At 48.2% G+C, this 139,476-nt stretch overlaps 6 protein-coding genes, 1 long non-coding RNA gene and 3 pseudogenes across 18 annotated transcripts; 2 read left to right on the top strand and 8 right to left on the bottom strand.

Annotated features, from left to right (window-relative positions):
• Positions 1–6,595: 6,595 nt before the first annotated feature.
• On the bottom strand, positions 6,596–14,907 carry PCK2 (phosphoenolpyruvate carboxykinase 2, mitochondrial). Its single transcript, XM_043471104.1, has 10 exons — positions 14,752–14,907; positions 12,475–12,720; positions 11,658–11,842; positions 11,378–11,581; positions 10,843–11,030; positions 10,368–10,530; positions 9,885–10,103; positions 7,876–8,013; positions 7,481–7,576; positions 6,596–7,243 (listed from the first exon to the last, which is right to left on the bottom strand). Exons 1-10 carry the CDS (start codon positions 14,769–14,771, stop codon positions 6,789–6,791), a joined length of 1,914 nt encoding a protein of 637 aa, XP_043327039.1. The 5' UTR covers positions 14,772–14,907; the 3' UTR covers positions 6,596–6,788.
• Positions 12,719–29,963, top strand: NRL (neural retina leucine zipper). Of its 4 annotated transcripts, none has more exons than XM_043471106.1 (3): positions 12,719–14,169; positions 27,246–27,653; positions 28,567–29,963. In XM_043471106.1, exons 2-3 carry the CDS (start codon positions 27,273–27,275, stop codon positions 28,972–28,974), a joined length of 789 nt encoding a protein of 262 aa, XP_043327041.1. In that variant the 5' UTR covers positions 12,719–14,169; positions 27,246–27,272; the 3' UTR covers positions 28,975–29,963. The 4 variants fall into 4 exon arrangements, with proteins under 4 accessions (XP_043327041.1, XP_043327044.1, XP_043327043.1 ...); XM_043471109.1 differs by lacking the exon at positions 12,719–14,169 and adding an exon at positions 15,164–15,193; XM_043471108.1 differs by lacking the exon at positions 12,719–14,169 and adding an exon at positions 16,389–16,609.
• Positions 29,964–31,940: 1,977 nt separating this feature from the next.
• On the bottom strand, positions 31,941–39,201 carry CPNE6 (copine 6). 5 transcript variants are annotated; one of them, XM_043471111.1, is made up of 18 exons: positions 38,975–39,198; positions 38,359–38,517; positions 36,917–37,088; positions 36,318–36,497; positions 35,886–35,960; positions 35,652–35,726; positions 35,451–35,534; positions 35,271–35,360; positions 34,678–34,782; positions 34,363–34,449; positions 34,077–34,136; positions 33,682–33,815; positions 33,552–33,606; positions 33,410–33,461; positions 32,955–33,088; positions 32,622–32,858; positions 32,244–32,418; positions 31,941–32,143 (listed from the first exon to the last, which is right to left on the bottom strand). In XM_043471111.1, the coding sequence occupies exons 3-17, from the start codon at positions 37,082–37,084 to the stop codon at positions 32,281–32,283; spliced, it is 1,674 nt and encodes a 557-aa protein (XP_043327046.1). In that variant the 5' UTR covers positions 37,085–37,088; positions 38,359–38,517; positions 38,975–39,198; the 3' UTR covers positions 31,941–32,143; positions 32,244–32,280. The 5 variants fall into 5 exon arrangements, with proteins under 5 accessions (XP_043327046.1, XP_043327045.1, XP_043327048.1 ...); XM_043471110.1 differs by having other exon boundaries at positions 36,917–37,130; positions 38,359–39,199; XM_043471113.1 differs by lacking the exons at positions 38,359–38,517; positions 38,975–39,198 and adding an exon at positions 37,611–38,336.
• A 1,081-nt stretch (positions 39,202–40,282) lies between these two features.
• CARMIL3 (capping protein regulator and myosin 1 linker 3) lies at positions 40,283–57,041 on the bottom strand. Of its 5 annotated transcripts, none has more exons than XM_043471121.1 (40): positions 56,904–57,041; positions 55,351–55,445; positions 54,990–55,040; positions 54,826–54,885; positions 54,625–54,740; positions 54,335–54,432; positions 54,028–54,098; positions 53,855–53,928; positions 53,569–53,644; positions 53,402–53,490; positions 52,849–52,943; positions 52,529–52,615; positions 52,208–52,317; positions 51,997–52,074; positions 51,337–51,413; positions 51,153–51,257; positions 50,991–51,060; positions 50,488–50,569; positions 50,264–50,360; positions 50,061–50,115; positions 49,808–49,980; positions 49,498–49,566; positions 49,191–49,284; positions 49,007–49,105; positions 48,446–48,574; positions 48,166–48,279; positions 47,608–47,783; positions 46,602–46,689; positions 46,310–46,447; positions 45,967–46,030; positions 45,641–45,849; positions 45,153–45,253; positions 44,219–44,534; positions 43,797–43,925; positions 43,070–43,136; positions 42,875–42,964; positions 41,277–41,395; positions 41,011–41,185; positions 40,724–40,834; positions 40,283–40,595 (listed from the first exon to the last, which is right to left on the bottom strand). In XM_043471121.1, the coding sequence occupies exons 1-40, from the start codon at positions 56,941–56,943 to the stop codon at positions 40,570–40,572; spliced, it is 4,113 nt and encodes a 1,370-aa protein (XP_043327056.1). In that variant the 5' UTR covers positions 56,944–57,041; the 3' UTR covers positions 40,283–40,569. The 5 variants fall into 5 exon arrangements, with proteins under 5 accessions (XP_043327056.1, XP_043327051.1, XP_043327054.1 ...); XM_043471116.1 differs by having other exon boundaries at positions 40,283–40,598; XM_043471119.1 differs by having other exon boundaries at positions 45,153–45,256.
• Positions 57,042–57,815: 774 nt separating this feature from the next.
• On the bottom strand, positions 57,816–70,431 carry LOC122443181 (dehydrogenase/reductase SDR family member 4). Its single transcript, XM_043471122.1, has 8 exons — positions 70,099–70,431; positions 68,398–68,575; positions 63,108–63,209; positions 60,865–60,935; positions 60,719–60,770; positions 60,309–60,443; positions 59,809–59,864; positions 57,816–58,369 (listed from the first exon to the last, which is right to left on the bottom strand). Exons 1-8 carry the CDS (start codon positions 70,227–70,229, stop codon positions 58,255–58,257), a joined length of 840 nt encoding a protein of 279 aa, XP_043327057.1. The 5' UTR covers positions 70,230–70,431; the 3' UTR covers positions 57,816–58,254.
• Positions 64,045–65,673, bottom strand: LOC122443184 (60S ribosomal protein L17-like). The gene has a single exon (XM_043471123.1). It carries the CDS (start codon positions 64,597–64,599, stop codon positions 64,045–64,047), a length of 555 nt encoding a protein of 184 aa, XP_043327058.1. The 5' UTR covers positions 64,600–65,673.
• Positions 70,432–98,484: 28,053 nt separating the features above from the next.
• On the bottom strand, positions 98,485–104,172 carry LOC122443183 (annotated as a pseudogene).
• A 14,803-nt stretch (positions 104,173–118,975) lies between these two features.
• On the bottom strand, positions 118,976–122,452 carry LOC122443185. The gene is made up of 3 exons (XR_006269944.1): positions 122,356–122,452; positions 120,290–120,365; positions 118,976–119,215 (listed from the first exon to the last, which is right to left on the bottom strand). It is a non-coding gene; the product is annotated as an uncharacterized LOC122443185 (long non-coding RNA).
• A 9,280-nt stretch (positions 122,453–131,732) lies between these two features.
• LOC122444169 lies at positions 131,733–136,336 on the bottom strand (annotated as a pseudogene).
• Positions 136,337–136,819: 483 nt separating this feature from the next.
• LOC122443182 lies at positions 136,820–137,636 on the top strand (annotated as a pseudogene).
• The last annotated feature ends 1,840 nt before the right edge of the window (positions 137,637–139,476 follow it).

Genomic DNA, 139,476 nt, shown 5'->3' on the forward strand with positions numbered 1-139,476 from the left:
ACTCCCTTAGAAGTGTTGTCATCTGTCCCCCTCCCAGTGCCGCCTCGGGACAGATAAGGGGAGTAGAGACCCTTAGTTTCCCTGGGCTCATTCTCCGTGGGAGGGCGAGGGTTGTGGTTAGTCCTTTGGGCGATGCCTCCTGGTTTCTAGGTCGTCAGATCCATGCTTATCACCTGATCACCAGGGTCGGCTTCTTGGGCCCACACTCGGTTTAATGTTCTGCTATCACCCTTTGAAATACTTAAAAAATTCTTGAACAAGTGCCCCACAATTTTCTCTTGCTCTGGGATCTACTAATTAAGTAGCCTGTTTTGCCAGTCAGCCATCTCCTATTGCCAGGTTACTTACCATCTGCCCTATAGTGTTTATTGTCTCAATAAATCTTATATATATATTTATAAATAAATAAATTCTAAAATAATATAAGCGAAAGTGTTAGTCGCTCAGTCGTGTACTACCCTCTGTGACCCCATGCACTGTAGCCTGCCAGGCTCCTCTGTCCATGAAATGCCATTCCCTTCTTCACAGTCTTGAGTCACCATCAGAGAATCTTAGGATTCTGTGGTTTCTGGGTTGTCCAGCCTGGAAAATTTGGATCCTTTTCCAAAATGACCTTTCCCTTCTCTTTGCCCTTTAAATTCAGTTATTCAAGTCCTATCACCCAACATCAAATTTTCATTGTTTCACACCTCTCCTGGTTAGTTGATCTCTGGAAGTATTCTTCTCTAATAGCCTTTAGTTCTTAAGAACCCACACCTGGTTCATTAGTGTTTGTTTCAAATATAAACTTCCAAGCCTGCTTGGCTCTTTTTTTTTACTCTTAGAAGTGCTGCGAACTGTCCCCCTCTTGTCATTTTTTTGTTACTTCTGCCAAGCAAATATGGCCATAAAGTCTTTACTTGTTTCTCTTCTCTACACCTTCCCAGAATTTCTTGTCTGGGGGAAACTTTGTCTCTACCAATCAGATTCCCTTTCTCATGACCTAGTAGTGTCACTTCTAGGCAACTAGAAACTATGCCAAGTCTAGCATAAATGTTTATGTTCAGCAGAGCAACTATGGATTGTAGTAAAACACTAGAAACAAAATAGATCCAAGCACACTGCTACAGGATAGGATTGGTTAAATAAATTATGGTTCATATGGTAGACACAAAAATGCCAGGTAGCCATTAAAATGACATAGTCTTCTATTACTATGCTGTGGGAAATTGCACAAGTTACATTTTTACGTTTCAAAAAGGTGGTAGTTCTGGTGATGTGGTGGATGCAAAAACAGTATGTTTCAACTCTGCATTAAAAAGTATAAAAATACCCAGGCTTATTATTAGACATAGTAGAGAAAGCCTTGCATGAACTAATATGACAAAGATACAGTATGAACAAAGCATTATGGTTAACACAGTTCAACCACCTGAGGTCCACAGAAAACAAAAACTTCTGTTAAACTCATCTTCTTAACTCATTTAAAAATTACCTCTTTCCTCTTTTCTTCCTTAGCTTACAAATCTTAGTTTAAAGCTGAACAAAATCTATACTCAAATCTTTGAAAGATGGAACTTGTGTGTTATTGAATAAGACATTTTAAAGTCATAGTAAATGTTAAAAAGAAAAATCTGAGGTTTTATGGCCAAAATGAGTCTTGACATCAAATGCTGAAGAGTGTAAGATTTCATCTCTTGTTCCCTTTGTTGATTTTTGTATGTAAAAGATTTTTAAGCCTATGAACTTGATTATATCACTTGTGACAATAATTTTAAAATGTATATGAGCATTTTTATGTTAGGATGTACTGTGTGTTTCATTGAAAGAAAATGGTGTTTCTTTAAAAAATAATTTTAATTAAGTCATTTTGATAAACTTATATTGGCCCTTCCTCTCATGAATTTGAAATTTGGCACGTTGCTTGGTGACAGTTTGTAAGTGCTTTTCGTTTGGGCAATCTCCACTCTTCCCACCTACACCTAAAGCAACAGAGAGGTTTTCTAGTTAGCACCCATTTTAGGACTGGTTCTAGTGATTGCTCTGTAAATGTCAGCTAGTTGACTTCCTGTCTGACCTGCTTTGGGCATTTCCTGCTCATTAGCATGTCCACCAGGGGGCACGCTGGGCTTGAGAGGAGAGAAGGAAAGCAAATTTTTCTCTAGCCACCTTTGTCCTCCCTCTCCCCAATCCCAGCCTGGTATCGGCACAGAGCTCCTGGAACATGTGTCCAGCTACAAAGGAACATGCAGGCAACACAAAGGAATGCTTTGTCTTCGAAGTGATGGATGACGTGTGTTTATATATTATCCTCTTATAGCACGCTCAATGTAGAAGGAAAGCGGGAAGTATGCTAGTTTACCCAGGACTTAAAAGTGTGTTGACTATAAAGCAATTGAGTAATTACGGGATTTCTAATACTTTTATGTCCTGTGTCCTTGGGAACCAGAATTTTTTGTGTGGCAGGTAGGAGGTACAAATGTGATATAGAAGTTAAAAAACCTTTAGCTCTGAGTTTGAATCGGAACTATCAGTTTGAACTCAAGAGGTTTTGTTTTCCTATCCCTACCCACTGAAAAGATCTAGAAACAGTCTAGTAGCAATAAACACTCCTACCACCTAAATCTTAAAATTTCCCATGAAGGAAACCAGAACTTGGGGTAGGTTTGGGGTGCATGTGTGCGTGCTCAGTCCTGTCTGACTCTTTGCGACCTATGGAATGTAGCCTGCCGGGCTCCTCTGTCTGTGGGCTTCTGCAGGCAAGAATACTGGAATGGGTTGCCATGTCCTCCTCCAGGGAATCTTCCCACCTCAGGGATCAAACCTGCATCTCTTACGTGTCCTGCATTGGCAGGTGGGTTCTTTACCACTCACGCTGGGTCTAGGGTAGGAGATGTACAAGGAAAGCATGGAACTTACCATACCAGATAGTAAAGAAGCCAGTAAACATTATCAGTTCAGTTCAGTTGCTCAGTTGTGTTCGACTCTGCAACCCCATGAACCGCAGTACGCCAGGCCTCCCTGTCCATCACCAACTCCCAGGGTCCTCCCAAACCCATGTCCATTGTGTCAGTGATGCCATCCAACCGTCTCATCCTCTGTTGTCCCCTTCTCCTCCTGCCCTCAATCTTTCCCAGCATCAGGGTCTTTTCAATGAGTCAGCTCTCCACATCAGGTGGCCAAAGTATTGGAGTTTCAGCTTCAACATCAGTCCCTCCAATGAATACCCAGGACTGATCTCCTTTAGGATGGACTGGTTGGATCTCCTTGCAGCCCAAGGGACTCTAAAGAGTCTTCTCCAACACCACAGTTCAAAAGCATCAATTCTTCTGTGCTCAGCTTTCTTTATAGTCCAACTCTCACATCCATACATGACCACTGGAAAAACCATAGCCTTGACTAGAGGTAAAGTCAAAAGGACTCAGGAGCCAAGGCTATGGCCAAAGATGGGATAATTTGAGCATTATAAGGATAATTTAATAAACATTAAGTATGTTTAAATCCTTGAGTTCATAATGGTTGTGTGTGTTTGTAACTAATTGGTCACACACACAAAAAACCTACCTGGTCACCTTTTTGAAGGATGATATGAAATCAAATCATTATTTTTTTAAATAACTAAAACATTTATTTGTGCCAGGTTCTAGTTGCGGACCATGGGGTCTTGGTTGTGGCATGAGGGATCTAGTTCCTTGACCAGGGATTGGGACTGCTGCATTTTGAGCTCAGTCTTAGCCACTCACTGGACCACCAGAAAAGTCCCCAAAACATTATATTGAAGATGGTAAATTAAGGAAAAGAATCAAGCAGTTATCTTGCTGTACCTGTATAAACTATGCCTCAGGGTAATGAAAACAGAAAATAAAAGGAGTGTCCCCTTGTAAAGGAATTCCAAAGATTATGACAGAGTTTGAGGAGAGCTTTTCTGAAATCCCTAACAAATTAATGAATCTAGGCGATGAACATCTAGGCCTGGATTCTTCAATGGTTAAACTGAAGAAAAGAGTAGAGGGGTAACCTGTAGATTGAGAGACGTAAAAGGTATACAGATTTTTTTTTTTTTTTTTAATGTACAAGGTTAGGCTATAATGTCTAGGGTTCTGGATTTAGGTAATACAGGGAAAAAAAGGCAAGGATGTGATTATCATGAACCATGGTGTCAATTTACACCAGGAAGGAGGGACTGTGAGGATGAGGAACATGGTGGTGGGTGCTCTTAGCGTTTGGCAAAGTTCTGTTTTTCTGGGTAATGACTTCAAGGTTCGATTTAGTTTATTAAGCTATACTTTTATTTTGTACAGTTTTCTGTACCTGTGTTTTAGTTTAAAATAAAGTTTAATAAAATGTGTTAACTATATTTTATCATTTATCTGGAGCTGTGGGGCATACAATTTTATTCTAATTGGCAAAATCTTTTTTTTTTTTAATGGTGGTTTGTCCAGGCTTTTTATTTTTTAAAATTTAAAAAATTGAGGTATAGTTGTATTAGTTGCAAGTGTACATATAGCAGTGATTCAGATACATATATGTGTGTGTGTGTATGTATTCTTTTTCAGATTAGTTTCTTTTATAGGTTATTATAAAATATTTATAGTTCCCTGTGCTATACTGTAGGTCCTTGTTTGTTATCTATATTTTATATATTGTAGTGTGTATATGTTAATTCCATTTTCCTAATTTATTCTTTCCTCCTACTTTCTGCTATGGTAACCATAAGTTTGTTTTCTCTGTGTGGGTCTATTTCTGTTTTGTAAATAAGCTCACTTGTACCTTTTCAGATTCCATATGTAAGTGATATATATTTGTCTTCTCTGTCTGGCTTACTTCACTTGGTATGATAATCTCCAAGTTCATCTGTGTTTCTGCAAATGGCATTATTTTATTCTTTCCTATGGTTAATATTCCATTGTATATATATACCACATCTTTATCCATTCACCTGTTGATGGACATTTTTTTCCCCAATGGACATTTAGGTTCCTTCCATGTTTTGGCTATTGTAAGTAGTGCTGCAGTGAACACTGGGGTGCATGTATCTTCAAATTCTAGTTTTCTCTGGATATATGCCCAGGAGTGGGACTGCTGGATCATATGGTAACTCTGATCTTAGTTTTTTAAGGAACTTCCGTGGTGTTCTCCATAGTGGCTGCACGAGTTTACATTCTCACTGACAGTGTAGGAAGGTTCCCTTTTCTCCGCACCCTCTTCAGCATTTATTTGTAGACTTTGATGATCGCCATTCTGACCAGTATGAGGTGATATCTCATTGCATTTCTCTAATAATTAGTGAAGTTGAGATTTTTTCATGTTCCTGTTGGCCAGCTGTATGTCTTCTTTGGAGAAACAAAAACAAAATGTTTTTTTGGCCTGACAACCACTGGACTTCCAGGAAAATCTCCAAGATCATTTTTAAGACTAACACCTTCCTATTCTTGTGCATTTAGGTATGGTATCAGAGAGGTGCCTGGAATCCCAGATCTCTGCCTCTTTCCAGGAAGGACTTTATTTCCAACCTATTTTCTTTCTCCTCTAAATTGTATTTACATTGCTCACTTTCCTCTTAAACTGTCAAGTCAGCAGTGTATAACATGCCTACAGGGCCCACTCTAATCCATATAGAGTGAAAAGGTGAGGACAGCTAACATAGTGTCAATGGTTATTCCCTGTCAGGCATAGTTATGAGTGCCTGGCTTCACTGACTCTTAATCCAAACAACACCGTCAGATGTAGGCACATCCCCATTTTATAGCTGAAGAAACTGAAAGACACCCCTGGCCTGAGTCTACTATGTGCCTAACATCTGTACTGTGCTACCTCTGATCATGTTGTTTCAGTTATCACATGCTATTTATGAAGTTTTAATATCTGTTTGTGCAGTTTAAAATCTATTTTAGTGCCATGGGCTCCATTGCTGTGTTTTAGCATGTAATCCACTCTGACTTTAGATTCCTTTTTGCTCTTTACACATTATAACTGGTTATTGGCTGTTTTCTATAAAAACATCTGGTGTTTCCTGCTCCAGGGTTTTCTTTTGAGGAACTTTCAGTTATTTTGTGAATATTTGTCCTCATTTTGTAGGTACAAACTTCCATCGTACCCGTCTCAATTTATACATTCACTCAGGCAGATCCGATCACGGGTGAAGTTATTCTCAGCCGTCACCCCTGAACAGTGCCTGTCACACAGAAGGTACTGTGGAAGTGTTAGCTGCCTCAATATTGAATCAGCTCTCATGAATACTTTGTGAGTCAAAACTTCAGGGTAATGCAGGAGGAAGAACAGGTTTGAGAACTGACAGTGCAGCCACTTCACTGGAGTGGGGTTATAGAGGCTTCTGCTTCTCTGATGCGAGATTGGGCATTTTAGGCCTGGAGGCTATACTGAGCAGCTCACAGAGGTCCCTCCGTTTTAATTCCTCAGGACACCAGTACATACTATCTTCTCCCAGAGACTTCTTATCTGGCTCGGTGGTTGAGCTGCCTGTGAGAGAGATCCTTATACCACTGGGCCATGCCAGGGCAGGCTGCACTGGGACACCAGCTGCTTGGAAGAAGATTGTGAAATTGGTATTAAAGGGAAGCCTGTGAAGACAGGCAGGAAATAAAAACAGCACAAATGTTATATAAATGAGCATCTCATTATTAGGCAGCATGTGGGGAGAGGTCTGGGGCCTGATCTCACAGCACCCAGAGGGTGAGAGTGTTGTTAAGTTGCTCATAGTTTCTGCAAGCCTCGTGGCTTGCTTATTCCAGGGGAGTTGAAGGTGGGGGTGGGGGGTGCTGTGTCCTCTCGCTAGCCGAAGGCTCAGGTCACATTCTGCGCACACGTCCCTCCAAGGCCTCCAGCTCAGCCAGCACTTCCTTTGGCAGATCCTGGTTGACCTGCTCTGTCAGATAGCTCCGAATGTCATGAACCTCCTGTTGCCAAAAGTCCTTGGGGAGGGAGAACAGCTGGGTGGTGTCTATGGCTCCCAGGCTGCTGAGATCCAAGGCGCCTTCCTTCGGCACCAGCCCAATGGGTGTCTCTCGGGCACTGTCCTCCCCGTCGAGCCGTCGGCAGATCCAGTCTAGCACTCGGGCATTCTCTCCAAAGCCTGGCCACAGGAAGCGGCCTGCCTCGTCGCGCCGGAACCAGTTGACATGGAAGATGCGGGGCAGCTGGACCCCCTTGCGCCCCTCCATGCTCAGCCAGTGTTCAAGGTAGCGCCCAAAGTTGTAGCCGAAAAATGGCCGCATGGCAAATGGGTCATGCATGATGACCTTCCCTGGGGAGGGGAGCAGGATGGGTAAGGAATCTCCTTTCTTACTGGAGAAGGGTATCCTGCCTCTATCTGGATGAAGCTGTGAAATGTTAGTGGTACTGGAATATCCTTAAGGCAGGGCTAGGGGAAGGGAAGGGGGAAAAGATACACCTGGGAAGGGGTGGGCAGGAGGAGGGTCTGGCTCAGGGAGGGAGAGAAGAGGCAAGGTGGGCACAGGAGTGAAGCGAGGAGGGCACTCACCTTTGTGTTCAGCCGCTGCAGTGGCCTCTGAGCGCATGGCACTGCCCACAAACACCCCATGGCGCCAGCTGAAGGCCTCATATACCAGGGGGACTCCTGGGACACCAGGGCACATGGTCAAAGGCAGCCCTTTGCAAAGATAACTTTGCACCCTCACTCTATCCCTTCTGGTGATCTCGACTCCTACTCTCTCCTAGGACCTCCACTGTGGATTTTCAAACGCCATGCCGCCCCCCTCCACCTTGATTCTCCAGGTGGGGGGCGCTCTAGAGGCAGACAGCTGTCGTTAGCAATCCAGGTTGAGGCCCTCTGAGCTTTAAACACAAGAGGGAGGTGTGCCCTGATAGAGAGCCTGACCCTTAACCCAGAAGGTACGGAGCCTGCATGATGTTTACCTTTGGGTCTGCGGCCTCCAAAAATGATGGCGTCAATGGGGACTCCCTCTGGGGCCTCCCAGGCAGGGTCTATGATGGGGCACTGGCGAGCCGGGGCACAAAAGCGAGAGTTGGGATGGGCACAGGGCTCCTTGTCACCTGGCAGAGCACATACAAATACTGTCACTTCCAAGGGCATGTCCACTCCCAACACACATACCTTTGCAGGTACTCTTGCACAATTTCTTTTTGCCTCATCAGCTCCCCGCAATCTTGAGTTGGAGGTTGGTAGGGAGAAGGGAGCCAGGACATCTCCCCTGAAGATCAAGTTATTTATCCATGATGGTGCTGCCAACTGAGTTATGGGAGAAAAGAGTGGGAGAGGAACTGGGGTTTAGCAGGATATTAATGTTTATGCTAAGTTACAGAACTTGGCCAGTGCTCAAGGGAATGGGGTTAAATACTGTCATAGAGTTATAATAGAAATTTTGCCCCAGAAACTCTTTTAATTTATGAGATTAATATTTAAATAAACACTCAAACCTAAAGCAAAAACAGACTATCAGGTCAGTATTTCAGACAACTGACTTTCCATCAGCAAATGGTGGAAGACAGAATTTCCTGAGTTATCAAAATGCAAACAGGAACTAATTTTAAAGCTAGCAGTATTTTGGTAATTTCCCTGGGTCTGCTTAGACTCTGCTGGAGTGACAGGGCTTGAAGAACTCAGTTGAGGATGTAACCTGGACAGTTGTAACCTGAGGAGGTCACTTTAGGCCCCTTCAGATGCCTGGAGAGGAGTTGGGACCGAGTCAGTGGCACATGTATAAAGCACCATCATGGGGGCCCTGAATGGACCCAGGGCTTTCTCTGCTAGAAGCTGCTGCTCAGACCTGGGGGGCAAGGGAGTCACAGAGTCAGTGTGCCCTGCCCTGCTCCAGTCCCGGCTCCTGCCTCCACTCATATAAGAACCATCCCTTACGCTTCTCTCTGGCACTTTCATCCCCAGTTCAGGACCTAGCTCAGGGTATTATTCTGAGAATTGAAGCTGGATACAACACGCCCTAGTAATACTCCTGAATCCAGAGATGATGAAAGGGTTGGGCAACTAGCCTGTGGGGAAATATGAAAGTTTCTTGGATTTCTCAGTTGGGTGGGGAGGCTGAGGAGGGCTTAATGATGGTGTTAGAGAAAATGAAGGATGATTAGATGAAGAGGGTGACTGCTAAGCCAGCCTGGAAAACGTGAATGTAGGCTTCAGCGACCACAGGCCACCCTCCCCTGCTAAGCTCTTCTTTGCTCCCAACCCTAGATCTCAGCTGTCCAAATGCCAAAGGCCACTAAAAGCTGAAGGTCCAGAGTGCAGGGCTGGGGGAAGGGGAGGGCTGCAGGGCACTGGAGAGTAATGACAGGGTTGAGAAACTAGCTTCCAAGAGAGGCTAAAGAGCTGGTCTAACTTCGTTTGAAAGGACTGGGGTGAATATGTTGGAAGAGCAGGGGAAAGGTAACAATACTGACCTTTAGCCAATGGTTATTTTAGGGGGGTGGCGGTGGGGACCCAGTAGAGGGGAGGGGCAGGCTTCCTTCTTCCTAACGGGTCCAACTTATGGATTGTGCTTTGAGTCCAATTCTTTCTGTAATAATTTCCAAGACAGCCCTCCCCCTTTAAAAACATTCAGCTTATATTAATTGAGAATTTACTATGTATCTGGCACTATGTTGAACCTTTTACATGCATTATTTAATTTAATCCTCCAACACCTTATGAGCTAGGTACTGTAATAACTACCCCCATTCAAGTGATGGGGGGACCCTGAAGCTCAGGTTTTAGCAACTTAGTCAGGCCACAGAGCCAATACTTGGTGGAGCTGGGATGTGAATTGAGATCTTGCTTAGGGTTAGAAAACTGAGAACATTCATAACTCTCTGTGCCTCCCAGAGGTCCTGGGAGGTGGCTGCAGGTTGAGGAGAACTCCTTTACATCAACAAGGTGCTGAGCCCCGGGTCTGACTAACCCTAACCCCTCGTACCAGGTTTCCAGGGTTTGCCTAGCCAAGAGGTCACGGTGACGCCAGGTGGAAGAGGCTGATCGATGCCCTCCCAGTACACGCCGCCATCACTGGTCTCAGCCACGTTGGTGAAAATGGTGTTACTCTGGACTGTGGCCATAGCATTGGGATTGGTGGTGGCAGAGGTGCCAGGGGCCACCCCGAAGAAGCCATTCTCAGGGTTGATGGCCCGGAGTCGACCTGTCGGGAGGAGAAGTGAAAAAAAGGAAGGACTAACCAGGAAGAGTTGAGAGGCTCAGTCTTGGAAGGTCTTGCTCAGCTCCTCCCTGCCCTGAGCTAGACCCTAGATCTGAGGGGAAAGACTGCATCTCCAGGGCGGGGGGCTGCCAGGAGGCAGGGGGTTGGGGTGGTCGTTCAGGGAAAGGTTCTCATTGATAAAGTTCACCCTGAGCAGTGAGGGGAGAGTTGAACCAGAACCCAGAGTGCGATCCAAGGGCCTCTCACCATCACTGTCAAACCTCATCCAGGCAATGTCATCTCCCACACACTCCACTTTCCAGCCTGGCAGTGCCGGCCGCATCATGGCCAGGTTTGTCTTGCCACAAGCACTGGGGAAGGCGGCTGCCACGTAGCGCTTCTTCCCCGCAGGATTGGTGATACCCAGGATCTGCAAGGTGGGGAGAGGGAGGACAAGGAAGAGAGCACCAGACAGAGGTCAGGAATGGTCTCCTTGGGAAGGACAGCTAGGGGTCGACAGGGAGGACCAAGGTTTATTCACTAATTGGGTGCACCACCTTGCCATGGGGCCTGGGGTGGCAGCAAGGGGAAGCCCCCCAACAGTCAGCAGCTTCAGGCCAAAGCTTCGGGCATTTGGGCTGAGTCCCTGGCCTCCAATCTGGCAGTAGAGAGGCGAGGCTGAGGCTGACTGGTCAGGGCCCACCCCTGGCCTGCCCCCCTCAGATCCTCACCAGGCCCTCACCAGCATGTGCTCCGCCAGCCAGCCCTCATCCCGGGCCAGCCGAGAAGCGATGCGAAGGGCAAAGCACTTCTTGCCCAGCAGGGAGTTGCCACCATAGCCGCTGCCGAAGGAGATGATCTCCCGCTGGTCGGGCACGTGGCCAATCAGGGTTTTCTCTGGATTGCATGGCCACTGGCTCACCGGTTCCCCTGGGGACAATGGATTCATGGGGCTGCTGGCAGGGGCATCAGGCATCAGGCTGTCAGGGGCTGGAGGGATTGGGGTTGGCAGGAAAGACACTGGGAGCGATGGTGGTGTCAATGGGTGGCTAAAACCTCCTACCTCATGACACCGGTCAGCTCCCGTGCCCCTATTCTTGGATAATTCTTCTCAATCTTGGTGCAAGCTACTTTGTCAACACAGCTTCACCCTCAGCCCATTCCTGCTCTAGAACATGGGACTTCACTATCTCACCAATCAGGATGGCTAGGATGTGGGGTTCCCTCTGAGTACAAGCGGGCCTCTGTGTCCTGCCCTGGGCAGAGCAGGTGCTCACCTTGCCCAGTCAAGGGCTGGCCCACAGAGTGAAGGCACTTGACAAAGTCGCCATCTCCCAGAGCCTGAAGCACAGGCGTCCCCAGCCGGGTCATGATCCGCATGCTTGCCACCACGTAGGCAGAATCCGTGAGTTGCACTCCGATGCGGGACAGTGGTGAGCCCACGGGACCCATGCTGAACGGAAGCACGTACATGATTCGGCCTACAGAGGAAAACGCCACCTGGATGAAGGGTTCAAACCTTCAGTGCCCCTGCCTCTGTGTCCCTGCCCTGATTACCCTGCATGCAGCCTGGAAACCTCTCATCCACAGCTTGCTGGAACTCAGCTGGGGACATCCAGTTGCCCAGCTGCCCACGGGCCCCACCAGTCGGGAGGGGCACCGTGTCCCGTTGAGAAGGAGTTACAATCACCGTCTTGCTCTCTACTCGTGCCACATCCTTGGGGTCTGTGCGGGCCAGCCAGCTGGGGGAGAGAGGATATCAAGAAGATAGTGGCCAGCAGACCGCCCTCACCCCAGACCCACTCTTTCATGTCCAGCTTTGTCTCCAGGTCTTCTGTTGGCCTTAATTTTTTCCCATCCATTTGCATCTCAGTTCTTCACCCAGATTTTTTTTTTTAAATTTTCGGGTCTTAGTTGCAGCATGCCAAGCACATGGGCTCAGTAGTTGCAGTGTGTGGGCTTAGTTGCTCTGCACCATGTGGGATCTTAGTTCCCAGACCAGGGATCAAACTCGTGTCCTCTGCATTGCAAGGCAGATTCTTAGCCACTGGGTAACCAGGGAAGTTCCCTCCCCCAGATTTTGTCCCAATCTAAGGGGTAGTTCCCTTGGCCCCCAGCCCTCTAATGGCCTCTGCCCTGGCAAAAAAAATCCCTGAATTTGTAAGTTAAAAAAAAAAAAAGTAAAGGCTTTTATTTGTATCAACATAAAAGTATAGACCAACCGCAATAGTTTCTGATGGTTTCCCTCAAAGCTCCCATTCTGTTTATTCCATTGGCGTGGTCTATTTAAATTGAATTTTGTCTCGGTAAACCCAAAGTGGCCTCGGTCCACGCAGCTGCCCCCATCTCGCAGGTTGCTGGGCTCAGGACTTACCAATTGTTGTACTTCGGGAGTTTTCGGATGAGTCCCTGCTGTTCCAGCAGGGCCAGTGTGGCAGTGTTCTCCGCCTCGGTCCCATCACAGATGTGGATGCCCTCCGGTTGGCACAGGCGGGCACTGTGCTCCACAAAGTCTCGAACCTTAGCGGGTAGCTGGCCCAGGTCTCCGCTGAGGACTCGCAGTGTCTGGATGCTGCACCGTGATGACCAGCCCCAGGGGCTCAGCCTGTGCCAGCTAAGCCTGCAAGAGAAGAAACAGAGAGGTAATGGGCCAGGTGTTCTCATGGAAGATGGGCAAGTCAAGGGTACAGAGGGCTGGGCTTCTAAGGACAAGCTAAAGTCTGTCTGGGTATAGGCACCATAAAGAAGTTGGACTAGGTGAAGGAGATGGGTTCAGGCCATGTGTATTTTGTGGCCTTTATGAGGCTTAGTGAGGGTGTCTCCTGATTAGCAAGGGACAGGTATTGCCAAATGAGCATAAAGGCACATGTCTGGCAATATGGAAGTGTATGTTTAGGCATGCTGATGTTACTGTAGGCTTGGCTCATGCCCATGGTTTACTATGTCTCGTCAGTGTCTGGAAATGAGCAGGCGTCCTATGGCCCAAATGTCAATAAATTGTGCCCAGGTGACTGCTTCATGTGTCTGGTGTTCTTTTCATTCTCAAATATAGTTTTGCATGCTGTAAGACTGTGAAAACTTCAAGCAGAGGACCAGGTCTGTGGCATGGTTTAAGTCCCAGTTTTCTCGATTTGGGCCCTTGTACAAAGAGTGGGTGATCGGATGTCAGGGTTTCAGGCATTGGATCTGTGGCTGCCCAGAGGCCCAACAGGGATTGCATAAAGTGTTGTCACTGGGTAGGTAGGTATTTTCAAACTATGTGGAAGGCTGACTGTCAGGGAATATCATTGGCTGAGCTGCATGCCCCAATTCTTAGAACAGAGCCCCTGGAATCTGTCCCTTCACAGCCCTAGGAGAGGGAAAAGTAGGATCTGCTCTGATTGGCCTGGACCCAAGGTGGAGTGACCCAGAGAGAGCAAAGGCCAAGAGAGGGAAGTTACCCTTCTCCTATGCCAGGGCCTTGCCCACCAGAAACTGTGCCCCACGTGCCCAGCACTGCATGACCCTGCCCCTCCCTTGGCTCTCCTTCCTAGAGAACAAATGCCTAGAGCTCTGGCGGTGGGGTGGAACATTAGACTGTAGGGTGCTCAGACTCACAGGGAAGCCTGGGGAAGAGAGGACACTCAGGCTGTGACTGGGAGCTGGGTGGCTTCACTGGGCAGGGCAGGGTGGAGACCTAATGTGGCCCTAGGGGCAGAGGAGGAAGCCTCCTGGGACCTTCTCTGTTCTGCTTCTGAGAGTTTTCCCCAAGCATTAATTTTAAAGACATTCAGCCTTGGGGAGAACCTCTCTCTGTGGGGAGACTGCCTCAGGGAGTCTCCTGTGAAGCTCCCCCTGCTCTTCTCCAGTCTCTGGAGTGGGACCTTCTCCTTTTCCTCTGCTCTAGAGACCATCCACAAGGGCTGGCCTAGGGGAACCAGCTGTGGGAGAGACAGAGGGCCGGCTCAGACTCTGAGACAAAAGCTGAGAAGGGAGACTACGAAGGGAAGACAGGAAGCTGTGAAAAGGGGGTGAAGATAGACAGGCACGGTCTGGGGGTTCGTCCTGGACAGGGGATGAAGCCAGCCAGGTAAGAATGAAGGCAACTTGGTCCCTACCTCTACCATGCCTCCCTCCCTCTTGGGACCCCAGGCCCCTCTAGCTGCGCAGGGCTCCCCGCCAGGTTCCTATCCGGGGGAGGCCGGGGAATGGCTGTTTACCTTCTACCTTCTTTAGGGAGCTCTGAGCTCAGTCCCCAGAGGTTCGTGCATCCTTGACCCCAGGGCCCTACTGCTCCTCACTGCAACCTGTGGAACCACTTACATCTGTACAGCAAAGGAGGAGATATGGAGCCTGGGCCCCAGGAGGGCGAGCGAGGAGGGGAAAGGAAGTTCTGAGAGTGGCAGATACAGACGGTGTGGTCAGGGACCAGCAGAGCAGGAGGGAGGAGGGGACGGAAACCCAGGGACCCGGAGCGGCTGAGGCCGCCCCGATCTCCGGCGTGACGCACGACCCGAGAGGACGAGATCCAGACACACTCGCCACCTGCCCGCCTCCTTCTCTGGGATGCATAACCAGGCCGAGGGCGGCGAGCAGGACAACGCATGTGGCAGCCCTGAGGGGGCGAGCGCGGCGGAAAGTGAGGGTCGGCCCCGGTCTGGGGGTCACTCACCGCAGGCCGGGGCGGTACATAGCGGGGTGGCCACGAGAACCGAGCGGAGCCGGGGAGATAAGGAAGGCGGGGAACCAGGGAGCAGCACCGAGAGCGGGAGCTCAGGCTGGGCGGGAGGCGCTTAAAGAGGAGGCGGGCCGGCGCAGGGGCGGGACCCAGCAGGGCCGCGGGACCCTCTCTCCGCCCCCGGGCTACCCGCGGGTCCGCCCAGCCGCGGCCCCACCCGCTGCATCCTAGCCCCCAAACCCTTGTCTCCCATTGGAGGGTTGGTTCCTCTCCTCGGCTCCCCTCCCCGAAGCCCCGCCCCACCGCCCCGCCTCGCCCCCTGCACATGATGTAATTTTGAGGACTCTTGCTCCTGGGAAATAGTGACGGGCAGTCACTGGGTGGCAAACAAGCCAAGAACTAGGGGCGAGGCCAGGGGCGGAACCCACGGATAGCTGTAAGTTTAGCAGCCGGGGGCTGGGCGTTGCCTTTCCCTTTCTTCCGGGGGCTTGGGCACTCTGAGCCCAGGCTCTTCTGTTGTCCAGGATTCTAATATCGTGGTTCTCTCAGTCCCCAGCTCCCAAATCCGTTTCTTCTCCCGGAGATGAGGATTCTTCTCTGCCCTACCATGGTGGTAATGTCTCTCCATCCCAGAATCTCTTCTTTGGGGCTCTGGACTGATCATTCCCTCCACATTCCCCTGAAGAACCCGTCTACCCCAACCAACCATAAAGTCCTCTGGTAACTTCTCAAGTTATGTCTCCATCCAGACATCTGTCTTCAGCTTGAGGCCCTGGGTATTACCCCAAATGCCATAGCACCTCGAACTCAACATGGCTATGGTCAGCCAGCATCCATTCCCTATTTCTGTTAATAGCACCCTGATGTTCCTTTGGGGAACCACCTCCTCAAACTGTGTGGTCCTGTGGGCCTCGTGGGGGTGGGCTCTGAGCTTGGCCAAATTGTGTATTCTTTACTCTGGCCATAGCCAGTGGAAATGTTCAGGAATGGGGGTGATGTCTCTCAGGCTTCTTCTGTCAGCTTTCAAAATGGGCTCCCTATCTGCTGGGGTTGCTGGGCTGGGAGAACCTAAGCCTGATGCTGCTGGGTGTCAGCTTGGCCCTGCAAAGGAGGAACCTGCCTGAGATAGAAACCAGCTTAGAGGAAGCAGGCCAAGGGATGGAGAGCAACAGATTGCTGATTTGAGGGTTCAGTTCAGTTCAGTTCAGTCGCTCAGTCGTGTTCAACTCTTTGCGACCCCATGAATCGCAGCACTCCAGGCCTCCCTGTCCATCACCAATTCCCAGAGTTCACTCAAACTCACGTCCATCAAGTCGGTGGTGCCATCCAGCCACCTCATCCTCTGTCGTCCCCTTCTCCTCCTGCCCCCAATCCCTTCCAGCATCAGGGTCTTTTCCAATGAGTCAGTTCCTCGCATCAGGTGGCCAAAGTGTTGGAGTTTCAGCTTCAGCATCAGTCCTTCCAATGAACACCCAGGACTGATCTCCTTTAGGATGGACTGGTTGGATCTCCTTGCAGTCCAAGGGACTCTCAAGAGTCTTCTCCAACACCACAGTTCAAAAGCATCAATTTTTCAGCGCTCAGCTTTCTTCACAGTCCAACTCTCACATCCATACATGACCACTGGAAAAACTATAGCCTTCGAGGGTTAGGAATCAATAAATATTTTCTCTTGCTCAACCTAATTGTAAGAGGATTTCTTCTATTTGTAACAGAAACAATCTTGATTCTCAGATTTCTCAGAGTTCTGTGCTGGACTATCATGGGACAAGGGGAGCTGGTCTCCAGCCTTTGGCTTGCTACTGACCCTCATCTCTTCTACCCAGGCTCCATCCTGGACTCAACCTCATGTGTATGTATTTGGGACAGTTTCTTCCAGTCCCTACATCCAAACTCTGTCTATAGCCACTCCACTGCAAGCAGTTGCCTCTTTGTGCCTGCTCTCTAGGCCTAAAGATGTGCACACTGGTGGCATCACAGCCAACCTTTCAAAGTGATGCTGAAAGCCCAGACTGTCTGTATACTGGTGCCGAATCTAATCTTGGCGACAGAGTTTTGGGTGAAGTAGAAAAGAATTAACTTTATTACTTTGCCAGGCAAAGGAGGCTACAGTGGGTTAATGCCCTTAAAACTGTGTGTCCCAACTTGGAGAAGATAGTGAGAAATTTTATAATAATTGTTCAAGGGGAGCATGATCAACTTGTGGATGTTCTTCTGATGGGTTGGTGGTGAGGTAAGTAGGAGTCAGCATCATCAACCTTCAGATCCAACTGGTACATGCTTGTGGATAGGATACCATCATTTGATAACTTCTCCCACCTGGAAAAGTTTTCAGAATTTGCAAAATAACTCAAGGATATTATTATGTATACCAGTTGCTAGGGAAACAGAACCTTGCCCCATACTTGCCCTTAACTGTGTCTCCCTGGTCTTGCATCCCTTCCCTTCCCTAGTTAACAACAGCTTGAATCTGTCCATTGGAACTCAGGGAAGGTCATGGAGGCTGAATGAGGGCTGTTTCCTATAATCAAAGAAATGGGGGACACAGAAAGTCTTTGCACCTAGGAGCCCCACGGAGCCTAGCTTGATATCAATAGGTCATCATCTCTTCTGCTCTCATGGTTCCCTATCAGGAAATGGAACCACTATCTAGCCAGTTGCCCCAGAAGAACCTGAATCAGTCTGGACTCTTTCTTCCTTATCTTCCACAGCCAATCAGACACCAGGACCTTTGGATTTGTACTTCACAATTAGCTCTCAAATCAGTGTCTGTCTACTTGACCCTTGCCTTAGTTCAAGGTTTATCTCTCACTTGGCTTCAGAAAATAGCTTCCAAGCACCTGCTTGGCCTCCCACATCTCCAAATACCACTCCCTCTCCCTCCCATTAAGTTCTCCAAACTTTGCACATAAGTTCACTTTGGAAAATTAAGAGAGAAGGATAATGTTTATTGTATGGCCACTAGTTGCCAGGCTATGAACCAGCAGTTTTACATGCATGTATGTGCATGCTCAGTCGTGTCTGACTCTTTGAGACCCCAGGGACTGTAGCCCGCCAGGCTCCTCTGTCCATGGGATATCCCAGGCGAGAATACTGGAGTGGGTTGCCATTTCCTCCTCCAGGGGATCTTTCCGGCCCAGGGATGGAAGCTGCATCTCCTGGGTCTCCCGCATTGGCAGGCAGATTCTTTACTGTTGAACCATTGGGAAAGTTCTTTACATGCACAGTCTCATTCTGTTTCACAACAACTGTTTTATCAATGTGGCCACTGAGGCTTAGAGTTTAAGCCATTTTTTTCAAAGTCACACAGCTAATCAGCAAGAGAAATAGAATCGGAATCCAAGTTTTTCTTTTTTTTTTTTTAATCCAAGTTTTTCTGACTCTAATTACCAAGTTGGTTTTTTCCCCCGGCAATTCTATATTGTCTCTGATTTATCATTAAGGAAAAAAATGAGATCATAGCATTCTTAAGCTTAAAACTCCTTGAAGCCTTCCTACCACATGACAACTGATGTCTTTCATAATCTGGCTTCTTCTGTTTATCCAGTGGTATCACCTCCCCCTCTTTACTTGCTGTCTTCTCTCCTATATGCCAAACTCTGCAGTTTCCAGAGCATAGCTGGGAATCTTTTCTGCCCTTCAGGTTTAAATTAAATATCACCTCCTGTGTGAAGGTCAGTGTGCCCCTTAGAATTAGCATCTCTCTCATCAGTGTTAGCTCTATACTGTGTGCATACCTATATCTTTGAATTAATTGTACTTTATTATGATTGTTTTTGTATCTCTATAATCTCTGGCCCTTCTTTCAGTCTGACCAGCCAGGTGGTCCAGTGTCAGTGGAACACCACCAGGGGGCAGGGCAAGCCTTGGCTTGGTCTGCATTTTCTGCTCCCCAGGGCCCTCTGGTTCACCCCATGGATGTCTCACAGAACCTCTGCAGTAGATACTAGGAGTGTGGCCCAGATCCCCACTTTAGAATCACAGCACTTATTGAAACTGAGTGGGACCCTGTGGGACCCTCCCAGGTACAAATCCTTTTTGTGTTCCCAGTTTCTTATTTGGAGGAAAAAGGCTTCAGCTTCCTAGACCTTCCCTGAGTACCAAAGGGCAGATTCAAACAGTTACTAATCAGGGAGAAAAGATAATGCAGAAACAGAGGAGCAGCAGTCCAGAAAGGATAGTGTGGCTATAAAGCAGGGTCCTGGTTCCTGCTCAAGGGATATCAGTTCAGTTCAGTTGCTCAGTCATGTCCGACTCTGCGACGCCATGTACTGCAGCACGCCAGGCCTCCCTGTCCATCACCAACTCCTGGAGTTTACTCAAACTCAATTTCCATTGAGTCAGTGATGCCATCCAACCAGCTCATCCTCTGTCATCCCCTTCTCCTCTTGCCTTCAGTCTTTCCCAGAGTCAGGGTCTTTTCAAATGAGTTAGTTCTTTGCATCAGGTGGCCAAAGTTTTGGAATTTCAGCTTCAGCATCAGTCCTTCCAATGAATATTCAGGACTGATTTCCTTTATGATGGACTGGTTGGATCTCCTTGCAGTCCAAGGGACTCTCAAGAGTCTTCTGTAACACCACAGTTCAAAAGCATCAGTTCTTCTGCACTCAGCCTTTTTTATAGTCCAACTCTCACATCCATACATGACTACTGGAAAAACCATAGCTTTGACTAGACAGACCTTTGTTGGCAAAGTAACATCTCTGCTTTTTAATATGCTGTCTATGTTGGTCATAACTTTTCTTCCAAGGAGCAAGAGTCTTTTAATTTCATGGCTGCAGTCACCATCTGCAGTGATTTTGGAACCCCCAAAAATAAAGTCTCTCACTGTTTTCACTGTTTCCCCATTTATTTGCCATGAAGTGATGGAACCAGATGCAATGATTTTAGTTTTCTGAATGTTGAGTTTTAAGCCAACTATTTCACTCTCCTCTTTCACTTTCATCAAGAAGCTTTTTGGTTCTTCTTTGCTTTCTGCCATAAGGGTGGTGTCATCTGCATGTCTGAGGTTATTGATATTTCTCCCTGCAATCTTGATTCCAGCTTGTGCTTCATACAGCTCAGTGTTTCTCATGACGTACTCTACATATAAGTTAAATAAGCAGGGTGACAATATACAGCCTTGACAATATACAACAACCAGTCTGTTGTTCCATGTCCAGTTCTAACTGTTGCTTCCTGACCTGCATACAGATTTCTCAAGAGGCAGGTCAGGTGGTCTGGTATTCCCATCTCTTTCAGAATTTCCCACAGTTTGTTGTGATCCACACAGTCAAAGGCTTTGGCATAGTCACTCAACAACACAAGCAAACAACCTCAAGGGATACACATAAAAATATCTTTGAGTTCTTCTGCAGCAACTGAGGCCCCCACCCAGGTTGTTGTTCAGTTGCTAAGGCGTGTCAACTCTTTGCGATCCCATAAACTGCAGTAGGCAGGCTTCCCTGTCCTTCATTATCTCCCTGAGTTTGTCCACCCAGGTGGAGGATGATAACTTCAGGCTGAGCACAAGATCCCTGGAACACAGCCCTGTTACCTCACCAGCAAGCAGTCAGAAGAAAAAATTCCCACACCCTAAAGCCTCTACCCCAGATTTTGTCTATAAAAACTACTTCTAGAAACCCACTGGGGTTCCTGAGCATGAGCCACACTTTCTCCTTGCTTGGCCCTGCAGTAAACCTTTCCTCTGCTCCAAACTCCCACATTTCAGTTGGGCCTCATTGTGCTGGAGTAGGGGGTATGGGGTATGCAAACTTGCATTTAGTAACAGGTGCAGGGTGTGACCAGCCTTGTCTTACTCTGCATTTTCTGCTCCCCAGGGCCCTCTGGGTCTCCCCTTGGATATCTCACAGATCCCCCGTGGTGGGTGCTGTGGCATGCTGCCCAGATCCTTCAGGATCCGGTCCCAGCTGCTGAGTGTTGGCTGCTGATAAAGAAGAGCTGAGCACTTCCCTGGGTACCACCTATGGCTGAAGGGAGTTGTCTTGCTAAATGTGCATGCCTCTTTCCTGGAGAAGCCTGTGTCCAGTGACTGATTGGCTCAGGGGTCCAGAGTCCCAGCCCCTTTCTCTCAATTGAGGACACTCTGAAGTTTCATCCTAGCTCCAGAGCTCCTATAGGGTCAGCTGAAGGCTCTGTTTCAGCCATAATGCTCTTCAACTCTTCTCTCTATCCAATGCTGCTTCCCTCACAGACTCTGAAAATCCTCCCATCAAACCACCTGTACACAAGTTTCCATCTCGGAGTTATTATTTTTTTCCAGCTTAAGATATCCCCCCAACTCAACTTGGATGCTGCATTAACCCCCTAATCTGACTCTTGATTCCATTTTGGCTATCCTTCACAGTAGATCTGAAGTGATCTTTTCAAACACAACCTGATCATTCCACATCCTTGCTGAAAATCCTTTAGTAGCTTCTCATTGTTCTTAAGGGCTTCCCCAGTGGCTCAGAGGTAAAGAATCCACCGGCAATGCAGGAGCCGCAGGAGACGTGAGTTCGACCCCTGGGTTGGGGAGATCCCCTGGGGGAGGAAATGGCAACCTACTACAGTATTCTTCCCTGGAGAATCCCATGAACAGAGGAGCCTGGTGGGCTACAGTTCATAGGGTTGCAAAGGGTTGGACACGACTGAAGCGACTCAGCACATTCTTTTCACAGTCCATGTCCTAAACTTGGCCTACAGGTCTCTGCATGATCCAGCCCCATCCTCACCTATCACCATTCTTCCCACTTTGCTTGGTTTTTGCTTTTTGGCTATACCATTTTTGTTTTTCAGTTTCATGCATTTTTTTTTTCCAATTTTATGCATGTGTCTACCTCTTCCCTGCCCAGTGCCCTTGCATAGATTATTCCTGTGACTTGGAATCCCCATCTTCTCCACTCCTCCAGACACAGTCCCTTTTTACTCCCCTGACTAATCTCAGTTTAATGTGACTACCTTAGGCTAGTTGTTGCTGTAATGCTGCTGCCTCCCTGGCCCCCACACTACATTAGGTTCCCAGGAAATAAAGTCTCATAGGTCCCTGCCCTTCTCTTGCATAGCACCCATCTTCATATAATGAATTATTTTTACATAGGCCCATCCCTAACTAGAGGCTCTAAATATTTGAAATGTATGACTTAAACAAGCTAACAACTATTAAAATATATTCTATTCTTCTACCTTGACAAATATACACACAATGGTCTGGAATTTGGTTTGAATTTGAATTCAAATTTGGATTTTGTTTGAAATTCTCAGGATTCCACAGCAGAATGTGGTATTGTGGGGGGAGGCATCTCTTTGGATCCACCTCTTTTCCCGCCTCTGACATCATCTTCTACTGCAAGGGGACTCCTTTGCATGCATGTGGACCTTCCTGTCTACACAGCCCAATTCTGTTCACAGTCTCCTGCCAACAGCCACTCCTTGGCCACCCCCTGGGTCTAGGGATGTGTATGTGAGTAATGTGATCTACCCTTGGGAGGGCAAACCCAGGAAAGAGGTCCATGTGGGCCCTAGAAGTGGGCTTGGGGCCCTTTGCACAGAGAATTCCTAAGTATGTGGAGTATAGTCTGGAAGGGGTTTGGGGTATGGGCAGGGGAGGCCTGGACTCCTCACTGCAAGGGACATAGCCTGAAGAGGGCCAGAGAAAAGCCTTCTGAAACACAGGGCCCAGGGCAGGGGCTATTCCTACCTGGGCCCAAGGGCAATAAGTTGACATTTCTCTGGTTCATCAGTCTGTAAGCTCCACAAAGATGGGGCTGGTGATGGTCTGATTTACTGAGGGGTCCGTAGTGCCCAGCACATTGTCTGGTGCAGAGTACATGTTTAATCAATGTTTGTCAAATGAATGAATGTACAAGAGGTAAACCAGGAAGAGGTCTGAGGATTTGGATCCATCACTGATGATCTAGATTGTACAGGTTGTACAGGACTGCAAAAATGGGGGTGCAGGACAGAGAAGATGGGAAGGGAACCCCAGATCACTGGCTCTGTCTCTCTTCCTCTCCTTCCTCTTTGCTCCCTACCCCACTTCTCCAGGACCTTTGCCTGCCTAGCCTCCTTCCACATGGTCTAGCATCCCTCTGTCTGTATCCTTTTACCTTTTATTCTTTTGTCCACTGCTCTTTTTCTGTGGCCTGACCATTTATTTGTCTGTTATGTATTTGTTTCTAGTTCTTGGTTGCCAATCTTACCTTCCTGTCTCCCTTCTTCTGCCACTTTTACTCTTCTAGCCCCTTGTTCCCATCACCTCTTAACTCCCTCTTGATCCCCTCTTGGAAACTTTCTTCTCTCGTTTAGTTCCCCATGGCCCTTTGCCCATCTCTTCTTTGTGCCCAAGTTCCTCTGTCTCCTTCAATCCAGATTGCTGGGGAGCCCCTGACTTGTTCTGTCCTCTCGCCCAGGTCTATGCTTACTGCCTCCTTGGCTAAGTCTTCCTGCCTCCCTTCCTCTGTTTTGTCCTTCCCAGAGTCCACCTGGTTTCATCTTTCTCATCCCCATTTCCCTGTCCCTGCTTGTCCTTGAGTCAGACAGTCTCAGCATGTGTCCCCCTCCTGCCAAGAAAACCCATGAAGCAGCTTGTAGGTCCTCACTGGCTACTGTAGGTTCTTCTCTCTGTGCACTTAGTCCTTTCCCCTGGCCCAGCCCTCACCCCCCAGACTCCTTTCCCTGGTAAGTGGCGCCTGGTCTGAGCCCCGAGCGGCTCAACTTGCCTGAGCTTGTTTAGTCTGACTCCTTTAGCCCGTTAGAGGCTTAGCCCTCCCACCTCTCCTCTGAGCGCTCCAGTAAACAAGAGGATCAGTGCAGACCTGACAGCTGCTGGGGGGCAAGTGTCTGGCTAGACCAGACCAGGCCTGCGAAAGGGGCTGCAGTCAACACTTGCTATTTCTTCTTCACCAGGGACATTCTGAGGCCTCTTTCCTGTGTATTTACCTTAGAACCACATTCCATGGGCATACGCATGGGGTCCCTAGTCTCCATGGTTTCCATTCCCATTTTGTGGCATTGTTCCCAGGCCTTGGGTTTTGTTTGTTTGTTTTTCTTTTGCAAAAAGAATACTAGATCCAGGCCATCACACCACTTGAATGATGACAATGGCTTCTGCTCCATAAAATGGAGGCCAAGTGTGGAAAGACAGGTGTCCTCTGATGGAGGTCTTTTTATATACGTGTAGAGAGAGAGATAGGAGAGACCACACCCCCCCACCCCCCACACACATACACCCATGCCCCAAAGAAAGCTGAGTTGACTATAGGTATTCTGTAGATCAGGGGTTCTACTTTAGTGTTCATCAAAATAAACTGGAGGACTTGTAAAAACACAGAGTTTTGGGGCCCCACCCCCAAAGTGTCTGATTTAGTAAGTTTGAGGTGATTCCAGAGAACTTGTGTTTTTTAACAAGTTCCCAGATGGCGCTGCTGATCTGGGGACCCCAGTGTGAGAACCACTGTCTTAGATCATCTGAATCCACCAGCTCTTCACCTAACTCCAAAGGCTGGGACCCAGTTAATTTTTATAATTGATGATCCTTGGGGCTGATGGACACCCAGGTGTCTCTTTGGGTGGGGAAAGAGGACCTGTTAACCTCATGGGAGTATTTGGATGTCCTTAGAAATTAAGAGAATTGCCTTTAACTCCTGAAGTTCTATTCTAGTACAGACTCTATTTAAACAGCTTCAGACAGGTTTAAACATCTCCTTGGCTAATACCTAGTATCCCTGTTCCAACTTCTACTCGGGGATGATAGCTCTAAGAGGTGTTAGGGGATTAGGCTGAAAATGTAGGTCACCCCCCAGCCATCTGGGAACCAGGAGGAGTGAGAGAGGAAGAGAGAGGTTCAGAGACACATACAAGGAAAAGGTGAGGGGAAGCAGAGGGCAAATGAGGGCAGTTTCAAAAGTGCCTTGGATGGATTGGTGGTGATTGGATTTTCAGTGTCCCGAGGTGGCCTGGAAGGAAAGAAGGAGCAGGGTTCCTGATTTCCCCTCTGCTCCTGCTCCCAAGCTGCCTGTCCTGGGGCTGGGTCCATAGAAATGAGAGAGGCCGAGAATAGATGAGGCAAGTCCTGGAGGGTTGTTTATCTTTCTGATGCCGTAACTGTGAGGGGCATGAGGTGGGAGTGAGGTAGGCGGCAGAAATGTAAGGATTCCTGAAAACAGGAAACAGATTCAACAGGCCAGGTGAGAGTGGGCTTGGGAGAATTCGTATTCCCCTAAAACACCCACAAGGCATGGCAGAGCCTTGGAGGCTGAGGGTGCTGGAAGCTCATCTGGCCCTCTTTTCCACTCCCAGGCTCTCAGTCACCAAGGGCTGAGGGTTGTGTCCGCATGAGGGTGCTGATGGGGGCCAAGGTGGCACTCTGTACTGGGGAGCGGGGAATAGTGAGTTGGACCATCTGTGATATGCTTTGTTGGGGAAGATGCCCCCTTCCCTTCCTTGAGACCAGGCAGACTTGTCGTCTCATTTCCTGCAACCCCCCAGGTCCATGAGATATGCAAATGATCCCCTCACCTCATTGGCTGGAGGCCTGAGAAGCATGGATGACCTAAGAGAGCTGGCCCTTTAAGAGTGCCCAGGGGGCTCTGTGCCCACAGCCCCTTGTTCTGAGCACAGAGGTGCCAGTCCCTGCTCAATGGGGCCTCCATTCTCTGGGGAAGCTGTGCCTGCCTGGCTCTGACATTTGACCAATCGTCTCTGCCACCCCTAAAGTGAGTATTTCTGAGGCCTCCCTGAGTGCCAGGCCTCTCACCTAGAGCCTCCTCCTCCAACACCTGCTATCGGCTTTCTGTTGAGCTTTTTGTTTTCTGTTTTCAGGAATGTTCACTTTCTGTCCCCTGCTCTACTCCCACCTCAACTGGCTTGAGGTCCCTCACTGCTATCACATCAGAAAGAAAAGCAGCCCTCGTCACTTATCTTTTCATCCAACTCTGTCTGGACACCTCTCTCTGTGTCTCACCTTCTTTCTGTAAAAGATCAATTCCTTCAATGTGTGTTTTTGTTCCCATCCCCTCTGCCCTCTCAAGGGTGAGGAGCTCAATAGATATGGCAATACCTGGGACAGGAAGAGAGAGAGGCCTTGTCCTTCCTCTTGCCTCTCTGGGCAGAACCTGGGGGCCTGAGATGTGGTTGGAAAGCAGCTACCTAGGTTTGAGGCATGAAGATGGAGCCAAACTCTAAACCCTGGGGCTCAGTGTGTGTGTTAGTTGCTCAGTCATGTCTGACTCTTTGCAACCCCATTGGACTGTAGCCTGCCAGGCTTCTCTGTCCAAGGAATTCTCCAGGCAAGGATACTGGAGTGGATTGCCATTCCCTTCTCCAGAGGATCTTCCTGACCCAGGGATTGAACCCTGGTCTCCTGCATTGCAGGCAGATTCTTTATTGTTTGAGCTACAGGGAAGTCCCTGCCTTGTCCCTCCTGGGGCTGTTGGAACTGAGAGTTGGGCTCAAGCTTGGGACTTACAGGCTGGGAAGTCTCTCCAAGGTCACCTAGCCAGAGGTGCCTCAGGTGGGCACATGCTCTGAGGTTGATAACAGAGAGGAGGGTTCCTGGGTGACATAAGTTTGGGGATCAACTCTGTTGAAGTTGAGCAGATGGCTTACTGAAGGACTTCTCAGATGACTATGTTGCTGTGCTCTCTGAACCTGCAAGAGGTGGGGATCATTTCTCAAAATGATCTGAGCATAGACCCCCTCCTTGGCTATTTCTCAGACTTCATGTTTTGCAGAACACTCTTTGAGAATTGTTAAAGTCTAACTACTTTCCTTGAACAGAAGGGGAAACTGGGGTCAGAAGGGGAAGGTGACCTGTTCAAGTTCACACATCTTAGGTCCTGGATGGAAGGAGGAAAACTAATCTCGGTTTTCCTACGAGAGATTGGCCTTGAGGAAAGATGGTCACCACTCAGTCCTGATCTTTTTAGAATTGATTCTGGGACCTTTTTTGCTTGAAGAGTCTCTTGCTCCTTGATTAATCCATAGAATGAATGTTCACTGAGGGTCTTCTACGTGCAAGGCGTTGGCCTGGGTGTTCTGAGAGACAGAGGTAATACAGCATGTGATCCAGCTATATTAAAATCCACAGCATATGTGCCTTGCCATTGCCCTAAAATATACACATTCTCTGTCACAGTTAATTAAGCAACATTTTTTTAATTGCTTGGAAATGAAATGATGCCTCTTGAGATGACAGAGACATTCAGCATGTCCCAGCACTAGAGTTGGGAGTGCTGCCATATTCTTCTTGTTTTTCATAGATCCCAGAGGCACCAGTAGGCTGGAGGCTGTGCTATCCCCTTTCTCATTCAGGCTTTAAGCGGCTTGCCCCCTGGTCAGGAGCCCCTGCCACCTGAGAAGTTGTTTCTCAGCCTGGAGGCGACTATGCAGGGAACAGACTGTGCCATCATCCCAGCTTTCCAGAATTCTGTCTCCATGGCACTTGGGCTTTGGGGGAGGAGACTGGCAGGAAGTCTCCCGGTGCTCCAAACCTGTCCTCTTCTTTGCAGGTGCACCCTTCCTAATCCAGCCCCAGAATGGCACTGCCTCCCAGTCCCCTGGCCATGGAATATGTTAATGACTTTGACTTGATGAAGTTTGAGGTAAAGCGGGAGCCCTCAGAGGGGCGATCTGGCCCCCCGACAGCCTCACTGGGCTCCACCCCCTACAGCTCAGTGCCTCCTTCACCCACCTTCAGTGAGCCAGGCATGGTGGGGCCCACTGAGGGCACCCGGCCAGGCCTGGAGGAGCTGTACTGGCTGGCCACCCTGCAACAGCAGCTGGGGGCTGGGGAGGCGCTGGGGCTAAGTCCCGAGGAGGCTGTGGAACTGCTGCAGGGTCAGAGCCCAGTCCCTGTTGAAGGGCCCCATGCCTACTACCCAGGGAGCCCAGAGGAGACAGGAGCCCAGCATGCCCAGGTGAGTGGTCAGCAAGAGGGCCAGAGGAGGGGGCAGGGTGAGAGGGGAGGAAGAGAGGAAGGGGAGTCCCTGGAGAGGCTTACCAGTTTGGGGAAGGAACAGACAGGAGAAGGGAAGTACCTTTAGAAGATATCAGATAAAGACAACTATTGTTCTGCGCCCCCCACCCCTCAATAGAGAGAAATGAGTGGGCTCAACCAGGAGGAAGAGGGAGAAGACAAGGTTAGAAGAGGACCAACTGAAAGGGGGAGTTGAGAGTTAAAGGGCATCAGGAATGATTGATTACAGGCAGGTATATAGATACTGCGTTTATGGATGCCAGGTAAATAGATACCAGGTATAGAGATACCAGGAGAGGGTTGTGCGTGGAATGGAGTGGAGTTGAGACTGTAGGAACCGGAATGAAGTTGGTCTTTTTAAGACTTCGTGCTTCTCCAGTCCCCAGCCTTCTCAGGAAGGATTGGGACTCATCCTATTAATCATAGACAGATGCGGGCGTTGAGGGCATTAAGATATAATCCAAATCCTTTAAGGGTCACAGGGTTGAGGAGCGAGGTGTGTTGGAGGACAGGGGAGCGAGGTGTGTTGGAGGGGCAGGGTTTGTCTGTCCCGGTACACACATAGGCCAGGAGCCCGCTCAAGACCCCGCAAAGGCGGTGTGGGGTTCAGGCGCGCGATTGGCTTGCCCGAAGGTGGGTGGGAAACGCTGGGACCATCCAAAGGGGTCGAGGACCCTTGGTGATGGTGGAGGGCAGCGGAGGGCGTGTTGGGACCTGGAACAGGATCTAGGCTGCAGGATAGACTCAGGGGAAGGCGCATGTTCAGGTAAAGGTGGAAGCCGGGGGCGGGGCCACCGGAGCGTGGAACCAGGCGGGAGCCCTGCTGACCGGCGCCCGGTCGGTTCTCTCTGCAGCTGGCCGAGCGGTTTTCCGACGCGGCGCTCGTATCGATGTCTGTGCGGGAGCTAAACCGACAGCTGCGGGGCTGCGGGCGCGACGAGGCGCTGCGGCTGAAGCAGAGGCGCCGCACGCTGAAGAACCGCGGGTACGCGCAGGCCTGTCGGTCCAAGCGACTGCAACAGCGGCGGGGGCTGGAGGCGGAGCGCGCCCGCCTGGCCACCCAGCTGGACGCGCTGCGGGCGGAAGTGGCTCGCCTGGCTAGGGAACGCGACCTCTACAAGGCTCGCTGTGAACTGCTGGCCCCGAGTGGCCTGGGGCCAGAGGCCACGCCCACCTCTTCCTCTGAGCCCCTGGCCACCGAGTGGTGGAGTCGGTGGGCGGGCGGTGCGCATCACCCGGGAGGCGGCTGTGCCATTCACTAGATGGTTACTGAGCGCCTTCTGGAGCCAGATACTCCTTTGGATGACCACACAAGTATCCCCAAACTTCCTGGACCCTCAAGGCATGCTCTGAGGTTAGATACCGGTCACTTCCTGGGAGAGGGGTCCCCTTCCCTCACGCAGGACGTGCACAGAAACCGTTCACCTTCTGCCCCACTCTATAGGACCAGGTCACTGAAATCTGCGGGGGTCAGTGCCAGGCTTTGTGTAGGGGGCAGGCCGCAAGGAGGTGTGGACAACGCACAGTGAATGGGAGGTGAGGGAGTCCTGCTGCTCCCAGATCAGTTTAGATTTTAATTCAAGGCTTTCAACCTGTAGTGCAGTAAGGTGGTAATTAGCAATGAAGCTATGTTTTCATTCCAGGGCTTGTAACCTCCCCATTTTAGGACAACTGCATTTTCAAGATTTCAATTCCCATTTTCAAGACAGACCAGAAACTTGATTCAAGAGGCTTTTGTCCTAGCCAACCCCATGGCCTCCAAGGTCTAGAGCAGCAAAGGCTGGAGGAGCTCCAGGGGTGGTAGGTATGGGCTGGGAGAGGACCCTGAGCAGGAGTCTGAAAACCTGGGTGCTAGTCTCAGCTCTGCCACAGGATACCTCTGACATCTTGAGCAAATCACTGGCTCCCTGGATTTTGACGACCTTGTCTAATGCTCACTTGATTGGATGACTTCAGACACCTTTCCAGTTCTGGCCTCTCCATAGTGTGGAAGCCCCAGGGGTCTCCCCGAGAATCCCTCAACTCAGCCTCATTAAAGGGACTTCCTGCTCTGTTCCAGCTTCCTGACTGCAGCTTAGGCCCTGGATGAGACCATGCCCTGGTTCTGGGTTGCTCCTTCCATGCGGCCTTGGCCTCCAGATCTGCATAGGGTGCCCCTGCTCCCTTCTGCCTCTCTGAGGGCAAAGGTGAGACTTTCCCCAGCCTGACAAGGAGCTGAGAGAATGCAGCTTTTGTGAATTAAACTTGAAGTCTAGGCACAACCATATGCTATTGGCTAGATGTTCTTACAATTTAAGAGGTGTTTATTCTATATTCTTGCTCCAGGCCTATGTAAGTGTGTGTGTGCATATGTGTGTGTGAGAGAGAGAGAGAGAATGAGAGAGAGAGAGAGATACAAAGTGTGGTGGGGGAAGAGAGTGGATAGCCCCCACCTGGGCTGAGTGGAGCATCACAATTCTAAGGCCCAATGGAAATGGGGGTGGGGGTGGGGATTGGGCCAGATGGACCCTCCGGCTCCCACCTCCACTGCATAGAAGCCCAAGAACAGTATTGACCCAGCCAGGCCTGCCTGTGGCTATCCCGATGGCTCATAGTTGCCATGGTAACCCAGCCCTCGGGTTCAGCAACCTACAGAGAGTGGGCGGGGCTCTGGGCAGAGCAGAGGCATTGGGCCGGGAGCAGTTACCTTAGCAGCAGTGGTAGGTCCTCTAAGGGACATATAATAAATGGAGAGAAGCAGTTGGGTGTGGGGGAAGAAGCTCCCATATGTCTCTCTTCCTTTCTGCCCCCTCTACTCGCCCCCTCCCCAGCTGTCTCTTCCCATCCCTGTTCTTGTTCCCTCCTCCCATCCTCTAGTTCTAGCCCAGCTCATCCCCCCTCCACTCAGGAGCCTGCGATGAGAGTCCTCTCCTCCATCTCCACCAGAATTTTCTTTCTCTTCTCATTTCCCACCACTGACCACTCATCACCCTCTTGGGCTCTGCTTCCTCTATGAGTGGCTCATGGCACCTTGAGCACCTCCTCCTCCACCCCCTTCCACTGGTATCCTTGCAGGGAGAGACTGGGGCAGGGAAGGTCCTTCTAGGAGCCTGGCTCTCCTCCTGTCACTTTGGCTCTCCCCCGATCCTCATGTGTTCTCTGCACCTGTGATCTAGACCTGCCACCATTCATGCCCGCCTTCTTTAACTGGCTGAGGCCCTGCACGACACGCGTAAGGGCAGAGATGCCCATCCGTAGGCATCTACTCCCACACACATAACTGGGCCATGTGTACACACACTTGGGTCACAAGTGGGCCATATGGGTACACCACAAATGGAAGTTGCACATTTATGATTAAGTGTGGGCCCTTTATTCACATGGGTCCAGACTCAAGTTCTAGGCCTATTAGTTCTACTTTGACTATAGGTAAGCTTCAGTCAAGCCTCATTTGCTTTGTCAGGAAAATGGGGAAGATAATGGTAACTACCTAGTGAGAGTGAACACATTTAAAGCACTAAACACAAAGCTTCACATGTGCTAAATGGCAATGTTTGTTGTCCATATTATAAACAGTACACAGGGGATTCCCTGGCAGTTCAGTGGTTAGGACTCAGAGCTTTCACTGTGGGGGTCTGGGTTCAATCTCTGGAACCAAGATCCCACAAACCTTGAGGCACAACAACAACAAAAAATGTACACAGCTGGACTTCTGAACCACTAAAGGCTTATGCAGTTCATGAACACACACACACACACACACACACACACATTCATGCACCAGGAAAATCAGGCTGCACAGACCTTAGATACCCCCTCTGTATTCATAATTCACTAGCAGACCTGCTGCCCTCCTTCAGTCCCCTACTCCCCCCTTCTCAGCCCGCCCCACAGCTGTGTGGGGGCTGGAGTTCAGCCCCTGGGGGGCTCAGCTAGGATTCTCTGGAGACAGCTTAAGAAGGCATCAACTTGCCCCCTTGACAGCCCCTTATTACCCTTCCATGTCTGGTAATTAGCCACCAGGCAGCCTGGGCTACCCACCCCCCATCCACAACCGCCCCAAAGTTGGGAGGTGAGGGTAGGGACTCCTCAGATCTCATTCACACATAGTTGGGGTAAAACTGCAGATACCAGACTGCTTGGGGATCTCTGGCTCAGAGTTCAAAAGGTCCTGGTCCCCATTTCTTAATGGTGTGTGTAGGGTGTTATGGATGGCCCAATGGGCATCTGACACATGACGGGTACAGGCTGAGGTGCTAGGAGTGCTTTCCTTTATTAATGGCCAGAAAGTCAGGATCACTGAAAAAAGTCACCGAGGGGACATGAGGCTGAGGAGTCTGGGGCCTGGAGAGATGGGGTGGGGCTCACCACTCACTTCCGGGACCCAGAGGGCACACCTGGTCCAAGAGGGAGAGGCTTGGTCTCTTGAGTCACAAGGGTCAGAACAGGCACCTGGGGGAGAGTGGGATAGTCATAAGCACCCTCTTCTACGCCACACTCCCAGCCCAGATGGACCCCACCAAGCCCCACCCTCTAGTGTCCCAGGACTCACTGAGAGACTGAGGGAGTGTCCATCAGGTTGTCGGCAGTCATGGGCTAGGGCTGGGGGTCGTGGCTGGCGTGCAGGGCCTGGGGGGCCCGGGGCTGATGCCCTGGCTGGCGTAGTACTCCACCACCTGCCGGGGCACCTCGGCCAGGACACACTTTGCTAGCGCAGAGGGTGAGGCCTGCGTAGGGGTTGGGGTGGGAAAGTGGTTAGGGGAGGTAGAATGAGGGAAGGCGGGGCTCAGGTGAGGGGCAGAGCTTCGGGTGGCCAGCCGGATTCCCGCATCTTTCGTGGGACATCAATCAGGTGGGAGAGATGGGTCAGATCTGGAGGGCAGGAGGAGCTGAGGAGCCCTTCGGCCGGGAAGGGGCTCCGGGCACTCACATCCTTGAAGTCCCGGAACGGCACGAACTGGACGATGTCGCGAGCCGCGGGCACCCCTCGGGGGCAGCGCAAGGTACCATCGTCGCCGTCCAGCAGTCTCATGTCAGAGAAATCGGCATTGCCCACGCCCACAATGATGATGGACATGGGCAGGCGGGAGGCGCGCACGATGGCGGTGCGGGTCTCAGCCATGTCGCTCACCACACCGTCTGTGAGCACCAGCAGCACCGAGTACTTCTGAGGACAGACAGAGTGGGGGAACGGTCAGCTCTGCGGCCTTGGCGCGCCCTGCACCCCCCGCCCCCCACCGGCTCCACCCCCAGGACACCTAACCGTGGCTTGGCCAGTGCTCTGCTCCCGCTGAGCTGGCTCCGCCACGCGGTTGATGATGGGGGCCACGTTGGTGGGGCCATAGAGCTGGATCTGGGGCAGGCAACGGCGGTAGGAGGCAATGACCCCTGAGATCTCTGTGGGCAAAGAGGTGAGAGCGCAGAGATTAGCAGGGAGCTCTTCCAGACTCCCTAAAGTAAGGAGGCATTTCCTTGTCTCAGGACTGCCCTGCCACCATGATCCTCACTAAGCAGGAGAGTTGGATGGTTCAGGTGCTGGTAGAGTTGGGTGGGCAGATATCTGGTCAGGGGCTGAAAGTCTTACCAAATGCATGCAGACACTGGAACCATGAAGGGGCAGGGGGCTGGGCCCATGGGAATGGAGTCTGTGCTCCTGCATGGGAGTGGGCAGCAAGCTATATGAAGGGAGGCAGGGCTGGTGGGAATCTCCTTTCTTACCTTCACATTCAGGATTTTCAGGGTCAAAGTTGATAGCAAAGTCATGGGACACCTGTGAGGGGAAGGTGAGGCCAGCCAGCGGATGTTTTTCCTTCCTGTCTGAGTCTCCCAGCATCTCCTCTCCTACCCTTGCCCAGCCTACCTCGAAGTTGGGTGGGATTCGAGCTCCAAAGCCAAATGCTGGGAACCGCTTGTCACTGGGGAGAAGAAGAGGCTATGGGGGCCCATCGCGCAAGGCATCCCAGCCCATCCCCCACCCCATCTCCTGCTACCTGTCGTAGTCCTGGCAGATGCCTCCCACTGCACGCAGGGCCTGCAGGTAGTGGTTGGGCTGGCGGGGACTCAGGCAGTGCAGGGACTGGCTGCTCCTTGGGTCCCCATTGGAGGCCGTGAAGTCGATTGCCACCTGGTGCAGATGGGGAGAGGATATGCTGCATCCGTGAGAGCCACCAGGGGGGCTAGGTCAGAGCTAGGGTCTGTAGGGAGGACTAAGGGGAATCTGAGCAAGCCCCCAGGTAGCCTCATCTTGGAGTCGGGTGAGGGGAACAAGCTGACCATGCTAAGGCTCATTAGAGGTCCAAGTAAGGGAAGTGTGGATTCTGGGCTCCTCTGTTCACCAGGGCCTGGCCCCGCCCCCTTGGCTACCTCCCCACCCCAAGACCTTTACCGTGAAGCTGATCTGGCAGCCCCCCATGATGTAATCCAGGAAGGTGTGCACCTTCTCCACCTGGTGGGAAGAGGGGAGATAAGGTGGAATGCTGTCCCTTGAGGAGGGAGCTGGGTGGGGCTTCTGCAGGAGAAATGGAGGGGCCAGAGTTTTTGAGGTTGAAGTTGGTGGTGGATAGGATGAAGGTTCTCAGGTCCCAGGAGCAGGGAAATGCTCTTTGTAATGAGGGCAAGGTTGAATCTGAGGTTGCCATGGGGTTGTGGCGGGTGGGGAAGGGCTTGCTTACCGTGCACTGGGCCAGCACTACGGTCCCTGAGCTCTTGTAATTCTTCTTCTTGTCCCGGTACTTGGGGTTGATACAGTCCCACTGCATCTAGACCCCACATACCCCACAAGCCCAGGGTCTCATCATGTGACCTTTCCTCCCCCTTGCAGTGGAGCCTCCCAGAGCAGGACCCTCACGGCTCAGTCCTTAGGCTGAGCCCTGAGTTTCCCACCCTCTCCACCTCCTATTGTGTGTGAGGGGCTGTTCAGCATCTCCTTCAGGATTTTCCCAGGGATCTTGATGGGATTCTTGGGGAGGGGAGGGTCTTTGCAGTACCTCCTGCCCAGGGTTTGCTGTTCCTTCCTGCATCTCCTGGAAGGTGCTGGTGAACTCGCCAATGAAGTCATGCTTCCCACTGGAGTCATAGTCATACACCAGGAACTGAAAAGGCAAGGGAAAACAGGGACGGGGGTCAGGATCAGAGAGGCTTTGCAGTGGTTCAGTGGGGGCAGGAGGAGGGACTCAGGGAAGTAGGGCCCTAACAGTCACTAGGCCCAAACAGATGTCCTCAATCTGTCCAGAGAAGCCACTTGCTGAACTTCATCCTTTTTTTTTTTTTTTTTTTATTAGTTGGAGGCTAATTACTTCACAACATTTCAGTGGGTTTTGTCATACATTGATATGAATCAGCCATAGATTTACACGTATTCCCCATCCCGATCCCCCCTCCCTGAACTTCATCCTTTGGCTCGGTCTGGTTGGGACTTGGCCTCTGATAGAAGCTACATTGATATAGGAACATTGAGCTGTGACTGGTTCTTTATCCCACAGTGGGAAAGGGGGAGAGGGAGGGGCCTGCACCCTCAGGTGGACGGTCTCGGGCAGAGGCTGGCTGCTCTACCAGGCTGCCTTTACTCGTGGGGCCTCACCTTGAGAGGCCGGTGGATATCACAGCTGCACAAGGAGTGCAGGGACAGACGGAATGGCTCCCAGCTGGGGTTCAGATTGTTCTTCACCACCTTGGAGAGGCACAGAGAGCTGGTCACCGCCAATGTAGGTTCACGTATTCTGCCCTTCCTCTTGCCTTCCCCACAGCCTCAGGCACCCACCTCCGTCCTCCAGACCAGCTGGTCGCTCTGGTCCCCGTTGGTCTTATAGATCTCCATGAAAGGGTCAGACTTGCTGAACAGGTCCTGGAGACGCAGGGGAAAGGGTCCCTGAGCCTGGTGAGGTTTGAAGGGGAGGTGGCTAACCCCAAGGGTTAGGCTTCCTAACGGTGGAGATGGGGGCCTAAACTCTGGGGTTCCAACCTTGTTGTCCAGCTTGTGGGCTCTGAAGGTGAGCTGCACATAGTCGTTGGTGCCAGATACCTCTTCGGCCACAATCTGCAAGGGGGACACAAGTGGCAGGATTCCCCCACGCCACCCCCACAAAGCCCTTTCCCTTAGGTGGGGGCCAGCCCTGGGGGCAGGATGTCACCACGGTTGTCCCTGCAGGGGTGTTGAATGCCCTGCCCACGGGTGAGTACCGGTGACCTTGCCTACCGTAATGGTGGACTTGCCCGCGTTCTTCCCATTCTTCAGTAGCAGAGGCTTAGTGACCTTGGTTTGTGACACGATCTGGGGATGGAGTTGGAGGGAGACCCAGCTGTGACACCCCCACCTGCTTTGGCCAGGGTACAAGGGACAGGGTAATAAGCGCCCTTTGATCGCTCACAGGGGCTGCACTTGGGCTAGAATTGGACTTAATTTCCATGGCAACCTTAAGAGATCGGCACTGTGATCCCTTGTTGTTTAGATAAGGAAACTAAGACTCAGAGAGGTTAGATATCTAGCCCAAGGCTGCACAGCGGGTGAATGGCGGAGATGGGATCCAACCCCCCAACTGAACTAACTCCGCAGCTTATTCTGTCTTCTTTCGGTTTCCGGAGGCAGAACCGTGGGGGTGGGGGTGGGGGTGGGGGTGGGAACGCAGACCTGCCCCAAGGTGCACTCGGTGGAGCCGAGGAAGGTATCGTTGCGGGGACTGGTGGATCCGTCCTCGGCATCAAACACGTGGAACTGCAGGGGCTGCTTCTCCTCGAAGAAGTACTCCAGGGCCAGCACCCGGGAGAAGACGGGGCTGGAGCAGGAGCGCAGCACCTCTGTGCGCTCCACCTGCGGCAGGAGGGGAGCCCACCTCTGGGAACCCGGGCTGCTTTGCTCTGTCCTGGACTGCCCCCGGTCTTGCCAGCTTTCCTCAGGTTCCCGTGCCCCAGAGACTGGCTCCTCCCTCCCTGGGCTGAACCCCGAGCTTAGGGTGCTGCCTGCCCCAGGACCATCAGCCCTCTGGGGCTCTCATACTTGGAAGCAGCGCCACTGCCTTTGGGGGCCATCTCAGGACCCCATAGGACCCTGTGAGCTTTGGTCCCTGTGAAATGCTTTTTGTGTGTTTCGATGGCACCCGCATCTCTAGGGTTGCCCACCCAGACTGGAAGTGGCCCCTGAGAGTCCTGATCGTCCCCGGTGGCTGCCCCCACCCAGCCTCCTCCCTCTCAGTCCCGGAGGTCCGTGAAGGAGAGGCCGGCCACTCTCACCTCCACCCACTGCTCATCGGAGTGGAGCTTGAGCAGCACACAGGGGTGGGGCTTGGTGAGTGTGTCTCGGTCGAGGAGGCCGTGGCAGGACACCCGCAGCTCCACTCTCGAGGCCCCCAGCGTCATGGCTGGGGGCTCGGGCACCCAGGCCATCTCTGGGTCGGACATGTCTCTGCGGGGACAGAGCAGACACTGGCCACTGGAAGGGGGACACCTGCCAGAGGCGGGGTCTGTCTCTGGGAGCCCGGGCCCCACCCCCTTCCCGTGCTTCCGGAGGCCCTGGCATCTCAGGATCTTCGTCCCCCTGGCCTCACTCGGCTCGCCCTGAGCTCTGAGCCTCTCACTCTTGCACCGCCCAGGGAGTCCTCTTGTCACCCCTGCTGGCCTTGTGTGCATGGATGGGGCTGGAGAGGGCTTGGGGGTTCCTGGCAGCCTTGGTTCCTGGGCAATCGATTGATCCACACTTTCCGCTACATCAGCGCCTTCTGCTATTTCCCGACTGATGTTTGAGCCAGCGCTGCACTCAGTCTTGGCTTGAGGAAGCTGAACTGGGGCAAGGGGGTGGGGAGGGGAGTGGAGGGGGCCCCCCGGCAAGCCTGAAGAGGATAGTCAGGAATGGAGGCTGCAGTGGGCAGGAGGAGACAGGTTGGAAGGTGCCCTGCAGGGCTGTCCCCATCCACCTCCCCCGACTCACCTTCTGGTTGGCTGGTGGAAAGGGAGGGGTGGTGGGCTTGCAGAGAAGCAGAGCTCAGCCCCTGCTGAAATCTCCTCTAGGTTCCTGGCAGTAGCTCCCACTATGACAACACTGGCTTTCCTCCCCACCTCCCTTGTTCTCACACTTCTTGGCAGCACTGGCGCTGTCTCTTAGCGACAGGATTTTTGGGGAGCCTCGGCCCCCTCCATGCTGCCCGTGGGATGCACGCACGCCACCCTCCCCCAACAGTACCAAGCTTCGGGCAGCAGCATGCAGGGGTACGCTGGCCCGAGTTCATGGCCGGTCCATCCATCTCTCTGTGTCTGTCCACTTCTCAGGGTGAGGCTGTCTGATCTCATGTCGTGCTTCCCCGGCGAGTGTACGTTGGTGTGTCTGAATGCCCCCACCCCGTGTCTATCCCCTAGTCGGGTGTCTGTCTTCAGGAGGTTGTGACAGTTCCTGTATCTCCCTCAGAACTGGGACCCTTCCCTGGCTGGGTACCCCGTCCCCACAGTGTGTGCCTTTCTGGATTCATGAGGGAGGGTCTGGGTTGGGGGGGGTGGGCTCTGCCTTCTAGCCACAAGTCTCCCAGTTCCCACAGATCCCCTGAGTCGGGCAGGAGCATGTGGTGGTGAGGGTATTGGGCAGGACTGGAGACCTCTCTGGAGGCTGGGGGCGATGTTGTTATGGAGACTGGGCCAGGCTTGGGCTGGGCTGGGGCTGGGCGAGGGATGAAGGGTGCGCTCACCTGGGCTCTAGTCGGGGGCTCCTCTCTCCGGCTCTCTGGCCCTGGCCCTGACTCCCTTGCTGCTCCAGCCGCTGGCGCCGGCTCCGGCTCCGGCTCTGCTGCTATTTATGGGGCCTGGATGGGGAGGGGTGGGGGGGCCGAAGCACCAGCTCCCCCACCCTGCACAGACCGGTTGGGAGGGAGAAGGGGGGCAGGGCCATTGCTTGGGAGGGAGCCACGGAGCCAGGGGAGGAGGGCGGGCTGAGGGTGGCTCGGAGGCAGGACCCCCGCAGACACAGTGACATACATCTTCCCCTCCTGCCACACCCACACCCAGCATCACAGAGAGGCACACATTGCGGTTGTGCGTGCACACACACACATTCACGCCGGGAGCTGATGGAGACATACGCACCCACGACTCACAGGCTCACACACAATCTTGACACAGACAGGTGCCAGCACATAAACTCACCGCGACACCATGACAGTTTCAGCCTTGGGGACGCACGGGGAGACACACCCGTCTCACGTCGCTCTCCACATCACATTTGTTAAGGACATTCGCAGTCACATACAGAAGAACACAGGGCTATACTTGTCACACACACACATACCCTCATTCACGCCCACCAACCTGAATACAACAGAATGGAGATCTTCACGTGTCCCTTAAAGGACATTACATATCATGCTGAGCCTCATAGCTTTTAGAATTCAAAGTTCCACCTTTTAACAGGGAGACAAGGAAACGGACACAATTGCTTAATAGCACACAGTGTCACATCCCGGTCACGAAGCCCCCTGAAGACAGGGGCTTCCCAGTGTGTGCAGATGTGCTGGACTGATTCCGGAGGCATCTTCCTGGTGCCCGTAACTCACCCCCAACCCTGAGATTCAGCGCATATGGCCACATCCTGTGGGAGGGGCCGTGCCACGCACAGATCTTGAGCAAACAAGACATTAGTCATTCCCTAGTGAGGCCAGGGGAAAGGAGCAATTGTCTGGACGCTGCACGTGAAGACATCTGGGAACATGGCGGTCTGGATGAGTATGACAGAAGGGTCACCAGGGCACTTCACTTTCCATCCCCAAAGCTGCTCGTGTATTAAGGTAGCAACAATTTACTGAGCATCTCCTGGGTGCCAGGCACTGTGCCAGGGGTTGGGGCTACACTGGGGACTAAGTCACAGCTCCTGCCCCTCGGGGAGGTGTGTGCATATAGAACAAAAGTCCCACAGGGATGATCAGAACAAATGCATTGAGATACGACAGGCAAAAAGTATGCATCTATTGAGGAGGCAATGGGCCACAAGAGGAAGGGCTCAGTTTGGATGAGTCAGGGGAAGGCATCAGGAAGGGCTTCACAGAGGAAGAGGCTCTTGAGCAGCATCTTGGATGCTAAGCTAGCATTTGTTAGTACACTGATGGGAAACGATTAATTTTAAACATTGATCTTCTCTCGCTACAGGCACTTCTGCTCACCTGCAGGCCACTCTACTATTGAGATTTCTGACTACTGATGGTGCCCTCGGGATGACACACCACCATTTAATTCCACCATTAGTGAGCCTGCCTGTACATAAACACACACACACACAGCATACTGCTCCCAATCTCCTCCTGGGAAACCAGGACCTCCCCGATCCCACTGTACCTCCCCAAAGCCCAACACACACTAATGCTGGTTTCTGCCACCTTCGCCCCTTCTGCAGCCAGCTCTCAGCCCAGACCCTGCAAATGACACCCCCCTGCCTGGGGGCTTCCGAGCCCCCTCCCATCCAGCAGCTCTCCAGTCTTTCCCACCTCTTCCCTTAGAGCTCTAGCCCCATCTCTGGGGGGAATGGTCCCCACTATTCCCCACTGTGGGGGCTTAAGGGAAGGGGAGCAGCTGGTGGGGAATGGGAGCAGAGAATGAGGAAGACAACAGAGACTCAGGCAGGCAGTGATTTTGTTTTTTTATTCTATACAAGTGGAGAGAGAGCCCCTGGGGATAGAGGGACAGATCCGCCCTCCCAGGAGAGGAGACACCCCCCACCCCTAAGATCTGCAGAGCAAGCAGAGCCTCCCTCTCTCCAGGCTGCTCGCCCCACTTCTGGTCCCCCGTGCCTCATCCTGCGCCCCTGGGACAGGGGCTGGCAGAGGGGCTTGGAGGTGTGGGGGCGGGTGGGGGTTGGAGTCCGTGTGAGGCACATGTCGAGAGGAGGGCTGGGGAGGGTGCGGTCGCGGCTGTCAGTCTGTTCCCGGCTCACTGGTTCCTGCTGGGAAAATGCAGGGAACCCTGTCTCCCTGGCAAGGAGAGCGGGGAGATGCGCCCCCATGCGGGGGCGATGCGTCAGATGGATGGGCGGGCAGGGGGACCACCCTCTCACCGCCCCTCTGGCACCTGTGGGGTCAGGGGGCCGTCTTCTGTCAGGTTCCAGCTTGTCACAGGACTGCGCCCGCCGTGTCCGCTTAGGTTTCAGGGGGGCAGTCCGGCGGCCTGGATCTGGGGGCCCTGCAATGACAGTCAAGGCAGGCCTGGCATGTGAGTGGGGCTCCCAGGCTGGGTGCTCACCCAGGCCGTGGCTCCTGGCTGTCTGCCACTCATCCTGTGCCCAGGAAGGGACCTGGGGGTGGGGGAGCAGCAAGGCCCCAGAGGTGCCCCACAGCCCCTCTAGCCAGGTGGCACACCTTGGATCTCAGGCTCCTCTTGGTCTTGCTGTGAGCCCAGCCTCAGCCGGGGTGTGTTCATTCCTGAGGCTGCACCCCCAGTCTCGACCTCCTCTCGGCCCCCTGGCTCCTGTGGGGGCCGGCGGCCCCTGGGCACAGCCATGGGCTTGGGGGGCTTCAGAGCTAATGGAGGGTCCTGCAGTTGGCAAAGAAGGAGGAGGCTGGGTCAGTTAGTTTGTCCTTTTGCTTCATCAAAGTTCCCTCCCCACCACCTTGCTGGCTCTCACCTTAGCATTCCTGGTGGGGACCATCCTCTCTGGGAAGATAGCCCCCTCCTTTTCCTCCTCCCCATCTTGGGAGGCTGGGCTGGGGCTCTGGCAGCTGTGGTTGGGGGCGCTCTCCTCAGCTGGGGGATGGGAAGAGAGGAGAAACTGCAGGAAAAGACATTCTTGCATATAGCCCTCCCAGTCCCCTGTCCCTGTAAAGCCCTGGGGGCCAGGACTTTCCCCTCCAAGCCCCTCTGCTCCTATGCCTCTGCCTTGGATGTCCCCTTCTGCTCTCCGGTTTCCTTACCCCTTGGTCCCCAGGATCCTCCTGAGCCTGTCACCTCTGCAGGGAGCTCGGGCTGACTCTCTTGAAGAGCAGGGACAGAGCCAGGGTCTGGGGCCTGCTGGGTCCACAGGCATGGCTGCCCATCCAGGGCTGCAGTGGCCAGGGGCCCTGCCAAGGCTGCAGCCTGGCCTTCCTAGGACTCTCTGCCAGTCTGATTTAGGTGGTGAATCTGGAGGAGAGGTGCCTGGCATTCTCGCCGCACCCTAGCCCCGCCTTGTGGCTTTATGCACTCCGAGCCAAGGATATGTCACGTGGATGGGATTGTCTGTGTGTGTATCTGTGAGGTGCAGGTAAGGAAGACCTGGAGAGAACTGGCAATAGGTGTGTGTGTTGCGGGGGTGGGGGGGGGGGACGGGGCAGGTGGGAGCACCAAACAGCCGTGGTCTCCTAAATGAAAGCTGGAACCGCTCTTTGGGTGTCTTAGCTAGTCTGCTTATGGGCGGGATCATCGGGGAAGATGCCCCAGGTGATATGTTGGCCTTGGAGGATGGGGCAGGTGCCCAGGCGTTGCCAAGCCTCAGGCCAGCCTAGCTCTGCAGGGCACCCTCATGCCCTAGCCCTGGGGTGGGAGTGGAGGAGGGAAGGGAGTGTCAACCTCTCCAGGGAGATTTGTCCCTGTCGATGTTGTTGGAGGGTCACATTCCAGGCCTGTGGGAACTGAGAATGATGCCAAGCTGACTGGTTTTCCATTAGTGGCTCCCTAAATGAAAGGTGCTCTGAACCCAGCGGGAGGGAGGTGTCATACTATGATCCCCCACCCTTTATTCTGGAAGGTAAATAACTTGTTTGAGGTCAACACTACGGGTGGTGGCTGAGCCCAATCTAACACCCAGGGTGTCTGACCTCCAAGGCGGGGGGCTCTTGCCCCTTCTGTGTGGCATCTTTCTGGGTGGGCAGAGGATGGTCTGGTGAGCTATTTGTGGAGGAGACTGGAATGTTTGAGGTGGACCTGGTTGGTACTGCCCACCATTTCCCCAGCTGAGATACAGAGAGAGGCCTTCTTTATGGAGTGTACCATTCTGCTGATGGCCCCTACTCTAGAGAATTCCCTGGAACCATCCACAAAGTTTTGTTCCTGTTGGCTCAGCCTGGCAAGGCACTTTTCTTCTGTGGTGCCTTTCTTCAGTGGTTTGTTTGTTTTGGATGTAGTTTTGTAAATACCCTGAAGCATCTTCACAATGTTGACATTGTACTGCCCCACCTTGATTGGCTTCTGTCTCTTTGGACACACTCAGGCCTTCAGAGCTGCTGCCAGAAAAGAGGCTTTCCATACCTATGTGCCACGTGGCCTCTGCTCGGCGCATGGCGCTGAAGCTCGGCTTGGTGCTTTGGGGGGGTGGTGGGGGCTTCCAGGCTCCAGGCCCTGGAGTGGAGGGAGAGGGTGGGGAAGAGGGAGGGGGGGAAACGCATGTTAGGTGGGGCTCTGAGAGAGGGGTCAAAGGAAGGAAGTGAGAGCGACCATTCTCACCTGCATCATCCGAAGAACGCCGTTTCTGCCAAGCCTGGACACTGCCCTCCAGGTCTGGGCCTGTGCCCTGAAAGGACAGCTGAGTCAGGTCATAAAAGAAGTCTCTTCCATGTGGGGACTGCGATTAGTAAGGGGCTTCTGCTCTAGCATCTCATGTCACTGGTCCCTAGACACTCAGACTCTTTTCCTCAAGGAATGATACCCATACCACCCCTAGGGGACATAAGAAATGGTTTACATGAATGAATATACTGTTATTTTAATATGTGTTTATTTTATGTGTCATAGAAAAAACATGACTAGTACAAGCCTGTGATTTTAAAAGATGATAATGCTTAGGTCCAGACTGAGTTTAAAAAGGTGAGTTGATTTCAATAAAAATATTATGTAAATAATGCCATGGTATGTGGATAAGTTAAAAGCAGTCATAAAGATGGTGATCAGGTCACCAAAATTTGGGAAGCAGCTCTAGAAGTCAAGTATTTTGGGGGCCACACATTTTACAAGGAAACAGAGGCTCTGGAAGGTTAAGTGACTTGTCCAGGGCTCTGCACCAAGTGTAGGGGCAGAACCGCAACACACACCTTCCTCTCCAAAGCACTGCTCTCTCCACTGACCTACCAACCACAGGCCCATGGCGGGGGGAGGGTGGTAGGCCCATGGGGAGGGGAGGATGGTAAGCAGGGACCTGTGGGACCCCCAGTTTGCCACCCCAGGCTCCCCTCACCTCTCGTTTTCCATCAAAGCTCCAACCCTTGGCTCTTCCCAACCCAGGAAGGGCGACACCATGGACCCTTGGCTGCTGTGCTGTCCCGGGGGCCTGGCCTCCCTCCCCAGGCTCTGCCCCCTCAGTGCCCTGGAACAAGGTTACAGGTTTAGAAGCAGTTTCTTATGGAGAAGGGGCTCCACACCCCTCCAAGCCCGCTGTCTGGAAGCCCTACCCAGACCCTCTGAGGAGCCCTTCCACTGCCCTCATTTGCATGCTGGGAGTCTGGGTCACCAGGCTTAGCCTAAGGAGCCAAGGAGTGGAGACCTGGGATGACGAAGTTCTCCTGATCCCTGAGTTCTAGCATCCTGCCATTAATTGCCTGGGGTGGATGGGCCGTGTGGGGGCAGCAAACCAGGACTCAGAACCCCTGCCTCACTTACCGTCTTCCTGCGGAAGGAAGGCCCCCGGCTCCCGCCAAATGTGGGGAGGAGGCTGCTTTCCTCCTCGGGGCTCCAGCAGGGGGAGGAGTTATTGCCAAGGCTGGGGGGATCTGGGCTGGGGGGGCTCTCCTGAGTCGGGGGTGGGGGTGGGGGAGGAGGGAGGAGGAGCCCCGTGGTGGGGGAGCCTGGCCCCCTGTCCCCCTTGAAGCTCCGGGGCCGGCGAAAGTGAAACAAGCCTCGGCGCCTTTTCTTCTGGAGTGGAGGCAGTGGTGGTTCGGAGAGGCCTGGACGAAGGGTCCTCAGAGTCCGGGGGTAGCTGGGCAGGGTTGGAGTGAGTTAGTGACAAAGTCGTGGGGAGATCCCAATGCCAGATGCTGAGGTCGTTCCGGGCCCAGGGTGGCACTGGCATTAGCCCATCATGGTTCTCAGAATCCCCCACTCTCCTCTCTCATCTAATATTGCCTGCTGCTCCATAACTCCGTCTACATATTCCCAGGCGATGGTGTCCTCACCTTTCCTGTCGTAACCCTCCAGCAGTCTCTTCCCTCCCAGGGACCCCTTCCCCCACCTCCTCTCAGCCTCTCCAAGTGACCCAGTTCCTTCTGGAGAGATGCTGGGGCATCTGTGCAGGACAGTGACAGCATGTCCCCTCCAGGCCTGGCACCACTATCATCCCATCCCAGGGCCTGCTACCCAACCCCCAACTCCTGCAATCCCACTCTGGTGGCTCATTCCAGCCCCATTCCTTCCAGCTGTCCTAAGGAGATTCAGAGAACATGGGAATTAAGGGCTGGGTGGGGAAGAAAGAGAATGTGGGGGGAAATGTCCTAGAGAGACTGCCACTGGAGAAACCTCCCTGGGAGGTGGGTGGATACAGGAGCTTTTCTAGGGCCTCGGGGCCTGCTGAAACTGGGGGTGTGCCTGGATGCCACACCTGGAGCTTTCATCCATGACCCTTCTGCTGAAGAAGTCCTCCAGCCCCTCATCCAGGCGGGTGGCCATTCCGTTCTCCTGACGGGTCCCAGGTACTGGTGCCTGCTGGGAGAAAAGCCCTGTAGGATATATTATCTGGGTGAGGAAGCCCTCCTCCCCTCTATTCAAGGCCAGCCCCCTGGGACTTGACCTTGCCTCCTCCTGACCCCATGCAAACACAGACTTCAGGCTACATGGGTATCTCAAGCCTGGCGGCTCTTGACTCTCACCAAGATGAGAACTGCCACTGTCCAGCAGACAGATTTCCTATTTGTGACCAGGTCTAGTTCCATCCAATCTGGATACTTCCTCTTCTGTTCCATGGCCTGCCTGGGCCCCCGCCCGATCCCGTAAGGCTAGGACCTCTGGCATTGGTGCCCTAGAGCTAGAGTCCCTGGCTCTGGCATTGCTAAGTGAAGTTGGTCCTCTGGTGAGGCCTTAGGGACTCACACTAGGCCGACCAGGTCCTGGAGGGGTGGTCCTGGGGGGCCGGGGTCTCCCTTGTGTTTGATGCCTTAGTTTATAGCCATGAGTGGGCAGCTCGGATAGACCTTCCCAGGAACCACTAGTTGCAGGCTGGCTGCTCCCGAGTCCTGAGAACCAGCCAGGGGGGATTCCCAGGCTCCCCAGCTGACTTTCCATGTCCTGAGGGCTCCCACCTGTGGGGAGAGCAGTGTTAGAGGGACTAGCAGGAGGGATGGGGAGAGAGCAGACTGGAGAGGCAGAGATAAAAGAAACAGAATCAGTGCCATTAGCACGGAGGCTGGAAGACTCACTAATGAAGGCAGATACTGGCCGGATCTTGCGGCAGCGTTTCTGCTTTTTGATGGCCATGGTGTCCTGCAGAGAGGGAGGCGAATGATGGGGCCTGGTGGCAAGTCCCAGGAGACTCACCTGGAGCCTCCCATTCCTCATGAAGTCTTTTCTTTAGAGTCTATCCTGCCGCCCTGTCCTCAGGCAGCGGAGGCAATGGGAGGAGGGAAGAGGCTGGGAGGGATCAGGGTGAGGGGATGAGACCCAGTGCGGGGCAGAGGGTGGAGTCCAGGGACGTAGAAAGGGACAGTGGTTTGCAGGTCCGGGGGCAGGGCCAAGGTTAAGGAGAGGCGTGGGGATGCTCACAATGTTGGTTCCAAGCTCATCATCTGTGGTCTCCTCGTGGTCGTGGTTCCGGCCTCGGCCTCGGGAGGACAGATCCTGCCCTTGGCCTGGCCCCCCTGGTGGATCTGACAATGTTCTTAGCTGGGCCAGGTGTCGGGCCTAGGGAAGGACAGATGTGAACAAGGAAGATCAAGATCCCAAGGAGGTTGTCCGCCTCCCAGGATCTTGATGGGGAGGGTTGGGGGGGCAGGTGGGCTGATGTGGGATGGGGTAGAGGCCCTCCCTGGGCCTGGTGGAGGCTCAGAAGTCTTACCAGGCTCTTGTGGGAGTGGTATAGCTCCTGCAGGATCTCATCTACTATGGAGTTGGTCAAGTAGGTGACGACTGAGAGCTTCACTTCACTGTGGGCACAGGAGGAGCTACTCAGCTCCCCGCTCCCCACCTCAGAGTCTCTGCCCCAGCCTTTCCCAGATGCCTGAGGGAGTGGGCCAGCTGCCCTGGCCGCCCACGGAGAACACAGCTGCTGTACAAGGTACCCTGGCTCTACCACTCAGCTCCACCCACAGCCCTTCCGGCCTAGGGGTGTGTGGATGAGGAGGGTGGACGAAAAGGAACTGCGGGGAAGGAGGAGCAGAGGGGCTCTGGGTCAGGCCCCTGGAGCTCCAGGGCAACAGAGAGAGGTAAGTCGAGTTGCTGAGTGAATTCTGCTGGCCTCAGCTGGCATCATTGACTCAATGGACACGAGTTTGAGCAAACTCCAGGAGATAGTGAAGGACAGGGATGCTTGGAGTGCTGCAGTCCATGGGGTCGCAAAGAGCTGGACACAACTGAGTGACTGAACAACAACTGCTGTAACAGCAGGAACCAGTACTTCTTGAGCTTGCCTGTTTCATGGGTTTGGGTTATAATTGTCCTTCGTTTCCTTGTCTTGAGAGGTGGTACCCAGACTGGAATGAAGGAGTGCTCTAGGGGCCATGAAAACTTGGGGGCATAGGCAGTGCAGTCCATGTACCCGCATTCTTTGTCTCTATCTCTCAGGAGGCTGTGCTTTGTTTTCAGAGGTCAATTCCTGGGGTCTGTGTGTGGCTGTGTGTATGTGTACACCTGTGTGCACTGTCTGGACTCCTAAACCAGCTCAGCATTTACACTTCTAGGGCAAAGACCAGTCAGACCCTAAATAGCAAGGTTGCAGTTGGTTAAAGATTCATCTCTTATAATGGAGGCTGTCATTCATTATTCATTGCTGATAGCTGGGCCTCGGAGTCCCTAAGTGCTCAAGGCCAAGTCCAGCCCGCCCCAGCCCCGCCCCTGCCTCTCACTCCAGCTTGTTCTGAATATCCTGTCCCGCCTGCTCCAGTAGCGCCCCGCGGATGAAGTTCCGGGGCACGGTGACACGCTCGGCCACGTTGCTCAGCATCTTGTTGTGCCCTTCAGCCACTCGCATGGCCACGGGGCATAATTCCTGCGTCAGGCTGACCATGGACTCCAGGATCACCTAGTGTGGGAGGAAAGGAGGCCAGAGCCCCAAGGAGGTCAGGGCTAGCCCCACAAAGGAAGAGACTGCAGCGTGTCTAGTTCGTCAAGGTCACAGGGCAGGTTAGCAGCAGAGCCTCGGACACTCAGGCCTCCCCACATCCTGGTCAGTGTTCCTGCCATCCTACCACATGGACACATGGACAGGGGAGAGTCAGTCTAAGGATCAGAGTCCAGAGGGAGAGGTCAGAGTTCAGGGGCTAAGGCAGCAAACATCCAAGCCCAGTTTTCTGGCAATGCCTTGGCGCAGCGGGCGTGTAGGTGGTCTTCTGTATTTCCTTCTAGCCCACAGTAATCCCCCTGTGCTGACTTCTGCCCTTGGCTAAGGGTCCCCCAGGACTTGCCTGCAGCTCCTTGTCCACAGCCTTGGACACCTCACTGGCCACTGACTCCAGCCTCTGCCGCACAGGCCCGTCGTTGGCCAGCATGTGGCCCAGCTCGTAGAGGCTGGGAAACAGCTGGAGAAGGAACAGGGTCTGATCAGAAAGCCAGAATTGGGCCTCGCTGGGTCCCTGGGGGCCCTGGGCTAGGAGGGTAGATGCACGGGGCAGGGGCTGGATACTCCTGGGTTGGCACGTGGCCTTCCTGTGCCCTCCAGACTGTCAGGGGCTGCAGAACGCTCACCGCCCGGGAGTTCTTGGCATCCTTGATGAGATCCCGGGCATAGAGCAGCTCGTCCTGCACAGGCTCCAGGGGGCACAGCCTCAGGGCCCGGACCTCCTCCTGCACCCGTCCGCACAGTCGCTGCAGCATCTGCAGCACCGTGGCAGGAGTGTCAGGGGGACCCCCACCTCTTCACCTTCCCAGGTGGGCCCTGGGCGCCCCATTTCTGGGCTCCCTTGGACCATGTCGCTGGTGCCAGCACTGACGGGGCAAGGGTGACGTCTGCGGATGGCCTGTCCCCTCCTCTTCTTGGGAGGCCCTTCTTGAACGCTCAGCAGAGCTCCCGCAGTCCTGGGACCCCTTGTCCAGGACCCCTGCTGTTTGCCCACATGTTCTCTCATGTTTGGGGCCCATGTTCTGCATGTCCTTTCTGTTTGCTTTCCCACACGCTCAGTCCAGCTGTAGGCACCTCAGGATGCCTCTCTCCTGACCCCTCCCCACCCCGCTCTGCACCCCAACACATCACCCCTGTGCTCCCCGCATGCCCACGTGCACCCCCGTGTCCCCCAGGGAAACGTTTACTTGCTCGGCGCTGCTGGTCACCAGGCCCTGCTGCAGCCTGAAGGCCTGCTCCTGGGGGCATGTCTGGGAGTGATTGTTCCTCACCAGGCACCACTGGATCTAGAGATGATGGGTGGGTGGGGTCAGGACCAGGGCAGGCGGGCTGGCCCCTGCTCCCGGGGATCCACCCTGCTCAGGCCACCACCTTCTGCCAGACGTCCTCGGTGCGCTCGGGGGCGCTGCGGTAGGCTTGGGAGATATCGCTCACTGGGAAGGACATGAAGCGCAGCGTGTGGTTGCTGTGGGACAGAGTGGCCCAGCTGGGTGGGGAGGTGCAGGGCAGGCTCCTGCTACCCACAACCCCCTCTTGCTGACCATGTCCCTCCATGGTCCTCCTCAACATTTTTATGCAATTAGGTCAGGTGGGCTGGACTGGGGCTTGTGAAGTTCAGGCTGGATCCAGGTACAGGGAGGCTGGGGGCTTGGTTAGGGCAGGGCCCTAGCCTACTCACCTCTCCAGGGCCCTCGCAATGTCCAGAAAGCCCAGGGCGGATGTATTGTTCCGATCCCAGAGGATAGTTCTGGGGAAAGGGTGGGCATCAGCTTGTTACCCCTCCTACTGGGCCTCTCTTAGGGAGCAGGGACACCCCCGCTGGGAGCCCTCCCACCTTTCCTGGTTAATGAGGCTGACTCAGAGGTAGTCCTGGGACGAAGGGTCTCCTGGAAACTGGGGTATAAGCAGTGAGGCAGCAGGGAGGGCAGGTATGTGTGTTTGGGGCAGGGCTGAGGCACCAGGTGAGAGGGTTGAGGCGTGGGCCCCACCTGAGGGAGGAGTTTATCTGCAGGGCCTTAGACAGCATCTTGGCCCCGATGTCCTCCATGCCATTGCCACTCAAATCCACCTTTGCCAGGCAGGTGTTGCTGCCCAGGGCATTGATGAGGATGCTGGTGCGAAGCTTCAGCCGGGAGTCTGCCACCGACAGTGACTGCAGGGACTGTGTGGGCAAGTGGGGGGTTGGACCCGGTCCCTGCAGCCCCCGTCACTGCAGGTCCCCTCCCAGGCCCCGGCACTCACACAGTCCTCTTCCTGGATCAGCTGTACCAGCTTGTGGAGGATCTCCTCCAGGGTCCTGCGGGGAGTCGGGGCTCAGAGTAGGAGGGGAGGGGGCTGGGGTCATGCTACTGGAGCAGCAGAAAGGTGGTCAGGGGTGATACAGTGAGCCAAAAGGACAGGCCAATGATGGAGCAGGGCTCTGGGGGTATAGGGAGGGGCCTCACTTGGCCTTGACATTGAAGTTCTTGCCCAGGAACAGGTGCTTGAGAGACTTGTTCTTCCCAAGTGCAGGCACCAGTGTCAGGAGGTCCGAGTCGAACCCTGGCCGGCAGATGGAGAGGCCTGGACTTGAGGCCCGAGGCTCACAGGAGTCACCTGAGGGTTTCCCCGCCAGGCTCTAGGCCCCTGTCCCCACCTGGCCCCCAGGAAGGGAAGGGCCCCCACTCACCATTGTCTGACAGATCTAGGCTGCCCACACAGGTGACAGCCCCCAGCTGCTCCTGCAAAGCCTGGGCTCCAGCTGAGCGGAGCTGTAGGGACACAGTAGGGGTGAGGCAGGAGGCAGGGGTTGGAGTGGAAGATAGGGCCCCTCTAATGCTCAGAGATAAGAGGAGTCTTGCCAGGATTCAAGGTCAAGTTGGGTCTCGGGTGTGAAATCAGAAGGCCCCTTCTCCACACCAGATCCTTCCCCAGGGCTCTCTCCCCTTCCTTCGGCCAGAAAAATCTCTGGGCCGCTGCTCTGGAGACAGCCTGCTCCTGCCATCTGCTGGGAAAGCCTGGTATTTCCCATCCCCAAGCGGTCAGGGAGGGGATACCGGAGACTGGAAATGACCTCTAGAAAGAGTGGAGGTGTGGTCAGGTTGTGGGGCTGCAGAGGGGGAGTGCAGAAGCAACGTGGAGTCAGAGCTTGACTTAGGTCAGAGAAATGAAGGGTGGGGGAAGGGGGCTCACCTCACAGCTGCTGAGGTCCAGGTGCAGATCGCTGAGGTGACTGTTGAGGGACAGGCCCTGGAGCAGCGCCCTGTGGGAGGAAGGTCAGCCGGTCCCCCTTTACCCTTCGCCCCTTCTCCCAGGGCTCCCCCTCGGACGCCCCCAACCCTGCACCCACCCGACCTGAGGGCCTCCAGGGGCAGCCTCGTGGCCGATAGGTTGACATGGCTCAGAGTATAGGCGCTGCTGAAGAACTGCTTGAAGGCCGGGGGGGCCTCCCGGCCCTTCCTGCAGAGATGTCTGGGGTCAGCAAGGGAGGGGGTGCCCACGGCTTGCCCCGCCCCTCCCCACATCCCTGCGCTCCAACCTGTGGGAGCAGCTGTTTCGAGCCAGGTTGAGGTAGGTGAGGTGGGAGCAGCAGCCGTGGAGCAGGGCGCCCAGAAGCTGTGGGGGAAGACAGGGCACATCGCATGGGGCTGGGAAGGCTGCTGGGAGGAGCAGCGAGGACTCCCTCCTCCAACCCCACCAAGGTCCTGGTGCTTCACCCTTGCTGGTCAGTCTGTGCAAGTCCCGCTCTGCCTGCCCCACTTAGCCTCTTCAAGCCTCAGTTGCCCCTCTGTGGAAAGTGGGTCTCCTCCCACCAGCCTGGCCCCAGGGGTGTGAGAGGCTCATAGGCAGTGGATGTGTTAAAGTCAGGGCCGCCACAGGCTTAGAAGGTGGTTGGTTCAAGTTACGGAAGGAGTCCTTTCCTCTGGGGGGACTCGGCCCTGCGCTGGGGCAGACAGCCAGGGGATGGGTCCAGGCTGGCCTTCAGGCACAGCCAGCACAACCTTGGGCAGCGCATAGACAAAGTGTCACATGGGAGTAAGCTTTGGGGTCGCTTAGGAATAACCTGAAGTCATCCTGCCAGCTCTGCCCACCTCTCTACTCAAAGAGAGTAGAGACCAGAGAATACAAGGTGAGGCAGAGACACACCCTGGCCTCCCCAAGTCCCTGCAGGCTGGCTCCCCCATCACCAACCCCTCACCGAGTCGATGGTGCAGTCGGTCCCCGCCAGGTCCAGGTGTACCAGGGCATTGGGCTGGGCCAGGAAACTGTAGAGGGCCTGGGAAGGAAGGACAGAGGGGGCTGCAGGGGGAGGGGTGACAGAGCCCCTCCCCTCCTCAGGGCTAAAGGGCAGAGACTCCAGGCCCTAAGTGTATTTCTGCAGGGACTTGAGGCTCTGTTCATGGACTCACATTGGCCTCATCGGTGGCGAGCAGCCCAGGGTTCTTGCTCAGGTCCAGGTACCGGAGGGAGCTGGCAAAGGCCGGGTTGGCCCCAAAGGTCTGGCCCAGCGCCTGGAGCCCTGAGGACAGCGGGCACTGGGCTGGGTTGGCCCCCATCCCCACCTCCCCGCCTTGCACACAACCTTTCCCCACTCCCCAGCTGTGCTCCTGTCCCTTCTGTGATCCTGGGATGCCGTGTGCATGGGCGGGGCCTCTGGGACTTGACACTGAAGGCAGTATGGGGAGGGGTGGGAGGGTCAGGTCAGAGGTCAGGGGTCCTGGGGCAAGTACCTCTAGGGGAGATGGCAGTCTTGGCCAGGCACAGTTTGGTGAGGCCAGTGGGGAAGCAGAGGAGCTGCTGGCTCAGACTGAGGAAACCTGGGGAGTGGAGAGAGAAAAGGGCCTCCCTGAGAGATACGCAGTGGGGGCAGGCGGTGCAGAGTCAGACGGAGGGCTTGAGTGGAATGTGGGCCTGGGGTGTAGGATGGAGGTATTGGGGTAGGGGCTGGCGTCAGGTCGGAGAGTCCCTGTTCAGCCCGGGGTTGGGCTCTGGGCTGGGCTGGAGGGGGGTCTGCATTGCAGTGGGGGTTGGATTCAGGGCCGGGGCTCACCCTTGTCCTCGATGGGGTTGTGGGACAGAGTGAGGGCATGCAGCACACAGCTCCCGTTCTCCCCAAACACCCCGGCCAGCTTCTGGACAAAGTCCCTTCAGGGAAGGGGAGGAAGGATGTGTTTGTCCCAGGCTCTGGGCTTCCCCTCCTCCTCCATCTGCCTGTCTGGCTGGGGCTGTGAAGGTCAGAGGTCCCCACAGGTGGGGAGCAGCTCGGGGCCTGCAGGGAGCCTGCTGTCACTCAGGAGTACCTGGGGAGTGGCGCTGAGACAAAGCCCAGCTGTGGGTCCTCGAGACCCGAGCAGAGTAGTCTGCTCTGTGGCTGATGGCAGAAGGGGATGGGGCTCGGAGACATTGGGGAAGGCCGTGGAGCTAGGGGTCAGGAGGCTTAGGTGGGACTTGCTGTGTGCCCTCTTTGGGCTTCAGTCTCCTCTTCTGTAAAGTGAGGAGCTGGATGAGATGGTTTTACATCACGAGAACTACATCATGCTCTGAGGTTCTGGGACCCTAAAACTATATCGAGGGGCACCACTGCCCAAGGAGGCTGGCCTCACGTCTTAAGCCCGGCATTGTCCAGCACCAGCTCTTCAAGGCTCCCCGACTTGCTCAGGGTGTGTAGCACCTGTTCTAGCACTTCAGAGCCCTGGGGACAGAGGGGGTCATGTGGTCAGGAGCCAGGAAGGGCACTACTCTCCCGTCCCCCATTCCCCCTAGACCCTACCAGCCGCAGGTCTTTGCAGTAGAGTTTGGTGAACCATTGGTTGTAGGCCAGGGCTGCCACCATTAGGGCCAAGTCTCTGTGGGAAGATTGATGGGGGCAGGAAGGTGGTGAGCAGGTGACTGGGGCAGGAGAGAAGAGACTAAGGATGGGGTGGTTGGAAGCCTAGGTGGGTGGAGGGCAGTGGGTGTGGGGGCTGGGACACAGAGCCCAGGCTGGGTGGGACCAGAAGGGCCAGGGCTGGGCTAAGGCTGGAATGTGGGGTTAAGTCTCTCTCCCAGAAACTTACCGGCTCTCCAAGTGGCTGAAATCCAAAAGATTGAACTCTCGGTTATCCTCGGCATGATAGATGGTGTCCACATCCTTGGAGAGGTGGAACTGGCTCATATCTGCTCTCCTCCTCCTTGGCCCCCTCCCACCAGGTCCCACCTGCCCGCCTGCCAGGTCCCTGCCCAAACGCACCCATTGCACCTCTTCACGGCAGTGCAGCCCATTGTAGTCACACAGGGCAGCGTAGGTCTCAGAGAAGCCACCTGTGGGGCAGGAGATGGGCTGGCTCCTTAAAGGCTAAGGGCATGGGGAAGAGACTTGGAGTTCAAGGAAACGTCAAGGTCATTTTATGTGCCAGTGTCTTGGGTTCCTGCAGCATCACGAACCTCTGAGGTCTGGGAGCTGTGGATCTCAGGGCAGGCAAAGCCCTATACACAGGGGACTGAGCAAGAGGCAGGGTGGTGTAGGCCCCCCTTCCCTCGAATCTGCCCCTGCTCACCACAGACACTGTGGGTGGTGGATGTGGAAGTCTCAGAGTTGGGGGATGTGTCTCGGGGCCCATCCGGGGTGTCTGCATTTCCACGCCGGATTAGACTCCTGGAAAAACAACAAATCCATCCCAAGAGGGGTGGAAAGAGGCTCTCAATTCTTCCTCTGTTACAGCTTCTGGATCCCCAGGAAAAGCAGGACTGGGGACATGAGAGCTCTTCTCCTTGATGTCACGGGGTCCCAGGACCAGGGGAAGGAGGGAGCGGGGAGGAGGAGAGAGACTCCTCCTTTGCCACTCACCCAGGGCCAGGGCAGACCTTGGAGAGGGCAGAGCTCACATGTCGCGTCACCTGGTCCACACTCTCAGCCGATGGCAGCCGCATGCTCACCATGCCACGCTCCGTCTCCACTAGGATCTGGGGGAGAGGGAGTGGCAGGGCCTCAGACACGGGTTCCCTCCTCCTGCTGACCCAGGAGGGGGGCCCACGCTCCAGTGCTCACCTGGTTCTGACTGAGCGTGTTGAAGGCGCGGATCTCTAGGACATTGAAGGAGCTCTCCACCTGAGGGGTGGGGGCATGGGAACGTGCAGCTCCTGGTCAGAGCCTGGCTGCTGGGCTCAGAGGAGAGCACCCTGGGTGTTCTCCCACTCATCAGCCCAACTCACCTTGGCTGGGACTTTAAGGGGGAAGAAGTGGAGACGCCAGGAGGTCAGGGCCTTCAGAGAGGGAAAAATAGAGTGTCAGCAGCAAATGGTAGTTTCCTGGGCTCTAGTCCCCCTGCCCTCTGTCAGCCCCTCAGTCCGTGTGCACCCCCTGCCAGCTGGCCTTCTGCTCTGGAAGTCCCCGATTTCTCTCTTATGCCCTGCCCCAGGTTCCTGGACATCCAGCCAGTCCAGCCTCCCCCTCCCACGGCTATGTCTTCTTAGCATTCCTCCACCTCTGTCTCCTTTGCCCCCCAGGTTCCTTGCCTTTACCAGCCCAGGTGCCCTTGATTCCCCCTCCCCTCCTCTAGTCCAGTGCCCTCACCAGTACTCGGTCCTCGAACTTCTTGGGCTTTGTCTCCAGCTTCACGCGATGTTGTTGGAGCACAGCCCCTTGGCTCAGGCACCTCCGGATGCTGTCTGCAGGTGGGTGGTAGGCTGCTCAGGGGCCCCCTTACCCCAGCCGCCCCCACATACCCAAGGCCCTCCAAGGGCAGGGTCAGAGAGGAGGAGAGAGAATCAGGGAGAGACAAAGAAGAACAGGAATTGAGACCTTTCCTTCTTGGGTGACTTTTTCTACTAGAGAGGCAGGGGTGCTACGGAGAAAACTCTGGCTTCTGATGTCCCTGAGCTGAGGGACAGTACTTGGGTGGCACTCTGGGAGAGTGTGACGGATTTTCCCAACCCGGGCACTCCAGCAGCTGTCAACCCCCACAGAGTGAGTCAGTGTTTAGGGGCGCGGGGGTGTCCCACTACATGCTTGATGGTCTGGGTGTGGTGTCTGCCTTTTACTATGTGTGTAAAGAAGATGCCAGGGAGCTTGTGTTGGGGATGGGTAAGCGTGAATGAGTATGCTATACTTGCAGTTGTGAAAGGGGCATGGAGCCAGCCAGTTCTCCTGTGGGTGGGGGGTAGGGAGGTAGGAAGGAGTTAGTGTTTAAACGAGTCCCATATCCATCTGCTGGAGAATCATCCAGATATCCCAGGGCGTGTGCGTGTGCACGCGTGCGTGTGTGTGTGCAGTTTCTGTAAAGATGTGTGTAGACACATCTCACAACTGTGCTTGTGTGCCTCTGGAGGTATGGGAAATTGGCACGGTGTAGCATGCCTCTGAGTATCCTTGAGAGTCCTGGTTTCTGCGTGGGCTAGCCTGTGCTCCCACCTCTGGGGGTCAGGGTTGTGGCTGTGCTGGTGGCGGGGGGGGGGGTCGGTCTTGGTTTGGAACAGTCTGAGAACCAGGCAAACAGGAGAGGCCTTGAGGTGTGGGTGTGGGGTAGAGAGCAGGGGGCAGGCTGGTATGGGGATTGTTGTAGGTGAGCTGCAGAGACCCTGCTCCCGGTTTTAGCTCCAATCCAAGCCCTCTTCCCTGACTCCCGTCTTTGCCCCCACTGGCCTGGGCACAGCCGGGCTTCTCTGGAGGGGCTCTTTGGAGCCAGTTCCGGGGCGGGGCCGGGAGGAGGGAGGGTGTTGAGCCTAGAGGCGGTCAGGACCTGGGGCAGCTCCCATCACCCGGCGGGGCGGGCCTGGCTCCGCCCGGCGGGGGAAAGGGGACTCTCCGGCAGGGAGACTGGATGCTTCTCCTAGGGATGGGCCAGGATAGCTGAGAATCAGCCCCAGGGAGCGTGAAGGGGCTGCACCTGTCACTGAAGATCGGGACGGGCGGCTCTGGGACAGGTAGGTCCTGACGGGCGAGGCGAAGGGGCAGCGGAGGATGCTCTGGGGACAGCGATGCCCCGAGCTGGGATGCAAGGGCAGGGGGCTGCCCTGGAACCGGGATGCATGAGGGGCGGAGGGACCGGGGTGTACCGCGGGGGAGGAACGCACTAGGGCTGGGAGGCTCCCGGACGGAGCGTCCCAGAGACCACCGCAGCCTCGTACCTTGCAGCTCGCGGGTGAGCTCCGCGCTGGACTTGGCCATGGCGGCCGCTGCTGCCGCTGTTGCTGCAGAGGAGCCGCCGTCGCCGCCGCCGAGGAGCCGCGGCACATGCTAGACCCGGCTCCGGCAGGGCCCGGGCGCTGAGCGCTGCAGCAGCCGCGGAGCCCGCTCCTGTCAGGGGCGGCTGCGCGAGCGCTCCTCCCCCCGCCTCGGAGCGCCGGGTCTCCCGCCCCGCCCGGAGAGGTGCCGGATTGAGCATGCGCGCCGCGCCTCCCGGCCGCGTGAGACCCTGCGCGCGCTCGCGCCCACCCCTCCCGCCGGCTCCCGCGTGCGACGCCCAGTGCGTGTCGCCTTGGAGCTCGGGCTATCTCCCGGGTGGGGGGACAGCGCCCTCACTTTCCGTGTCATCCACTCCTCGGGCACCGTCAGCAGAACCTATTTCTTTTGTTTGTGGGCCTGGGTACCCCTCGCGGGGTCATCCTTGCCAGGCTCCTCCCTTTTTACTGCTTGCTCGGGACGCGTCTAGCTCGTCCTCGCTGACCCTCGAAGGAAGGAACTTGCGGCCAAGGGTGATGCTAGGAGAGGACCTGGCCACATCTGGGGAAGTTCGACCTTCCTTTCCCGCTTGCCCGGCCTCGGTGATCCCTGCGATGTTCTTGGCGCCATCCCCGCGGGTGTGAGCCGAGAGTAGCACCTGGGAATTCCCATGCCACCTCCTCCCAGCTGGCAGCTCTGCAAACACCTCCACCCCCAGCATTACGCTCAGGTCCTGGAGACAAGGAGGAGGGTTAGGAGGATCCAAACTTAGCATCTGGGAACATACTAGGGGAATCCAGTCCACTCAGACTTATGCTCTGCTCGGCTATCACACCTATGCACCCTACACTGAAAAATGAGGACATTGACTCAAAGCATCGTGATCATCTGCGTTTTATTTGCACCTCATTTGCGAGTTGTTAATTTCCAACTCAGTTCCTTCCACTCCAAGTTCCTTCTGTCCCATCTCCCTCAAATTTTCCTGATGCCCAGAAAAAAATACTAGTTGGTCTTTCCCACAGTAGGCTAAGCCCTCTCTGCAGGCCTGCCCTGTTCTCGCAAGGGACGTCTTTGTCCAAGGCTACAGTAACAGCAGGAATCCTCCTAAGGCTACACCTTGATAGCAGAGAATGCTGGAGCTTTTTACGGGGCAGAATTGATTTGTGTGTGTGTATGTGTGTGTGTGTGGCAGGGGGGTGTTACGGTGTAAGGTTAGCAGTATGCTAGGCAGAGGTGGGAAAGGCCAGTTGATGGATTCGGGAACAGGACTCTGGAGTTGGAGCCTAATCTCTGCCCTGGTGGATGCTCTCCACGTCCTTAGAGGTGAGATGGGGCCCCTCCAGCCACCACCACTGTCTCCCCAGTGATGTAGTTGGCGTCCTCAGAGCATAGGAAAGACACAGTGCCGGCACAGTCCTCTGGCTTGCCTATCCTGGGAAGCAGGGGAAAAGGAAGGGAGTAAAAATCAGGGAATGGAATTTGTTAAAGTATCAGGAAATTTTTCAGGACCAGTGAATTGTCCATAAAATAGGGCTACCATTTTCATAAGCCATTATAATTCAATAGAAGCATTAATACTGCACTCTGCAAAAACCACTATACATTATATTCATATAATATAGAGATACTTTGTTTTTTAGAGAACTCAGGACACCAAAATCCAGTTATGTAGATAAACTGGCTATTTCATTCTTCAAAGAATTTGTTTCACATGTGTGCATACTATTCAAATATCAGAGAGTCTGTGAGACAGTAAATGATTTGTTTAAAATGATTCCATTTGTACAGCTTCAATTCACAGACAACTTTTTCAGGAATCTATTTTTGTCTCAAAGTCATTTTGTGAGATTGTGCTAATTCTCAGTGTTTGTATCAGTGATTGCATAGTTAGGGAACACTTTAACTGCCATAGAATGCTCTAGAGGTGGGTGGAGTGGGTACTTCAAACCTAGAAGGACTGGATTAGTGGTTCTCCATCCTAGCTACACACTGTTGTCATCTGAGAGGCTCAACTTCTCCCTCCCTCCCCTTCCCCCACTAAAGATGCCTAGGTTCTGCCTTGGACCAATTAACAGAGAATCTCTGGGAGTGAGGCTTGAGCATCTGTGTTTTCACAACTACTCAGCTGATTCTAATGTGCATCCAAGACTGAAAAGCACAGGGCCAGATCATTCACTGTGGCTCAAGGATGCCAATGCCCTGACTGATCAATGAGTTGTGGACTAGGCCTGCAGCTCATGCCTGACATGAGAATGGCTTTGGGAGCACTTGAGAGCATCTTCCTCCTCAAGGAGGCATTGCTGGTACATGTCCTTGAGGGGACAAGGTGGAGGAGCTAAAGACAAGAGAGCTCCCGGAAGCCAGAGACTGGAAAGAGGCAGAGAACTTAGAGGACAGGGAGCCAGCTGAAGATGCCTGACCTTTTGGGGGAAGAGGCTAGTTTTCTTAGGCAAGGGAAGCTTGGAGACTTTTATTTGAATTGTAGGATCATCAACCTGAACTTTGGAAACATGACTCTTTTTATTCAAGGGAAACTAAAAAAGCATGCTTTGATTTTGGTTTTGGTCCCTGATCTTAGGGACACCCAGAGGTGGAGGCAAAGACCCAGGTGTAGAGAGGAGTCAGGGCCTCCCCCAGGGCTCTGCTCTGCTAAACCTGGATGCCTCTGTGTTTGGTTTTTGCAAGGAGGCAGACTCCCTGCACACACCACTGTAGTGACGCCCTGTTCACAAACTTGTGAAGTCTGTGTGTTTGAAGTAAGGAATGGATGGCTGTGTTGTCTGTGGGACGGAGAGACGGCAAGCTATGGGCTTCGAGGGACCAGACCTTTCCATCTTTATCCCTCCTCACCCTCCCCTGTGACAGCCTTACCTTTTGATCTGCATGGCTGCTTTTATGCTCTCCAGTCTTGCCTGATCCTCCCACAACTGCAGGAAAAAGGAAAATCTCTTCCTGTGAGGGACAGTGAAAGGACAAACTGCCCGCCCTCCCATCTATTGAGAGGAAGGATGGAGAGGTGCCCCCTTCATTTCCTAGTCCTTCCCAGCTCCCAGTCACCACCCACTGGCCTCTTCTGCTCTGTTCTCTTCAGGTCCTAAGGAGGCATTTTGGTGGGTTGCTCCAGGTCTCATCCACTTAAGGAAATAGGAAATGGCCTGAGTGGAATCTGAATTCCTCAGTCTCACTGTGCACCTTAGGAAAGGATAGTGTGGGGATCTGGTCTGGACACATGGCTGCTGTGGAGGGGGAGTGTGGAAAAACCCAGGGCAGGGGATGGAAGTGCTTGGGAGCTCAGGACCCAGGAGCTGGGCTTCTCCATTGAGAAGATGCCCTTTAGAGTCCCAGTGGGATGCAAGACTCCCCTTCCTCACCACACGGCTGAAGCTAGTCTTGATGAGTCCAGGCGCCAGGCAGTTCACCCGAATATTCCACTGTGCCAGTTCAATGGCCAGGTTCTTAGTGAGGCCTAGCAAAGCTGTTTTAGAAACGTTGTAAGGACCCAGGCTCTGGGGAAAGGAGAGAATGGGTTAGTCTCTTCAACTCCAGCTCATTCTTGGTTCTAAACATAATATAGAATGGGCAACTCTTGTTAAAGAGGGTCCCAGTTAGAAAACTGTCTTATGGCAAAACTGCCCCTATTTTCATTTGTGGAGGCAAGGCCTCTATTTCGTTGGAAGGTGGTGTGATTCCAAAAGGGGACACACATTTCCTAGGGTGACTGGAGGAACGGAAGGTACAGGATGGAGGAAAGGATAAAAGTAGCAGAGAAGGGGGTTCTTACAGGAAATGGGCTGTAGGCTGCGATGGAGGACACGATCACTATTGAGCCGCCTCTGAAAAAAGAACAGAATGGCCCTGCTGCCACGGACACCCTGCCCTCGACCTGCGTGGGGCCTATCGCACCCAGGCCCCCCTCCTTCCCTGTACCCTCGTTTCGCCATTTCTGGCACCACTGCCTTTGTCAGCAGGGCTGTGGCCTTCACGTTAATGTCCAGCATCTGCAATAGAAAGAAGAGGGGTAACAACATGAGGGTCTTCAGAAGGCTGCAGAAGGCAGGGTGATGGAGAGTTAGAGTGGGGTCCCTAGGATCTGTTTGTTAGGGTTGGCAGAGGTCCTAGAGATGATTTACCCAGAGCTTACAAGTGAAGACACCATGGCCCAGAGAGAGGGAGCTTTGAGAATGACAGCTAGAGAATGACACGTTTTGGGGTTTGGGTGAAAAAGAATGGAGCCTGGTTCATCTTGTTTCCTAAGTCTGATCTGACCCAGAACGGATCTGAACTCTCAAGGCTGTCTTGGACTTGAGCTGGACTGTCTTCCAGCTAGCGAGAGCCTGGGAATTGGGCTGGCTTCCTGGACCTGCCCCAGAGTGAGCCATGATTCTCAGGGAAAATGTGGCCTGACCTCAGGCACTTGGGGTTGTTCCAGCACTTTTCTGGCTTCTGAGTTAGGGAGGGAGATGCTCTTGGCCCTCCAGGATCGACTGTCTGGCTGGATACTTATTGGCAAATGGAATCATGAGGAGGCACTATTGGGGGAGCTGGGACATAATCTAAAATCAAAACTGTACATCTGTAATTTAAAACAAATTCATCTATGGCTGATTCATATCAATGTATGACAAAACCCACTGAAATGTTGTGAAGTAATTAGCCTCCAACTAATAAAAAAATAATAATAAAAAAAAAAATAAAAAAAAAATAAAACAAATTCATGAACCTTGTTTACATTGTTCCAGGCACTGCTGGGATAGTCCCCTCCCATTCTCCCCATGCAACTGCTTATTTTGAAAAATTTCACTCTTACAGATAAGTTGAAATAGAAGGACAAGGAATATCTGGATATCCTTTAACTACATTCACCAGTTGTTCAAATTTTGTGCCATTTGCCCTAACTATGTGCTTATGCAGCTTTTTCCTTACCCTTGGAAGGTAAGTTGCAGACATTATAATACTGCATCCCTAAATGCTTTAGCATTATTTCCAAATAATAAGGATGCTCTTACACATCACCATTCATTATCACACTCAAGAAATTTAACATTGATAATCATGATTTTACTTAATATACTGTCCATAAAAAATCTTCCCCAATTGTCCCCCAAATGTCCTTATTTTAAAAGTCCAGGGCTCAATCAAGGATCAACCACTGCATTTAGATTTGATGTATTATGATATTAAAAAAAAAAAGCCAACTAGAAAGAAAAATTACTCAGTTTATAACTGATTTTCATGTGGTTCCTATTCATACTGCTCATGAAAGATGTTTCTCTGCTTTAAAGAATATCAATCAGGAACTGACTCACTGAAGACCATTTCGGCACTTTGGTCTCTATGTCTGTGGAACACTGATAAACAAACTAGAATATTTTAGTATCCTTAAACTTCAGTGTTGAGAAATTATTGATGACATCAGGGTAAAAGGCAAAACCATGGGAGATCATAAAAAATTTAACATTTCCAAATCATGTGGGAGTATTAACCTTAGTAAACAAAGACAAATCTTTCAATTAAGGCTTTATAATTAAAGAATGTAGGTATGTGATATACATTATAAATATAATGTAATTATACACCCTCACATGAAAACCAATATTCTGTTCCTTGAATTCAGACATCTGGATCTCAGATGTTCTTGACATTGGAGTTAAAAATGAAAGAATGCAAGTCTTTTTCAAAGGCTGAATGTCATAAAGCGGCAACTTAGTTCATTTCACTAGAATTGATATTTCACTTAACTAGCAGCTATTAAAGTTTTCCAACTAATGAAAAATCATTTGTTTTTGGCAGCTGAGAGGGGGAAGGGTGGTGTGTAAGTCTGAGTGTACTAGTTATTGGCATATTAGCTGCCATGCCTGCTGAAAATAAACCAGGAAGAAGAGCTTGGATAACCCCCCCATGGTAGAGGGGAAAGAGCTGGGGGAGGGAAGCAGAAGACAATTAGCAAGGAGTCAATGAAAGCAAAATTGTGGAGAAGCAGAAATGAAAGAGAAAGACAGGGACAAAGGAAGCCCCCCACCTCCATGTGCCCTTACCAGGCGCACTGCAGGTGTGTGGCAAATTGCAAGGATTCCTCACATTTACACTGCACTTGACAAGTGCATTCTAAAAGCAGACTGGTGTGTGCCATCTTCTGAGGCCCACCCCCTGCTGCTCTCATCCTTTCTTACCTTGTCCCACACCTCCTCGGTGACATCCATCAAGCTTCCAATGAAAGGGTTGACGGCAGCATTGGAGATCAGGATGTCCACGCCGCCATGAAGCTTCACAGCCTAGAGAGGAGGAAGATCTGAATTAGGGTTACAGGACAGTAAGTTCAGTTCAGTTCAGTTCAGCCGCTCAGTCGTGTCCGACTCTTTGCGACCCCATGAACCTCAGCATGCCAGGCCTCTCTGTCCATCACCAGCTCCCAGAGTTTACCCAAACTCATGTCCATTGAGTCGGTGATGCCATCTAACCATCTCATCCTCTGTTGTCCCCTTTTCCTCCTGCCTTCAATCTTTCCCAACTCCAGGTTCCTATGCAATACTGCTGTTTACAGCATCGGACCTTGATTCTATCACCAGTCACATCCACAACTGGGTGTTGTTTTTGCTTTGGCTCCATCCCTTCATTCTTTCTGGAGTTATTTCTCCACTGATCTCCAGTAGCATATTGGACACCTACTGACCTGGGGAGTTCATCGTTTAGTGTCCTATCTTTTTGCCTTTTCATACAGGACAGTAAAGGAGGTGCATTTATCAATATTGGTAAAGAGTTCCTTCTTAGGGACAGTTGTCAAAATGAACTCTTTTCCTTAAAACATTTTCTCTTCAAAAGCACCCCAAGCTCTGCTGTTGTTGTTCAGTCACTAAATAGTGTCCAACTCTTACAATCCTGAGGACTCTAACCTGCCAGGCTCCTCTGTACGTGGGATTTCCCAGGTAAGAATCCTGGAATGGGTTGCCATTTCCTTCTCCAGGGGATCGAACCTGCATCTCTTGCAATGGCAGAGGGATTCTCTACCACTGAGTCACTAGGGAAGCCCCAAGCTCTACTGCTAAAACATTTAAGGTTGTCTCATTTCTTTTTTTTTAAATTTTTATTTGCATTTATTTTCTGCGGCATTTATTCCCGGGCCATAAGTTTTTGTTTCTTCAGTTTCTTCTGGGATATCTTTTTCTTCTGTGCAACCTCCTCCTCTGGTTTAGGAACAATCTGTTCTTTTTCAGTAAGGATCATTTCAATGTGGCAGGGAGAGCTCATGTAGGGGTTGATCCGACCGTGAGCTCTGTAAGTCCTGCGCCGCATCTTGGGGGCTTTGTTCACTTGGATGTGCTCAATGACCAGAGAATCTACATCTAAGCCCTTAAGCTCAGCATTACTCTCTGCATTTTTGAACATGTGTAGTAAAAATTCAGCACTCTTTTTGGGCCACTGACCCTGCGACCAGCCCCACTGTTTGGCCTGTGCACACCTACCAACTCCACCATTGTAACGACGGAATGGCACACATTGCTTCTTTAAAGTGACATCTTTCAGATACTTGGTGGCTTTTCGAATATGCATACCCTTTATGGCCTGGGCACTTTCACGAGTATTCTTAAAGTGAACACGAAGATTTGAACCTCTTGATTTGCATGATTTTGTGGGGTTTTCTGGGTCGAGTGAATAGTGCACCATTTTTAGGGGTCAGCTCAGGCCGCTTACCGGAAAAAAGTGTTTCATTTCTTTTGCAATCTCTTCTTCCTGCTCCCACTTCTTCTAAGACTGTCACTGATCCTTTCTCTTTTGACTTTCCCTTTGGGAACTCCTTTATTCTCATGGCCTCAGCTTTCACCTCAAAATCCATTTCTAGACCCTACCTCTTTTATCCTAACCCCATTTCTCCAAGTGCTTACTGTCCAGTTTCCCTTGAATGAGTTACCATTACTCAAACTCAGCCTGTCCACATGTACCTGAATGGAAAAATGAGTTTAAGTAGACCCACAGAAAGTTGCCACTGGGAGGGCCTTTGAGATCATCTCGCCCAATGTCCTCATGCTAAAGGTGACAAAACTGAAGTTCAGGGAAGTTAATTTCTCAAGGTCATATAGCTCAGGAATGACATATCAGGACCGGCTAAGAGCAGGAGTTCTGCTCATTGAGTCTTTGGAGAGATGATATGCTCAGGGCACAAGGGTTAGTGGTGGCAGAATTGACTCTAATTGAGCTAATTCATAAGAGTCCTCCAAAAGTGAGTTGGGGGTCACTATGAAACCGGCTGGGCTTCCCTTGTAGCTCAGTTGGTGAAGAATCTGCCTGCAGTGCAGGAGACCCAGGTTCGATCCCTGGGTTGGGAAGATCCCCTGGAGAAGGAAATGGCAACCCACTCCAGTATCCAGGAGGGCCACGATGGAGGAGACACCGGTCTGGGCTTAAAGCAGTTCCATGCTCAGTTATGATGCCTTTTTCTCCCCTCCCCCACCTCCTGCTTTTATTTTTTGGGGCTGGAGGCATGGAAGATTCAAGGCAGAAACTGAGATTTAAACTGGGAAAACCAAGAGAGCCAACATCTAACCTCCTTAATAAACTGTAAGTAGGTGGTGAAGGCATGCAATGGAGTAACGAATAGCCAAACAGTCTTTCTGCCAGCATTCTGCCACTGGGCAAACAGACTTCACATTTGCCCAGATCTGGCAATTTTGATGCCTTGGGCAAGCGGCACTAAATGGGCCCTCAGTCAACTTTGTGCTTCCCGATTTGGCACACGGAGGGGTGTTATTAACAATGTGTACCATCTGCTAACTCCTGTTTTTAACTAATTATTCTTGCTAACTAGGTGCTAAGCTCAGTTGCTTCCACACTGCTGAGGGCGATGCCTGGGCTGTCAACACGTAAATTTAACACATGTTAAGATCACATAATCTTTGCAAAACCTGTATCAGTACTCTCCCGCACTGTCTAAATTTTGGCATCCAGGTCACCTGCCTCAGCTCTGTGCAAGTCTCAAGGAAAACGCAGGATGCGTCAGAAAGTGATGCGTGCTGGGCCGAGTGCAGATGTGTTAGGGGTGGGGAGCCAGCGGACTGTCGCAGAATCGCCTGGAGCGCTCTTCCGGTTGGTCTGTGCATCCCGTCCCCTTCTCCTTCTAGGCCTATCATCACAGAGAGGAGAGCAGGCTGGCTTTTGACTGAACAGAGACAGAGAACTGTGGAAGATTAATGGCAAATTTGCTATGACCACCCAGGTGTCTTCTAAGGCTTGCTCTAAATTGTGTGATTGCTACCCTAAAGTGGTTAAGAGTTGCTTGCTCTGTGTTCGGACAGGTCTATTTTTTTTTTTTTTTTTTTTTAAGTAGAATCAAGTGGAGAAGTGGCTGATCTGGTTTCAGCTCATGCTGCCTTTGAGAAGCTTCAAGGTGCAGCTTAGGAGGCCACTGGGGAATAACCATGCTCAGGGCAGCAGCTTCCCCCATCACAGGCTAGTGGCTGGCCATAGGCAGGACACATCTCAAACTGCCAACAAGTATCCTATCATTCTCCTCTCGACACTGGTCTTTCAACTACTCGAGAGTCAATTTTGATTCATCCTTCCTGGTCCCATTTCTTGACACCAGCCAGGGGGAAAAAATTTGGTTGGTTCCCGCTAAACATCTCTTAGGCACATCTATTCTGGTCTTACTGCCACAGCTGTAGACCCAAGTGACAGTGTCAGCTTCCTCACCAATGTCCTTGCCCAGAGTCTTCTTTTCTCCAATATATCCTTCCTACCAGTGCCAGATTATTGTTCTTTAGTAATTATTTCCACCTTGCTCAAAATCTCACGTGGCTTATTTCCTCCAAGAATGTCTAAACTCCTTTGGGAGGCCATGGAGGCCCATGTCCCTCCATGCCCCTTCCCACCTGACCCATTTCCTACCAGGGCTCCCGAGCCTGTGCTCTCACACTGTGGGTTCACAGAGAGCACACCCCCCTCCCTTCCTTGGCTATCTGCTCATTTTGCAGGATCATTTGGGATCCTGGCCCTATGCCATCTGCCTACTCCCACCCACTCCTCAAAGTCTAGCTCAAACCCCACTTCTGGGTCAGAGCTGCAAGATGGGCAAAGGAGACCTGGTGAGGGTCCAGAAGTCACATTCCCAGCAGGATTTTGACATTAAGTGGCCATGTACATTTCACATGGCCACTAGTTGGCCCAGGATTCCAGCTGGCTCCCACCCTGAGGATCAAGGTCTCAGGCTCTGTCCAGCAGAGATGGCAGAGGTGGCCAGGCATGGTGGCTTTCCTGGACCCACAACTGACTCTCTCCAATGCACATTTGAGCATCTGCCAAGCGACTCCTGACAAATGGAATAACCTATGCTGTCTACTATGCCACTGTCTACAATTGTTTCATGCCCTCCTTGTCTAAGATTACCCAAATTATTTCCATTGCTTTTCATTCTGTTAGCACAGTATCTTTGGCTTCCCATCCTTGGATAGATTTTTCCTGCCACTCCAAGAAATGAAGGGTGTGCCCTGAGCCTAGGAAAGAGTGGCCTCCTTTGTAAGATGTTCACCTGCAAGACTGGTGCCACCAACTCTCGACACTGGCTTAGCCACTTCCTTTGAGACTAAAGTCTAAGAGGGCATCTAAGGCCTGACCTGGTAGGAAAATGCTTGGTAGTCTGGAGGTAGCTTGGCTTCCCTGGTGGCTGAGATGGTAAAGAATCTACCTGTAATGCAGGAGACCTGGGTTAGATCTCTGGGTCAGGAAAATCCCCTGGAGAAGAGAATGGCTAGGCACTCCAGTATTCTTACCTGGAGAATTCCACAGATGGAGGAGTCTGGTGGGCTACAGTCCATGGGATCATAAAAGTTGGACATGACTGACTAACATAAACACACAGGTAGCTGGTAAGTCTGGGTTGGCTCACACCTCTTCCCTTACTAGTTGTGGGACCTGGGGTGTTGTTCCAGCTTTCTGAACCATTCTTTAAACAGGGAGCATAGTCCTGCCCTTGCTTGGGTTGTTGTTTGGAGGTAACCTGTGAAAGGCTTGAGACAAAGTGAATGGCACACAGTAGGTGGTTGAAAAATAATGGGCTGCCTCCTGTAGGTTCCTGGGCACTCAACTTTATAAACTGAAAAAACAGGGGATTGATTGTTTCTTAGCTTATAGTGGGAATGCCTATTTACCCTTCTCATCTGCCCAATTAGACTGGAAGCTACTGGAGAGCCAGGACCAGCTGGAGTTTTTGGGGCACCCCAAGGCACAATGCAGGGTAGAAACAGTAGAGTGTTTTTTGGTTCTCTGACTGAGATGGGCTGATTCTCGGAGACAGAACAGAAAGGCACACATAAAAATGTGCTGGTGGACTGGTGTGGGTATGCAGAATGCACTATTTTATTTTAGTTAACAGTGCTGGTTTGGATTACACCCATGTTGTCCAGGAAAGCCAGCTCAGGCTGCCTCCCATCTGCTATCTCATGGTTCTGGACCCGTATCCTTGCTGCTTACCGTGGCCACCAGCCGCTCCCGGTCCTCAGCCTTCCCTACATGGCACACGGTGCCCGTCACGCTCAGCCCCTCCCCTTGCAGCGTTGCCACTGCCCGGTCCACATTCTGCTGCTTCCGGCTGCTGACCACCACATGGGCCCCGTCCTGGGCCAGACGCCGGGCGATGGCAAAACCGATCCTGTGGGCAGAGAGAGATAAGGACTTTTAAGCCTGGTACAGGAAGAGGGTGAGAGCATGGGCTCTTATGTCAGGCTGCCTGGGCTTTGAATTCCAGCTCTTTCTGTAGGACCTCCACGTGTTAGGATTAATGGCACAGCCATTACCATACAGAGGGACATGCTTAGCATCTTTTTGGCAATGGTTTACTATTTTTATTATGGTTTTGGCCCTCAGTCTAGTTTCCCAGGAAGTGATAACACCTTCCACAGGTGTTATCCACCATGGGTCACAGGCTCCATACCCTATAGGGACTGAGGGGAGAGAGAAATGAGTTAGGGGTATAGCAAGCAGCAGTGATTTCCATGATTGGAGAGTCTCTCTCAGAAAAGCCTCTATCCCTAAATACTTTCCTTAGTACAGTAGTCTACATCATCTCAATATTCTATTGTTAGTTATGTTTTGGGGTATATATGAAACTGGGGGTTTCTGATTCAGTCAGTTCAGTTCAGTTGCTTGGTCATGTCTCTTTGTGACCCCATGGACTGCAGCACACCAGGCCTTCCTGTCCATCACCAACTCCCGGAGTTTACTCAAACTCATGTCCATTGAGTCAGTGATGCCATCCAACCACCTCATCCTCTGTCTTCCCCTTCTCCTCCCGCCTTCAATCTTTCTCAGCATCAGAACTGAACTGAGTTATGTTTTGGGGTACATATAAAATTGGGGGTGTCTGGTCACAAACATAAATTTTTTATGTTCATAGGAGAAAGAGTTACACATTAAAAAAAAAATAATCTATCTGGCTATATGGGTCTTCGTGGGTCCATGTGGGATCTAGTTCCCTGACCAGGGATTGAACCTGGGCCTCCTGCATTGAGAGCATGGTCTTAGCCAGGGACCTCCAGGGAAGCCCCCAGGGTTACACATTTTGCACTTGTTAGCCATTAGGCTTCCCCAATTATATATATTCTAGTTTTGTGAAGAGCTGGCATGTAGCAGGGGTCTGTGGGAATGAGAAACAGGGGTTGGTAAGAAACAGGCTGGGCACGGGAGTTTAGTTTACTGAACTAAACAAGAATCTGGACACATGACTTGCGTCCCCTCTAGGGAAGGGGCAAAGTTCTGTGAGACTCCTGGGGATGCCACAGCGGGGTGTCTGGAACATTTCCACAGTCGGTGTAGGCAGTCTATAGGGTGTTTGGAATCTGGACTGTCTTGGACTTCTGGCCTCCGGTCTTCCCAGACTCTAGGTGGAGCCAGTTGATTGGGGCGGCCCAGAACCCCAGGAGACAGGATAGACGGGGTGGGGTGAGGGGAAGCAGCAAGGCGGCAGACGCAGCAGGGACAAGAGAGCTGGCAACTCCAACGGTGGGGGGAGCGGAATCCGAAGGGGGCTGCAGGCCAACCACGTGGTGCCTTTCTTCCAGGGTCAACTCTGGCCACACGGGAGGACTGAAGAGAGGGCGCGGGAGGCCAAGGACAGGGGGTAGTACATGTTTGCACACAACGGGGGACTCCCGAGACGCGGGCTTGGGCACTCACCCGTCAGTGGAGGCCGTTACTAGGGCCACCTTATTCGCCAGCGGGTTCCGGCGCGCCACCCCGGAGCTTGCCATCCGGACCGACTTCCACGACCGTGCGCAGGCACCCAGTAGCAGTCCCACCTTCAGCATGGCCCCGGCCGGTTCAGGGTTCTGCACCGCCCAGGGGAGGTGACAGTGGGGCAGGGCGAGGGGCAGGGCGAAGGGTGACTCGCCGCCTACTCGGCGGCCCGCTCCCCTCCCAGCTCCCCGCTCCTGGCTCCCGGCTCCCGGCACCCCGCTCCCCGGAAGCCCTAGAGCAGGACTGCTCGTCCCGCTCCGCGCGGCCCCTTGGCCAGGGGAGCCGGCCGTGGCCGAGAGCGCCCCCTGCCGTTTGTGGCCGCCGCGCCCCTAGATCCCCTGCTCGCCCGGGGGCGGGGGGCGGGGGTGCCGGTGCTGTCGGTCCCGGTTCCCTATAGGGCCCTCCTCACCTCGGGGAGCTCGTAGACTTCCTTGTCCTCCCGCTCCTCCTCACACATCTGCTTGCCCACGTCAGTTCTTGGGACAGAGGGGACTTTAACTGTTTGCTTTTGCTTCCTAGAACTTCAAGGTGCGTTTTGTTTTCCAAGAAAGTCTGGGTCCACGTTTGTGATAGCCCAGAGAAGGGCAGATGTTTTGAGATTGCTCATGGGGGTGAGGCCCGTGGTCCCCAGGGGGCTCACCTCCTGAGGGTCTCAGGGGAGCCTGGAGGAGCCTAGGAGAGACACCTAATGGAGAGGAGCAGGGCTAAGCCCGCACTGCCCTTCACTCTGGCTCAAGTTCTCCTCCATCCCCATAGGCCTGGAGGGCAGACTCTGATCACCAGGGGTAACCAGTGTGCAGAATTAAAGATCCTGACCTGACAGGATCTCTTATATCCTCCACTCTAGAGGACTTCTCTAGGCCTAAGTGGTAGCAAGGAAGCTAGAGGGTCCCCTAACCAGTGGTGGAAATTCAGAGCACTCAGGAGCACTCAAGTTCTCTATAATCACTGTGTCCCCAGGTCTTAGCCTCCATCCTAGTTCAATAAATATTTGTTGAATGTAAAAGCATTTTTATAAACTTTGAACTACTAAACACATAGTAATTATTGCCACCATAGAGTAATTATTGCTGCCACAGGCCAGGCTCTCCGTCTGTAAGCTGAGGGTGCTGGGATAGATGATAGATAAGGTCCTCTCCAGCTATAAATTCTGTGCCCTAGACTTCAGCCTCCACTTCTGCCAAGTGGGCTGAAATGATCTCCCTCCCGGGTTTCTGGGAGAATTAATAAATCTGGATCACTTATGATACACTGAAGAAAGGCCCCGACAGACCCAGTGTCAGCATCTGAATTGGTTTAACCCTGTGGCCTCCAAATGCCAGCCTGAGAAGTTGTGCAGATCCAAGGCTAAGTTTTCACTAGTTCAAGGCAAAAAAAATGAAAATACCATGTTTCATAAAGCTAAGATTATTTAATTTAACAGATAGTCCTTTATTCTGTGATATGCTTTTGCTCTTTTTTTTTTTTTTGGTGTTAGTCTTTTTGTTAAGAGAAGATGATGAAAGCAGATGGGTAGGTTGAGAAAAAGGTTGTTAGTTGGTGAAATCACCAGTCTGGCAACCTGATGTCAATCCCTACAATTAGAGGAGAGAAAATCCTGGTCTGTGAAATTTAGTTCCGGGGATTGCTGTTTAACAGAATTCATACTTGCTAAAGGTTCAGGTAGTATATGTGTAGCTCAGCTAAGCAGCCAAAAAGATTTCAGCATCTAAAAGTGTATGAGTAGTGAATGATATAACAAGCATGCATTGGATTTATAGTTTATTCCTCAATCGAGATGTTATACAGCTGTGATATTCAGCACATCTGGATGAGATAAGAGAGCTTGAGTCTAATTTTCCCCATGTGCTGGGGGAAACTGACTGACTGGTGCCCCTCAGTCTGAACCTCATGAATTATTGACAACAGAGGCTGGATAGCATGACACTCCTCTTCCTCCTGACCTGTTCAGAGCTAATGCACTGTGGGAACCCTTCCCAGGGCTTGCCACCTGCCCTTGGGGCTGGGGGAGGGGATTTAGGAGGACTGAAGCAGAGCCTCTCAGGGCTTTGGCTCAAAGGGATAGGCCTGTAAGGCATATTTGGTCTCTCTCCACTTCCTGTCCAGAGGTGAGCAGCCAGATCCAGGGGTTGAGATTGGTGGGGGTGGGGGGTAGGGTGGGGGGAGGCTGAGGGAGGTCACACCCCAAAGAGCAAAACGTTTGAGGGCCTTCTCTCATGGTCCAGTGGTTAAGATCTGCCTTAAGATACCACAAGCCTTGGGGCAACTAAGCCCTTGTGCCACAACTACTGAGCCTACATGCTCTAGAGCCCATGCTCCGCAACAAGAGAAGCCCTCTCAAAGAGCGAAGGGTTTGGGGAAAGGAGAATTCTGGGCTGGGAGCTCATGAACGCACATAGCCTCCTTGTCTGGGCGGGGGCGATATTTGGCCTCCAGAGAATGCCGGAGATATTGGGGGGGAATCTGTGAACAGAAAAATGTAGAAGGAAAGCAAGAAGGGTGGGAGTCTTCAGCTTCTACCAGTCATCAAGCTGGTTTGTTGGAGAAGAGGGTAGGAAATTTTGGGGGAAAATACATATGTGTGTAGGAGTCTCTTTTAAGTGGGGATTTGAATAGGTAGTGGGGTGTTTCTTATATGGAGGTGGGACCATCTGCAGATCTTGAGGAGATGCCTCTGTGACAGAGGACTGCACTCATCTTCCTCAAAGGCTGACTGTAGTCCGGAAGGAGTTCACCTGGGGTGGAATTCAAGTCCTGCATCTTGCTATAGCTATTCCATGTTGGTTATTGACTCATCATCTCTGACACAAGTCAGGCTCGTGTGGTGTGGGAGGACTGTGTGATAACAGTGACTTTTATTGAACACTTACTAAGTGCTGGCAACTGTTGGGTGCTTTTTGTAAATTTTATTGAATATGTCTAATCCAGTGAAGTAGGCAATTTTATTTCCATATGTGAAATCAAAATGAGTCATGACAACCTGACCTGCTGTCAGTGTTGAATAGCTACTCTTAATTTTTTTGACGTTAGAGAATGACAGTTTTCTTGGAAATTAATTTTCTCTAAATTGGAATTTTATTTTCTGCATCAATGCATTTTTGTTCTAATCATTGAAATATCTATTTTTTAAGTTACAAAAATAACACATGTTCACAATTTTTAAAAGAGACACAAGGTTATAGAGTGAAAAGTAAAAAAGAAATTCTTCCCTATGCTTCTTTTACCTGCTCCCCCTATAGCTCTTGGTCTTGTGTATCCTTCTAGAAGTTTCCTAGGCATTTACATGCATATTTTCCCTTAAACGTTTCCCATGAATGAAATAGCAGTACACATAATGTCCTTCAAATTGCTTGTTTCTCTTCTTTCTTCTTTTCCCCCACTTCTCTCTTTGATTTCTTAAAATACATTCTTGGCGATTGTTCTGAGTAGTTCACAATAGTCCCCTTTATTCTGTCTCTCCCTTTTAAAAATAGCTAGAAGATATTCCATTGTGTGGATATTCCATAATTTATTTAGCCAGTCTCCCACCGAAGAACATTTAAATAGCTTCCAGTGTTTTGCCATTTCAAACACTGCTACAATGAACAACCTTGGATGTATATATATATTTTGTATTTGGTGCGAATAGGTATATTTTATCCTGGGTCAAATGTTTTCAATTGATGACTATGGTCAAATGATCTTAAAAGAGATTTAACCAGTTCTGATGAAACTGTTTTTTCTGAACTGAATTTACCTGCTGCTCTGTCCTCTTATACATTCTGTGTAGAATGGTTAAATTGTGGTTGGTGGTGTAAGCTTAGGGTGATGAGAGGCAGCACCCCTTGGTCTCAGAGCCTGGGAACCCCTGGGATTGGTGGCTCCCTGCCCTGCTGCTTGCAGACCACTTAGTCTCCCTCATGTTTGTAACTGACAAGGCCAACCCAGGATTGCCAGATTTTAGGAACTGGAAACAGAAGGTAGAAATCTGGGTTTTCATATGAAATATTTGATTTAAAAATATGTATTTATTTATTTGGCTGCACCAGGTCTTAGCTGCAGCACAGGGGATCTTCGATCTTCAGTTGTGGCATGTGGAATCAGTTTCCTGACCAGGAACTGAACCCGGGAACCCTGCACTGGGAGCACAGAGTTTTAGCCTCTGGATCACCAGGGACATCCTGGAATGTTTGATTTTTAAATGTTGGCAATAAATTTACTAGAGACTGACACAGTCTTTGCCTGTTTGCAGGTAATGGATTATTAATTTTGTGAGATATCGCTCCATCTAGAATCTCATAACTCTAATGTATAGCTTATTCAACTTCTTGTTTTTTAAAATTGCCCCCCTATTGCCCTGTGGATTTAGGCAGTTGTTTGTAAACACCATATAGAAATCATCCACCCAGGGTTTGTACAGGTTCTTTTCAGGAACTCTGTACCACAGCATGCAGAGGTTTTTACAAGACAGACACTGGGGACTTCCCTTGGTGGTCCAGTGACTAAGACTCTGTGCTCCCAATGCAGGGCGCCTGGGTTTGATCCTGGTCAGGGGAACTAGACACCTCAGGCTGCATGAAGAGTTTGAATGCCACAACTAAAGATCCTGCGGGCTGCAGCTAAGACCTGCATAAATATATGCAAAATAAATAAATATATGCAAGTATGCTTGTATGCTAAGTCTTTTCAGTCATGTCCGACTCTTTTCAACCCCATGGACTATGTAGCCTGCCAGGCTTCTCTGTCCATGGGGATTCTCCATGCAAGAATACTTGAGTGGGTTGCTATGCCCTCCTCCAGAGGATCTGATATATATATTTTATATATATATATGAAAGACAGGCCTCGGCTTCTCTTTGCCCTCACGCCCAAGATTGCTTTCTTCTGCTATGTTTGGGAAGGGGTGGGGGGTGTCCTTGCTTATGTCTTCTGCATTGGCAGGCTGGTTCTTTATCACTAGCGCCAGCTAGGTTGCAATATAGGGGGACAACCCCCCAAATAGGATGCTTAATATAACTTCTCATTGAGTGCTTTATGAACACAACCAAATTTTTAGCCCTGTTCTCAAAATTGCGATTTCCCCCTTTCCTCTTTCAGAGACAGTCCCTCTGGCAGGCATGGAGATGCAGATACTCTTCAGATCCTTCTTCTAGAAAGGACTCACTTTTGCTGTGGGGAGTATGATTAGCAGTCACTAGCTGGCAGTTAACTCCTTCCAAGCGTGGCCTCAGCCAGTGACTGGACAGGACGGTGGTACAAGGACCTTGCCACTTCTGTGCCTAACACGGGGCTCCTCTAAGGGGCTGTCTGGTTTGGAGCTTCCTATAGGTCTGGCGTTTGTCAGATCTGCATCTCAGGGTCTCACAGCTCCTCCTTCTTGATCCTGCTTCCTCCCCTTTCCTTTCACAGATGTTACTCCGACTAAATCCTCTGGACTTCTAATTCCATCGAGGTATCTGCTTTGCTGGGGACTCAGAGTTTCTTTCCTTTATAATCTTCGCAGTGCAAGACCCCACTCCCAACACACAGGGGGTGTTCTCCCAGAGAATCTGTCTTTCCCCCACCATCTGAGAATCAGGGCACTCTGAAGCAAGAATTCTCTGTAACTGTGGTTCCTGCCAGTCAATTTTTCTATGAGGGACTGAGGAGAAAATAGCAGGGCGGGCTTTGGCTATCTCAGGCCAGCACAGTAGTTCAAGGCCAGCCCTGGAGCTCCATGTGTTTCCCTGAGATCTCTCTGCTGGTATGAGATGAAGAAATGTTCCCTGGCCTCTTCTGAAATATTTCATGTTCCTGTAAATTTCTGGATCAACCGAACACACACACACACACACACACACACATCTTCCAAGAACTGACAGCAGTGCCTAGGGACAATGCAGCTGAATCCACAAAAGAAAGTGAACCGTTTCCCTAGAGGTGCCAGCCTGCCCTCTCTGGAGATAACATTTGCCATTATTATGTAAAGCAGTTTCAGTTACCCTGTCCTGCTTTTAGAACATTGAAAGAGGCCTCTAGTATGAAATGAATAAGGCCCATCACAAACCTTGCCAAAATGACAGAGCAGTCTACTTCTGAGGGCCTTCTCTTTGTTGGGCCAGATCAAATTCTTGAGCAGCATGCACTCTTTAATCTCTGCAGAGGAAGCAGGGATACTTTAAGATTAATTTATTATTCTTCTGAAAGCAAACCCTCAGGAGTGAAGGGGGTGGGTGGGATTGTTCTCTGTTTACATAAGCTTTCCTCACTCATCTTGAATTTAATGACAAAGGGATTGTTCTTACCTTTTGAAACTTTGTATAATCATACACTACACACTTTCTCCACTTTGTTTTTTTTTTAACTTTTGATTTTGAAGTAATTACAGTTTCATGGTAATTATAAACTCAAAAGTAGTACATAGAGTACCCTTCGCCCAACTCAAGACCAGGACACTGGCATTGGTTCAACACTGTTAACTAGACGATAGACCTTATTTTGGGTCCATCTTTCTTTGTATGTCCTTATTTGTGTGTGTCAATGCATGCATGCTCCTTGGCTTGTTTGACATGTGTTGGAGATCTTTGACCAGCAGGTCATACTTCATCCTTATTCCTTGTTTCATTATCTGGATGATTTATCAGTTACTTATTGAAGTCCTTATGACTTTAATATATATGATGTTGCAATAGCATGTTTGTTCACTTGGCTAGGAGAACGTCTTTATACTGGGCCCAAATAAATAGTTGAAGCCACAGTGCAAAGATTATGTTTCTTTGACATTTTGAGAGAAATTGCCAATTGCCCTCCAGAAAAGCTATGCCCTTTTCCAGCTTCAGGGTCCCTTACTGAGAAGGCAATTCTGTGTGATAGTGTCCATTTCATCGCATCCTCATAGCACTCAGTTTCACCAAACATTTTAATTTTTGCCAATCAAGATGAAAAAACTCTTTTTGATTTATATTTCTTTATTAAAGGTTATTTTTTCATATGTTTATAGATACTGCTGTTTCTTGTTTCATAAACTGCTTGTTCATGTCCTTTGTCCATTTTTATTGGCTTGTTTATTTGTTTTTTCCTAAAATGTCGATGTTCATTCTTGCCATCTCTTGTTCACATGCCACAGGTCTTTCCTGTTCACACAGGAACAGGAGATGGCAAGAGTGAATATCGACGTTTTAGGAATCAGTGAGCCAAAATGGCCTGGAATGGGCGAATTTAATTCAGATGACCATTATATCTACTACTGTGGGCAAGAATCCCTTAGAAGTAATGGAGTAGCCCTCATAGTCAACAAGATTCCGAAATGCAGTAGTTGGGTGCAGTCTCAAAAATGACAGAATGATCTCTTTTCATTTCCAAGGCAAACCATTCAATATCACAGTAATCCAAGTCTATGCTCCAACCAGTAATGCTGAAGAAGCTGAAACTGAATGGTTCTATGAAGACCTATAAGACCTTCTAGAACTAACACCCAAAAAAGATGTCCTTTTCATCATAGGGGACCAGAATGTAAAAGTAGGAAGTCAAAATATACCTGGAGTAACAGGCAAATTTGGTCTTGGAGTACAAAATGAAGCAGGGCAAAGGCTAACAGAGTTTTGCCAAGAGAATGCACTGGTCATAGCAAACACCCTCTTTCCAACAACACAAGAGAAGACTCTACACATGGACATCACCAGATGGTCAATACCGAAATCAGATTGATTCTATTCTTTGCGGCTAAAGATGGAGAAGCTCTATACAGTCAGCAAAAACAAGACTGGGAGCTGACTATGGCTCAGATCATGAACTCCTTAATTGCCAAATTCAAACTTCAACTGAAGAAAGTAGGGAAAACCACTAGACCATTCAGGTATGACCTAAATCAAATCCCTTACGATTATACAGTGGAAGTGACAAATATATTCAAGGGATTAGATCTATCTGATAGAGTACTTAAAGAACTATGGATGGAGGTTCTTAACATTGTACAGGAGACAGTGATCAAGACGATCCCCAAGAAAAAGAAATGCAAAAAGGCAAAATGGTTGTCTGAGGAGGGCTTACAAATAGCTGAGAAAAGAAGAGAAATGAAAGGCAAAGGAGAAAATAAAAGATATACCTATCTGAATGCAGAGTTCCAAAGAATAGCAATGAAAAATAAGAAAGACTTCCTAAGTGATCATTGCAAAGAAATAGAGAAAAACAATAGAACAAGAAAGACTAGAGATCTCTTCAAGAAAATTAGAGATACCAAGGGAATATTTCATGCAAAGATGGGCACAATAAAGGACAGAAATGGTATGGACCTAACAGAAGCAGAAGATACTAAGAAGAGGTGGCAAGAATACACAGAAGAACTACACAAAAAAGATCTTCATGACTCAGATAACCACGATGGTGTTATCACTCACCTAGAGCCAGACATCTTGAAATGCAAAGTCAAGTGGGCCTTAGTGACAGAGGAAACAGAACAGATTCATCTTGAAAGCAGGTCTCCATCTTGGGCCAGACTGTGGACTTTGAGCTATATGCCCAGTATCTATGAAAATTATATACCAACTGGAAAACCAGACCACCCTCCCCTCCATGGAAGAGCCCCAGGGCTCGTACCTAGACTCTCCATTGCCTAAAAGAATACCCTAATTATCTGTGTAACCAAATAGAATCATAAATTGTATTATGCTTATTGGGGTATGACCACAGGCCTATTGATAATTGTCCACTGTTAACTACCTAGGCTTAAGGCATATGCATCATGTGTTAACTTTGATTGTATTTTTCTTTTCCTTTGTTCAGACTAGTTTCAGGGAATTTGGGGAGGTGGGTTTGGGCACATACATTTAGGGTATGTAAGGTTTTCACAAAAACTGGTCAGGGTCCTTGGCTAAGAGGAGACTCTGCCTTGGGCCCGCCGGTGTAATCAATTGCACTCCACTATCTGCATTGTCCTTCTGAGTGAGTTTGTTTCCCAGAACACGTGGCTACAACATTTGGTGCGTTGGCCTGGAAACTCCTCACTTTGAGGAGACAAGTCCCATTTGGGACTACTCTGAGGCCTTGGGGCTTGAATCTTCTGGGGTGGGGGGAAGGCGCCTCACCCTTCTGGAAGGATTCTGCTTCTCAACGCCTGGACCTTTCATGTTAGCAGGTAGTGGACAGCAGCAGGGGAACTGAGCGCTCAGGTGAGGAGGAACCCACCTGGCAGGGTGGAAGAGGGGGCCTGATCACCCCCCTGGGAGGGACTTCATCAGGGGGCTCCTATTCACAGGAGCCTGGAATAGGCAGGTGGAGGCGATTGCTTGGTACACAGGTCGATAAGCGTGTCAGGTCTTAGGAAGGAAATTTGTGAAGGTCATTTAGGAGGTGATGTCCATGCTGTCTTGGGGATAATTATTACCAAGCAATCGCCAGGGGATTGTTAGGAGAAGAAATTTGTTTTTATGTGCTTGTATTCTGCCCTCCCCAAGGAGGTGTCCCATCTGCTGTGAAATTCTTGACCCCCTTGGAATTGTCAGGCTAGAAGGTGGGGGGGGATACATAGGTGAGTATGAGTTGGCCTTTCCGTAGGTGGCCTGGGATGTGGGATATTTAACCCATCTGTGTTTTCATCCACACCTGATCAGGCCCACCAAGGCAGAATGGACTTTAAAAGTTAAGCGAGAAACAGTCTTGGACCATGTGGTGTTCTGGTTTGGTAGTGCTGACAGGCAGGTGAATACATGCCGATCCCCCTTCTTCCTCTGGGATCTGGCAGGTAAGGCTCTTCTCATCCCAATTAGGAAGGAGGTGGAATGGCAATATAAGTGTTTCATTGAGTGGAAATATCAGAAGTACATAGAGTACCGAGAACTTCGTAGACAGAACGAAAAGGAAAAATAGAAGAAGGTCTGAGAAGGTAAGCAAGATGGGAGGAAATGAATCTAAGGCAACTGTTTTGGAGTGCATGATTAAAAATTTAAAGAAGGGATTTGGAGGAGACTATGGGGTGAAGATGACGCCTAACTGCCTCCATATATTCTGTGAGGTCGAATGGCCCCCTGTGGGAGTAGGATGGCCACCAGAGAACACCATGAACTTAAAAATAGTGAAAGCAGTCTATACAGTAGTCACAGGAGAGCTGGGACACCTAAATCAATATCTATATATTGACTCATGGCTAGGGTTAGCTCAAGACCCTCCTCCTTGGGCGAGGTATCCAGAAGGGAAAGGGAAAAATATTAATGGCACAAAAATTGACTGATGATGAAAAAGAAATTCTACAGGAGTTGGACGGGGATGACCTGCCCCCTCCCCCCATACTGGATGACACACCCGCCACCAAGTGCTCCACCAGGACCGGAGGCTGCCTTAATGCCCTGATCCAGGGCCAGGTGAAGTTCCTGCAGCAGCCGCTGGTCCTCCACCAGCTCTCCCAGAGATCGTAGAGCCACCCTTTTGGCAGGCTCCGATCCCAGTGATGGAGACCTCTGGTCAACGCCCCCAGGATTCCACCTCAGCCGGATCTCCTAGACTGTATCCACCTCTCCTGGTGAGTACTGATGGAAAGGGGGAAGAAAACACAGGAATTAGACATAGGCTGCACTCTGCCAAGGAACAGGGGGAAAGAACCCCACTATAGATGCCCCTCAGAGAGCTACAACAGGCTTTGGTTCAGGAAGCATGTGGGCACTGCCATCTGCCACCTGTCGTCTATTATTACCAGCCATTTTCCTCTGTGGATACATTAAACTGGCAGAGACACGCTCCACCATACTCGGGGGAGCCACAAGCCATGATTAGGCTAATGGAGACTATTTTTCGAACCTACCACCACCCTATATGGGATGACATAATCCAAGTGCTAGTCTCCCTTTTCAGCCCTGAGGAAAGACACAGGATCCTAACTGAGGCCAGAAAATGGTTAAGAGAAATGGCACCCGAGGGCTGCAAACCCGCAGCAGTGGGAGAACCAGCCACCCCCCATGAGGGGCCCAACTGGGACTGTAACACAGAGGAAGGGAAGGGTCACTTAAAACCTATAAGCATGGCAAAACCCTCCGACGTGATTCAAAGGAAAAGCGAATCACCCTCTGAGTTCTACGAAAGACTGTGTGAGGCCTATAGACTTTATATGCCAATAGATCCAGAGGCTGCTAGGTCTCAGATGGTGATAAATGCAGCCTTTGTGTCTCAAGCCTTCCCTGAAAATGTCAGATGGGGGGACACCAAGTGGCTCATGAATTTTTATACATCCCTGAATGCCCAGTACCTTTGTTGGGAAGAGACTTGCTGTCTAAATTGGGGGCACAAGTGACATTTCCCCCCCACGAAAGACCCACTCTTTGAGTGGGCTCAACTACCTATTTACTCTTCCTCTCGGTAACCCCTCAAGATGAATGGAGGTTGCACAATCTCCTGGAAGGGAAACTGGATGGGCTTAACAGTCGAAAGAGAGAGAGTTAACTCAACAATTCCCTGAGGTCTGGGCGGAAGACAACTACCCCCAGCCTTGTAAAACAAGTCCCATTGGTAATAGAACTCAAACTCAATACAATTGACGTCAGCACCTGCCTTGGGCCTGCCAGATCCTGCTAAGCTGTTTACTCTTTAAGTGACTGAAAAGGACAAGGTGGCTATGGGGGTGTTGTCCCAAGACTATGGGGACATGGGACAGACCCCTGGCTTATCTCCTGAAATGGCTGGACAGTGTTGCCCCTGGGTGGCAGGGATGCTTATGGGCAGTTTCTGTGTTTGCCTGACTGGTCCAGGAGGCAACCAAGCTGACTTTGGGCCAAGATTTGATCGTAAAAGTCCCATATGAGGTCAACACTCTTCTGCGAGGCGACCCCCATAAATGGCTGTCAACATCCCGGATTACTCAATACCAGGGACTGTTATGTGAGAACCCCCATGTTACTATTGAGCCTTGTCAGGCCCTGAATCTGGCCACTCTCCTTCCTGTGGGAGGAGGTGGGCCCTCACATGATTGCAAGGAAATATGCCAGCAGACCTGACTTGAGAGATCAGCCAATTCTGGACCCAGATTTGGTCCTGTACACCAATGGCATCAGCCTGGTGAATCAACAACAACGACTGTCGGGATATGCAGTAGTCATGGAAGAAACCATCGTTGAGGCTAGCTCTCTGCCATCACATGGTCTGCTCAACGGGCGGAAATGTATGCTCTAATCTGGGCCTTCCAGCTGTCAAAAGGTAAGAAGACAAACATTTACTCAGACTCCGGGTATGCTTTTGCCACACTACATGTACACGGGACTCTGTATAAGGAAAGAGGCCTTTTGATAGCTAGTGAAAAAGATATTAAACATAAGGAAGAAAAAAAAATAAAATTTAAAAAAAAAAAAAGGAAGAAATTAAGACCCTATTAGGTGCTGCCTGGGAACCAGAAAGGGTTGCAGTCATACACTGCTGAGGACATCAAAAAGAGGATACACCCCAGGCTCAGGGAACAGACTGGCAGATGAGACTGCCAAACAGCAGCCGAGGGCTTGGGAGTGACAAGTGAAGCTGCCATTAAAGCTCTCATATTGGCAGGGCTGCCTGAGCTAACGCTGGACTCTCCAAAATACATTGAAGCCCCAAACCAACTAGCCAAAGCAGAAGGGGCCATCAAGGCTGAAAAGGGATGGTGGGAATGGTCAAGTGGCAAATTATTGGTAGTGGAGGAGCTGGCACCCACTCTGGTTAGCCAAACACACCAAGCGACCCACCTAGTCCATGATAAACTGGAAGAGCTAATTCAAAAATATTTCTTGGTTCCCCGCCTCCCTTCCCTATGCAGGACAGAATCTCAGAACTGCACTGCCTGCTCACAGGTCAATGCTGCCTCTCGGCACAGACAGAAACCTCCAGGGATTCAGCTAAAATGCACACTGCCCTTTGAACACCTGGAAGTGGAGTTCACTGAAATGAAACCTCACTGACACTACCGTTACCTGCTGGTCATGATGTGTACGTTCTCGGGTTGGGTGGAAGCTTTTTCTACCCGGACTGAAAGAGCATCAGAAGTAGCCCAGTGCCTGCTTAAGGTGATGGTTCCCAGATTTGGATTTCCTACCAGCATTGGATTGGACAATGACCCAGCTTACATAGCTGATTTAGTACAACAAGTAAGCAAAACTTTAAACATCAAGTGGAAATTACATACAGCATACAGGCCCCGGAGTTCTGGGATGGTGGAAGGAACCAACCGGACACTTAAAGAGACTCTCCAAGTGGATCTTAGAGACTGAATGCTCCTGGGTGGACTTGTCTCAGACTCAGGATGACCCCACGGTCCCATGGTTATTCTCTTCATGAAATTGTGTATGGGAGGCCCCTCCCATAATAAAACAGGTGTCAACAAACTTGCCTCAGGTAAGGGGAGATGAGCTTTCACAGCAGATGGAACAACTGGGTAAGGTAATAAATCAGGGAACTAAGTTTGTACAAGAAAGGGTGCTGTTCCCCCTAGGGGAACAGATTCACAAATTTGTGCTGGGGATCAGGTGTGCATCAAGGACTGGAAACAGGACTCCTTGGCCCCACAGCGGAAGGGTCCATATACTGTTGTTCTAAGCACCCTTACTGCAGTTAAAGTTGCAGGTGTCACTCCCTGGATCCACATGAGGATGAAGAGAGCATACCACGCAGACCCAGAAAACGCTGAGTGGACTGCACAGAGGGACCCCACTGACCCTCGAGAGAGACTAAGATCATCCTTAAGAAGAATAAGGAAAAGAAGATCCTGAACGAGCCCCTTCAGGATGAAGCCGCATAATCAACTCCTGCTGCTTGGCCTTATCAATGTGATTTTGAATTTAACTTCCATTTCAACTCAGGACAATGTTTTCATCTCATGGACACATTCCTACGCGGACTTCCACAACACCTCTAACTGCTGCGTATGTGGGGCTATGCCTCTGTCTGTGACGGATGGACTTCCTTGGTGGGTGTCACCACTCCGCCAAGGAGATTTTAAACCACTCTGCTCTTTTCTGGGACGACGAAAAGAGACTTTCCTTTCTCTTGTCAATCATAATCTCTCCCTGCTCTCTTGGTGTAAGCCAGATCTACAGTCAATAGACTTGGGTCCTGGGGTTACAGTTGATGTAAACACCAGCTTCATAGAAGTAACAAAAGCCTATACCTCATATTTAAAGAACAAAAAGGGAAAAAGCTCCCTGTCCAGCAAAGGAGGATAGGCCTCTAGGTATGTTGAACAATTCTACCAAGCCTGGGATGAATATTTCTGGATGACCCCAGAAAAGGGTCAATTAATTACTCCCACCGCTATATGCTGGGAACAAAAAGAACAAAGGGTAGGGTTTGGTGACCATCCATTAGACCCAAAAGAACTAAAATACATGAGGTATCTATCCCCCGAACAATGTAAATGAACATTCGAGGTACATACCACCCCAACCAGTCCATCCATTGGCCAGGCTCTGATTGGAAATATAACCCTGGAATCCACTGGGTGGTGCCCAGTGGAACCCAATGGCTTTGTGGGCCTAACCTCTGGCCTTGGTTACCAATCACCTGGGTAGGCCGTTGCACACTGGGATTTGCCTTTGCCCATGGCAGCATAAAGCCTAACCTACAACAGGCCCCGGTAAATCTACCTTATTTACATGCTAGGTGGACAAGGTCTGTGTTTCAATGGTATGAGTATATTGCTGCCTTAATCGTACCTTTTAAAGGGACAGCAGATATCATGATTAAAGTAGAAGCCTTGACTAATTTCACAAAACAGACCCTCCTAGATAGTGCTAAAGCCATCCAAGCCTTAAATGAAGAAAAATCCAAATGAGAAAAGCAGTAATTCAAAATAGAATGGCTTTGGACATGCTCACAGCTGCTCAAGGTGGGGCCTGTGGTGTAATTAAGGTTGAATGTTGTGTACATATTCCTGATTTATCTGGCAATGTATATGCTGCTTTAGATGACATGAAAAACCAGGTAAAAGCAATGTCAAAGGAAAACATTCCTTTGTGGACTTTGGTCCTATCTTGGATGAAGGGTGATTGGTGGAAAACTATATTTACCATTGTTATAGTTGCCTTGATAGTTCTGCTTTGTGGACCCTGCATTTTACAATGTATTATGAACTTTGTAACCCAAAGGTTGGTGTCGTTCTCCCAAACTGGCAGTCAGAAGCCAGGGTGCAATAAATCCCTATGAGTGATGCTCATACTATGAGTTAAGAGCATCAAGAGGGTGGAATGAAGGAAACATACAGAACAGGCTCCATCTTGAAAGCAGGTCTCCATCTTGGGCCAGACTGTGGACTTTGAGCTATATGCCCAGTATCTATGAAAATTATATGCCAACTGGAAAACCAGACCGCCCTCCCCTCCACGGAAGAGCCCCAGGGCTCGTACCTAGACTCCCCATCGCCTAAAAGAATACCCTAATTACCTGTGTAACCAAATAAAATCATAAATTGTATTATGCTTATTGGGGTATGACCATAGGCCTATTGATAATTGCCCACTGTTAACTACCTAGGCTTAAGGCTATGAATCACGGGTTAACTTTGATTGTATCTTTCTTTTCCTTTGTTCAGACTAGTTTCAGGGAATTTGGGGAGGTGGGTTTGGGCACATACACTTAGAGTATATAAAGTTTTCACAAAAACTGGTCAGGGTCCTTGGCTAAGAGGAGACTCTGCTTTGGGCCTGCCGGTGTAATCAATTGCACTCCACTATCTGCATTGCCCTTCTGAGTGAGTTTGTTTCCCTGAATGCTTGGCGACAACATTAGGAAGCATCACTATGAACAAAGGTAGTGGAGGTGATGGAATTCCAGTTGAGCTATTTCAAATCCTAAAAGGTGATGCTGTGAAAGTGCTGTACTCAATATGCCAGCAAATTTGGAAACCTCAGCAGTAGCCACAGGACTGGAGAAGGTCAGTTTTCATTCCAATCCCAAAGAAAGCAATGCCAAAGAATGTTCAAACTACCACACAATTGCACTCATTTTACACGCTAGCAAAGTAATGCTCAAAATTCTCCAAGCCAGGCTTCAACAGTACATGAACCATGAACTTCCAGATGTTCAAGCTGGATTTAGAAAAGGCAGAGGAACCAGAGACCAAATTGCCAACATCCACTGGATCATAGAAAAAGCAAGAGAGTTGCAGAAAGACATCTACCTCTGCTTTATTGATTACGCCAAAGCCTTTGACTTTGTGGATTACAAGAAACTGTGGGAAATTCTTTTTTTTTTTGAAACTGTGGAAAATTCTTAATGAGAATACCAGACCACCTTACCTGCCTACTGAGAAATCTGTACGCAGGTCAAGAAGCAACAGTTAGAACCAGACATGAAACAACGGACTGGTTCCAAATTGGGAAAGCAGTACGTCAAGGCTGTATATTGTCAGCCTGCTTATTTAACTTATATGCAGAGTATATCATGAGAAAATGCTGCACTGGATGAAGCACAAGCTGGAGTCAAGATTGCCAGGAGAAATATCAATAACCTCAGATATGCAGATGACACCACTCTTATGTCAGAAAATGAAGAGGAACTAAAGAGTCTCTTGATGAAAGTGAAAGAGGAGAGTGAAAAAGCTGGCTTAAAACTCAACACTCAACAAACTAAGATCATGGCATCCAGTCCCATCACTTCATGGCAAACAGATGGGGAAACAATGGAAACAGTGACAGACTTTATTTTCTCGGGTTCCAAAATCACTGCAGATGGTGACTGCAGCCATGAAATTAAAAGACGCTTACTTCTTGGAAGAAAAGCTATGATCAACCTAGACAGCATATTAAAAAGCAGAGACATTACTTTGCGGACAAAGGTCTGTCTAATCAAAGCTATGGTTTTTCCAGTAGTCACGTACGGATGTGCGAGTTGGACTATAAAGCAAGCTGAGCACCGAAGAATTGATGCTTTTGAACTGTGGTGTTGGAGAAGGCTCTTGAGAGTCCCTTGGACAGCAAGGAGATCCAACCAGTCCATCCTAAAGGAAATCAGTCCTGAATATTCATTGGAAGAACTGATGCTGAAGCTGAAACTCCAATACTCTGGCCACCTGATGCGAAGAACTGACTCCTTGGAAAAGAGCCTGATGCTTGGCAAGACTGAAGGCAGGAGGAGAAGGGGACGACAGAGGATGAAATGGTTAGATGGCATCATCAACTCAATGGACGTGAGTTTGAGCAAGCTCTGGGAGTTGGTGATAGACAGGGAAGCCTGGTGTGCTGCAGTCCATGGGGTCTCGAGGAATCGGACACAACTGAACTGATTTGTTTCTTCATTTTTTCTTATAAATGCTTCATGAAAGGAAATTAACCATTTGACTGCCATATGTGGCAAATATTTTTCCCAGTTTGACTTTTGGGTTTATGTTTTTTAAATTTTAGATAGGTGCTTTAAATTTTTATAGAATCAAATTTATTCATCTTTTCTTTTATGGCTTCTGAGTTTTAGATCATGTTTAGAAAGACCTTATTTACTCCAAAAATATAAAAAATTTACTCATATTTTTCTGTAGCTATTGAATGTGGTTTTGTGTGTGTGTGTCTCTGTTAAACTCTGATACTTGCTCTTGTATGAGAAGTGACATAGAGATCCATTTTAATTTTTTTCCCAAATGGTTAATCAGTTATTTCAGCACTGTTTGCATTATCCCTCTATGCCTTTATTATTTTTATTATTCCCATATGTTATTGGAGTCTTCTGGATTCTGTTTCATTCCATTGATTTCTCTATCTGTTCCCATACCAGGATTTTAATAGATGTTGCAAAGAGGTAAAAGGAAAGTGGAAAAAGTTTCATAAGTTAATTTCAACAGAATGGTCATCATAAAAAGAAATCTACAAACAATAAATACTGGAGAGAATGTGGGGAAAAGGGAACCCGCCTACACTGTTGGTGGCAATTTAATTGGTATAGCTACAGTGGAGAACAGTGTGGAGGTTCCTTAGAAGACTAAACACAGAACTACCATATGACCCAGCAATCCCACTGCTGGGCATACACTCTGAGAAAACCATAACTCAAAAAGACACATGTATTCCAATGTTCATGACCATAGCCAGGACATGGAAGCAACCTAAATGTCCGTCAACAGAGAAATTGATAAAAAAGATTTATTACATATATACAATGGAATGTTTGTTGTTGTTGTTGGTTAGTCACAGAGTCGTGTCTGACTCTCTTGTGACCCTATGGACTATAGCCTGCCAGGCTCCTCTGTCCATGGGATTTCCCAGGCAAGAATACTGGTGTGGGTTGCCATTTGCTTCTCCAGAGGATCTTCCTGATCTAGGGATGGAATCTGTGTCTCCTGCATTGGCAGGTGGATTCTTTACCACTGAGCCAGCAGGGAAGCCCAGTGGAATATTACTCAGCCATAAAAAGGAGCAGAATTGAGTCAGTTGAAGAGATGTGGATGAGCCTAGAGTCTGTCATATAGGGTGAAGTAAGTCAGAAAGAGAAAACAATTATCGTATATTAATGTATATATATGGAATCTAGAAAAATGGTACTGATGATCCTGTTTGCAGAGCCGCAACAGAAGCATAGTCATAGAGAATGGACTTGCGGACATAGGACGGAGAGGAGGGGCATAAAATGAGAGGGTAGCACTGACATGTATATGCCACCGTGTGTGAAACAGACAGCTAGTGGGAAGCTGATGTATAGCACGGGGAGCTCAGCTTGGTGCTCTGGGCGACCCAGATGGGTGGAAGGGAGGCTGGAAGGGAGGCTCAAGGGGCAGGGCATACCTGGATACATATGGCTGATACACCAGAAACCAATACAACATTGTAAATCAGTTGTACTCCAATAAAAAAATAATTTCAAATAGAACACCATGGCAATTCAGAGGAAGGAGAGTTTTCAGTTGCAGTGGTCTGGGAAAGCTTCATGAAAGAGGAACTTGTAAGACATAACTTGAACGATGAGCAGCAGCAGTCAAAGGGAATAAAGCACTAAGGCGTGGAGGCAGGAGGGGGTGAAGATTTGTGTAGATGCCTTTTTTAATCTTTAGCAAGGTGCGCATTTGTGTTTTTATACACGCCTGTCTTGCATATGGTCAAGAGCATACAGATGTTTTGGTATTATTTTCCCCAGGAATTTTGAGGATACATTTATTTATTTATTTATTTTTAATTTTCAGACATGCCGTGTGACTTTCAGGATCTTATTTCCCTGACCAGGGATTGAACTCATGTCTCCTGAAGTGGAAGGTCAGAGTCCTAATCATTGTACCACCAGGGAAGAGGGAAGTCCCCTTCAGGATACATTTATGAATCATAACAGCTCCAGGTGGAGCACCTATTATCTGTTAGGGGTATCTATATTGATTCCTATTTTCATCACAGTGAGGAAAGTTGATATTGTTATTCACATTTTAGGAATGAGGCAAAACCTCAAACAGGTTAAACAGCGGCTCATAAGTGGCTGCACTGAGATTCGAATCCATAGACAAAAAGTTAAAGAACTAGACAAAACAAAACCAGAATAGAAAACATCACAGATGATCACTCATGGTTAGGGTGTTTGGAGCAGGTCCTGTCCCTTCTCTGCTCTTGCCACCTGGGATCATTCTTACCTATTTTTTTTCTTTAAACTTTTTTAGAGTTTGATGTAGGAGAGAATCCTTTTTTTTTTTCCTGGCCAAAGTGAGAGGCTTGCAGGATCTCAGTTCCCCCACCAGGGACTGAACCCAGGCTCCCTGCAGTGGAAGCACAGAGTCCTAACCACTGGACCACCAGGGAATTCCTAGAGAGAATCTTTAAAAAAAAATTTATGGACGTGTAGTTGACTTACAATATCGTGTTAGTGTCAGTCGCTTTACCCTCTCTGTGTGTGCCAACTGAATGCCAATGTGGGTGGCCCTTGGCTGATGATAATGCCGGGCACTGGGACGTACGCAGCTCTACTGCCCTATCATTGGGATGATTTTGAGGTGTGACCCACAATGCTCCCTGAAGTCCCCTTAGGGAATGAGTCAAAATTACCCTCTGTGTGATTTAGCTTGATGTAGCACCCTTACTTGCCCCCTTCCTGGTCCAGCTTCCTCATTCCTCTAACTCTTTCCCCTGGAAACATTTCCTAGTAAATTACTTTCACATGCCTCTTCCTCTAAGGCAGTATTGTTTCAAGAAACTTAAAAAAAAAAACATGTATTTGTTGGCTGCGTCGGGTCTTAGCTGTGGCTTGTGAGATCTTTAGTTGTGGCATGAAGGAACTTTTTTTTTTTTTTTTTAGTTGTGACATGCTAATTCTTGAGCTTCTGGGTGGCTCAGATGGTAAAGAATCTGCCTGCAATGCAGGAGACCCAGGTTTGATCCCTGGGTGGGGAAGATCCCCTGGAGAGGGGAATGGCAAGAATCCAATATTCTTGCCTGGAGAATTTCATGGACAGAGGAGCCTGCCATCCTACATCCATGGGGTCGCATAGAGTCGGACATGATTAGGTGACTAACACTTTTTCATGCTAGGTTCTTAAGTGTTAAGAGTTGAACTCTTCATTGAATCACCAAGGAAGTCCCTCAAGAAACTTTTGTTTCACTTATGTGGAAGTGTGTGTGTGTGTGTGTGTGTGCGTCTATCTGTGTTGCCATTTAACATGCATCAACCACTATGCAGCTAGAAAGTGCGAAAGTGACTGTCTTTTACCACATTATACTATCTCTCTATTTCTGTGTGGTTCTCTGAGCTGAAAAGTTTCTTGGACACCCCAGGATCGGAACTGCAGGTCAGATTCCAGATCTTAATGCCTGTGTGAGTACAGCGACTTAAAATGTACTGAATAAAAAATGCTTTAGTCATGGGTCTAGAGAATGCCATCAACTATGAAACAATTGACTAGGCTGTTCTTTGAACTTCTCTGGGCAGTCAAGCTTGCCAAACAGCTTTCAAAGTCCAGATTTCTGTTTGCTAAGGTTGATAAATGTGATATAAAGGTCATGATGATTGATTATTAATTTTTTGCCAACTGGCAGAAACAGGAAGAACAAGTTTGTCTTGTAGCAGAGCCAGATGGTGTGCCTGACCTCGTATGTGGCAGGGTGGCCACCCCAGAGCCCTGGTTCTAGGCTTGGCTTGAATGGGGAAAGTGGGGTGTTCAGAATTGCTCTACATTTACCCCCAAAGTCAGTGCAGCTAAAGGAAGGGCAGAGAACACATCACATGCTCAGTAACAATGAATGAGACCTAGCCAAGTGGTCAGGCAAGGCTGTCAGTCAAATCCGCAGGAACCTGGGGCAAGCCTGGCTGCCAGAATTCACTGGAGGCCATGAGTGGAAGGCAGAGAGCCCCAGTCCCCAAAATATGGTGGTGATGAATTCTGGAAGGCAATGCAGAGGTGAGCGCAAAACACCCATTTTCCCAGGAAAATTCTGGGAGCCCTGCCTCATGGTACCAGCTGGAGATTTTATTTGCCAGTACAAATGATTTAGGATTGGTTCCATGTTTAGAAAATAATGAGGATATGTGGAAAATCTAGCAGAATGATTAAGGAAAAAGGAAGGTGACCTTGGCTCATCAAGTTTAGGATAGAGACGTAGTGAGTTAAGAATTCATAGGGTCTCTAGTGTTGTTCCGGGGAAGAGCCATGCTTTCTGGTAGACGTGACATTCTGGTCACCCAAAGGTGTGCTACAGTGTGGGGAGTGGGTGCTCACCAGCAGGGTCAAGGTCTGGCTGGAGGACCCTCTGTTCTCTCCTGAGTCCACATTCACTCCACTGCCTTCTGACTGTTACTCTAGGAAGGAGGTAAGGATTGCAGACAGCCTTTTCTCATCACTGGCCTGTTTTCTCATCATTTGCCTGTTTCCCGCACAAACTGAGTCCACTGGCTTGAGACTAAATCAACTTCATGTGAATTTGGAGTCTGAGAGTCATTACCACATTCCCCCTCCCACCCGAAGTGTTGACTGTCCAAGCTCCTGGCTGACCAATTTGAGAGTCACATGGGGCTCAGGGCCCACTGGGACTCAGCATGAAGTGGGCAGTCAGATCTCACAGACTTGAAGGCTATGGAGGAGTGCCACTCCCCCGCCTCATTCAGAGGCTGAGCTGAGTCCCGGGGGTGTGTGTGTGTGGTGGGGGGTGCAGGCAGTACACACTGATTCCCGAGGGTAGCAAGCTTGAACTGTTGGTGAGACTTTGAAGTCCAGCAACAAAGGGGTGTTCACACGGGGGTGGGTGAGAGAAACCTTTGACTGTCCGTAGCAGAGCAGAAGTGAAAGGAAGAGGGGGTGGGATGGGGTCAGTTTTGTCCTCAGTTTCTATGTGGCCTGCTAATCCTAGAAAGTTACATGAGAAAGAAGTCTTGGGGCTCTGTCTGCAAGGGAAGCTCTGCTCAATTTCAGCTGTGATGAGCTTCTCCCTCATGCAGGCTTCTCTGGCTGATGTCCAGGGTGGGGTGGGTGGCTCCTTTGAGACCCAGTGTGGGGTGATGTGGGGAGATCCTTGGCTCATAGCGCACAAGTATTCAATGTTTTAAACCTTATCATATTCATCCAATACTTTTGAATAAACCTTACACTGTAATTGTTTCAAGGAGGCACCATTTTTTTTTTCCCCCAAAGTGGATGCTAATTAATCAACAGTATGCTGATGAAGCATCTGCAGGAGAAGCAACTGGGCTGAACGCTGTAGGAGATGAAAGATTTACAGCGTAAACTTAGTCCTTGCACTCAGGAATTTACAACCTAGCTGCAGAGATTGGACACGTCAATGAAACAGTTAGAAAACAAGAGTTTAAAAAAGTGCTCAGCTAAGTGTTATTTATCTGTACCTCCTTCCCACCCTTCCCATTGCATCTCCCCCATAGGGAGGCTCTCCCCTTCCAGGTGGTGGAACCTTGGAGACACAAGGCAGGTGATATGCATCTTGCCTCTGTGCCCCACCCCCTCCTCATGTCATGGGACTTAGTCCCCATCTTCTCACTGGGCTCAGCCTGTGGCTGAGGGTAGGGGTTTATGTGGAGATAATTCCAGAGAATGGACCCTGCAAAGGGGATCCTGCTCAGAGATGAAAACAGGTTTAATTCTTCACTCATCTTCTGTTAAAATTGGATGGGTTTGGCTAGTTGAATGGTCAGAGGCAAGATACAAGGCCATTAGAAGACCCAGGTGTGCACTTCTTGGGGGCTTCTCTGGTTATTTTGCCATGGTCTCTCACTGTGCTTTTTATCCCCCCATCTTTTTTTTTTTTAAATTTTGGTGTAGGCTTCATGATGTTTATATTTTAAAATATTCAGTTATTTATTTGACTGCATTGGGTCTTCGTTGTAGCATCTCTCTCACAGGCTTCATGATGTTTACATTTTAAAATATTTCTTTATTTATTTGACTGCATTGGGTCTTCGTTGTAGCACCTCTCATTGTGGCACATGGGCTCCAGAGTGCAGGGGCTCAACTGACCTGCGGCGTGGGGCCTCTCAGTTCCCTGACCAGGGATCAAACCGGTGTCCCTTGCATTGCAAGGCAAATTCTTAACTACTGGAAGTCCCCTGTAACCATATTCTTAAACACATCCCTTCCCGATTCACATTAATGTTTGTGGTGGAATCATTGTATTTTGGCTGCGCCCTGTGGCTTGTGGAGTCTTAGTTCTAAACCAGGGATTGAGCCCAAGAATCCGGCAGTGAGAGTGCTGAGTCTTAACCACTGGAAGGCCAGGGAACTCCCCTGGATGGGATCATTCACATATAACCCTGTGAGCCAGACGAATCCAAGAGAGTGATGAAAGCATTACCGGGACCAGCTTTTGTTACTGGGTCAGCCTTCTCAACAGGAGTTCTAAGAAAGAATAAAAGTCTATAGAACATTATTAGAATGATTATTTTCTCAGTTCTCCCAAGGATGGCACATAGCTAGTACCATTCTGGAAGCATAAAAGATACAAGATAATTCATTACATATAATAGATGCCTCAGGGCTTAGTTCTTTCATGGAGGGGCTGCTCCAGGCCCATGTCCCAGTGACCCAAGCAACACCAGAGCTCCCTCCTTTTCTTGGCATGCCTCAGATGCCATAACCGACCCATAATGGCTCCGAGTCATGAGTTTTGATGGTATAGACTAAGTATAATTGGAGTTTGAAGGAGAGACCGGCGGGTGGTCGTATGCTGAGTCATAACATTTTTTTTTTTGAGTCATAACATTTTTAGATATGCTTTCTAGTATAGGCTTCCCAGGTGGCTCAAGCGGTAAAGAATCCGCCTGCCAGTGTAGGAGACGTAAGAGATATGGGTTCAATCCCTGGGTTGAGAGGAACCCCTGGAGGAATGCACAGCAACCCACTCCAGTATTCTTGCCTGGAGAATCCCATGGAGAAAGGAGCCTGGCGGGCTACAGTCCATGGAGTCTCAAAGAGTTGGACTGAAGTGACTTAGCATGAGTGCAAGTTCCAGTATTGACCTAGGGTAGGCAGTGAGCTGGGAGGGGGGCACAGATCCTCCTACTTTGCTTTCTCCCTCCTTCCATATGGGGAGCTCCTGCAAGGCACAGTGGCTCTGAATGGCCATGCATTTCAGTGATGATTTTCCTCTATAGTGTGGAATTAGAAACCTCCATTAAAAAACACACTTTAGATCTGGTCAACAGTGATTTAAGTGGCACAAATGAAGAGTTCTCTTCCCACATCTGAAGCATTAAATCCAGACCTCTTATGATTTGTCAAGAGAAGTCAAGGTGTTGAGAAAATCTGGAATTCTTCAGGATGGAGGAGTATATAGAGAGGATGAGAATGCCCCAAGCCTATCAAGGCACAGGTAGAAACCTGTTGGGACAAAAGAGCCCAGCAACCGGCTGGCCCGCTGCGGGCGGTGATGGGGTGGGAGGAGGCTCAGGAAATACTGAAATGCTAGAGCTTAAAACTTTGGGAAGGCATTTTCTCTGAGTTGGGCTTGGCCTGGATATTGCCTGACTCCTGTGTTTTGGTGGTTGCCAGGGGGAGGATACATTCCTCCAAGATTCTAGTTCTTCCCTTGCCTGGACCAGGCAGAACCTAATTTTCTTGGACCCCTGCAGGGTGCCAGAATAACTCCATCTCTGCTTTTTTTTGCCACTACTATGCACTGAATCCTCCTTGAAACCCTTGACTTCCATCTTTGGTGAGGGACAATTTTCTTCCCTGCTGGATCCAGGAAGGGTGAGAGGTAGCATTAAAACTTGCTGTGCTGCAACCGTCGCCTGCAGGACTGTGTCATTGTGTAAAGACCCATTGACTTAAGGTTTCCAGTGTCGCCTATGGAACTACAAAATTTATTCTAGGCTAGGTCTCTCTGATGTATGTTCTTATATACTTCTCTTTTGAAATATTTATCATGCTACTGATTGTTTCATGTTTGTTTTCCCCAGTAGACTTTGTGAGCTCCATGTGAGCTCCATGCTATCTGGAATGGAGCCAGTCTTGCCCACTGCAGTATCCTTATTACCAAGTACAGCAAAATCATCCCGGGCATTTCAAAGAGGAATTTCAAAGACGGAATTTGAAACAGGGAACTGATTACACGGGAAGTGCACAGAGATGGGAAGCTGAATGCTACTACCATGAGGGCTTGAAGGACACAGGAGAGGGATGGTGTCACCAGAATCAGAGGCTGAGGCTGTCCCACGGCTGGGACTGGCAAGGACCCTGGAGGGAAGGGCTGACTGATGGGGAACTGGAACCACTATGGGAAAATGATGCTCAAAACAGACAGAGATGGTCAACAAAAAGAATCTGGCTTCTCCTTACTTCTCTATCTCCAGTCTCTTGCTAGTGCCTCCCATTCTTACTGGAAGATAGTTGGCAAAGATAAGCAGGAAACAGTTTTTAAGAGAAAGATGAGAAAGAAGCCTGAGAGCAAACAGGCAATGACTGATAGAGCATGAACTAAGGAATATTTGTAGCTTACATGAGTGAATAGGCAAATAGATAGGCATTAAGCGCTGGCTGAACAATAATTTGAAGTTGTCACAACTCTCCCATTCAGAGCCTGTCAAAACAATTTCATCCCTCAGTTTTCTGCTACTAGTTGCCACAGATATCTTCTTGAGACGTGGGTTTGGACAATGCAAATTAAGAGTACTTGAAGTTCAGAGGAGAGACAAGAGCCCTGAGGCTGGCAGCTTTGCCTGAAACACTTGAATTAAAAATTTTTTCTTCTGCTGGGAGAACCCAAAATACTAGTAAAGATGTAGGTCATTTAACAGTACCCAGTTTGAAATCCATCCTTGATTTTTCCTGAGCCTCATATCTAACAGCTGCGGGGATAATGTGCCTCAAAATGACACAAGGCACCATTTTCGAAGCAAAGAGCTAGCCTGTCCCTTACATAGGCCCTTGGTTAGAGTTTCAGGTCACTGGAGCTTTTTTAAAATACAGAGAAGGCTGCAGTTCCACAGTGTGTCCACCAGAGGGCTGCAGGGCCTCCCCTGGCTGAGTCCAGACTGGGCGCCCCATCCTTGCCCTGGCTGCCTGTGGGGTCTTCTCTAACGTACCTCCCGTGTTGAGGTAGATTGGGGGTGCAGAGGTTGCCCTGATCCCAGAGGGAGGAATTTCCTATTCAGTTCTCTTATTTCCTCCTTTCACTGGTTCATGTTACATTTAATAGCGGTTGATTTAAAAAATTTACAAGTGGGGAAATCAAAACAGGCCTGTGTGTGTGTGTGTGTGTGTGTGTGTGTGTGTGTATGCATGTGTATGTATGTGTGTGTGTCTGTGTCTGTGTGTGTGTGTGTCTGTGTGTATGTATGTGTGTGTGTGTGTGTGTGTGTGTGTGTGTGTGAGCTCATGTGCACAGACACGTGTACATTTTGAAGGTGGGGTATCAGGAAGTGGGGATAATTCTGGTCACCAATTCATATGAACCTGTAACTTAAGTATTATTTAGTGTAGAAATTCAGAGCTTGGAAAAAGACCTTGGATTGCTTCTCGGCCTTTTGGCTAAGATCAAGTGTGGAAAAAGGACCTTGGAAATAATTTAGTACTCCTTCATTTATAGCTAAGGAAATCAACGCAACCTTTGCTACTTGCAAGATGCCTGGAAGGTTCGGAAACTTTAGGAATGAGGTTAATTAGTAGAGTTATTACGGGGTTTGTGGTAAGATTTTATTTCAACATTCCACCATTGCACTCCCTTTCTTAGGCTCAGCCTGAGTCTTGACAGCAGAACCAAAGCACAAAAAAGCATTTTCCAGTTTTCTATTGAAAATGCTTGGCTCTCTGGTTTTAATCCCATCCTTTGTTGTTGAAGTTTTCCAGACTCTTGAAACCAGAAGGTAGAAAGATCTGACATGGTAAGAAAATTATCCAGGAAGATGGTTGAGTGAGCAGAAACCCAGTCAAACTCTTCATCAGAGATTCTATCAAAATCAGTCAGAAATTTTACTAAAGAATTTTCTGCAGTGGAGCAGAGATCAGTCACTAAGATAACTTAAGGGAGAATGCATTAAACAGGAAAAATTAATGTGGGCTCCCTGAAAAAATTTTATCACTCCAAAAAGACCAAAGAGTGTACAGAAAACTTTATTTTAATTAATCCTGAGAAAGAGCAACTGCGGGGAACCACACAGAGAATTCAGAAACTGGTTGGAGCCTCTTTTCAAAGAAATGAAATGGACTGTACTTCCTCTCAAGTAAGTGAAGGTCAGAATGAAAAAGAATGAAAGTAACAATCATTGTGAAAGACAGACTAAAAATATTGTTTTAGTTGCACACAGCAGAAATGGCACTTAAATAAGAAGACAACGTGAGCAATATATCCAGAATTTTAAGAAACTGAGAAATGAAACATTTCAGGAAGGCAGATCTGGGGAATAGAGTTCAGTATTGCAATTTCTGAATAGTGAGGCCTCCTGAATAAGCAATCAAAATCAAAGGCAAGAAATCAATAATTAAAGCAGCAATAATACATTTTTCCAGAACCAATAAGAGATTAGATTTGAAATAGAGAAGAGTCATATGGGCTAATAGAGCATGTACGAACATTTGAAGAGTGACTTCTGTTTATAAAACCGTTCTGTGCAATGACCATACGGTTTTTATTCCTCATTTTGTTAATTACTTTCATACATCTTTCCTTTTGATCTTCCCAATAACTATATGAGGTGGACAGATATTATTAATCTCTCATTTTACTGATAGAAAATAACCTCTGAGAGGCTAAATAATTTACTAGGGATAAACTAGTTCTATCCCTCGTAAGTTAGAACTAGTGAGTGAAGAGTCCAAGGTTAAGTCCAGGTCTTGCTCTCCAAAGTGGGAGGGTCTTACACTTTTTTTTTTAAATAAATGCTTTATTATTATTATTTTTTAACAGAGGAAGCTTGGTGGCAGATCTGTAGCCACTTGATGTTTTCATAACTAAGAATTAGAGTTCGGGCTCTTTGTTATAGAAAGCAAAGGTACACTAACACATGTATATATAATTGTTATGAAAATTAAGCTTAGTCACTAAAAGAAGATTCACTATCTGAACTTTCTTCTGTGTTTTTTTCACCTTTACCATCAGGCACTGGAGCATCTGGCCTCTCAAGAAAATTTGGGTCTAGTCCTTCCAATATCATTTTGTTTCTTATTGCCATCACTGGAACACCCACTTGAACCGTTTTGAGATATCTGGCATATCTTGGATCCTTGGCTACATTTAAGATATTTTCTGGTGTTACTTCACTTTCCTGTGGTCCAGAGTCCTGTAAACTGTTCTGCGTGATTGCTCTGAAGTGGCTTCAGAATGTGTTCCATTTGTGATCCTAGTGACATTTACAGGAGATGCTCCAAATGTGACATCATCTAGGCCTGGGATAGATGATAACTTTGCATCTAAAATATTGAGAGTTGTTTCAATCTGCTGGATATGAAGAGAAAGGTCTGCTAGTTTCTCCTCACAAACTGTAGAAAAGCCGTTGAGGAACTCTACAGTGTGCGTTGCAAACTTGCTTAGAAATGCCACCGATCTTTTCTGTTGAATAGCTGGCACTTTAGTCAGGTCTGTGCCTGAGCCCATGAGAGAAAGCCCATCCTCATCCATCTCCTCAGTGGACTGGGGACCCAGGGCTCACCCCCAAACCCCTCCCTAGCCCGGCCCACCCAACCCGGTAATAGCCTCCAAATGCCTCTCCTAGTCCCTTCTTATACACATTTTAAACAATAAGGAAAATGCATGTTTGGTAACAAGCAGAAAGAGAAGGTACTTTTAAAAGGATGAAACTTAGAAAGACTATTGCCTTTTCTAGTAAAAAAAAAAAAAAGAGCTTGGTGGATGTGGAACTCTAGCATCAAGAATGAGGGAGAGACAGTTCGTTCTTGACCTTACCAAACTGCCCTTCATGTGGGATGCAACAGACTCATAAGCTCTATAAGTTCTTAGAAATCCAACCAGTCACCTTATTCCAACTCGCCTGGGGACTGCTTCTAATGAAAGTCTGCCTTAAACACAGAGACCTCATATAGTTGCAATTGATGCACCTATTGTACATTGACATATCATCATTGCCTGAAACTAAAAATCTTAAAAAAATAAAATCTATTAATGGCTCCCATCTCCCCAACAACCGCAGACGTGTGTATGTTGTGTATGTGCAACTATGTACTGCTGTGTGTTGTGGAGACGAGTGGCTCTGGCGCATGACTCTGACACTGGGCTCCTCTCTCAGTTGCCTGGCAGTGAGCCAGCTCTCAGACTCAATGTCCCCCCGGGGACTTGAAGTTTCCAAGGTCTGGAAACCGAGGCATCAGAGAATCCCCCTAGACAGTGGGCACCTACGATGAGAACTGCTTGGTGTGCATGTGAAAGTTGTTCAGTCATGTCCGACTCTTTTCAACCCCATGGACTATAGCCTGCCAGGCTCCTCTGTCCATTGTCTTGTCCCCAGGCAAGAATATTGGAGTGAGTAGCCATTTGCTTCTCCAGGGGAATCTTCCTAACCCAGGGATCAAACCCCGGATCTCCTGCATTGTAGGCAGATTCCTTACCATCTGAGCCACCGGGGAGGGAAGGCCTTGGTGTGCATAAATAAAATGTTTAATCCCTCATGTGAAGATGCCTTTATACACATCTCATAAAACAGAGGGATACAAGCCCTCTGAGACTCTTCTGCTCAGCGCATGTCTTTCACTGGGCCCCAGCACATCTCTCTGCAGGACACGGGAGGCAGACCCCGGGCCCCGCTGACCCTGCTCCTGTGGGTCCCACTCACACCAAGGGACACCAGTTGGTGTATATCCTGAGCCCTTCACAGAACAGTTGTGCTCTCTTAGTTCAGATCCTGAGGAAATAAATGATTTCTGTAGCTAAGAGGACAAACTCTGTCCTGTGACTTGAAGCGTGGAAGTCCATTTCAGCTAGCAGAAGAGAATTTTCTGTTTCATCTCTTAACATATGTGTTATTCCACTATCAGAATGAACAAAGCCCTGGAGTTAATTTTTTTTTTTTTTTTGGAGTTAAATTTAAGGTATAACAAGGATATTCTGAAGACCCTGTGTAATAAGTAAAATGAAATATTAAGTGAAGTAAGTCAGACAAAGACAAATATATGATATCACTTATATGTGGAATCTAAAAAATGATGTGAATGAACTTGTTAACAAAACAGCAAACAGAAATAGACTCACAGACATAGAAAACAAACATGGTTACCAAAGGGGATAGCAGGCAGGGAAGAGACAAATTAGGAGTTTGGGTATAACCTATATACACTACTATATATAAGCTAGATAAACAATAAGGACCTACAATATGTTGTAATAACCAATAATGGAAAAGAAGCTGAAAAAGTATATGTATTTATCTATATATCTATCTGAGCCATTTTCTGTATACCCAAAATGAACACATTGTAAATTAACTATAACTAAATTAAGAAAATGGTTAAAACTAAAGCAGCACAAGAATCTTTTGAAGACCTGTATAATAAGTTTCAACCATATCACCCCATTCCCAGAATCTAAAAGATGGCTCTTTACTTTTCTTACTATTTTCAAGGGGAAAACTTGTTTTGGATCTCTTTCTCCTCAGGTCTCTCGAATAATGCAGGTATATTTTCTCTCTAATGGCATGAAGAGTGCCCCGCTTCTGCTGACTTTATTGATCAGGTTTGAGCTAATGGTAGATATTTGTTTGAAGTAGATTTTTGTATGTGTGTGTTTGAGGTAAAATTCATGCCAAGAGACAGGTGAAATAGTCCTCTGGGTTCTAGCTGTGACCAAGAAGGTTTTATCTTTCTTTCATTCCCCTTTCTTTTCTTTGGGAATGAAAATAACACTTAAATATCTTAGTTGGCTTTGTAGTTGGTCCAATTATTGGAGATCAAAAACATCTCATCAATTACATTACTGGGTTTAATATGACTACATTTATATAATTACAAGGACCAGTTATATTTAAAAAGACACTTATTTTTGATGAAAACCATAAAAGCTTATTAAAGCACTCTGATTTTCTTTTTTCTGGTAACTACTACCTGAAAATACCTCTGAATACTCTCTGTAAGGGAAAATATTTTGGAAAAATTATGTGAGAAGGTATAGAAATCACATACAAACAAAAGGAGCCAAAATATGTATGTGTGTGTATATTTGTGTATCTATATGTAGATAATACACACACATGTAGGGGCTGCTGCCCTGGTGGCTCGGACGGTAAAGAATCTGCCTGCAGTGAGGGAGACCCCTGTTCGATCCCTGGTTTGGGCAGATCCCCTGGAAAAGGGAATGGCTACCCACTCCAGTACAGGACTTGACTGTGAAGGGTATGCTGGTATATTCAAGCCCTTTCATAAGATCTTGGTATTATTCTGTGCAGTGGGCTTCCCAGGTGGCACCAGTGGTAAAGAATCCACCTGCCAATGCAGGAGACACAGAGGTAGGGGTTCCACTCCTGGGTTGGGAAGATCCCCTAGAGTAGGAAATGGCAACCTACTCCAGTATTCTTGCCTGGAAAATTCCATGGACAGTGGAGCCTGGCAGGCTACAGTCCATGGGGCCGCAAAGAGCCGGACATGACTGAGCACACACGCGCTGATGGCCTATGTGAAATCTCTCACCTCTCATACACACACATATAACTATATATATATATATAAAACTGTATATATGGACATGAGTTTGAGAAAGGTCTGGGAGTTGGTGATGGACAGGGGAGCCTGGCGTGCTGCAATCCATCGGGTCTCAAAGAGGTGGACACGACTGAGCGACTGAACTGAACTGACATGTATTATATGCCATATACTTTTTTCCTTCTACTCTAAAAGAGAGAATATTATTCTTGTCTTATATCCTCAGGAACAATTAGTAATGACATATTTCTAATGATCCCCTAGAAGTCTTGATAAAGTTGACTAAGGTTTGTGTTTCAGTTGCTAAATCATGTCCTACCCTGCAACCCTATGTACTGCAGTAGGCCAGGCTCCCCTGTCCTTCACCATCTCCCAGAGTTTGCTCAGGTTCACTTCCACTGAGCTGGTGGTGCTATCTAACCATCACATCCTCTGCCGCCTCCTTCTCCATTTGCTTTCAATCTTTCCCAACTGAAAGCCTAGCTTGAAGGATTTTGAGCATAACCTTACTAGCATATGAAATGAGCACAATTGCATGGTAGTCTGAATATTCTCTGGCATTTCCCTTCTTTGGGATTAGAATGAAAACTGACCTTTTCCAGTCTCGTGGCCACTGCTGAGTTTTCTAAATTTGCTGACATATTGAATGCAGCACTCTAACAGCGTCATCTTTTAGGATTTTAAATAGCTCAGCTGGAAAAGACTAAGAACCTGTAATTAAGCTTTGTCTTGGTGGCATGAAATAAAGAAGGTGACATAGGACGCTGAGGGCAGGATCCACTAGCTCTTTCTCTACCCTGTGGTTCTATGTGATTCTTGCAAAGCCAGCCTTAGGCTGATGACAGTAGTGACAGCGATATTGAAGCTGGAGATGAATCAGAATGAGGCCTAGAGACTGAATTATCAAGAGCTCTGCGACCAGTGGCACAACAAGGACAATGCCAGCCAACCCTTTCCTTTTAACAACTTCTAAACATTAAAAAATTTATTTTTCCTGTGTTTTTCTGGCAGGAATGATTAGGATGTCCAGGATTGTAAGGCAAAGAGGAAAGTGGTAAAAGAGCATTTAATATAATGGGAGGCAGAAAAAAAACAGAATTCCTCTGTGGCCAGGTGGAGTACTTCCAGCTCGATCTATGATAAAGGTGATGGACAATTGGGGATTTTCCTCCTGGACAATTATTATTATGCTACTGGGATCAGAAGCATTGATGCTGTGGATACCTTAGAAGAGAGCTATTTTTGTGAATCATTTGTAATGGGTTTTTATCTCTAGTTATGAAAAACTTGATAACCAAATTTAAAATACAAATGATTTAAAAGGCCTAAAAAACTTAAAAAGTTTTATTTGTTTGGCTGCACTGGGTCTTAGTTGTGACCTGCAGGAACTTTAGTTATGACACGTGAACACTTAGTTGTGGCACGTGGGAGCTATTTCCCTGACCAGGGATCCAACCTGGGCTGTCTGCATTGGGAGCACAGAATCTTAGCCATTGGTCCACCAGGGAAGTCCATAAAAGGTCTAAAGAACTTTACTGGCAGAATTTTTTAAATCATGTAATACAAAATACCAGTATCTTGGTCTTCCCTGGCTTCGCACTTGCAATGTAGAGGGCACGGGTTTGATCCCTGGTTGGGGAACTGAGACCCCACATGCCATGCAGCACAGCCAAAAAAAAAAAAGGACCTTTATAATTCCGTGCCTAGCTTGGGCATATTGAATGTGTAACCTGTGATCTGTCTGGACTGAAATAGGCTGTGTTAAGACAGTATTTTGGAAGACACTTTTTTCTCCTGCCCACTATTAACCTGAAATTTTACTATAGTCATTTCTAGAAGATATTCAATAAAATTTTAGATTTATTGAAAGCATAGTTCAATATTTATTAATTTGCAGGGAAACCAAGTAGTGTGCTGGTCCAGAAAGGCTATGAAAATGGAGGGGTTTTAGCGTTGGCAAACAACGCTTATGTAAGCAACTAGTTTAAACAACTATGAAAGGTTGAAGTTTCATTTCAAAGGTCACCGAAATATCCAGTCCACATTGTTTGTTGGGAAGGAATTTCACACAGCATGGCCTGAGATGACAGACATGCAGGCTTCCAGGCCCAGTGAAAGTAACACATCTCAGAAGCAAATATCAGGGGCTGCAGTATAGCCAGTAATGGAAAAGCAAGATTTCACTCCCAAGCTACATTAGGGCTAATAACCAGAGGCATGAATGGCACTGAGGCTTCAGGGGGGCCACCAGGTAACCAGGTTTGAGTTTTGAGCTGCCCAAAGCCAGTGCAGAAAAATATGTCCATTTTTTAGTTTGGGTACAATTTTTTAAAAAACTCCTTTTGACAAAAGGTTTTTTGACTTGAAACTGATTGAGAATGACTAAAGAACCCATCTGCCAATGCAGGAGACATGAGATACAGGTTCCATCCCTGGGTTGGGAAGATCCCCTAGAGGAGGCTATGGCAACCCACTCCAGTATTCTTGCCTGAGAATCCCATGGACAGAGGAGCCTGGTGGGTTACAGTCCATGGGGGGTCACAAAGAGTCGGACATGACTGAAGCAACTTAGCACGCAAGCCTGCAAAGCAAAATAGCCTGGGATTCTGTTTCAACCTACACTGGTCTGACACGACCTGGTGTGCTACAGTCCAATTCTGGTATAACCCCCTGGAGTTTGTGCAGACCCCACCAGGTGGGAACTCAGTCCTCCAGAAGACTGCCCTCACTTCAGTTGCAAGGCCCACATTGCGGGTTCCTAGGTCACCCACACTTTTGACTAGCTAGCTAAGAATCCAGGAGGTTCCCACACTCCCCTCAGTTCTGGTAATTCTCTAGAATAACTCATGGAACTCAGGAAAGCACTATATGATTGCAGTTTTATTATAAAGGATACAGATCGGGAACAGCCAGATGACAGGATACATGGGGTGAGGTTCGGGAGTGTCCTGAGCACAGAGTTTCTCTGCTGCGTCCGGGGAACCAAGATGCCTCACCCTTCTGGCACACTGGTGTGTTCACCAACCAGGCTGCTCCCCTGAGCTCCAGGGTTCAGTTTTTATTGGGGCTTCATTGCATAGATTTGATTGATTAAATCGTTGACCAGGCGACTGAATACAGTCGCCAGTCCCTCTCCCCACAGGAGGAGTAGGACTGGACTGGTCACACATCATTTAAAGTTCTGATCAGGTGGTTGGTCTTTCCTGTGACCAGCCCATCCTGAAGCTATTTAGGAGATCCTCAAGTCATCTTATTATTTTTGACCTCATGACACAGCATATGGAATCTTAGTTTCCTGACCAGGGATCAAACTTGTGCCCCCTGCATTGGAAGCACAGAGTCCTAGCCACTGGACCTCCAAGGAAGTTCCTGAATCATCTTATTAATATAAACTTAAGTATGGCTCAGGGCCTCAGGAATAACAAATATACTTCTATCACTTGGGGAATTCCAAGAGTTTTAGAAGCTCTGTGCCATGAATCAGGGACAAAGACCAGACAAATTCTTTATTATACCATAGCATAGGAACACATGTAATGTGAGCATGTTTTGACATAACGAACTTCAAATGTTATATAGGGGATTCTGATACATTTCCCAAAATGGGACCAGGATGATCTTCTCAAGCCATGTCAGCCCCTGCTTGAAACCCTTCAGGGCCCTCTTGATGATCTTAGAATAAAGAGTAAAATGCTTAATCAGGTCTCTGAGGTCCTGTGGTTGATATGACCCCTTGTGGCTATCCTCAGCTACCATACTCCACCTCCCTTGCTCCTAGGACCTGACATTTTAGTTTCCTGAATGTAGATTGGTTGCTGTGTTCCAAGCATTCTGCTGGAAAGCTGTAAGAAATAGAAAATTAAGTAAAATTTCCCTGAGCACATACAGCTAGTTAGTAAAACAGTGGAATTAGAACACCAAACTCCTGACCTCATAGTTAACGATCCTGTCTAGTCTACCTCCAAATTGGCTCACATTTGTGAGCAAATGAATAGAAAATTTGTGTTGCCTGTCTTTCCACCTATCAAAGTATGTGGAACCACAGCAAACGTTTTCCTATTAGTTTCACCTCATTAGATTCTTGGACTGCAGGAATGAGAAGAAGCAATTAATAGCAATGCACTCAACTTTTCTTAACTTTCCCCTTCAGAGATTCTGAGCAAAGAGACAAAAACCCAGCTCACCCGAAGGCTCCAATTAAAGGGAACTTGACTGTATACCCAGATGTTAAAATTGCTGACAATCACCTGAAGTTTCTCTCTTCCATGTCCTCTTGGCGAAAAATGGCTGGTGAATTCATCTGTACTAGACACTGATGTGTTCATGCCTTCAGTTTTTATTAAAATCAATGAGAAAAAGACCTTGGTTTACCCACCTAAAATAAGAAAGTGTTCTAAAACTCTCTTATTATGAAGGACTTGTTTATGGACACCCAAAAGATTCCACAAAAGATAAAGTACAGATAGAATTTAGGGAAGATGGGAGATCAAGTTTAGGGTTGTATGAAATTTAAAGAAAGCATACAGAGAAAGTTTACAGCTTTCCTAGTAGGTCAAAGAGATGACTGAATTCTCAATCATCTTGTTTTTTCACCAACAGTCCTCATGTTGAAAAGAATAAAATGGAGATGATTAACCCCAAAATAGGCAGGTCATCTGACCAAGAGGAAGAATCACCATCTGCTAAGAAGACCTGTCCTAAATCTTTTGCATCTCCTCTAAGGTTTAAAGACATTTGTCTTTTCCGTCGGACTTCTCCCGTGTCCTCACTCAAGCCTTCCTGACATAGACACTTGCTTCCTGATTCCACATTCACACAAATTGACTGGCACTGTGTTTCATGACTTGGAAGAATTTTTCTCTTTTTAATGAGGATGCACTCAGGATAAGATCTGCAACAGCAGCAGTTTTAGAATTAATCATTCCGCTTGTTCGTGTTTAAAGCTCAAGTTAATAACTCCTTCAAAATAAATCTCAAAATCAAGTGGACCAACTGTAATCAAAATTCTGGTGCTCAGCCCTATGCACCACAAACCATTGCCTTCCCAGGTGTGCTCCTGAATCGGTATGTATTGTTTTCTCAATTTGTTCGCATCATTAATAGAGACAGGTGTAAGAAGCAGCTCAGCTCTTTTCCTCTGTTGGCTCCTGCTCTGGGTGTCTTCTTTCTGTCCTTCCAGACTCACTTTCCTCCCATCCACTCCCAGACAGAGAGGCTGGCCCATATGGACATCGTGAACATACTTTGATGGGTTCTGGCTTCCGGTTGGGTTCGGCTGCTGTTGGCATCAGCAGGACAGGAGGTGGAGGGCGCAGAGGGAGATGGAGATATTTATTACACCCACATGTTCCCTTCCAACTCAAGAGGGATGCCTGCATCCCACTTCCTCTGGGTGGCTCTTTCCTTATAGCTACTCTCTGGGTGCTCCAAATCTCCCTTTCCGAGACTCTTCAAGCCAGAAGTATCCATTGTTGGATCCTGCAAAATTCAAATTTTCAAATTCAAATCCCCAAAGTCTTCCAAACCAGAAGTTATCCAGTGATGATCTCCTCCAAAAGTGAGTCACACACAAAAAAGACAAATACGAGCTATGAATCTAGACTAGAGACAGCTAGTGGTTGAACCTTGGGTGCCTCTTGCAATGACTTTGGGGTCCACGGAGCGGGTCTTAGTCTGTAAAATGAGTGGAATAAGTCACATTTACTTTCCCCTATAGGAGGAGAAGGAGAGAAGGTCCTAGTTGTTCCTCCTTGATGCCCTAATGGGCAAGGTTTTATCACGTGGGACAGAGCCTGGGGGCTCTGGGGCCTGAAGAGGTGGGAGTGTTGCGCTTGTGTGGACATAGCTGAAGTTCCTTCCCTCGCCTGAAGGGGTCAGCAAAGGCCCAGGAAGGGTGGAGACACCTCGCCTCCCAGGAGGGAGAAAATTCCAAGGAGGCCCTCAGTTCCCAGGGGATAGCCCCTAACTAGCCACTTTGTGCTTTTTCTGCTGGGGCAGGGACGGATTCTCCCACACCCCTAACTGCTCAGAGATGCTGGCGCTGGCCCTAGCTGTTGAAGAATGAGAGGTCTACCTGGAATACAGGAATGGGAGTGGGCCTGCAGGTCCAGATTGAGGAGGGCCACCGGGGTGTAGAATCCCCCAGCTCAGCCTTCTTGGACATTTTCCCTGGGTTGTCTGCACCCCATCCAAAACCTGTAATCAAGCCATCAAAACTAGTAGGATGATTTCCGCATTAAATGAAATTATGGATGAAGAATGGGAATGGAGGAAACAGACTAATGGTTCTAATGTTTTTCCCCAACCTTTCACTTCACAATAAAGTGCAGTCATCTGATTCCTTGTTTGTGTGCAGGGAAAATGATGACTCCTCTGAGAAGCTCTTAGCAATACTCATTTTCTTCCTTGTTCCCTTATGTCTACTGGGTGGGTTCAGGCAGGAGAAACCATGATAGAGATGGGCAGTAAGTCATAGTCTGTCCCTTAGGTGAGCTTCTGGTTTCCTACCAGTTTCATTGCTTGCCATATGTGTAGTAGTCAAAAATATTTAATTTTTAATTACAGGAGTGTGACAAGAATACAATATTATTATTAAAAAACAGAGAAAAGACAAAAACTTCACTTTACCTGACTCCTCCAGTCTACTCCATTTCTCAGAAGTATCTATCATTGTTGATTTGGGAAATATCCTTCTGTATATATGTTGTGGTTTGAAAATATGTCCACAGTTATTTGATACTACTTCTTCAAAAGGTGAAGCCTAATTCCCCTCATCTTAAGTGTTGGAGGTACTTAGTGACTTGCTTTTTAAAGTATAGAATGTGGCAGAAGTAGTGATTTGTGGTGTCTGAGATTGGGATTGTAATGATGTTGAGTTTTCCCCCTCATTCTAGATCTCTGGGACCACCTGCTCTGGGGAAAGCCAGCTACCATGTTGTGAGGTAGACCTAAGGAGAGGCGCATATTGTAGGGAACTGGGGCCTCCTGCCAACAGCCATATGATTGAGCCATAAAGAAATTATTGTAATAGATTCTGAGGCTGGTGAAGGCACAGGCTCCATGATGTCAAGGTTCTGTGTTCCTGGAAATGAGCAGAGGACAGAGCACATAATCCCCAGGGACATTTTTCTATTGCCAAAGAGTACCTCAGTTTATATAATAGTGACTAATCCCAGGGCTTGGGTTGTGTGGTGGTTGCTTACATTTGCTGCCCAAATCACCCTTCAGGATAAGAACACTTATTATCTCAACTGCTGGGAGTGCAGCTGGCAGAAAGCCCTCAACAATCAACACCCTTAGGGATTTCTGAAGAGAACCAAAGAGAACTCCACTTCCGGCAGCCCATGTCCAGTGGTCGATGAATGAATGGTATGGAGCCCAGGCCTCTCACTCCAGCTCAGGGGAGTTCTGAAGGGTCACCCCATCCTCAGAGCTCCCTGCAGGACTGACTGAGATGTTCCATTGAGACTGCATTCAGCTAGACCTTATCCTTTGTCCAACCCTGCTCCCCTCTCTTCCCTTTCCCAGGTGTTGGTATCAAAAGCACTCCCCAGCAAACCTCCTACATGTTAATCTCTGTCTCAGAGTTGGCTTCCTGGGAAACTCAAGCAGGGATGGTGGGCACCAGGGTGTTCTAAAAAAGCAGGTGATGGCATAGAGTTTTAGAACTGGATTACTGGCCACCCAGCTGGCATCACTGTTTGGAGTGATTCTACTTTTGGAAATGAAATGGCAGGGTTTTTATTTTATTTTATTTTTTAAAACTTTTTATTTTGTATTGGGGTATATAGCAAATCAGAGAAGGCAATGGCACCCCACTCCAGTACTCTTGCCTGGAAAATCCCATGGACGGAGGAGCCTGGTAGGCTGCGGTCCATGGTGTCGCTAAGAGTCCAACACGACTGAGCGACTTCACTTTCACTTTTCACTTTCACGCACTGGAGAAGGAAATGGCAACCCACTCCAGTGTTCTTGCCTGGAGAATCCCAGGGACGGGGGAGCCTGGTGGGCTGCTGTCTATGGGGTCGCACAGAGTCAGATACGACTGGAGTGACTTAGCAACATATAGCAAATATACTTTTTATTTTATATTGGCATATAGCCATCAACTTTCCTAGTGGCTCAGTTGGTAAAGAATTTGCCTGCAATGCAGGAGACCCAGATTCGATCCCTGAGTCAGGAAGATCCCCGGAAGGATCTTCCTGGGGAGGAGGAAAGGGCAACCCACTCCAGTATTCTTGCCTGGGAAATTCCACAGACAGAGGAGCCTGGCAGGCTACAGTCCATGGGGTCACAAGAGTTAGACACGACTCAGTGACTAAACCACCACCATAGCCAATTAACAAAGTTGTGATAGTTTTAGGTGAACAGTGAAAGGACTCAGCCATATATATATGTGTCCATTCTCCTTCAAACTCCCCTCCCATCCAGGCTGTGAAATGGCAGGTTTTTAAAAAGCTATTTATACCTTTCTGTAGTATTTGACTTATTTAATTATATCCAAGTATCATATTGCTGTTGCTTCCTGACCTGCATATAGGTTTCTCAAGAGGCAGGTCAGGTGGTCTGGTATTCCCATCTCTTTCAGAATTTTCCACAGTTTATTGTGATCCACACAGTCAAAGGCTTTGGCATAGTCAATAAAGTAGAAATAGATGTTTTTCTGGAACTCTCTTGCTTTTTCAATGATCCAGCAGATGTTGGCAGTTTGATCTCTGGTTCCTCTGCCTTTTCTAAAACCAGCTTGAACATCTGAAAGTTCACAGTTCACATATTGCTGAAGCCTTGGAAGGAATTATGACCAACCTAGATAGCATTACTTTGCCAACAAAGGTCCGTCTAGTCAAGGCTATGGTTTTTCCAGTGGTCATGTATGGATGTGAGAGTTGGACTGTGAAGAAAGCTAAGCACCGAAAAATTGATGCTTTTGAACTGTGGTGTTGGAGAAGACTCTTGAGAGTCCCTTGGACTGCAAGGAGATCCAACCAGTCCATCCTGAAGGAGATAAGTCCTGGGTGTTCATTGGAAGGATTGATGCTGAAGCTGAAACTCCAATACTTTGGCCACCTCATGCAAAGAGTTGACTCACTGGAAAAGACCCTGATGCTGGAAGGGATTGGGGGCAGGAGGAGAAGGGGACGACAGAGGATGAGATGGCTGGATGGCATCACCGACTCGGTGGACACGAATTTGAGTGAACGCCGGGAGTTGGTGATGGACAGGGAGGCCTGGCGTGCTGCAAATCATGGGGTTGCAAAGAGTTGGACACAACTGAGCAACAGAACTGAACTGAACTGACTGATCATATTGCTTTCATTTGTAAATGGTTAGTAGAAAATGTCTGAGATGTGGTATTATAAGCCATTTAAATTTTATTCTTTACATTTTTTGTTTTAAAAATAAAATGATTGAATGAGGTTTAAGAATATTCAGAAATCAGGAAAAGAATTGGGGAGTGGGTTACTATTTTGTTCCTCTCTTTGGGGTGCAAATATTTGTCAGTTAGATTCTAAAACTTCAGACAAAGCACCCTGGTGGAGAATCCATTTGTGTGTCATCACCTGGCAACTTCTCCAGCCCTCACCCACCACCTCAACCTTCCCAGTAAGAGGAGCCACCTCCTAGTGGGTTATGTGTGGGTATAAAATGTGTGTGTGTGTGTGTGTGTGTGTGTGTTGAGTCGTGTGGAGAGATAACGCCCTCTCCCCTGGGTTACACCTGTTCAAAACAGCCCTGAGCCCTTGGTGGGGGCGGGGGCATAAACCTGATTTGGGGCTGACAGGGTCAGGGCAGTTTCTGGCATCAGCTGAGTCCTCTTTCCACCACATCTACCTCCTTCTCTCCCTGCAAGATTCTCTCTCAGGGGCCACATCAGTGGTCCTGCCAGCTGGGCTCAGTCAGGGCAACTCTAGCTCCTCAGAGATTCTGTAGGAACCTTGGTTGTCAAAGGGATTCAGCTTCCTTCTTCTTAGGAGTTATGCTTCTGTGCAAATGTGTAGGAACAAAGAGAGATCTGCTGGGATGCCTGCAAGCATCCGTGAACCATGTTTTATATCCTAGTGGATAATACATCAGGGGAGGGCTAGCGGGGCACTGTTTGTCTACAGAGTCTGAATCCAGGCCCTCATTCAGTTTAATATCCTTTGTTGGTTTAACAATAATTCACAAAGGGAGGAGTCGCTCCATTGTTCCTGTTACATTTCTGATAACCAGTTAGATTCGAGATAAAATTGTTAGGTTTGGTCAGTACCCTCAGGTTCTCTCTCTCTTTGTCTCCCAGGGACTGCCAAGCCTTCCCGGGGAGTATCAATTCCTTAGGGGCCCTGAGGGAAGGTTAGTGATTCTGTATCCCCAGCATTTTGGTTCAGACACAGGAAATGTAACTGGACAGTGTGTGGGGCTGGAGAAGGGAATAGTTCTTCCTTCGAAGTTCTAAGCCAGAACTTCAGGACTCTGCATTTGACGGTGGAACACTGGTCCTGTTGTGGGATTAGCTGTTTTCTGTTTGGGGATTAGTGTGGCTACTGGTTTCTCTTCACATCTGATTTGGAGATGCTAAGAGTGTCCCTCTGATCCAAGCTCCCTTAATTATCCTAATGATTCAACAGGAATTTATCAAGTAGCCGCTATGTGCTGGCCAAATGACCCCAGACTGCCTTCAGCTTAGAAAGTTTATATGCCATTGCTAAACAACATCACTGCAGGGAAAAAAATGAGGCAGGTGTCTAGGGGTGGAGAAGGGCATCCAAGAACCTGTTCATAGCTTCAGTGCCCTCAGGGCATGAAGCCACAGGATAGCTAGGGTGGACCTGGAAGGACTGGGTTAAGTTCTAAACAGGAGGAATAAAGAGATCTACTCAACTCATATCCTGGGTGACTTCTGGAAATAGCCTCCCGGGTCCAGTGCTTCAGTGCCCTGGTGGGTAGCTGTCCATTGTCATATTCTGGCATCTCAGTCTCTGCATCTCCCCTAAAGCTGTTCTTCCTCCTGAAGGTGGTGGCAGGTAGTATGCCCTGGGAAGTCATAGCCTTTGTGGCCTGGGAAGGCCATAGCCTCTGTGAGTAGGAGTGAGTTAGCCAGAAGGAGAAGTCATGGCTATCTTAGAGACAGACTCCAGGAAGGAGAAAGGCTATGAGGAGGCTGTTGCCTCTGACTCAGACTTGCATAGGGAGTCCAATTCCTTGCTTTTTCTGGGCTTCAGGGAGTCTATGCTTGAGATCACTACTAGAGATGGAGAAAAGTGACTGCCTGACCCTCCCCGTCCATACTCACTTAGGGTAATAGGGCGGGCTGTTAGGTTAGGTAATAGTTCAGTTCAGTTCAGTCGCTCAGTCGTGTTCGACTCTTTGCGACCCCATGAATCGCAGCACACCAGGCCTCCCTGTCCATTACCAGCTCCTGGAGTTTACTCAAACTCATGCCCATCAAATCGGTGATGCCATCCAGCCATCTCATCCTCTGTCATCCCCTTCTCCTCCTGCCCCCAATCCCTACCAGCATCAGGGTCTTTTCCATGAGTCAGCTCTTCGCATGAGGTGGCCATAGTATTGGAGTTTCAGCTTCAGCATCAGTCCTTCCAATGAACACCCAGTACTGATCTCCTTCAGGATGGGCTGGGTGGATCTCCTTGCAGTCCAAGGGACTCTCAAGAGTCTTCTCCAACACCACAGTTCAAAAACATCAATTTTTCAGCGCTCAGCTTTCTTCACAGTCCAACTCTCACATCCATACATGACCACTGGAAAAACCATAGCCTTGACCAGACGGACCTTTGTTGGCAAAGTAATGTCTCTGCTTTTTAATATGCTATCTAGGTTGGTCATAAATTTCCTTCCAAGGAGTAAGCGTCTTTTAATTTCATGGCTGCAGTCACCATCTGCAGTGATTTTGGAGCCCAAAAAAATAAAGTCTGACACTGTTTCCACTGTCTCCCCATCTATTTGCCATGAAGTGATGGGACCAGATGCCATGATCTTAGTTTTCTGAATGTTAAGCTTTAAGCCAACTTTTTCACTCTCCTCTTTCACTTTCATCAAGAGGCTTTTTAGTTCCTCTTCACTTTCTGCCATAAGAGTGGTGTCATCTGCATATCTGAGGTTATTGATATTTCTCCCAGCAATCTTGATTCTAGCTTGTGCTTCCTCCAGCCCAGCGTTTCTCATGATGTACTATGCATAAAAGTTAAATAAGCAGGGTGACAATATACAGACTTGATGTACTCCTTTTCCTATTTGGAACCAGTCTGTTGTTCCATGTCCAGTTCTAACTGTTGCTTCCTGACCTGCATACAGGTTTCTCAAGAGGCAGGTCAGGTGGTCTGGTATTCCCATCTCCTTCAGAATTTTCCACAGTTTATTGTGATCCACACAGTCAAAGTCTTTGGCGTAGTCAATAAAGCAGAAATAGATGTTTTTCTGGAACTCTCTTGCTTTTTTGATGATCCAGCAGATGTTGGCAATTTGATCTCTGGTTCCTCTGCCTTTTCTAAAACCAGCTTGAACATATGGAAGTTCTCAGTTCACGTATTGCTGAAGCCTGGCTTGGAGAATTTTGAGCATTACCTTACTAGCATGTGAGATGAGTGCAATTGTGCGGTAGTTTGAGCATTCTTTGGGATTGCCTTTCTTAGGGATTGGAATGAAAACGGACCTTTTCCAGTCCTGTGGCCACTGCTGAGTTTTCCAAATTTGCTGGCATATTGAGTGCAGCACTTTCACAGCATCATCTTTCAGGATTTGAAATAGCTCAACTGGAATTCCATCACATCCACTAGCTTTCTTCGTAGTGATGCTTTTTAAGGCCCACTTGACTTCACATTCCAAGATGTCTGGCTCTAGGTGAGTGATCACACCATTGCGATTATCTGGGTCGTGAAGATCTTTTTTGTACAGTTCTTCTGTGTATTCTTGCCACCTCTTCTTAATATCTTCTGCTTCTGCTAGGTCCATACAATTTCTGTCCTTTATTGAGCCCATCTTTGCATGAAATGTTTCCTTGGTATCTCTAATTTTCTTGAAGAGATCTCTAGTCTTTCCCATTCTGTTGTTTTCCTCTATTTCTTTGCATTGATCGCTGAGGAAGGCTTTCTTATCTCTCCTGGCTATTCTTTGGAACTCTGCATTCAAATGGGAATATCTTTCCTTTTTTCCTTTGCTTTTCAGTTCTCTTCATTTTGCAGCTATTTGTAAGGCCTCCTCTGACAACCATTTTGCCTTTTTGCATTTCTTTTCCATGGGGATGATCTTGATCCCTGTCTCCTGTACAATGTCACAAACCTCCGTCCATAGTTCATCAGTCTCTCTGTCTATCAGATCTAGTCCCTTAAATCTATTTCTCACTTCTACTGTATAGTCATAATGTTATAGCCACGCTTTCCGGGAAACAGACTCACTCAGAAGGACAATGCAGATAGTGGAGTGCAGTTTATTATGCCGGCGGGCCCAAGGCAGAGTCTCCTCTTAGCCAAGGACCCTGTCCAGCATTTGTGAAAATCTTTTATACCCCATGCGTACGTGTCTAAACCCACCTCCTGCCCCATGTGTACGTGTCTTAAACAGTCAATAGTCAATAAGCCCGCAGTTACATTCCAACCAGTTAATAATCGATAAGCCTGTGATTACATCTTGACAATACGAAAAAAAGTTTATGACCTGTCCGGAGACAGGTGTGATTATGGTATGCTTCCTCTTAGGCAATGAGTAGCCTGGATGTGATCTTCAGGATTCCTCTGTCTGGAGGGGGTCTTATCCTTCCATTGTCGTCCTCACAGGCACTAAGCAGAGAGTTCAGAGTCCACTGGAGAGGCAGTCGAGCACAGCCAGCACGGACAGGCCTGAGATGGAGTTCAGGCCCTATGAATTCCTTCTTCAATAAGGGATTTGATTTAGGTCATACCTGAATGGTCTAGTGGTTATCCCTACTTTCTTCAGTTTAAGTCTGAATTTGGCAATAAGGAGTTCATGATCTGAGCCACAGTCAGCTCCCAGTCTTGTTTTTGCTGACTGTATAGAGCTTCTCCATCTTTGGCTGCAAAGAATATAATCAATCTGATTTTGGTGTTGACCATCTGGTGATGTCCATGTGTAGAGTCTTCTCTTGTGTTGTTGGAAGAGGGTGTTTTCTATGACCAGTGTGTTCTCTTGGCAAAACTCTATTAGCCTTTGCCCTGCATCATTCCATACTGGAGCGGCGGCTGTGTGGGGGCAGGAGGGCTGAGAGGAGCTACTCCATGTTCAAGGTCAGGAGGGGCGGCCGTGAAGAGATACCCCACGTCCAAGGTAAGAGAAACCCCAGTAAGACGGTAGGTGTTGAGAGAGGGCATCAGAGGGCAAACACTCTAAAACCATAATCACACAATCTTTGTAGAACTTTTGGAAGATGGCCATTCCGAGCGGTGTGCGTTGATGCCACGTTGCAGTTTTGATGGGCGTTTCTCTAACAGTGATGCTGAACATCTTTCATATACTCTATAGCCATCTGGATGCCATCTGAAGACAAAGATTACGATGGTTTCACATCAAGATAATGGTTTCACATCAAGACAATGGTTCCAGCTACTCCTCGGAACAGACCCTGTGTGTCGGGGGACATTATGGGAGGTCCCGCCCGTGATGAGGTCATGAAGAAAATACCGGGCAGGCAAGGCCGTCCAGGACCCCATCCATGACGAGGTCATGAGGAAAATACCTGACAGGCAAGGCTGTCTAGGATGAGGAACCCTCCAGGTTGGCCTCGGCCTCTACCCCACCCTGTATCCTCCCCCCTTTTCTGCTGTTGTTCTTATTTGCCCTGCTGCAGATTCTTGTGTTGCCTGCCAAGAGCTCTCCTGCTCCTCTTTCACTGAATAAAGACCAACTTAAAAGCCAATTAATAAATCTCCTGGATGCTGGTACCCTGTGAAGGGGCCAGGGATGAAGGAAATGCTTCAATTCAAACCCTTTTGCTGGCATTCTGGCTTGTTTGATAAATATGTGCTCTCAATGCACAAAATGCTCATGATTGTTCTAAACATCCTAAGCACAGTACACTAACAAAAGAAACTATTAAGCATAATCCCTCCAGGGGGTGAGAAAAGCCCCACAAATATTATAGCCACATATACGCCTAATAGAAAATAGTTTAGATAGAGATTAGCTGGTGACTTCTTGCAGGTAATTAACTTTTGGACTAAGAGCCTGTTTTGTGCCATATCTGCTGTTTTTGCAATCCTTTGCATTTCTGTTCTGTGAAAATGTAATCCTATCTAGTTCCCTTGGAGATGACACCTAATAGAAAGAAAATAGATTAACCACAAAAAAGACAGGGTCGGCTACTGAAGTTGCTTAAAGTTGCACCAGGTGCAAGCCATAAATTGTCAACAGGCCTGAAAGCCAAAAGATATTATACATAGAGATTAACCATAAAAAAAGGCCCTAATAGGCACAGAGCCCTTTGTGGGGTGAGGAAGCCCTATTAGAGAACACAAAACATATTGTTTTAAAAGTGGTTATTGGATCAACGTTTGATTGATGTGAATGTGCTGAGGCTGTGCAGTGGAAACCATTGTTAATATAGTTGGAGATCTAGAAAGATAAGAGTTTAGCCCTAGTGTAAAAACAATAAGATAATTGTTAATTTTAACCAAGAGTGCTAAACAGGGGCTGCCTCACCAGAGCCGCAGAGTCTTTGTGTGTTAAACTTTTTAGATAAATTTAGCTGAGAACTTCTGCAAAAAGACTGACTTGTATGCTAACAGGATTGTATTTCTATTATGTTACAACCTGCTGTATCATGAGACTGCCACTTTTCTGTTTTCTGCTAACCTCTAGGCCAGAAGATAATGTACAAAAAAATCTATGGGAAAAGACTCTCATAAACAAAAATATACAGAGCACACCTGGTTTCGTGAAGGACAAGCTGATATAATGTTTAACTAAGTCTGTGTGCTTATTTGCCACTTAGACACGTACCAACTTAGGGTATAAAGGTGATGGTAAAAAAATAAAGCAACTGCCAGTCTCTGCCACCAAAAAAAATAAAATAAAATAAAAAAAATAAAACCATAATCACAGAAAACTAGCCAATCTGATCACAGGACCACATCCTTGTCTAACTCAATGGAACTAAGCCATGTCATATGGGGCCACCCAAGACGGACGCGTCATGGGAGAAGTCTGACAGAGTGTAATCCACTGGAGAAGGGAATGGCAAACCACTTCAGTATTCTTGCCTTGAGAACCCCATGAACAGTATGAGAAGGCAAAATGATAGGATACTGAAAGACAAACTACCCAGGTCGGTAGGTGCCCAATATGCTACTGGAGATCAGTGGAGAAATAACTCCAGAAAGAATGAAGGGATGGAGCCAAAGCAAAAACAATACCCAGTTGTGGATGGGACTGGTGATAGAAGCAAGGTCCGATGCTGCAAGCAATATTGCATAGGAACCTGGAATGTTAGGTCCATGAATCAAGGCAAATTAGAAGTGGTCAAACAGGAGATGGCAAGAGTGAATGTCGACATTCTAGGAATCAGCAGACTAAAATGGACTGGAATGGGTGAATTTAACTCAGATGACCGTTATATCTACTACTGTGGGCAGGAATCCCTTAGAAGAAATGGAGTAGCCATCATAGTCAACAAAAGAGTCCGAAATGCAGTGTTTGGATGCAATCTCAAAAACGACAGAATGATCTCTGTTCGTTTCCAAGGCAAACCATTCAATATCACGGTAATCCAAGTCTATGCCCCAACCAGTAACGCTGAAGAAGCTAAAGTTGAACGGTTCTATGAAGACCTACAAGACCTTTTAGAATTAACACCTTTTAGAATTAGGTAATAAGCAACCCGCAAATCTCTATAGGTTAACCCAGGAAGAATTTATTGTGTGTGTCACAGTCCAGTGCAGGCTCTGTGTCCCTCTTGGGCAGCTGTTCTTCAAGTAGAAACTCAAGGAATCTGGCTGCTTCTACCTGGCAACTCCATCATTTCAGAATTCTTTACTTCCAGTCATATCAACAGGAGAGAGGGTGAGTCAAGGTTCTTGGGGGAATCTTAAGAAAGCCAGGCACAGGCAGAAATTATGACATAGCTTCAATTTAGCCGTCAGGGAGGCTGAAGCTCTAGTCTTTCCATGTCTGCAGGAGAGGAAATGGGATGGTCAGCACCATGCCTGTGTTTGTTATATTCATGCAGAGTCTTCAGCTCCCACAGTTGTTGCAACTTAGTTTTCAGATGTTCCTGCAGACCTGTCTCCCTCTCCAGTACAGAGTTTCAGCTTTCTTGATTTTTTAAAACTTTAATGGTCACCTGCGTACTGATAGTGCATTAATACTTGAGACTTAAGGCACTGTGTGATACCATGACCACCATGTAGTAGTTGTTTGATAATATTTGCTTAAATGAATGAAGGGAGAAGGCTAAGGATGTCTGGAGAAGCCGTCTCTGACTCAAATTTAAAGTGTCAACTACAAACTGGCACTTGCCTGTCAACTACAAATTGGCAATTGCCAAGAGCATTTGCCAGCGACTGAATGGCAACAATAAGGGCATTTGCCATCTGCCTCTGCAGAGATTGGACCCCGTGCTGCTGTAGCCGCTGACCTTCAGCACCCGCTGAGGGGAGTTCAGGGTGGAAAGTGAGGCACTCTGTTCTCCATGGAGACTGGTGGAACAAGTTTTCAGGAAGTTAGATGTTTTCAGGAACTGATTTCATGATCCCAATCCCTGCGTCTCTTCATATCAAGAAAAGCACTAAATCCCTTCATGGTGACGCACCGTGTTAGTTTGATCTCTGGTGAGTAGCTAAGATCAATCATGTGAGTGTTTTGTGTCTGACTCCCAGTAAATCCTCTAGACACCAAGGGTTGAGTGAGCTTCCCTCGTTGACAACACTCTGTACATACTGCCAATATTGATGCTAGAATTAAGCATGCACACCAGCATCTCCTCTTCCTGCCTAGATCCGTGGGGCAGACTGTGGACCTCTTGGGCAGGGGCTGAATGAAACAGAATTAACTTGATTCATGTCATGGTGCCTTTTCCCTAGGACTGGTTATAAGCAGCGGTATCCCTGTGGCTCCATCTCTACCTCCTCGAATGCCTCTCACCGTGGCCACCAGCCTCTCCCAGTCCTCGCCCTTCCGCATGTGGCACACGGTACCTGTCATGCTCAGCCCCTCCCTCTGCAGCGCTGCCCCTGCCCAGATCACCTTCTCCTGTTTCCTGCTGCTGCCCACCACGTGGGCCCTATCCTGGGCCAGACACTGGGCGATGGTGAAGTTGATCCTGCAGGAGAGATGGAGAAGATGAGGCAATCAGCCCAGGGCTGAGCCCTTCCTTTCTTGCTGCATTTCTAGCCTTACGGCCCCAAGTGAATTTCCTATTATCCTGGAGCAGCTAACCTCGTGTCCTGCATATGGGTGATGAGAGGACCAGAGAGAGTCAAGAGGGAACTTCCCTTCATGGGTGTGTTGGACAGGCTGCCAGTGTCTATCAGATCTTGGCTTCACCTTCTGTTCAAATGGCTGCAGCCTGAGAATTTGTTGCCTCCAGTCCGTGAAACCACTGGGCACCTAAAAGCATGCAACATGGAAGCATGGGGTCTAATTCCATCCAGAGCGACTCTCGATCACTGGAGGCAGGGCACGAATGACTGAACTGTCCCCCTGACTTTCCCTGATGGACGCTCTGAGAGGTAGTTCCTAAGTTTCCCAGAGGATCTGTAGAATCTAGCACCCGGTGGCCTGTAGCAGCAGCCAACTCCATGACTGGCCCATGCTGGCTTTCTCTCCTTTCCTCCTTCCCTCCTTGTTTCTCCTTAGGGTCACATTCCCAAATAAACTATGACACTTCCACCTGGGGATGAAGTTAAGACAACGAGGTCGACAAAATCTAGAGACGCCCACAATTCCCAAGTCCCCCAGATGTTCTCTCACCCATTTGTAGAGCCTGTGACCACGGCGACTTTGTTGATCGGGTTGATGTTACCCCTGGCTCCCTGGCTGGTGTCCCTCCTGGACAGCGAGGCCTTAGAGGGCGGGAGGACCCTCCAAGCTCGGGTCAGGGGCCTAAACATAGTGGTTTCTGTTGGGTCTTCCTCTTGGTGAGCTTAGTCTAGGGAGGTTTCTAGAAAGTTAATCACAGTTGCAGTCAGCAGTGTCTCTGAGTAAGGAGCTGATGCAACACCTCCCTGGTTGGGCTAGATCCCGGGCGGTCTGGGGATCACCCTGGGAAGCTCAGCCTAGAACCTGTTCTTCTAGTCCTTCTCATGGCTTTCTGAACACAGACTTTCCTATATGACATCTTTTCTGTTTAAACTAACTGGAGTGGTTTCTGCTGTTTAGAAGCAAATCCTAACCTATTCTCACACAGGTTCAAAAATTATTTATTCATCGAGACCCCTAGGATAGTGAAATGTTCTGTACAGGTTTGCTGCCTGAGGACCAAGCAAGTTAAGGTGTGAAAGGGTTTTGTAAAGTGCCTAAAATATAAGCAGTTCTGTAGCTTCTTATAATGGTTGACGTGTGTTTCATCATTCTATGCTTGAGAGACCCCTGGCCTCCAGCCTCTGGATGCAGCTCACCCTGCTTGCAGTGCTTTGCCCTGCCTGCTTCCCCTCCCACAGCCTCTTCTTTGTTTTCAGGGCATTAAGGGGATCCTTTCTCATGTATCATCTCCTCCATGCGACCTAGTTAGTGGTCCTGTGCTTACTCCCCTTCTAGCATTTATGGCGCTAACTCTAATGGACTGTGTTGCATTTATCACTTTTAACAGGGTGCCCACCACCTGCTACTTGCTTAACAGATATTTATTAAAGGAATGAAAAAAAAAATGAATGAGATTGGGCTGCCCTGAGCTAGTGAGGCTGTAGGGACTCCTTTAGACCCATGCGTTGAATTTCTTAGTCACACCCGTCCCCTTTGCTGTCCTGTCATGTCAGTTCAGCTCTGGTCTGCAAACATTTACTTTCAAGAAGCCATTCTTGGTTTTTAAGTGCTCAAGCTTTGAATGGCATCAGGCCTTGTGTGCGCAGTGAACTTGTGTTTTCCTGATGTTTAGGATTCTGACCCTCTGCTCAAATTTCCACAAATCTATAGCTCTGAACTGATTTTCATAAAACCAATTCCCTTATTTAAGCACTTAAACTTTAGTAAATCTTAGGCAAATATCAAAGAAGCTTATGCTTTTGAAGCAAACTATATACATAAAAATTCATTATCTTTTATCCCAGAAACTTAGCTCCTATGGTTCCTATTCATTTATTATGGTTCCTTACCTCCCCTGTAGCCAGGGATTCAAAATAGAAGGGTTTCCTTGTCCTCCTACTTAACTTTTTGTCAGTGTCATTCCAGGCAGTTTATTCTTAAATCTCTGGGGCTTCATCTTGTCCAAGAACAAAATCCCTTGATCTCCATTCCCCAAACCATTTCTCAGTCTTTTTTTGACAAGGAAGAATCTACCTGGGGAAATAAAAAAACTAAGCATTTCTCTCCCCTCCCCGCCCTGCCCCCCACCTGTTTCCTTCACATCTTTCTTTATTTTGGAAAAAAAGATACAGAATCTAGGAGTGTATTAGTTCCCTCATTTTTTCAACAAACATTTTAATGGGAACCTGCTACGTACTGAGTGCGTGGAATACAAAGATGCCTCTATCACGGTTTTACCTTTGGTACTCAAAGTGAAATTGTGCAACACAGATTGGGGCTTGAACCTGTGGTCTTTTAACAGATCACTCACCTGGTCTCAGGATTTAGTGAAGCTCAGATTCTAGATGTCATGACATAGAAAGAATTCAGTAGGAAACAAAATGATAAAGGAGTGATTTATTTAGAGAGAAACATACTCCACAGACAGAATGTGGGCCATCTCAGAAGGCAAGAGCAGCACCGTGGTGCGGGGTTGTCAGATTTTATGTGCGTGCTTTGTCATTCAGTTGTGTCCCACTGTTTGCGACTCCACAGACTGGAGTGGATAATTTCACAGGCTAATGAGTGGGAGGAGTATTTTAGCTATTTTGGGGAAAGGGTGGGCATTTCCAGGAATTGGGCCATGGGGGCCAACTTTCTGACCTTTATGATCTGCCTTGGAACTGTCATGGAGCCTGTGAGTGTCTCATTTAGCTGATGTGTTAAAATGAACATATTCTGAGGCTCAAGGTCTAGTAGAAGTAGACTCATCTGCCATCTTGGACCTATTTGGTTCTAATCAATTTATGTCTTGTCCTCAGGCTATGTCACTCTTTTAAAGGTTGTGAAAGAAAGAAAGATAACACTAAGTCATGTCCGACTCTTGCGATCCCATGAACTGTAGCATGCCAGGCCCCTCTGTCCATAAGATTCTCCAGGCAATAATACTGGAGTGGGTTGCCATTTCCTTCTCCAGGGGAACTTCCCAAGTCAGGAACTGAACCCAGGTCTCCCACATTGCAGGCAGATGCTTTACCAACTGAGCTATGCAGGAAGCCCCTAAAAGGTTGTGCCCTGCCCCATTCCCTCCTGCTTCAAAAGTTCTCATACTCTGAACTGGGTGTGCAGACAAGAGTATAGTTATTATCCATAGTGTTAGGAGGTAAATATGGTGAACACAGTTTCCGTACATAAAGGTTGCATTGGTTAGATAAAATATTTTGGGGAAAATAATACCAGAGTGGACTCAGGAAAAGGAGCTTTTCTTACTGTTATTTTTATTTTAAAAGATGCATGCTTTTTAAAAAGGGGGTAAATGTTCACTGTAAAATTAAAAACTATATATTTGAGAAAATTCATGAGAAAATTCAGGGAAAAGCTGTGAAAGGCTTCATAGTGAATCTGACTTTGAAATGTATTGATGTCTTCTATGGTAAGCCAGGCTTTGTCTAGAACACTCTTCAGGTCAGATTCTGTGGGGTCACTGCACCTTTCATTGCCTTTGAGTTATTTACAACTGATAGCAATGCAAATGACGCCTATCCACAGATGCAAATAAATGTTGTCTGGAGGAGATTCAATTGGTTTCCTTCCCTCCACTGTGGAAGAAATCAGCTTTGCATCTATTAAGCAAATTTATTTTAGTTTTCCTTATGGTCTCCCTCTATGTGCGGTTCTTTGAATTCACTTTTGAATCAGTTATAATATCTTGGTGGTTTCCTTCATGAATTATTGAGTTAAGTAAAAATTTTGGTACTTGTTCATTTTATATTTGTATGACAGTATGACTTTGCCTTATAAAAAATTATCCTTCAACAGAAGAAAGTGAAAATTTGATATCAAGTTAAATGTTGTTGTTTTTTAACAATTCCCTTAGCTACCTCTCTGCATATCCATTCTCATATAAAATCTATGTATTCAATTTTGCAGAAAGGGATCACAGTACAGATGGATTTTCCCTTTCTCCATCCTTCCCACCTTTTCCCCTCTTCTTTTGTTTTTCCTTTCCTCCCTTTCTTCTTCCTTCCTTTTTTCTTCTTTCTTCCCTCCTCTCTCTCTCTCTCTCTCTTTCTTATATTTATTTATTTGTGATGTGGACCTTTTTAAAAAAACATTTACTTATTTTTGGCTGTGCTTGGTCTTTTGTTGTTGCACCAGCTCTTTTTCTAGTTGTGGTGAGCGAGGGCTATGAGCGAGGGCTCGTTTAGGTAAGAAGTGTGTACTTCTTGTTGCGGAGGCTTCTTGCTGTGGAGCACGGGCTCTGGGCACTGAGGCTTTCAGTAGTTGCAGCGCGTGGGCTCAGTAGTTGCGGCTCCCAGGCTCTAGGGCACAGGCTCAATAATTGTGGTGCATGGGCTTAGTTGTTCCATGGCATGTGGAACTTTCCCAGATCAGGGATCGAACCCATGTCTCCTGCATTGGCAGATGGATTCTTGACCTTGGCACCATCAGAGAAGCCCTGATGTGGACCATTTTTAAAGTCTTTATTGAGTTTGTTACAATGTTGCTTCTGCTTTACATTTTGGTTTTTTGGCCATGAGGCATGCAGGATCTTAGTTCCCTGGCCAGGGATCGAACTGGTGTACCCTGCATTGGAAGGCAGATACTTAACCGCTGGACTACCAGGGAAGTCCCTCCTTAGCTGATTCTTAAAGGATGAATGAAATAAGGAGTTTAGGAATATGGGAGGGCACATCAAGTGCAAGGAAGGTGGCAAGGAGAGAAAAGCACAGTGGGAGAAACTACAGAGAGTTTGGTATTCCTGGAACATCCAGTGTGAAGTGGGGATGGGCTGGAGATGAGGCTAGGGAATCAGCCAAGGGCCAGATGGTGGCACTTACTGAATGCTGAGACAGAGAGCCTGGGCTTTATCTAGAGGACAGAGGAGAGATATTGAAATTTAATAAGAAAGGTGAGAGGGTCGAATATTGACATGGTTAGATTTTTGCCTTCTAGAGACAATTTCTCTCTGTGTGTGTGCATGTGCTTATGCACAGTTTGATCTGGCAGCTAAGAGATTACTGTAGCAGGAGATACGAAGGTCCTAAATCAATTGAATACCATCAGGAAATAGATGACAGAATCAAATCGGATAAATTAAAGAGAGTTTTCATGAAGGGACTATTTTCAGAGGTAAGGTATAGGAAAGGTGCAGGGATTGTGTGGTACCTGGAGTTAGCAACAGGGGAGTCAGCAACAGGTACCAACCAGGCCTGAAGGGATGAGATGAGGAATTTGTTGTTCAGTCAATCAGTTGTGTCTGACACTTTGTGACCCCATGGACTGCAGCACGCCAGGCTTCCCTGTCCATCACCAACTCCCGGAGCTTGCTCACACTCATGTCCATTGCATCAGTGTTGCCATCCAACAATCTCATCCTCTATAATCCCTTTCTCTTCTTGCCTTCAGTCTTTCCCATCATCAGGGTCTTTTCTGATGAGTCAGTTCTTCAGATCCAGGTGGCCAAAGTATTGGAGCTTCAGCTTCATCATCAGTCCTTCCAATGAATATTCAGGACTGATTTCCTTTAGGATTGACTGGTTTGATCTCCTTGCAGTCCAAGGGCCTCTCAAGAGTCTTCTCTAACATCACATTTTGAAAGCATCAATTCTTTGGCACTCAGCCTTCTTTATGGTCCAAATCTCACATCCATATATGACTACTGGAAAAACCATAGCTTTGACTATACAGACCTTTGTCAGTAAAGTTGTGTCTCTGCTTCTTAATATACTGTCTAGGTTTGTCATAGCTTTTCTTCCAAGGAGCAAGCATCTTTAAGGGGTTACTCCAACAAAGAGAGATAGAGGGCTGCCCATCAGGAGCTGTGACTTCAGGTCAAGTGTCTTGGCAAGATTCAGGCACCCCTGCAGAAGGGAGCCAAAGAAGTGAATACTACAACTTCATTCCTTTCCCTTCTCTGACCTATTATTATCAATACTATTACTATCTATGGTGCCCTCCATTGTCAGAACCCTTTGGGAAGCCAGATGTAATCTGTACAGGTCAGGTATAGACAGCCTTCAAGAGCACAGAACAGAGTGGAGACCAGGAAGGCATAATTCTGAAGGGGCAAGTACAAGACAGTGTTGCGGAGGAAAAAAATTTCTCCTACTCAATTGGCTGGTGTATTTGTTAAACTGACATAAGACAGATTTTTTTTTTTTAAACTGTATGATGTCATTTATATAATGTCTTCAGCCACACAAAGCAATAGCTAACATTGATCAAATATTTACTTTAAGGCTAATATTATTCTAATACATTATATGAGTCAAGTCAATCCACAGAGCAATCTGAAGATAGGTGCTTTATTATCCCCATATTACACATGGGCAAACTGAGGCAAAGAGAGGTTAAAGAACTTCCCCAAGGTGACCCAGCTAGTAAGAGTCAGATCTGGAATTTGAATCTAGGCCATCTGGCTCCAAAGACACACATATGCCCTCTATTGACATAAGACAAATTAACAGGAGAAAAACAATTGTAACTTCATACTTGTGGGAACCTCACATAGATATAAGAGGGTCAAAGACAGTCAGGCAGTTGAGGCTTACATGTCATTCCGAGCTAAAGAGAGAAGGTAGGGGTCTGGGCTTCAAAGTGAAGGAAGATAATTCATAGGAAGATGGGAAGAGCAAATGTTTGGTAAATAAATTATTGCCCTGCCATGCAGAGACAATAGGGACATAGAGAGGACTTTGAAGCTCCCTGCCAGCTTCCCATATCTTTGGCCCATATTCTTTGTGGTTATCTTTGGTGATAGTTCTCTTCCTAGACTAGGCCCTCTATCTAAGTTGTTTTAGGCATCGAAGGTACAGGTATTATAAAAAGGTCTGCTCGAGTCTTTTAGGCTTTGATTGACTTCAAGTCAAAATAATCCAAATGACAAAGTGGCATGTTTTGAGGAAGCTTGTTCTGAACCTCTTCAATATCTAGCCAATCCAATTCTTGAAAACATTAGTTTCAACACTGATTTTTTTTGGTATCAATATTATCTTTGCTTTGTTCCTGTATAACTCCTCATCCCACCCCCCATATGTGTTCCTTGATGAGAGCTGAATTATGGAAAGGTCCTTAAATGAAAATTATCCACACACCCACTGCCCACCCCCGACCCCCCCACATTCTATCTAAATTCACAACAGCTCAACACAAGCTGAAACACTTAATTTCTAATACCAGGCTATACTCTTAACAAAATTAAATATAAACTAGAGAAAGATAAGAAACCCTAAGGCATTTAAATATTAAATGAAGCATCCCAGAAACCGGTATTTAGAATGTTTTTCTTGGCAACTGGGAAGTTTTTTCACTCTGAGTCACAGTGGAATAATGTGACTTTCTTCCCTTTTTAAGTTTGGCTAATGGGAAGGGGAGGTAGAAAAGGAGATTCTGCATAACTTTGAACACAGGTGCATTCTCAGGCAGATCATTTTTCAAAAAGACCACAGATAGAAGTTGAAGATCTGTGAATTGATTTCCCTTTTAAAAAGCAAATTTACTGAAGTATATTTTACATATAAAAATTAAGTATACAGTGACATTGCAACAATCTCATTAAGATAGTCTTAGAAAACATTTTCATCACTCCAATAAGATCCTTCCAGTCCTTTATAGTTAATCCCCATTCTTACCCTCAGCCCCAGGCAACCACTGATCTACTTTCTGCCTCTATTAATTTTATATATATTTGCCTTTTCTGAACTTTCATGAAAATGAAAGTTGCTCAGTTGTGTCTGACTCTTTGCAACCTCATGGACTATAAAGTACATCGAATTCTTCAGGCCAGAATACTGGAATGGGTAGCCATTTCCTTCTCCAGAGGATCTTCCCAACCCAGGGATTGAATCCAGGTCTCCTGCATTGCAGGCGGATTCTTTACCAGCTGAGCCACTAGGTAAGCCCTAAACTCTCAAATAAATGAGGAAGTCAATTTCTTGAAAATATGTATGCCTACTTGGAAAGTCTTTGCCCATGCTCTGGCCAAGTGGGTGGGACACTTGGTAACATGGGGAAGAATATATATCTGTATAAAATATTCTATTTATGCATATTCTTCTTACCTTGGTGGTGAGCCCCCGGTGCTTTGCTTGATGCCTGGAGAGAATCTCGGTGACAGTAATAGCTCTTAGGTGTGCAGGTCCTCGGTATTTGGGCAGCTGGCCACTCCTCTCTGGGCTTTAGCTCAGGCCATGCCTTTCTCCTCCTCCCAGGACACACCCACCAGATCACCATGCTCTTTTCAGCCTTCACTTTGTTGAGCTGTCAAAGCCCCAAATCAGGATATTTAAAGACACCAAATCATATTGTGTCCATCAGACTAGACCTCTTAAACACTTTTCGTAATCATCATAGTGCACGGTGACCTCTGTGACTTTTCTACAGTACTGTACTCATTGCTTCCAAGACTGCTGTTCTTTTTCTTGTATTTTGTGTTAACCACTGTTCATTCCATCATCCAAGTCAAAAATTTCAGAGTCAGACATGATTCTTCCTCTCACTTCTTCCACATCTGACTGTCACCAAGTCCTGCCAAAAGTATATCTGCTCTGTGTAAGCTGATCTCCTCCTCATCCCACTGTTACTTTATCTTCCTGAGGTGGTCATGTATCTTGCCTGGAGCAGAGGTGTAGCTTCTTTTCTGCTGTTGCTTCCAAACTAAGCTGAGGTGATCTTTCCAAGATGAAAATCTGATTAAGTCCATCTCATTGCTAAAATCAACAATGGCTCTCCATCACCTTTTTTCTTTTTTTTTAAAATTGTATTGAAATATAGTTGATTTATAACGTTGTGTTAATTTCTGCTGGACAGCAAAGTGATTCAGATACATACATACATATATATTATTCTTTTTAAATATTATTTTCCATTATGATTTATCACAGAATATTGAATATAGTTCCTTGTGCTATTCAGTTGTTGTTGTTACTTAGTCACTAAGTTGTGTCCAACTCTTTGAGACGCCATGGACTGTAACCTGCTCAGCTCATCTGTCCATGGGGTTCTCTTGGTGAGAATACTGGAGTGGGTTGCTGTTTCCTTCTCCATCTCCACCGACTTTTCTAATAGTTTAAATTCCTTGGTTTCCAAGGCTGGGACTTTGTTGATCTGTCCCTGGCCTGTTTCTCTTTGTTATCACAAGCTCCTTTTACAAGAAATGTAACACTATCCCTATATTTCTATACTTACATTCTCCTCCTCTGGATTGCTCCTACTCTTTGCTCCAGACTCAGTACAGGCATCATCTCCTCTGAAGGCGATTTTGTCTGCAGGGAAGGCTTCTTAAATACACCTGTTTGGTGTTTCCAACCAAAACCTCTGTCTCAGCCCTGTGCCTTCTCCCACCCTCATTCAGGCTTATAGCACCTTAAGGGCAGAGTCGATATTTTATACTTCTCCAAGGTCAGGTTTGCATATTTTGTTCAGGGTTCTCTTCTAAAAAATGACATTTCTCTGTCGATGCCTTGAACCTCTTATGGCACCATGAGTCTTGTGTGTTGAGACCCAAAGAGTCAAAGCCTAAGATTCAGCTGGAGGAAGCAGATGTGTGGTCGAGCCGATGGTGTTTTCTATTACAATCAGCCTTTCTTCCAAGGAGGATCCAGTTGCCTTTTTTTTTTTTTTTAAGTGCTTACTGTGTATCAAACTCAGATTCATTAAGTATTTTCATCTTTATAAAAATCCATTGAGGTGAGTGATACTATCCCCATTTACACATAGGGAAACTGGGTCATAGAGAAGTTAAATAACTTGCTGAACCACATATCATCACTGTCCATTAGTAATGGGATTTGTTTCCAAGTCCCATGCTCTTAACTTCTAAGATATCTATTAATATATCTATATAGCTCTGTGTGTGTGTGTATGTGTGTCTATTATTGGTTCAGTAATGGAATGGATCAAATGTTGTGAGCTTAAATAATTTTGAATTCTGACCCAACACATTTATGGACATAGGAGGGTATCTAAGTGTGGACTGAAGATGAAAACTGTGGAGCCGCTTTCCCCATCCTGCTTTTATTTGGGCCTCCCTAAGCAGATGGTGATTGCAGCCATGAAATTAAAAGATGCTTACTCCTTGGAAGGAAAGTTATGACCAACCTAGATAGCATATTAAAAAGCAGAGACATTACTTTGTCAACAAAGGTCCATCTAGTCAAGGCTATGGTTTTTCCAGTGGTCATGTATGGATGTGAGAGTTGGACTGTGAAGAAAGCTGAGCACCGAAGAATTGATGCTTTTGAACTGTGGTGTTGGAGAAGACTCTTGAGAGTCCCTTGGACTGTAAGGAGATCCACCCAGTCCATCCTAAAGGAGATCAGTCCTGGGTGTTCATTGGAAGAACTGATGCTGAAGCTGAAAGTCTAATACTTTGGCCACCTCATGTGAAGAGTTGACTCATTGGAAAAGACCCTGATGCTGGTAGGGATTGGGGGCAGGAGGAGAAGGGGATGACAGAGGATGAGATGGCTGGATGGCATCACCGACTCGATGGACATGAGTTTGAGTAAACTCCGGGAGTTGGTGATGGACTGGGAGGCCTGGCGTGCTGTGATTCATGTGGTCGCAAAGAGTCGGATTGAAATGAACTGAACTGAACTGAAGTCTTATTAACAAGGATTCTGCAACCAGTTTTAGAGTCAGTCTTAAATATACAGAGACAATCCTTCTGTATCAGGCATTTTCTTGCCAAAGTATGCCTAGTATAGTTTGCATTTTCTGGCTATGAGTCCACATATGCTTTTTGTTGTTGTCGTTGTTTTTCCGGTTTCTTTGGCTGTCGAGAATGTGGGATCCTAATCCCTCGACCAAAGATTGAACCCGTGCCCCCTGCAGTGGAAGCATGGAGCTCAAACCACTGGACCACTGGGGAGTTCCCCACCTATGCTTTTTTTTTTCCATTTATGTTTCAAATGTGATGGGTTTATTTTATTTTACTCTGATGCAAAACCAAAGATTCTACTACCGTACAGAGACCAATATATTACAAGGTCATGAAAAAGTGGTGTGGGACATGCAGGACATGATGGACAACTGGAGGGTCAGGTCATCTCCTTTGTAACATGAGACTATACCGTCACTGAGGAACACATTGAAAATAACACTGAGGAACTGAACTGAAATATGGCACGAACGTGACAACTTCCAGGCATGCCTTCAAGCACCTCCCTTAGGAAGGACTCGGTACCTAAGCTTCAGTGTGGGGAGGATTACAATTCTTTGGAAGAATAAAAAGTTCACACTTTTGAATTTCACAGAAGAATTTTAAGGCCAAAACATAGTGGGTTCATTTCTCTTCACCTCCAGGGACAAAGCTGATGCTTTATTCAAAACCACATTAAGCTTCTAGTTCAAATCCCAGCCCGACCTTGTGCCCTCCTGTATTGAATTTCTTTCCATCGATTAGAGCTGACAGGATCAGTTTCAGTCCTGGTCGAAGGGTCTCAGTGTAACCCAGTTCAATCAGGCTGGCATTGTCTACTTTAGCAGAGAGAGAAGTTCTATAGTCCAGCTTGTACTTAGCAGCAATGCCGAAGTGGGTGTTGTTACTGCTGGCTGTTCACACAAGGTTTATTGACATTTCAGTCTTCTCATTCACCTTTTGGTAGATCGACCCTCCAAACTCAGTGCCATCATTCACATGAATGTGCAGTTGGAAGTCTGTGGTCTTGTAACCCAGGGCAAAATTATTCTGTGACAGTTTGGATTTGGCTGTGTCAAAACTCATCTGATAGCCAGCAAGCCAACATTCAAAGGCCAACACAGCCCAGCCATAGATGGTTGGTCCAGAAAAATCTATATCAACATTACTGCCAAGACTGAAACAATCCTGTTTTACGAGGCCTTCAATTTCCCACCCTTCTTTCCTGTGTTTGGTATAAATATGGTATCAAGAATCAGTTTCAACCCTTCAGCCAACTTATTCTCCCGAGAGATTTCTATCCCAAGAGTATTGTCTGTGTTCCACTTCTGGGTGAAGGTCAGTCCATAGTTACAGATCTTGTATTTGGTCTCTAGGTTGCCTGATGCTTTCCCTGTATCAGTGTAAGCATGACCAGAAGTAGAAAATTCCACTCCACTACATGATTTGTTTCTCAGATCTATTTTGACCGTGCCAAATCCATATGCTTTGTTGAAGACATCTTTGGCGGCCTTTCCTAGGTCACAGTAAGTTGGTGTGTTACACAACTGGAGGGCCTGTCCACTCCACCAGGGCACCACTGAAGCCCCACCTATGCTCTTGAGAGGAAAAGTGATTTACGTCTTTGACAGGTAACTGGCATTAGAACCTACTCTTGCAAGTATTGTTTATCTTTTTGATTATTTTATTCAGAATTAATAATAATATGATTCAGGTCATGAAGGTGTAGCTCCATCTTCCTGCCCCAAGAAAGAAACAGTTCTCCCCATCTTCAGGCAGATATAGGAATATCATATTCAATGATATGATATCAACTCCTAGTAATATCATATAAAATTATATATAAATATATAATTATGTCTATACTTGCACAGATAAACATAATATATATGTATATACACATGCATACACTGTAATTTTTTATTTACTAGTTCTCATCCCATTTGCTATATCTAACATTATATTTTTCCTATAATTGCTTTATTTTCCATGGTTCTTGATGGGGCAATTTTTTTCCTTCTATTCTCTCTCTGCCACCAAATTTATCTTTAGCTTCACCTCTACATCTCTGAACATATAATCAGCCAGGAACTCATGTAACTATATAACTTGGTATATTTATATAAATGTACTTCACACTATATATCACTTTGTAACTTGGCTTTTTTCATGTTATAAGGTATCCTGGAAATTTTTTGTGTCAGCATTTAGTATATTTACCTTATTTAATAGCAATTCTGTACTTTTTGACTGAGGAACTCATGAGAATACACACAGATGAGCAGCCGTGTTTCAATTTTGCAGTAAAGCTTGACATCCAAGTGGGTATTGGTGCTCAGGTCAAACAAAAATCAGATTGTAGTAGGACCTGGGCTTGGCTGTCAGGGGAATTTTGTTCCCCAGAGCCCTGAGAGCTTAGAAGGTGAGTGCAGAAACCTGTCACACTGATACGCTGGCAGTAGGATCTTAGGGAGGCCATTCTCAACCTTTCTATCTTCAAGGAATGCTTGAAATATTTTTTAAGGGAAGGTCTCAAGTAATTCCAGCATAAACACTGTTACAGCAGAAGTGATGGTTCACTACTATGATAGTAAGTTACAGACATAATAATCCAATATTAATAGTCATGTTCTTTTGAGTAGAGAATGATGCTTTTTGTGGATCTGTTTACTGTAGCCAATTTATTACCCTACTCTTTTTTGTGTGATTTCCCTTCCCCACAAAGGATATTTACTCTATTACAAGTCAGTAGTGCACACGTTTTCATTGGAAAAGACCCCGCTGCTGGGAAAGATTGAGGGCAAGAGAAGAAGGGGGTGACAGAGGATGAGATGGTTGGATGGCATCATCAACACAATGGACATGAGACTGAGCAAGCTGCAGGAGATGGTGAAGGACAGGGAAGCCTGGCATACTGCAGTCCATGGGGTCACAAAGAGACAGACACGACTTAGCAACTGAACAAGTACACACAAGGAGACTTTGGTTTTCCCCTAAAAAAAAAAAAAAAACTTACTTGATTAAAAAAAAATCTTAGCCAAGTAGGTCTAAAAGTTTTAACACACAGTCATACTGTAAGAAATACTAATGAGTTATGGCACATGGTATTTAATATATGCAAGAGTAATTATCTGTATTTAAAGCCAGAAAGGTTTTTTTTTTTTCTTTTTTTGGGCCAATTTGTCTTGAACAAAATCAGGTAGCTAAAGACTAAGTAACCTTACTTGAAATTAATCTCTTTCTTTCCTTTTCATAAATTTTAAAAACTCTTAGGGCAAGCACAATACATTTCTGTTAAATATCTGACTTAAACGAAAGAAGGGATTCAAATCTTGAAAGGTCAATTTGATAGATTTAACTTAAACAAGGGTAGTAAAATTATTTTAATTAATATTATTTATAATATAAAAACATTTGACAATTTTAAATAGTAAAACAATCACAAGCCAAAGCAATATGAATAAAAATGCCCTAAGACACTATTTTATTAAGACTGAAAAATGTTTTCAGTTTTATTAAGACTGAAAAATGTTCTCACTAACTGACATGATCAGGCTCAAATAAAAGTTTAGCAATTACAAAGTTATTATGCACACATATAAATTTCTTGATCTCTTTTGTACTCCTATATAGTAAAAGTGAAGTCGCTCAGTCATGTCCGACTCTTTGCGACCCCGTGGACTATAGCCCACCAGGCTCCTCCGTCCATGGGATTCTCCAGGCAAGAATATTGGAATGGGTTGCCATTTCCTCTGTACGCCTATATGTGCATATAAAACATTATTTTTGAGACTAAAAAGGAGGAGTAAAATCTGTGTGTTTCATTTAAAACCTGTGCTTGCTTTTTCACTGCACAAATACTCAATTCTGGGTCAAATTTGTGATAAGTGTACAGGGATTTCATTTTCACCTGAAATGAGATCTTATCTGTCCTTGTTCTTGATGCTCGTTAAACAGGAGAAAGCTTGCTTGCACATTAAGAAGTTGAAAATTCAGCAGAACGTTCATTGCTTTTCAGTGAGTGGTAGGATACTCTTCTCTCGCATAAATCCAGAACTTTCTAGGGAAGACTAGTGAATCTTATGTGATTTACTTCATTCAGTTCACAAAGTTCTTTCTCTTCCCTCTAAGTCAAGTTCTCAAGATATGCAGAAAATCCAGATTCAGACACATGATCCTTCACCCAGCTATATGCTTATTTGGAAAGGAAAGAAATACTACAAATTTTGTACTTGTCAAGATTGTTCTTCCTGGATATTTTCAGTAAGATTTGAGACTTGTTTGGGCTTCCCTGATGACTCAGATGGTAAAGAATCTGCCTGGAATGCAGGAGACCCAGATTTGATCCCTGGGTTGGGAAGATCCCCTGGAGAAGAGAATGGCTACCCACTCTTGTATTCTTGCCTGGAGAATTCCATGGACAGAGGAGCTTGGCAGGCTACAGTCCATGGGGTTGCAAAGAGTCGGACATGACTGAGTGACTAACACACTTGAGACTTGTTAGATGGTGAACAATTTAACCACAAGTTTAAATTTAACCATTGTCTAAAAAAACAATGTCTGGTCTTTGCACCCAGCTTCTGGGAGGTAATTTCTAAGCCCTGGAATGTTATGCCTGATAGAGTGTGTTTGCATGAGAGCCTTGGGCCAGTGGAATGGTAACATTGTGACCTTTTAAGGATCTGGAAACTGAGATCAGACATGTTTCACTCAACCATGCCTACACGATTGGGTCCCAGTGAAGACTCTCCATACCAAGGCTTATTTGAGATTCCCTGGTTGGCAATACTCTGCATGTACTGTCATCCACCTATGCCAGGGAAGTTTCTTCTCCCTCCATGGGGAGAAGAAACCACATGTGGCACTTGTCCTGGACTCTGCCCTACGTGCCTCTCCCCTTGGTTGATTTTAATCTGTGTCCCCTTCCTGTAATAAACTGTGAGTATAACAGCTTCTAGTGAGCCCTTTGAATTCTTCTAGTGAAGTATTGAAATTTGAGGCTCTCCAAAATTGCAGTTGGTGTCAGGAATGAGGGTGGTTTTATGAGCTATTCCTGCAACTTCACAGCTGGCTAATTTTGCAGTTGAAATCTGGATTGGGATTTGCTGGATCAACCCTGACTTACTGAAACACATGGTTTGGGAAGAGAAAGGCTGAGAGGGCAGGGATTGACAAACCCTCAATTCCTGGATGGCTATCAAGTTATCCATGGTGTGGAACTATGTCAGCGCTGTGATCAGTCGGTGGAGGTAAAAGTTATCATTGGAATTTGGAAATGGTAGACTCAGATGCCGAGGAGTTGGCTCATTGGATACATAAGGAAATGGAAAATAACAAGAAGCAAGCTACATTACAGTTTGTGGTTATTATTATCTGTAATACTTAAACTGGAAGTAGAAGAGTGATGGAGTAGAATCCGATGATGAACCAAGTTCAGATTTCAGCCAGTCTGAGATGTGGTCCTTAGTCTTAGGGCCACTTCTGAAGGGAACATTTTTGCTGGGACAGCAGACAGCGTGTCTACAACCTCTGGTCACTAAGAAGTTTGTCCAGGTTGAAAGAGAGCAAGACCAAGAAACTACTGAAACCAGAGTGTACAGTGTGAAGTGGTTATCTCCCACATGCTGCAACTAGAGAAAGCTTGAGCACAGCAACGAAGACTCAGTGCCGTCAAAATTGAAAGAAGTAGCTCTTTTTCATGGCGCCTCGGAGGCTGTCGGCCACTTCAGAATGAAGCTGAACATCTCTTTCCTGGCCACTGGCTGCCAGAAGCTCATTGAAGTGGACGATGAACGAAAACTTCGTAACTTCTACGAGAAGTGTAGGGCCACAGAAGTTGCTGCTGACGCTCTGGGTGAAGAATGGAAGGGTTATGTGGTCCGAATCAGTGGCGGGAACGATAAGCAGGGTTTCCCCATGAAGCAGGGTGTCTTGACCCATGGCCGAGTTCACCTGCTACTGAGTAAGGGACATTCTTGTTACAGACCAAGGAGGACTGGAGAGAGAAAGCGCAAATCTGTACGGGGTTGCATTGTGGATCTGAGTGTTCTCAACTTGGTCATCGTGAAAAAGGGGAGAAGGATATTCCTGGACTCACTGATACTACAGTGCCTTGTCGCCTGGGTCCCAAAAGAGCTAGCAGAATCCGCAAACTTTTCAATCTCTCTAAAGAAGATGATGTCCGCCAGTATGTTGTGCGAAAGCCCCTAAACAAAGAAGGTAAGAAACCTAGGACTAAAGCACCCAAGATTCAGCATCTCGTGACTCCACGAGTTCTGCAACACAAACGCTGGCGTATTGCTCTGAAGAAACAGCGTACTAAGAAAAACAAAGAAGAGGCTGCAGAATATGCTAAACTTTTGGCCAAGAGAATGAAGGAGGCCAAAGAAAAACGGCAGGAACAGATTGCCAAGAGACGGAGCCTGTCCTCTCTGAGAACTTCTACTTCTAAGTCTGAGTCCAGTCAAAAATGAGATGTTCTAAGAGTAACAAATAAATAAGATCAGATATTAAAAAAAAAAAAAAAATGAAACAAGTAAATAAATAACTAAAAAAAAAAAAAGATTGTGAGCTTCACTAATTTAGGGACAACATCCTTGGCTTAGAATATTGCAAAATGGAAGAATACATTTTTGTTGATGTAGTACTCACAGCTCACTACTAAACAAATATAGATATCTATGTGTGAACCAGACACATGGGAGATTATTCCTAAACCAGAGGACTGGATAAAAGCTGTGATAACACTTGTTTACTCTGAAGAAGGGGGATTACTCTTCCTATCAATGCCTAGTGGGACTCCTCCTATGAAGGGGCTGATATACTTTGTATGCAAACCGTGGTGGATTAGTTTTTTGATGATCATAGTATTTACCTCGGTTAACAAGATACTGTACCAATTTGGACCTCTGAGTCACATTTCTTCAGCTCAAGGAACACACTCATCCTCAGAGTAACAGTTTGATAGAGAATGTACTCAGTCACTCAGTTGTGTCTGACTCTTTGTGACCCCATGGATCGTAGCCCACCAGGTTTCTCTGTCCATGGGATTTTTCAGGCAACAGTACTGGAGTGGATTGCCATTTCCTCCTCCAGGGGATCTTCCCAACCCAGGGATTGAACCCTTATCTCCTGTGTCTCCTGCACTGGCAGGCAGATTCTTTACCCCTGAGCCACCTGGGAAGCCCTTGATAGAGAATTGGAACAGGTACTTGAACACTGATTGCCTAAAATGAGCAGGAGATACAGGCAAGAAAGGCTGGTTTATGTCATCACAAGTGTGTACTCAGACTAAACGGGGTGGATTCGGAGGACACCCACTAGATAGTTTCCTATACAATGCTTCCTATGGGGGGAGAATAGTGTAATCCAACGATTTTCTCCCATATAACCTCAACTTTTTACTCTTTTCTACACTTGGACTTTCTTTTTTCCTACCCCATGCAGTGATCCCAGTAACCTGGGACTTTCATACTTACCTACTCTCTTCCTCACTCTCAAGTCCAAGCAGCAGCAGAAACACTTTTAAGATCTCCTTTTACAACATGATTTTTCCAAAGATTTCATTTCCTTTTAAATCTTGTCAGTTGAAGCCAAAATATTTTTCCCCAGCCATTCATTGGCTTGTTGAACTGGCTCATGTGATAAAAAGGGTCTGCTAGGTAGGTGTGTTTCCGCAGTCATTATTATCTTTAAAGCACTCAGCAAAATCTGGCCCAGGACTTTCTGGAACATTCACCTTTCCAGGCATTCACCTTTGAGCTTAAACACCCTGGCAATCCACTCCAGTATTCTTGCCTGGAACATCCCATGGACAGAGGAGCCAGGCAGGCTACAGTTCTTGGGGTTGCACAGGGTCCGACACGACTGAGCGACTGAGCGCACACAGCACCCTCTCAGAAGTCTACCTCTGCTGAGCCCAGAGGCTTCACTGTGTAACAGAGATTTTTGTACGTTCTTTGTCCAGATTTAACTCCAGCTTCAAAAACACACTTGAGTGACCTGGTCTTTGTTAATAAAGTTGTGAAAGTGTTAGTCTCTCAGTTGTGTCCAACTCTGTGATCTCATGGACTGTAATCTGCCAGGCTCCTCTGTCCATAGAATTCTCCAGGCAAGAATACAGAAGTGGGTAGCCATTCTTTTCTCCAGGGGATCTTCCTGACCCAGGGATTGAACCTGGGTCTTCTGCACTGCAGGCAGATTCTTTACCATTTTTAAAAAATGTTAATTTATGTTATTTTTGGTTGCATCAGGTCTTAGTAGTGGCATGCAGGCTTAGTAGTTGCAGTGTACCAGCTTGGTTGCTCTGCAACTTGTGGGATTTTAGTCCCCTGACCAAGGATTGAACCTG

This window comes from Cervus canadensis, chromosome 6, assembly GCF_019320065.1.
Source record: "Cervus canadensis isolate Bull #8, Minnesota chromosome 6, ASM1932006v1, whole genome shotgun sequence".
Taxonomy (NCBI): Eukaryota; Metazoa; Chordata; class Mammalia; order Artiodactyla; family Cervidae; genus Cervus; species Cervus canadensis.

Excerpts from the sequence above, each read along its gene's own strand:
- CARMIL3 (XM_043471115.1), bottom strand. The coding sequence starts at position 56,943 with ATGGCCAAGTCCAGCGCGGAGCTCACCCGCGAGCTGCAAG. Across the intron at positions 55,446-56,903 it reads GCTCACCCGCGAGCTGCAAG|ACAGCATCCGGAGGTGCCTG; the intron begins GTACGAGGCTGC and ends ACCCACCTGCAG. Across the intron at positions 50,116-50,263 it reads AACTTCAATGTCAAGGCCAA|GACCCTGGAGGAGATCCTCC; the intron begins GTGAGGCCCCTC and ends GACTCCCCGCAG.
- LOC122443184 (XM_043471123.1), bottom strand. The coding sequence starts at position 64,599 with ATGGTGCACTATTCACTCGACCCAGAAAACCCCACAAAATCATGCAAA.
- CPNE6 (XM_043471110.1), bottom strand. The coding sequence starts at position 37,084 with ATGTCCGACCCAGAGATGGCCTGGGTGCCCGAGCCCCCAGCCATGACG. Across the intron at positions 34,450-34,677 it reads CAGCAAACCCTGGGCAGGAG|ATGCAGTGGGACTGTATCAA; the intron begins GTACTGCAAAGA and ends TGTGGGGTCTAG. Across the intron at positions 33,607-33,681 it reads ATCTGCCAGGACTACGACAG|TGACAAGCGGTTCCCAGCAT; the intron begins GTAGCAGGAGAT and ends TCTTCTCCCCAG.
- LOC122443181 (XM_043471122.1), bottom strand. The coding sequence starts at position 70,229 with ATGCTGAAGGTGGGACTGCTACTGGGTGCCTGCGCACGGTCGTGGAAG. Across the intron at positions 60,771-60,864 it reads CCAGAAATGGCGAAACGAGG|AGGCGGCTCAATAGTGATCG; the intron begins GTACAGGGAAGG and ends TTCTTTTTTCAG. Across the intron at positions 58,370-59,808 it reads GCAGCCATGCAGATCAAAAG|GATAGGCAAGCCAGAGGACT; the intron begins GTAAGGCTGTCA and ends CCTGCTTCCCAG.
- NRL (XM_043471106.1), top strand. The coding sequence starts at position 27,273 with ATGGCACTGCCTCCCAGTCCCCTGGCCATGGAATATGTTAATGACTTT. Across the intron at positions 27,654-28,566 it reads CAGGAGCCCAGCATGCCCAG|CTGGCCGAGCGGTTTTCCGA; the intron begins GTGAGTGGTCAG and ends TTCTCTCTGCAG.
- PCK2 (XM_043471104.1), bottom strand. The coding sequence starts at position 14,771 with ATGTACCGCCCCGGCCTGCG. Across the intron at positions 11,843-12,474 it reads CTCCCGAAGTACAACAATTG|CTGGCTGGCCCGCACAGACC; the intron begins GTAAGTCCTGAG and ends TCTCTCCCCCAG. Across the intron at positions 11,031-11,377 it reads CCAGCCCTTGACTGGGCAAG|GGGAACCGGTGAGCCAGTGG; the intron begins GTGAGCACCTGC and ends CATTGTCCCCAG.